Below are 141,917 nucleotides of genomic sequence, written 5' to 3'. Positions count from 1 at the left end.
ATAATCAGAAAACACATTGCATTTAGATGATGGTTCTTAGTCTGCAAGGTGAAGCACACATGGCAGAGAGGAGCAGCAAGCCAAGGGCTCCCTTCCTGCAGCTCAAGGATCAGAGCTCCTGGAAACTGGGAGATGAGGTTTTCCTTTCACGTTGTTGTGAGGAAGGCAGGGGATCCAACCTGGAAGGAGCATGAGGAGTCAGATTGAACAGGTTGAGTTGCGCACTTCTCTGTTTGGGACATACAAAGTTTTTTTTGTTTTTTTTTTGTGTGTGTGTGTGTGTGTGAGACAGAGAGAGAGAGAGAGAGAGAGAGAGAGAGAGAGAGAGAGAGAGAGAGTATGATTATACGTAATATTGGGATTTATGATGCCAAATTTATATATGCACATAACATTTGATCAATCTCATTCCTAAATACTTTCCCCATCCTTTCTCTTCTCCTTCCTTTGATCTGTTTGATCTATTGTCCTGACCTTCTTTCTATTATTGTTATTTTAATTCAGATAGTCTATATGTACCTGTATATATGAGGATGATTTGATGTGTTGATTTACTGTCATATATGTGTACATGGAAATAGCATAATAGGGTAGATTTTATTTGCTCGTTACTTCCCCATGCCTTCTTTTTATTCCCTCTCTTCTTCCTCTTGATTCCCTTTCTCTACTCTGTTGTTCTTCCTACCACCAAATATTCTTTTGATAATTATTTGCTGTAGACAAAAAGGAATGTTTGAGTACTTTATTTAATGTCATAGCTGGAGTCATGATTAGCATTAAGAAAAAAAGCTGAAACAATCCTAATTACAATATATTTGTAAATCTTTATGTCAATGAGGATGCATTCATAGAAAAGAATCTCACAAGTCACTTGGAAATGTAGAATATAGAGTGATGTGAGAAAATGTTGGATTAGAAAATCTCTAGTTTTCCCATGGGAACATCGAAAAAATCATTGAATTTTGGTGAATTATCACTATACAAGTTCTATAAAAAGTCAATTACCTAAAGCATCAGTGAAAGCATGCAATGGAGAAAACCAGGATTCAAAATAATAGAAAATTTCAGTGTGTTTTTACCCACCATTGCAAAAGCTGCCTCGCACAATGTGGTCTTGGTCCATGGGTAGTGTACAAGAACTATAAATTATTTCTGCAAATCAAAGTAACTGTACTAAAAGTTACATTAAAAAAACACAAATAACCCAATCAGTAAGTGGGCTAAAAAACTGAACAGACACTTTACAGAAGAAGAAATGTAATTGGTCAACAAATATATAAAAAATGTTCAATATCTCTAGCAATTAGAGAAATGCACATCAATACTACACTAAGATTTCATCTCATTCCATTGAGAATAACAATAATTAAAAATATAGGCAACAATAATTGTTGGCCAGGATGTGGTGAAAAAGGTACTTTTTCCATAGTGGATGCTTGTGGGACTGCATCCACTACGGAAAGCTGTATGGAGATTCCTCAGAAAACTTGAAATGGAACCACCATTTGACCCAGCTATCCCACTCTTAAGTTTATACCAAAAGGACTTAAACATCAATTTTTATAGCAGTTCATGTCACAGTAGCTGAATTATGGAATCAACCTAGGTGTCTCTCAATAGATGATGGATAAAGAAAATTTGGTTTATATATTAAATGGGATGTTAGTCAGCTTTAAAGAAGAATGAAATTATGGCATTTGCTGTTAAATGAATGGAACTGGAGAATATCATGCTAAGCAAAATAAGCCAATCCCCCCAAATCAAAGGCAGAATGTTTCCTGTAATATGTGGATGCTAATTGAAAATCGGGGTGGGGGGCACTAGAAAAGAATAAAGTTGGGCTGGGGATGTGGCTCAAGTGGTAGCGCGCTCGCCTGGCATGCGTGTGGCCCGGGTTCGATCCTCAGCACCACATACAAACAATGATGTTGTGTCCGCCAAAAACTGAAAAATAAATATTAAAATTCTCTCTCTTCTCTCTCTCTCTTAAAAAAAACAATAAAGTTACCTTAGATTAGGTAGAAGGGAGTGAAGGGAGGGGAGGAGAAGGGATGTGGGTATAGGAAGAATAGTAGAATGAAAGAGACATTATTACTATGTATATATATGACTGCATGACCAATGTGATTTATCAACATGTACACTCTGAAAAATGAAAAATTATACCCCAACAATATATGATATACCAAAGTGCATAAATAAATTCTACTGTCATACATAACTAACTAAAACAAATAAAAAATTTAAAAAATATCACTGATTCTTATCTGGTCACAAACCTTAGAATATATCAGGTAACAAGTGTGTGGTTATCATCTCTAAGACACCTTATTCATCCTCCCAGCCAGCCAGGCAGCTGAACTTCTTAGATAGTTGCTGAAATTAGATGACAGCCCTCAGCAGATCAGAGAAGCAGCTTGATACCCATAGTACAGCAAACCCCAGATTTCATGGTACATGAATAGACATAAAATAAATTCTCGGGTAATAAAAATGATGCCATTTTGGTTAGGTGACACTTTTATGTTCCTTAGAAAATGGGATGAAATCTTTCCTTGCAATAGAAAATAGAAGTATCATTTTTTTTTCTTTTCATTTTTTAAGAAAGTAGTTGAACACCAGTAGTCTTTCCTAAATCATGGAAAATGGACCATGGCTCTGTGCCGCAGTCTGGCTGGGCACAATTCAGGAGCCACTTGTCAAAAGAAACAAACTTTACTTTTAGAACACACACACCACACCACACAGCTCCTCAGGAAAAACCCTCAGAGCACAGCTCCCACCACTGGCTTCCCAGAAGCCTCTCAACCTCCCCCACTCCTCCTGCTCTTGAGGCCGATTGGCTGGGTCGCATGGGCGGAGCCAAATAAGTCCCCCAGTGAGCAGCTCCGTGGTCTGAAAGGGCAGGGAAACAGCCCAATGAGCATCACTGCAGAGGAGCCAATCAGTTGGCAGCTAGAAGTTTGCTGGGGCTGCTCTGAGCCAATCATCAGCTGGGAGCTGGAAGTTTGCTGGCAGCTGGAAGTTTGCTGGGGCCCCTTTCGGCTCTGGCTCTCAACATCTCCCCCTCTCTATTTAAACAACAAGCATGAGGCTTAGGGACCGTACCTGCCTTAGGTTGTCCAATACTACATATGGTTCTTACCTGTCGTCGGATGAGCTGACCTCAAGGCGTCAGCCTCCTGTCTTAGGTTGGTACCATTGCAATTGGATCTTACCCGTCATTGACTACTGGTCCAGCATATAGCCACACCTGTGGATATGTCTTTGTACCAGCGGGGGGGGGGGTGAGGTTCTTTGCCTCACCTCTGTTGGCCCCCAAATTTTAGCGGAACGACCATCACAAGCAGAAGGGAGGAGGATACACCAAGCCAATTGACGGCTCCTTTTGGAAAAATTGTACCACCGATGACACCATCAGCAAAAATACCCCAACACAACCACAAGTCGCTGCACCAACAGATAGTTCACAATGCATACAAGTGAGTTCACAATGCATACAAGTGATTCATAGTCCAGGCAAGTTCTGCAAGCAGTTCAGTGATGGCTATTGCAGAAGCTGTAGATTGGTTTTATCTTTGTCTTCACCGGCACTGGGATGAAGATAGGAATTCTGGCAATAATGGCTAAAGAAAAAAATTATGTAACATTCCACAAGGCACTAAAAGAAAACAATTTTCTGAACAATTTACATTATCTTGAACAGAATTATTAAATAAAACGAAAGGTGAAAATAAACAAACAGATCTGTTAAACTCCTTTTTTGTTCACATATTAAAACAATCCTCAACAACTGTTTACCCAATTTAAATTAAACTATTTAAATCACGTGAATTAAAAAAAATATTTGGATCCATTTTTTCATGAGTGCTCATCATATATGATATATGGACATACGTACATACAAACATACAACATAAAACACAAGTGTGCACACATAATATAATACATACAACACATAACACAATAGTAAAGGCCTTATAACTTTTTACAGGTGAAATCTCCATTGCAATGTTTAAAAACTCTATACTGAAAAAATAGAACTGATCAGCAAAACATTAAACTAGCTCTGTATGAGCTCAAAAAACAAAATAGAACTTCATGATGTGGGAAAGGGTAATAATAAAATAGATATTGAAAAAAGCATCCTGGTTCTGTCAAAGATGTAAAGATAGCCAAACTGGAGTTTTGGATATCAGCTGTTATGGATTTGAGCCAAATCATCTTTTTTTTTGTCTGTAGAAATCGCATTAGTTAATCTTTCTGGAATCCAAATCGGCTGCTGTTCTCTCTGTGGAAACACACAAACAGACCCCCGACTCCAGACAATCACTGGGTCAGGGCCTTAGTTAATCTCTCTGGAATCCAAATCGGCTGCTGTTCTCCCTGTGGAAACACACAAACAGACCCCCGAATCCAGACAATTACTGGGTCAGGACCTTTCCATTGTCCTGTTAGAATATCCTTCCAAAGTACCTTGGGCTTATGTACATTTTTTGGACACATATGCCTTTCCGCAGCACTAAGCCCTGATGAATCTAAATTTTAAAAGTTTAGAGTAAAAAGGGTTATTTTAAGTTTATCTTTGGGGAATATATACCCCTTCCCAATTCCTTCTTTTTGCTTTAATAAGTACATTTTAATAGTTTGATGAGCTCTTTCAACTATGCCTTGTCCCTGTGGATTGTATGGGATTCCTGTTATATGAGTAATGCCAAATGATGAGCAAAATTGTTTAAAAGAGGTAGAAGTATAGTCAGGGCCATTATCTGTTTTTAACTGTTTTGGAACGCCCACAGTGGCAAAATTTTGTAAGCAATGAGCTATAATATCTTTAGTTTTTTCTCCGGCATGAAGGGAGCCCATCAAAAATCCAGAAGAAGTATCAACTATAACATGCAAATATTTTAATTTTCCAAATTCTGGCAAGTGTGTGACGTCCATCTGCCAAGTATGGTTAGGTATCAGTCCTCTAGGATTGACTCCAAGATTAACTTGTGGTAAAAAGGTCACACAATTTTGACATTGTTTTATTATTTGTCTAGCTTGTTCCTTAGTTATTTTAAAATGCTTTTGTAAAGTTTTAGCATTGACATGGAACTTTTTATGAAAATTTGTAGCTTCTTCTAGTGTAGAGAAAATATGTATGTCATGTGTAGATTTATCTGCTAAATCATTGCCCAATCTAAGGGCTCCAGGCAATCCTGTTTGTGCCCTGATATGTCGTATAAAGAATGGATTTTTTCTGTCCCAGATTAGACTTTGTATAGTGGAAAGCAAAGAGAAAACAGTAGAGGAAGGGGAAATCCTACCAGCATCTTCAAGGGATACTATAGCATTAACTATATACTGACTATTGGAAAATATATTAAATACAGAATCTTTAAACATCACAAAAGCTTGTAATACTGCATTAAGCTCTACCTTTTGAGCTGATTGTTTGGGTAGTAAAAATGTAAAAGTTTGATCAGGTGTAACTATTGCTGCTGTACCATTATTTGACCAATCAGTGAATATATTTGGAGCATTCATGATAGGTGTTTTTCTTGTCATTTTTGGAAAAATTACAAGATGCAATGACCAAAAAGACAATAAAGGATTAGATGGTAAGTGGTTATCAAATGAAACATTAGATTTGCACATGATTATTGCCCAAGTATTTAACTCATAAGCTAACTCATCAATTTGATTCATAGTATACGGAGTAATAATTTTATTGGGAGAAATTCCAAATGCTCCCTTTGCTGCTTTTATTCCTTTGAGTATTAATTGTCCTACAGCCTCAGGATACCTAGTAAGAATAGTGTTAGGAGAATAAGTTAAATGTATCCATAATAATGGACATTCTTGCCAAAATACTCCTGTAGGAATATTTTTTGTTGGTAGTACAATAAATAATAAAGGCAAACTTATATAAATTCTATCCAAATGCATATTTTCCATATATGTTTCAATGATTTTTAATGCCTTTCTTGCTTCAGGCATTAACATTCGGGGTGAATTTGGATCTGATGGACCTTTTAGGATATCAAATAAAAGTCCCAACTCTCCTGTTGGTATTCCTAGATAAGGCCTTATCCAATTTATATCTCCTAATAACTTTTGAAAGTTGTTGGGTGATTTGAGTTGATCTACTCGTATTTGAATTTTGGGTGGATGGACCATGGTTGAGGATAATAGAACTCCTAAATAATTAATTGGAAAATTTAATTGTACTTTGTCTATTGCTATCTCTAGATTATAATTTTTTAATAAGTTTGTAAGTGTGGCATAACATTCTAGCAATGTGTTTTTATCTTTGTGTGCTAATAATACATCATCCATATAGTGAAATATTTGTAGTTCAGGATTTTGATTTCTAAGTGGCTGGATTACTTTGTTAACATAAATTTGACACATATTTGGGCTGTTAGCCATCCCTTGAGGGAGTACTTTCCATTCATATCTCTGATCAGGACCTTCATGATTCAGTGCAGGGATAGTAAATGCAAAACTTGGACTATCCTCAGGATGAACTGGAATTGAAAAAAAAAAACAATCTTTAATATCTATAACTAAAACATACCAGGTTTTTGGCAAAGCAGACAATTGAGGAATCCCCGATTGAGCAGGTCCCATAATAACCATGTCATTATTAATGGCTCTTAAATCTTGCAATAATCTCCATTTACCAGATTTCTTTTTGATGACAAAAATGGGAGTATTATGGGGAGATACAGAAGGTTGTATATGTCCTTCCGCTAATTGTTGTTTGACCAGGTCATGGGCTGCTTGTATCTTTAGTCAGGGGCCACTGAGGAACCCATACTGGTCTTTCTGATTTCCAAGTAATTTTTATTGTCTCAGTGGCCCTTTCTGAAAATCCAACCCATGTCTGTCTGTGCCTTGATCTATTTGTATTGGTGCTGCTATGCCTTGTTCTTGTTTTTCTAATCTTTTTCCTTTCCTAAAACCTTGTCTAGCCATAATAGTGGGTGCATTTTGGTTGATGTTATTTGTTAAAGTCAAACCTAATTGATCTAGGACATCTCGTCCCCATAAATTTACGGGAAGATGATCCAATACATATGGTTGTATAGTTCCTTCACATCCTTCAGGATCCTTCCAATCTAATACCATTGCACTTCTATGGGGATTAGTTGCCACTCCTAGGTCTTGAAGCGTTTGAGTGGCTTGTTGTAATGGCCAATGTTTTGGTCATTCTTGACAAGAGATGATGCTAAGGTCTGCACCTGTATCCATTAGCCCTAAATTCATGTCCTTGAGTATTTAGTTTTAGCATGGGGTGAGAATCTAAATTTAAAGAAAGCATAGCCCAATCTACAACTGTGGAGCCTAATCCCTTGGAACCTCTTTCTACAGTACGACTGGAAAATTTATCATGTAGGCTGGGTATTATTAGTAACTGTGCTATTCTATCTCCTGGTGAAATTACTGATATACTCTTTGGAGAACTGGCTATAATTTTTATTTCACCTTCATAATCAGGATCAATTACTCCAGGACTTATCATAAGTCCTTTTAGAGTAGAAGAACTGCATCCCAATAATAAGCCTACTGTTCCTTTGGGAAGAGGTCCTTTTACCCCTGTGGGAATGATTTGAACTCTCATCTCTGGAGTTAGTACTGTTCTGGCAGAGGTGCAGATGTCCAATCCTGCACTTCCTCTGGTTTGTCTAGTGAGGGATTTAATGGACAATGTGTCCTGGGCACTACACTGATGGGGTTGCTGGTTTCCTCCAGTGCTCTGTATATTTGTGGTCTTGGGCCCCGGAGCACTGGGCCCCCCTGTCCATTTTTTGGCAATGGAACCTGATGCCTTTCTCCACGATATCATGGATAAACACCTGGTCCTTGTTCATTTTTTGATAATGGAGTACCCTCTATGGTGGTTTGAGAACGGCATTCATTAGCCCAATGTCTCCCTCTACGGCACCATGGGCAAATACCTGGTATTCTACTCCTTTGATACCTAGTTTTGTTAAACCCTCTACCTATGGGGCAATTCCTTTTAAAATGTCCTGTTTGTTCACAATTGTAGCATGTTCTTGGCCTGGCATCTAAAGACTGTTTTACTGCAGCTGCCACGACTTGCCCTTGTTCATTAATGTCTCTACATAATTTAATATATATGTTTAAATCTTCATGTTTCCATGGTCTAATGACTTCTCTGCACCAACGATTGGCTTGCTCATAAGCCAGTTGTTTTATTAATGGCATTGCTTGTTCTGTATTCCCCAAAACTCTGGTAGCTGTTTGAATAAGCCTATCTACATATTCAGTGTAAGATTCATTAGCTCCTTGTATTACCTTAGATAATTAACCTTGTAAACCTCCATGTCCTTGTAAAGTCTTCCATGCCCTAACCACATCTCAGCAATTTGTGCGTATATGCCAGGATCATATGCATTTTGTTGCTGCTGATCCTCATAAGGTCCCTTTCCTAACAACATATCTAGATTTCTCTGAGGATAACCAGCTGCTGCATTTCGCCTAGCCATCTCCCTGCAAAATTCCTCATTGGCAACCTTCCATAATAGGTATTGTCCTCCATTTAGCACAGCTTTACACATATTAGCCCAATCTGCTGGCGTCATGTTCAAGTTGATAATGGATTCGACCATGCTTACAGTGAAGGGTGCTTGAGGACCATAGGTTGTTACAGCCTCTTTTAGCTGCTTCACTTTTTTGAAATTTAAAGCATGGTGAATTTGCTGCCCTCCTGCCTGCTCAAATACAGGGCATGTTAATATTTGAGATCCTGTCTCAGGATCCCAACTATCAACTGCGGGGTTTGGGAGCCTCCCAGCATATGGAGGTGGCGCTGTTGGTTGGACACTTACGCCCTCTGGTGATAGAAAGGTGTTAGTAGCAGTCTCCTGTAGAGGTGGTGCTGTTGGTTGGACACTTACGCCCTCTGGTGATAGAAAGGTGTTAGTAGCAGTCTCCTGTTGTAACTTTTCCCCTGATGGCTTTTTCTGCTCTAAACTTTCTTCCTCTGTCTGACTTGAGAGACCTTCTCTTTTACCTGAATTTTTTTCCTCTGTCTGACTAGCTCAAGAGACCTTCTCTTTTACTTGAATCTTTTCCTCTGTCTGACTAACTTGAGAGACCTTCTCTTTTACTTGAATCAATATGTCTTCTCCTTCCTCTACCATTGTCTGAACTGAAGGCTTTGGACTAAGCAAACAAGATATGAACGTCCACAATGGCAATGTGCCAACTGGCAGAGTCCCTGGGCTTTTCTTTTCTATTCTTTTTAAATCTTCACCATGATGGTTCCATTGTGATATATCTAACAACTCCTCCTTAAAAAGCCATGGGCTACATTTTTATATTGTATCAATGTATGCCCTAACTGCTCTTGATTTTACTGGGATGCCTCCTTCCTCTAACAATTTACTTAACACTCTTTCGGTTTGTTTTTACTAATTTCTGATCCCATATTTCTACTATAATACAACCCAACAAGATGACACCAAACAAAGCCGAGACAGAATGAAACAAAAATGGAACAACACAAAATCTTTATATCAGCCTTTCTGTCCTCCTGAAATGTCCATCCGTCCTTTCTCCCTATCTGTTCCTCAGACGCAAATAGTTTTTCCTCAGATGTGAGCAATTTTTCTTCCATCTCACTCATCTCCAGGGACAGGCAACTTAAAACAAAAGCAAAACAAAACAAAAGAAGAATCTTAAAATGGCTACCCATCCTCTTGCCCTGCCCTCAGGGGCGAGCAGTTTACTTTATCACTTACCCTCCGTCGTTCCCCATGCGAGCCACCAAATGCCGCAGTCTGGCTGGGCACAATTCAGGAGCCACTTGTCAAAAGAAACAAACTTTATTTTTAGAACACACACACCACACCACACAGCTCCTCAGGAAAAACCCTCAGAGCCCAACTGCCACCACCGGCTTCCCACAAGCCTCTCAACCTCCCCAACTCCTGCTGCTCTTGAGGCCGATTGGCTGGGTCGCATGGGCGGAGCCGAATAAGTCCCCCAGTGAGCAGCTCCGTGGTCTGAAAGGGCAGGGAAACAGCACAATGAGCATCACCGCAGAGGAGCCAATCAGTTGGCAGCTAGAAGTTTGCTGGGGCTGCTGTGAGCCAATCATCAGCTGGCAGCTAGAAGTATGCTGGAAGCTGGAAGTTTACTGGCAGCTGGAAGTTTGCTGGGGCCTCTTTTGGCTGTGGCTCTCAACAGGTCTGGAATAGTAGAGGAGAAAATTGAGTCCCTTTGTGACATTGCTGCTACTTCTGTGCATACCATGGTCAGCCTTTAGAAACTAAGGGGGTACAAGTATGCTCTACAGGAGAAATCAGCAGTTTTCAAAGATTCTGAATGGTCTTGAATGGAGGCAAAATGCAGTTAGTTCAGAGGTTTCAGGGAGAAACTTGTTATCTTCGGTGGTTGCTGTCATTTGGCTATAACAGGTCATAAAACCTTACAAAAATATTATATTGGCTGAATGCACACAGACAGGTTTACTCCCCAAACTCAAAGCTCAGAGAAAGAATAAACTCCAGGTATAGTCAATGTGAGTCTAGAAATTATCCCGTCTGCTCCTGGCTCTTCTCTCCTCTTTGTTTTGACATCATTTGCAGCTGGGAGCAGACAGCCCAGCACAGCAGCACAATATCCAGATTAGGATGAGGAGTCAACTCTGTTAAAATAATCTTCTTAGAAAAGAGAGACTTTTACACAGAATCCCCCTGCAGTAACCTTCTCATATGGCATTGGCTAGGACTGGACCACAGCTCCTTTTTCCACAGTGACCACACAATAATTTCAGTGAAATTAATAGGAATGACTACTGCCCCTGACCAGCATGGACAGCTGAACTAAGATCATTCATGTGAATTTGCAGGGACACAAAATAAAACACAGACACAATTTACCTTTACACAAGCTTCAGGACAGCTTTTCTGGCTATCAGCCTCAGGCTCCCCAAAAGGGAGAGCAAGAGAAAGTCGCAAGAGGCTGAGAAAAGAGAGGGAACACATTCAGAAGTGAGCTTTTATTGGAGGGACTCTTGTTCTTAGAAAGCTGTATCCAAAAAGGTCAAAAGGGGCAGGACTACAAGGGAACAGATGAGTGTAACTCAACCCTAGGGGTATGCCCCACAAAGAGAACCTTCTTATTATCTGAGCAGGAGAAAAGACAGAATCATGAGTCATGACAGTACTGTGCCAGACTACAGTGACCGGGCCGATCCCCATGGTGCATCAGGGCTAGAAGGTGTGGTTACTCAATGTGGCTCCCCACATATTCCCCCTTCTTTTTTTGAAAAAGCAGGTGATGAATCACTATCTTGAGTCACCAAATTCTTGTTCAGAAGGCACGACATCCTATAATCACAACACAAGACAGAATTAGTAGCAATGAGAACAATACAAGGATATACCATGCAGAATGTTCAAGAATGTTACAGGGGTTAAAGCCATTTAACTCTTAAAGTATTTGATCAGCTAAAGAAGTAGAATCTAAAAAATCAATCTTACTATTTTTTTGTATATCTTGGATATGATGATGTAACTCCAAAAGATCCAAGCTGTTATCATTATTCTGACAAATACCTAACAAATGGTTTTTAACCTTCTCTCAATCCCATTGGGAAGCATTGTATTTGGCAGCAGTAACACATACACATTTATAATCAGCATGACACTTAAGTCTTTCTTTGAATTTCAAAGCTGAAAGTTCATTACCAATATTTATGACAGTAGCTTCTAAGGCATTTAGCTTAGTCTCAATCCTTTCATCAATATTTATTTGATTATGAAGAGCGGTGGAAGTGTTCTTAGCCAAATTATTAGGAAAATATGCCTGTTGAATATTTTGAGATATGGTCCAGAAGCTGTGACTGTGGAAGCAATAAATGAAACTACGTTAACTACTCCCAATACTATGAGTCCAAGAGCAGGATAGGTCTCACTAGCTGGGCATGTATTTGTTATGAGGGTTGAAAACCAGCATCAGCATACCAAGGATCTGAAATACTAGCTGGCAATAAGAAAAAGAGGGCTGATGAAGTACTAGTGTTGCTTTCCCTCTATGATATCTGGTGATACAATTAGCAAAATTACATTTATTACATGCTACAAGATATCTGTCATCTTATAACATTTACATTTCTGGTAATTAAAATGTAAGGAGATTAAACACAGACCTGTAGGCCATAATAGGAAGCCTCCTTACAATTTTTGCCTACAAAGTCTAGTAAAGGCTTGTCAATAAAATGTAAGAATTCTGAGGCATCAATTAAGCAACAGACATCTTTCTGAATGCCATCTTCACTGAGGGTCAAGATGTTACTAACAAATCCTGCAGGGGTCATGGCAGCACCCTTGAGTAATTGTTTTTTGTCAGTTCTTGGAGACCAGTCCAAAATGTACCCACTATTTCTAGATACTTTATGCTGTACTGGGAAAGTATTTATACAATCCATCCACTTAGGAAAGGTGCCAATTTCTATTACAGAATGGTTAGGAAAATGAGGTATTAGTGGATGTTCTGCTGAAATTACTGGCTTGTTATGAGAAAGTCCTATTTTAATAACTAATCTGCTATAAAGTTTTGAGTCTCCAGGAACAGTACAATTAGCTGGTCTAGGTCCCCCAACTGCTGTCTTTTCCTCAAAGGACACTTTTAGACATCCAACATGTTTATCATTGGGACCAACACAAGGGTAATTCAGCACTATGACCAGAATAATTAAATCCAACCACATCAATGTGAGTAATATGGATGTCTGTAAATCCTACCATCATATATGAGTCATTAGTAAATACTGGATAGATTTCCCAGTCCACAATGCTGGGTGTACTAAAGGTGGATCTGGAAAATATGTCCAATAGGTTTCTCCCTGATTCCCCTTTTCTTTACAGCTCAATAGAGCTAGTATCGCCACAAACATCATCGTTGGAGATTTAATTTTTCCTTGCTGTCCAATCATTTGTTCAGCCTGCAGCATCAGATTCTTCAGCTGCTTCCATGAGGGTAGCTTCACCAATGGGTCTCTCTGCACCATCTTCTTTCACCTCTTCCTTTGAGAGTTCTTCTTGACAGTGGGAGTCAGATCTGCCATCTCTGGATCAGTCCTCAGTCGTTTGAGTCTTGGTTTTAGGTTCTCCATGTCTGATGGCATGTTCAGGTTACCCAAACAGGTCGAAAAGCACCTTCTGGGAAAATACAAGCATGACCTCTGCCCCACATAATCAATGGATCTGGTCCTCTCCATTGGCGAGTCTGAAAATCTTTCCCCCAAACTCGACCTAAAGTGCCTGTTTCTGTGGAAGAAATGTGTTGCTCAGCTGCAGTGTGACCTTCTGAGTCACAGTTTAGAAAATTTAAAATGAACAGAGAATGATTGAGGTTGTTTTGGAGGATCCTATATTCCCCTTTTTGTTTTTATAATTGTAGCTTAATAGATAAATGAGCTCATTCATCAATAACATGACTTTGAGGGTTGTAAAGAATACCTGTTTTATGGTCAATACAAAAGTCTTTGCAAAATTGCTGAAAAGAATAGCTAACATAAGCTAATGCATTATCAGTTTTAATCTATAAAGGACATCCTAATACCACAAAGGCAGCTAAACATATGAGAAATAACATGTTGACTATTTTTTTGTATGGACTGTAGCAAAGATAAATCTAGAATAAGTATCTACAATTATATGTACATAACATTGTTTACCAAATTCAGGAATGTGAGTTGCATCCATTTGCCATAATTGATTTGGTATTAATCCATGGGAATTTACCCCATATGGTAAAAATGGAATGTGTATAACACACTGGGGCAGAGACATAAAAAATTGACGAGCTTGCTCTCTAGTAATATTAAATTTTTTTAATGCAAACTAGAAGCATTTTAATGATGTGAAGAATGTGAACCATGCACACAGTCATACAAGACATTTTCTGACTAACAGCAACCAATTTATCAATCTTATCATTACCTGATGTCAAAGGCCCTGGAAGATTAGTGTGGGCCAGTATGTGGCCTATAAATCATGGGTGTTGTTGCATTTGCACCATTTTTGCATGATATGAAATAAATTGAATAACTCTTGTGATGATGTATACCCAATAGTTGAAGTTTCAAATTTTTAGTAACTCCAACTGCATATAAGCTATCAAAATAAATATTAATGTGCTCATTTGCAAAATGACTTAAAGCACTAGTGAGAGCTTGAAGTTCTGCTCATTAAGCAGAAGTATATGAGGTTTGTATCACCTCTGTATGAGTGTGACTATAAAAACCTGATTTACCTGAGCTTGAGCCATTGGTGAATACCATTAGTGCTCTACTTATTGAGCATGCACAATTTTGGAAAAATAAAAGCAGTTACCAAGGCAAATTCACTAATTCTATCACGAGGATAATGACTTTCTATCTGACCAGGAGAATTAGCAAAAGCTCTTTGCCAAGTATTAGAAGTTTGGAAAAGCCAATCATACTATTGAGCAGAAAATTGGGTTGATTATAATATTAGGTTCTGATCCAACCAGCTGTAAAACTCGTGTTCTGCCCTTGATAACTAATTGAGCAACAAAATTATGAAAAGGAGTTAATGAATTTTGAGGAGAGTGGGCTAAATGAATCTACTCAATAACTCCCAATTCTTGCCATATTGTAGGAGCATAATCAGTGGGGAATATCAATAAATATATAGATTCTTGTGGATTAATTCTAGTAAGTTGAGCATTTATAATAGCAATTTCTTCTTTTCTCAAAGCTGTTCTCACTTCTGTTGTGAACTGATGAGAAGAAGTTGGAGAAGGAACTCCCTGTAATATTTGAAATAAAGGACTTAAATCTGTGACTCAGTACTTAGCTTTAAAGATGGCATCAGCCAATTTATATCACTTAATAGTTTTTGAAAATCATTAAGAGTATGCAATTCCTTGACTCTTATTTGTAAATTTTGAGGACAGATTGTGCATCCTTCAATTACATGACCTAGATATAGAAAAGGAGATATTCTCTGCACCTTTTCAAGTGCAATGCCTAAACCCATTGCTGAGTGAAGTCTGTAATCCGGCAAAGATTTCTAAGAGTATGTCTGGATTAGCAACAAGTAAAAGTATATCATCCATCAAATGAATAATATATGCATGAGGGTATTTTCCCTTCAGAGGCGTGATGGCCTGTGCCACAAAATTTTGACATAGGGTAGGACTTTTACGCATTCCCTGAGGCAGCACTTTCCAGGAATATCTTTTACCTGATTCTTCTCTTTTTATTATTATTAGTTGTTTAAAACATTACAAAGCTCTTGACATATCATATTTCATACATTTGATTCAAGCGGATTATGAACTCCCATTTTTACCCTATATACATATTGCAGACTCACATCGGTTACATATCCACTTTTTTACCTACTGCCATACTAGTGTATGTTGTATTCTGCTGCCTTTCCTATCCTCTACTATCCCCCCTCCCCTCCTTTTCCCTCCCCTCCCCTCCCCTCCCATCTTCTCTCCCTACCGCATCTACTGTAATTCATTTCTCTCTCTTATTTTTTCCCCTTTCCCCTCACTTCCTCTTATATGTAATTTTGTATAACAATGAGGGTCTTCTTCCTTTACCATGCAATTTCCCTTCTCTCTCTCTTTCCCTACCCCCCTCTCATCCCTGTTCAGTGGTGATCTTCTTCTCATGCTCTTCCTCCCTATTCTGTTCTAACTTGCTCTCCTTATATCAAAGATGACATTTGGCATTTTTTTAGTGATTGGCTAGCTTCACTTAGCATAATCTGCTCTAGTGCCATCCATTTCCCTGCAAATTCCATGATTTTGTCATTTTTTAGTGCAGAGTAATACTCCATTGTGTATAAATGCCACATTTTTTTTTATCCATTCATTTATTGAAGGGCATCTAGGTTGGTTCCTCAGTCTAGCTATTGTCAATTGTGCTGCTATGAACATTGTTGTAGCAGTGTCCCTATAGTACACTTTTTTAAGGTCTTTAGGGATTTTCAAAAACTATTAGGTGATATAAATTGGCTGATGCCATCTTTAAAGCTAAGTACTGAGTCACAGATTTAAGTCCTTTATTTCAAATATTACAGGGAGATCCTTCTCCAATGTCTTCTCATCAGTTCACAACAGAAGTGAGAACAAGATGAAATGGCTATTATAAATGATCAATGTACTAGAATTAATCCACAAGAATCTATATATTTATTGATATTCCCCACTGATTATGCTCCTACAATATGTCAAGAATTGGGAGTTATTGAGTAGATTCATTTAGCCCACTCTCATTTCTGAAAAACAGAAAAAACTATAAATCTGTCATGCACAAGGTTATATAAAACATAGCTAGCCATGATGAAAACAAAATCTCTGTGCTTTATACAATCCTAATTTTAAATGTCCCATTTTGAAGGAAACTCACTTCTGAACGCACCTGAAAGACATGCTGGGGATATTGACTTGGCCCAATAACATTCTTAGTGGTTTGAAAGAAGCACACATGTGAAGGACACTGTGTAAGAACCCACATTCCCACAGCCCTCTGCTCTACCTCAATGTTCTCTTTTATTTCATTCTCCTTTAAACTCTGGGCCAGAACCACAAACCCTCGCTGCAGCTGGTAGCAGAGGGCAATCAGGGCTGGGAATCGCTTGTGCTTTTTTGCCAAGGCACCAAGAACACGATCATCCAAGAGAACTGGGGAGCTCTGGTGAACCCTGGAAGGAAAGACAGAGATGCTGAAGCCCTGAGGCCAAGTTAGTTAGGAGGATTTCATAAATTTCCCTTTGGGGGAGGGGATGTTGTTTACTGTGGGTTGAATCCAAAGGCTTTCTACCACAGAGCCATAAGCCTAGTCCTTTTTATTTTGAGATAGACTGTCGCACCATAGGCAACCAGAGTAATGTCTTTGGATTTGCAGAAGTCCAGCAGGTTCCTCTGGTTGTGATAAACATGACATTCTACTTGCAGTTAGACAAGGTAGAAGGTATCTGGTTCTATGTTAATGTGAAAACAAAATTGCAAATAGAAGAAACTAAATTTTTAAAAAATTCAATTTGGACATGATGTTGTGCCATAAATCAAGAATTTGATCAAAGACTCACAGAACAAGTTTGACAGATATTTGGTCAATATTCGGCAGGTGACATTTGGGTAAATTTATTCATAAAAAGAAAAAGAAAAAAACAGATTCCAGAACTCAAGGAGCTTAGAATAATTCCCCCCAACCACAGTCTCTATAAACAAGTCCCAATTTGAACCAGTCAATGTGGGACAAAGGGACCTGACCTGAATATCTCCCCTCTGCAGGGCAGTAACATGCATAGTGGAGACTCGAAAAATCTGAAGAAAAACATTAGTGCCAGTCAACACTCAAGAGGTGAACCTGGAAAGAACTCTTAAAACTTCCATGGTACACCCAACAAGACTGGAAATCAAGATGGGCATGCCATGCCCCTTCTCTCTGTGAAGATTCGCTCTCTTTGTTGGGAGTTTCACCTTTTTGCTTTCTAATCACCCCATGTCTGCTGCTCTGAGCAACATGTCTGGTGCCGTTCCAGTGTGATGCAAAATGCAGTACAAGTGGAACTTCAAACCCATGCATCCATTCTGGAAAGCAGTATGGAGATTCCTCAAAAAAATAAGAATGGAACCATCATTTGACACTGATATATGGCTTCTTCGTATATATGCAAATGAGTGTAAATAAAATAAAAGGTGACAGAAGCAAGGTGCAGAGGCAGAATGGCAGAAAGGCTCCTTGTCCAAGCTGCCAGTTTTATTTATATCAATAGGTTACATTGGGTCACTGACATCAATAGTACATTATTGTCCATGTGTCACTAGGCAGGTTACAGAGTTAGCAACATTATGCAGCTTATTAGTCAATTACATGCTTTAGTTTAAATGTGCAATGTTAGGGGCTTTGTGTAGCTCTCAAGAAAGTCCATTGTTACTGTTCTGTGGACAGATTCTGGCACAGCAGAGCTTGGTAAAATATTGTGGTTGTCTAACAAGAGAGTTTCTTTGTACCTGAGATCAAGGTCTAGGCTGATAAGACTCTAGCACAGAACTCCTCATTAAGGGCATTGCTACAAAAGCTAGGCATCCGTGTCCTTGCACAGCTAGGCATTATGTGCCTTTGCAGAGAAAATTTCCCAGCTGCTAGGCATCCTGTACTTTTGTACAGAAACTTTCCTAGCCACCAAGTATGCTACAGCCATGAAGTCATCAGAGACCCCAATCCCAAACACACAACCCTTACAAAGGAGCTCAAATTAGCATACTGCAATGTTGCAGCCACATCAGTGTTTATAGTAGCTAAATTAACAATAGCTAAACTATGGAACCAAACTAGGTGCCCTTCATAGATGAATGGATAAAGAAAATGTGGTATATCTGCACAAAGGAATATTACTCAGACATAAATAGGAATGAATTTATGACATATGTCAGTAAATGGATGGATCTGGAAACTATCGTGCTAAGTAAAATAAGCAGTTCCAATAAACCAAAGGTCAAATGTTCTGATATTTGGATGCTAACACATACAGGGGGGAAAGGAAAGGAAGAATAGAACTTCAGAGGATTAGACAACGGGGAATGAAGAAAAGGGAAGGGGAAAAGGAATGGGAAAATCAGTGGAATGAATCTGACTTAACTTTACTATATTCATATGTGAATACATCAAAATGAATCTCTACATCATGTACATGTACAAGCCTGGGATCCTAATTAGGAAAAGATATACTCTATGTTTGTATAAGCATGTCAAAATAGACTCTGCTGTCGTGTATAACTAACTAAAAAGAACAATTTAAAAAATCAGATTAAAACCTTTCTCTTCTTGGTGACAGGGATAGAACTGAGGGCACTGTGGAAAGGATAAGTGTCACTCATCCCACCAGGGTTCAAAGACAAAATGTCCTGAGGAGGAGGAAGCCCTGCTTGGCAAAGCAGTGTGAGGGAGGGAGGTGCTGTGGTTCAGCCTGTCAATGCTGGACCCTCCCCATAGACATTTCTCAATAAGGACATTTTTCTCGAATGCACTCTCCAGGTATTCTTTTGGTCTTTTGGCAACCTATGCCACTGCCCTGACACAACTGGACTATGAACATGGCTACAGAATACACAAATAAACTCCACTGTCTGTACCCTTTAGGGACCCTTAGTATCCTTGTGCATTATAATAATGTAAAAAATAAAAGTTTACAGATGTCAGCCAAGGGTAGGATTAATAATAGGCTCTTGAACAAAGAGCAATGTGCTATGTGACCTCTGGCTCTCTGAATGTATGTCTACACAACAGAACTAAACACTTGCTGGAAATACATTCACACACACACACACACACACATGTTTATATATATTCAAAGGATATAGACTTACAAATAAGAAATTATATTCTTCTTGTAAGGGATTGTTCACATAAGCATCAGTCCTTAAAGCTAAATCAGTCTCTTTTGTGCAAAATATATTGAGTGTAAATGGCAATTACTGCATAGTCTACAAAATTTGGAAGAAGATTTGAGAGTTTATTTGTTGAATATTAAAAAGGCAAATCAAACTGCTCTTTTCTGATTTAAAATTATCAGAAATTTCTTTTTCCAGGAAATCAAAATGAATGTGATTCTGTTCCTATTGCCCTCTGCTGATTCTACACCTGAATTTCTCAGGTATAAGGGCACGTGGAGTAACACTTGCACCCTTCATGAGACTTTGCCCTACAATCTACCAAGTCCTGGCATGGGTCTTCACAATTGCTCTCTGGATGTTTCCTTAACTCTTGCAGAAGCAAAAAGTTCAAATTCAAACTTCAGAGAACTTGACCCCTGTCAAATAATTGAGTGGTCACAGGGTGATATTTGAATACAAAATTCTTTCTAGTCTAGTGAACTTAGCTCACTCCACTTCAGAGGTTCATCTGTCAATATAACACACATGAATGATAACCAATAATTCACAAATACCCTTGTTAGGTTCCAGCTTGACTTATCAGAATGTTATATTATACATTCATATAAATTTACCACAGTTGAGAGCACATGGAAAATTCTACTCAGCTCAGGTCCACCGTTTTCTGTGAGATGCTGAAGGCTACCTCAGAGCAGAAAGGAAGGAATCCTCATCATTTATCTGTGCTTCTCATCTTCTGTACCTTTTGCTACACAGACATCTCTGGATCTTGCCTTTTGGGAAGGAAAAAAGATTTTCTGAAGTATGGAAATAAACACAAACCAGTACTAATTCAAACCGAGTGCTGACATTCATCTTTTCCTAACGTGCTTGAATAGATTGAAATCAGACAATGATGTAGAGCAATGTCTAACCATTGTCTCTCCTGTGCATGGAATAACTCTAGCCTGAAGAAAGAGAGTATATGTGAGTCCTTCAGAGTCACATAAGGAGAAGTAACTTGACAACCTAGATTGGATTCCATTTATCTTGTGTCTACTTTCTTATGAACTCTCAACCCAACCCCTTACTATTACCTCTTGATGTTTATAGTTGCCAAAGCCCAGCCCAGGAATGAAGTGACCATCATTGAGCTCCACATACTGATGTTTGGAATTCATTGCTTTTCACTCCTTTACCAACTCTCTAGGACAAACATGCCTATAATGAGAAGTAATCACTCTGCTTCTATTGTCATGGCCCAATGTGAGAGAGGCAGGTGCAGTCTGTTTGGCCTGTCACTGCTGGACCCTCCCCATAAGCATTTCTCAATAAGGACTTTTGCCTATATGGAGTCTCCAGGTATTTTCTCTGGTCTTTTGGTAACCTATCTCACTGCCCTGGCACAACAGGACTATGAACATGACTAAAGAATGCATAGATAAACTGCAATGTTCATGCCATTTAGGGACTTTCATCATCTTTGTGTGTTATTAAAAACTGAAAAATCAAAGATCCCAGTTGACATGCAGGGGTCAGATTGATAACAGACTCTTGAACAAAGAGCAACATGCTGTGTAACCTCTGGCCCACACCTGTATCTATATATGACAAATCTAAACACTGGCTGGAAAAATATGTATAGTGTGAGGATATAGATTTACAAAAAAGAAAATGTACTCATGTGGTAAAGGATTATTCACATTAGTGTGAGCCCTTAAAAGTTAATTCACACTCTTTTGTGGAAGATATAATAAGAGTGAAAATGGCAATTATTTCATGGTCTACAATGGTTGGATAATGATTTGAAAGTTCATTTGTTAAAGAATAAAAAGGTAAATCAAACACACTCTTTTCTCTTCTTAAAATTTTCAGAAGATTTCTTTTTCATGAAATCAGACTGAATGTGATCCTGGGTCCTACCATCCTCTGTTGATACCAGCCCTGAATTTCCTAGGTGTAAGAGCACGTGAAATACAGCTGAAGCCCTAGTGGTCCACTTTATGCCACTTTGCCCTACAATGTAAAAATGTCCTCTCACTTCTCTTACAATTGCTCTCTGGATTTTTCCTTGTGTCATGCAGAAGAAAAATGCTTTATCCAAAGTTCAGGGTACTAATCGCTTATCACATAATTAAGTATCCAGAGTACAAAATTAGTTCCACTCTAGTGAACTTAGCTCACTCCTTTTCAGATTGTCAATACAGCACACATAAACAATGACCAATAATTGAAAATATCTTTCTTATGTGCCACTTGATTTCTCAGGATGTTATATTATACATTCAGCTAAATTTCCTGCAGTTGAGAGCACATGAGAAAATCTATTCAGCCAAGGTGCTGCATTTTCTGTGAGATGCTGAAGACTTCCTTACAGTGGAAAGGAAGTTACCCCCATCATTTATTCTGTGCTTCTCAACTCAAGCACCTTTTGCTACACAGATTTTTGTGGCTCTTGATTTCTTGGAAGAAAAAAAATTGCAAAGTATAGAAATAGAGAAACAAGTCCCAGTGAAAACCAATTGCTAAAATCCATCATTTTAGCAAATTGGTAAATACTCAGTAGGGGACCACACCAATCAGTGATTATCCAATTCTATTTTCTGTCTAAATGTATCCAATATTGTATAGGAGGATTGAGATTAAAAGAATATTCCATATGTGAGAAGAGAATTGGAACCAGTTCTCTTATTTCATATGGAAAAAAATTAAATGATCTACTACACAGTAATAAAAGTAAGTTTGTTTTTAATAAAATTCTCCTTACAATATTATCATGCATTATGATAAGAGATGGAACCATATTGACCATTTGTTTATCTGGAAACCTATCATCCCTCCTCTTTTTTATTTTCATTGGTTCTGATTTGGGAATTTTTTTTTCTCATGATGAAGCCCCTTCTTGATCATAATTATGAGAAATGATGAATGAATCATGCACCATGCACACAAAGAATTTTTAGAAAAGGATTATGGAACAATTATTGAAGCCTCATAAAATTAACCAAATGTTAAAAGGAAAAAGAGGTATCCTCTTTAATTTTCTCACTGGTAAAAATGTTTCCCATAACTTTTCTACCAAGTCCCAAGAGGATGCAGTACTGACAAGTGTGCAGTAACGTCTGCACTCACTGTGACATTCTGCTCAGGGAAATACAAATGATTACAGTCACAGGAAGTCAGTATGCACTAGGTAACCAGAGACTAAATTAAAGTTCATTATATAGCTTTAATCTGTTAGGTGAATTTGAGAAAACCATTAATATGCATGATGCAAAATGTAGACACTTTATATGATTTATGACCTTGTTCAACATTATCCCAAAAAGAAAAAAAATGGAAAAATCTTATATTAATATAAATTTTGGAATACCTGTGTAAATATTGATGCACTGATAAGGTGGAATATTTGATGAAATTAAAAAATCTAAAATAAATGTTTATTAATATAAACTATCAAATATAGGAATAAGGGCTTTAAATTAAGTTAAAAGAGCAGGGAATATATTATAATCAACAACATAATAAGTGTATAAAATATGCATATTACTAAAGGAAAGACTACAAACTATAAGTACTCATTCTCTTTGTTTTTTTTTTTGTTTGTTTGTTTGTTTTTTTTTTTAGTCAAATTCCCCTTCCTCCTCCACCTTTATTGGAATAGTTTAAAATTACATTTTTCTATTTTTTTTTCTAGGACTTCAGTTGCTTTTTCCATCTGACTTTTAAAAACTGATTACAGCAAATGAAACACAGTTGTCTAAGTGATATAGTATACAAAAATAACATCTTGATTTCTGTGAAAATGCATTTCTCTGCAATTCCTGAATAACTCCAAATTATGCTAACTCTCGAGCATCGATGTTGACTCTGGGTTTTTTGAGATTTCGTCTTTGAAAAAAAAACAATGTGTTCTAAACCTTTGCGGTCACCATCTGTAGGTCCAGCAGCAGCAGATGCTGCAGAGAAGCTGTTTCCTGTTTTTAGGCTTTTATCCCGGGTGCTCTCGCCTTAGCCATCCACACACACTTTCGTCTTATTTTGTTTACTCCCACTTAACTGTATGTTGCGTGAGGGCCTGATACAGATGTTACTTGATGTTATTTAATAGCTACTGAGGTCAGGCAATCCACGGCCATCATTATGCTAAAATTAAAGTTACTTATGGAAGTTCCAAGACACTTCCAGAATTGGTTTACCTCCTACATGGGAACGTATCCAAGAAGCCCAGAGCGGGCTTACTGGTCGGACTCAACTCTTCCCATTCATCAATCCCTATTCACCAGTGGCGTGGAAAGGGGGTTCTTTAACAAAGCATTATACATAACACCTCTACCAAACTAAACATAAACTTTTTTTTTGTAGTTAAATGCAGAAAGTCTTTTTTTTTTTTTTCCACCCCTTTCCTCCTTTTACACGGCAAGTAAAGCTCACTGGCCTGGGAGTAGCCTCTATCTGCCAACCTTTGGCCAGTGAATGTCGCGACCCCTTGCCCGCAAGGAATACGCAACTCGAGAATCTTCTTTCAACAGTTTATTCAGGTCCCTGGATATTTCTTCTTCTCTCTCTCGGATGCCCCTCCCAGCCTTAATAAAGCATCCCAAGCCCCAATGCAAAGCTGCCGCGTGGAGCTTTCTCACAGGGTGGTGAAAAATCATGTGCCAACTTTCCCAGATAAGAAGTTGTTTGTCACAGACCACAGCGGAGCCAGCGCCATCTTGTAATGGCGACCATAGTCTGCAGAAACGGCAGAAGCGGCTCACCACAGTTCCCCCTTTTCTGTTTTCTTAAAACAATACAGGCGAGAGTAGAGGTCCTATCCCACTGTGCAGAAGTGGCTGCATAGTATGACTCAGTCCTAAGGAGGGCCCTTCCCCAGATCTGAGGCCATATCAGCCGACGCCTTTTTTCGTGGGGCGGGGCGTGAACGCGTCTAACCCGCATGCAATAGGACATGCTCTCCTTGAGGTCCACGTCAAGGATCACTCAAGTGCAGTGCCTTGCCTCGCATCCTGTATCGTGACGATGGTGGACGAAGGGGGATAGCTGAGGCTGAACTGCGACTGTTTATAATGACAAACAAGTTGACAGCACCCTGAAAGAAAGGCACGAACTTCAAGGCGATAGAAAAGCACTAGTGTGGAAACCCACCTGCGTGCAATGGCAGTAAGACCGGCAGAGTGCAAGGGCTTTCCAAAACTAAGAGAATAACAAGGAAAGTCATGTCGATCCCAGTGCAATGTTATAATAACTTGGGGTGTAACGACCATGACAAAGGTTTTCTGCTTAAGATGCGCAAGCCAGACTTGAGGTGAGTTGCCATTTTCTAAAGCTGCAAGAGCTTGTATGATCATAGCCTTTTCTTGTGCATGGCGAGTTTTAAGGCGACAGAGAAGCCACAAACAAAGTACAACACTGAAGCAACACATTGCACCAAAAATGCCTACTCCCACCCACTCTTTGAATAAGGAAAAAGCAGAAGATATCCAATCGGTGAATTGACCCAAAGTCACGGGATCGACACGGGTACTGTTCAAGACAGCTATCTGGGTTAGTTGAGACTGGATCATGTTTTCTGCTTCCATGGACCAGGTTCCGGATGAATATTCTCCGATGATGCGGGAGGCATTTCTGGAATTATTAAATCTGACAGAGGTTATACATAAATGTGCACGTTGATCAATACAACCCAAATGTACTAGGTCAGACAATTCCTCAACTTGAGCTTGAAGCAGATCTATCCTTTGATTAGCAGCTAGAATCCCAGATAAAGTGTGTTGATTAATTCTACTTTGAGATTCAAGTATGGTGGATGTTTGTTGAATAACCTGATTAATAGTGGCAGCAGTTTGTACCTGGCTGGCCATGGCTACTCCAGCTGTAACTGCTGCAGCAGCAGATACCGCCACAGCTGTCACTATGGCTGCCGTAATTCCAAAATCTCTACGGGCTCTAATCAGTTCAACAATAGGAAATGACTCTGGATCTGAAGTAACCAGGATCGGGACAAAGGTTGGAAATTTCATAACCATTGCCGTAGTCCAGGAGCCATTCCAACACTCAGACAAGTAGCAAGTAACATTAGAACAATTAAGCATCCCCTGTAATGTAACATTAGCCAAAAGAAACAGGAACGGAGATTGGAGACAGACTGCTGCGGAGGGTAATGTAGCATTAGATAATTGTGAATTATTTGCAGAAATTTTAAGCCTCCTACCTCGCTCCGAGTCTTGGGTACTGCCAGAAACATTAAACAGCCAACTTTGGACTCCTAATATTTCCCTGGGGAAACACAAGCGCGGACTAGACTAGCCCAATCTGAGGGAGTCATGCAAAATCTAGTAAGTCCCTCCACCTGAGTGAGAGTGAAAGCGGCATCTATGCCATAAGTGCGGACAGATTCTGCCAAGGTTTTAATTATCTTAAAGTCTAAAGGCTCATGATATCTTCCCCTGTTATTGTCCTGAAATACAGGGTATGCAAGTCCCATATCTGTATTAACTGTCCTCCAAACTTGTGCATGAAAAGATCTCCCGGAACCTTGGCTCCCCCCCACATACGGAGGTGGGGCAATCGGCACCATATCTTCTTCTAGATATTCTACCTCCTCCTCCTCAGAGTTTTGTTGACCAATGTTAACTCCCTTCCCCTTCTTACAGTAGGCCTGCGTGCCCTGTGTCTCCTTTTTCTTCTTTTTCATTTTTATCTTATGTAGTTGTTGTAACAATATATCAAGGTCCTCAGAACTCTCTGAGTCGCTTGTGTTCTCAGGCGTTTTTAATTCGGTCAAGTCTGGGTAGAGCCTTCTCCTATTTTTATCTTCAGGCTCTTTTGCCTTCTCACTACTGTTACTTTTAATACTCTCTGCCACTTCACTACATGATCCTTCAGATTTTTCCTCATGCAGCTGCTCAAGAATAGCTTGACCCTCACTCACAGCTTCCTGGCATTTACCATCTGTTATACATCCTCTAACTAACTTCCAAAGTGGTATAATGCCACCCTGCAAGGTACCTTGCTCATGAGCAAAATCTAGATCTTTCCCTAATTTGTCCCAGCTGGGAACCGTAAGACTCCCTGAAAAAGCAAACCAAGGAGCCGCTATATCAGCTTCTCTTAAAAACATCTGCAAAGTACTCTGCTTTATCTTAAGTCCTTTTGAATGTAACAACCCATCTAGGGCCAACAAAATTGGACTTGAAGAAGCAACGCCCATAATGTTTTTAGAGCTATAAAGAAAGTGAAAGTACAAAAGTCCCCGCTCTCTTCCTTTTACAGGGGAGCGTTCCGTTCTATGAATTCCCCGCTCTCTTCCTTTTACAGGGGAGCGTCCATGTCGTCACAACAACAAAAGAAGCACAAAAAACAAAAGCGAAATGACACAACAAAAGAAACACAGAAAACAAAAGCGAAAGTACACAGTGCAGCTGCAATAAAATGTAAGGCTCTCTCTGTGTTTACAGAGGAGCTACCCCGCTTTGGTCGCGGATCCCACTTACCAGGGACTAACCCCGCTTTGATCGCGGATCCCACTTATCTGGGACTAACCGGTGCACCACCCCTGACTGCTGAAAGTTCTGGTTCCCGGGTTTCGGCACCACTTGTCGCGACCCCTTGCCCGCAAGGAATACGCAACTCGAGAATCTTCTTTCAACAGTTTATTCAGGTCCCTGGATATTTCTTCTTCTCTCTCTCGGATGCCCCTCCCAGCCTTAATAAAGCATCCCAAGCCCCAATGCAAAGCTGCCGCGTGGAGCTTTCTCACAGGGTGGTGAAAAATCATGTGCCAACTTTCCCAGATAAGAAGTTGTTTGTCACAGACCACAGCGGAGCCAGCGCCATCTTGTAATGGCGACCATAGTCTGCAGAAACGGCAGAAGTGGCTCACCACAAGTGAAGAGGATTCAGAGAAAATAATACAACCATCAATCAGAAAAAGGAGGGGCGACAAAGGAAAATAATTAGGCTGTGGCCTCAATTGTGCATTCCCATGCAAGATGCCCTGACTCGCCACAGCGGTAACAATTGACTTCACTTGTCTTGCTGCAGTTGATGGCTACATGACCAGTCTCACCACACCTATAGCACTTCACTTTGGTGCAGTCTTTCTGAATGTGTCCGAACTCTCCACAAGAATAGCACTTCTGCTCGTCCGCGTGGTCACAGTCACGAGCCAGGTGGCCTGGTTTGCCACAGTTGTAGCAGCACTGCTCTCGCTCTCTCTTGGGCTCCTTGCAGTCCTTGGCGATGTGGCCACCTCTGCCGCAGTTATAGCAGGCTTCAGCATCCTCCTGAAGGTCACAATCCTTGGCCAGATGACCAGACTCACCACAGCCGTAACAGATGTCTGGAAGAGATGAGGAAACAAACTGGAAACCTCTATCCGAGGTAAAACCACCTCTGCCGCGGCTTCTCATTCCACGACCGCGGCCTCCCCCGGTTGGGCACTCCCGGGCCCAGTGGCCAGATCGTCCACACTTGAAACACTCGTTGCTGCTCATGGCTGCAGGTAGATCTCTCGGCGTCGGAGCGGGCCCGCGGGCAGCGGAGACTCGGGACGCAGGCCCTGAGAAGGCGGCTCGCCAGGCAGCGGCTGTTTATTTTCAGGGTCCTTGCCTGCGCCCAGTACTCATTTTCTTTGAATAGTGAGAATAGGCTGGATCTCCTACATGCATTTTAATCACCTGACTTTTTTGTCACGATCATAATTTGAAAACAGTGATTCATTGTATATATATAAAAGTTCTGCCTGTAACACAGATCCGATTTTCTTGTGGTTTTGGTTTTATTAAGATAAGCCCTTTCTCATTCACCCATTATTTGAGAAAATGAACTAACTCCACACAGAATTTAAAAGGACAGTTGAGCATCTATCAAATTTTGATCCTCACAGAAAGCATCAAAGGTGAAAATTGAAAAAAAATAGCATTCTCATTTGCAAAATGTATTCTGAATCTTCTTATTTTGCTTTCTAATAAAAATGTCCATTGTTGATGAATGTGCAATCCTGAAAAGTGTGCACTAAAATGGTGCCAATTCATGTTGCTTAGTGAAGGAAAATTAACTGAGAGCTCTAGGACATTATTTTGCAAAATGCAACAGAAGCATAAGGTCTTTCTGAAAAGAGGGTTCTGAGTGATTGCTAAATATTCAGTTTGTTTTTCAGTTCGCTACAATTAACATTTCACTTTTGTATTCTAAGAAAACTATTTACTTATACAAGGTGAGAAGCTCTGACCCTGAAAATTGAAGAGAAAGGAATTTCCTGGCAGAAAACCAGCCTTCGCTCAAAGTGCTTTTGCTCAGTACCACAAACCTCACTGGTTTGTCTGTTATGATTCCATTTACTATTAAAATTCTGCCTTGCAAACTTGGAATATGGTCTCTCCTGACTTTACCTGGGTTGTAATACCTGGACATTGTCACAAGCACTCGTCTCTCTGAGATCAGAATGTTCTTTGGCACTGATCCTAGTCTATAGCTGGTCTACTTGGACATGGTACCATGTGCCCAAGACTCTACCTTGCTGTCCTGGAAATAGAACCACAAACCTTTGCTCCACATTCACCGAACCTCGCTAGTCAATGACTCACCAACATCTGCGGTCAACTCTGTTTCTTTATACAATCTTGGGTTTTTTTTTTTTTTCATTTTTGTTTTTGAGGAGTTGCAGGCAAATTTGAATCACAGAAAAAATGAAATGGCAAGAATACAGAAATAAAATGTTATGGCCATATGTAAATATCTGTTATATAAGGAGTTTATAACAGTCATAAACAATTCTTGGATCTTCAAATGAAAAATTCTAAAGAGGTCTTCTGTGTCTAAAATATCTGGCCATTCCTGCATTGAGAGATATTTTACTCCATCCTGGAACAAACCTCTGTGATATTAAACCTGAGAACTAAAAGATTAGTTCCTATATTATATGAATATATTTGCATCCATAAATCAGGTGAGAAGTGAGCCCAGCTCTTTCTTTTTTTATAAGTAATTATATTGAGATCATGGTATCTTTGATAATGTTTGGCAGATATTAAAAGAAGAATCAGAAATCTCACAGTTGATAGCTAATATCTTGGGTGGTCTCTCTGGTCACCAGTCCCAGATACCACTCTTCCCAAATTCTCTGATCCATTGAGGTTGTCCTGCTGTGCACATCCATGATGATCAACACAGCTGCTTAACAAGGGCTCCAAGGGGAAAACAGATGACTCCTACCTTGGGATTTCAACGTCTAACTGGGAATATACAAAAACAAATTATTAACTCAGGCTTATCACAATTTGTCTGAAATGGTAGGACAGGTGTCATGTTATGACTATTCTGCAGAAAAATCTGAAAGTAGCAGGCTTTTTTTATTATTCTCCATACTATAGAAGTTTTCTGTCAGAAATGTAAATATCCAACAATACGAAAATATTAAGTTTATGAAAGCTAATAACTCCAAGTGAGAACCATGCTTGACATTACACAGATCAATAACCAAAAAGGCACAAGCTACTTTTATTTTTGTTGTGTAAGGTGTTGAAGAGTGTAATATTGAAAATTGCTGAGTTGTGATGTTTTCAGTTCAGTTGTAAGAAATAGAAAATTTAACTCAACTTCTTTGAAAGTTTGAGGAAATTGATGCAGATCGCTAATTTGGAGGCAATAAACAATTGGTTTCCTAATGATTCTATTAGGAATATTGATATAATATATAGGTATTTTGGGAAAGTGTAGTACTAGGTCATTTATTGAAGATCTTTCTGCTTTTTTTCATAGAGACCTTCAATATCTATATCATGAGGTCTAGAAACACAAATCTTCCATGTCAGACTCCAAGTGGAAACCACGTCTGTAAAACTGCAATCCTCTCTGGCAGCCATCAACTTGACTCTGTTACCTTACCCACTTCTTGGTACACTCCTTTCATTCTCTTAGTTTAAATTTCTGCCCTAGATATGTGACATCACCTGTCCTTCTTCATGCAAACACCATAAGCTCCACAGTTGTTTGGCTTTTTCCTAAGAATTTCTATTCATGCCTAGAGTATACTTGAGGTAACCTAGGTAAAATCTTAACTGTAACCATGCCATGTTAAGCAGGTTGCTTGCTCTGTAGCTTCTACTATGTTTCCATGCATCAATTTGTGACACATCTGAATTACAACAGTCATTGGGTCTCTCTTCTTTCCTCTGAGAAGTTCCCATACAACCTGAAGTGTTAACATTGTGTTAAATAATATTCATCTATTGAAGGACACCTAGGTTGGCTCCACAGTCTAGCTATTGTGATTTTAGGTGCTAATAAACATTGATGTGGCTGTGTCACTATAGTATGCTGATTTTTAAGTCCTTTGGGTATAAACCAAAGAGTGAGATAGCTGGGCGATATGGTGGTTCCATTCCCAGTTTTCTGTGGAGTCTCTATACTGCTTTCCATAGTGATTGCACCAATTTGCTGTCCCACCAGCAATGTATGAGTGTACCTTTTTCACCACATCCTCACCAACATTTATTGTTGCCTGTATTCTTGATAATTGCCATTCTGACAGGAATGAGAGAAAATCTTAGAGGAGTTTTGATTTGCATTTACATTTCTCTAATTGCTGAGATGTTCAGCACTTTTTTCATTTATTTGTTGGATTTCTTCTTCTGTGAAGTGTCTGTTCAGTTCCTTAGCCCATTTATTGATTGGGTTAAGAAAATGTGGTATATAATATTCCTCAATGGAATATTACTCAGCTTTAAAGAAGAGTGAAATTATGGCATTTTCCAGTAAATGATTGGAGCTGGAGAATATCATGCTAAGCGAAATAAGCCAATCCCACAAAACAAAAGGCCAAATGTTTTCTCTAATATGCGGATTCTAATTCACAACAAAGCCGGGAGCACTAGGGAAGAATAGTGTTACCTTAGATTAGGTAGGGGGAGTGATGGCAGGGGAGGTTAGGGGATGTGAGGACAGGAAAGTTAGAAGAATGAAACAGACATCATTATTGTATGTGTATATGTGACTACATGACCCATATGATTCTGCAATATGTATACTCAGAAAAATAATAAATTATATTCCATCTATGTATGATATATCAAAGTGCATAAATGCATTCTACTATTATCTATAACTCTTCAAAACAAATTTTAAAAATTAAGAAAACCAAATAATAGAGTAAATGAAAGTTCGGAAAACTCCTCTCACTCTCTACGTTTCTCCTATAACAGACCTACTGCTGGGTGAGGCCTGATCTGTTCACCTATTGATCTGTCCTTGTACCAACTATCTGGGAGAAACATGTCTATAATAAGAACTAATCATTTCATGGTTATTTATATAGACATATTCACTTAAACCTAAGTCTTCCACCAAAAGACTCATACACATTTGGTTGAAATAAAACTTAAGCTATCACAAGATTTAAAGTTTCCCAAGCAATTCAAAGTCTAGGCAACACTGGAAAAAAAATGAAACCTAAATAAATCATTGCTCTTTCATTATGACTTCAGTGACTGAGATGGTGGTCTCTCCAACATCTCTTTCACCCAGATTATTTGTGAGTCAGTCATGTTAATTCCATTGGCATTAACATGTGCTCACTGTTTCAAAGGGAGCATGAACAAGTCCTAGTCAATGCCACATGAGATGGATCCTGCTAGGGGCTTCTCTGCAAGTATCCCTCTGGTGTAAGAAGGCAATTTTAATAAGAGCTGGCTCCTTTTCCTAAATTGGATATTGTGCTGCTGTGCTGGGTGCTCTGCTCCCAGCCTAAAGATGTCAACACACAGAAGAGGGAAGGGCCAGGAGTAGATTGGAGAACTTCTAGACTCATATGAACCATATCCATAGCTTATTCTTCCTCTGGCCTTTTTGTTGTGGGAGTAAACCTGTCTAAGAGATATGGTATGTTTGCTGCACTGTGAGAAACAAGTCACCTCTCTGATCTGCTGAGGTGTGTTGTCTAATTTCAGCAACTGTTTTTGAGGTTACACTGCATGCCAAGGCAAGGTGTCTTAGAGATGATAAGCACAGCCTCGCTAACTGGTATCTTCCAAAGTTTGTGACCAGATAAGATGCAGTGACTTGTAGTAGAGTTAATTTGCTTTGAGGAAAGAAGTTGATAGGCCTGTTGACACTACCTAAAGACCAAGACCATTCTGTGTGACACAGCTTTGGCAATGGCAGGCAGGCAGGCAAAACCACACTGAAATTGTCTGTCATTGTGAATCTCCTTTTTCTTCATTGCATGCTTTCTTTGGTGCTTTAGACAACTGAATGGTTACAAACTGTTCATTCCCAAGAATCTAATGGTATCTTGATGTTTCCATGGGAGAAACTGGAGCTTTACTAGACCAACATTTTCTCACATCATTCTATATTCTAGATTTTCAAGTGATTTATGAGATTCCTTTCTATGAATGCCTCCAATTTGACATAAGTAATTTCAAATATGTTGTAATTAAGGTCGTTTCAGCTTTTCTTCTAATGCTAATCACAAATCCAGCTATGGTATTTGATAAAGTACACAAAATGTTTTTTTTATCTGTAGAGTATTATCATCAAAAGAACATTTGGTGGAAGGAAAACTACACAGTAGAGAAAAGGAATCAATAGAAAGGAGTGAGGTGGGAAAAGGCATAGGAAAGTACCTGGGGGATAAAATCTACCCTATTATGCTATTTCCAGGTATGTATATACCACAGTATATGAATAAAATCAAATCACTTAATATATACAAGTTAATGTACATCACATTAAGTAAATTACAATAATAGTAGGAAGACCAGGAGAGTAGAGCAAGCACTTCATGGGGAGGAGGAAGACAAGAAGGGAAGTTATTGAGGTATGAGATTGATCAAATGTTAGGTGTATGTGTGAATTTGGCATCATGAATCTCACTACTATGAATAATTATAATGTGCAAGAAATAAAGAATTTTTATCATAGTCCTCAAGCAGAGAAGTGTTCAACTCTGCTCACTTCAGCCTTGGCACATCTGACCCTCACACTTTTTCCAGGCCCGTTTTCCTCTCACCTCCTTGACAACCATCTGACAACCATCTTATTCCCTAGTTTTCAGGAGCTCTGGTCCTCAAGCTGCAGGAAAGGAGCCCTTGACCTGATGCTTATCCTGGCCCAATGTGCTTCATCTTGCAGACCATGAACCATTATCTGAATGTATTCTCTTTTCTGATTATTCCCTGGGCTAGAGGAATACTGAAAAATAAATACCAATTGCTACTTCCTTAGATCCTGAGAACTCCTATATTCCCCTACCTCAGAAACATCACCAAACCCCTGCTTACAGGCTGGTAGCCAAATTAGGTTTTGTTCATAATCACTCAAAAAGAAAGTAATCATACACATAATAGAATGAATATAGAATCTTGAGATAAACAACTTTATTTTTTTCAAAAATTGATGAAATTTTAGTGTCTTCCTTACTGGACTGGTGAAGGGTGCTCCAGCAGTATGTGAGTTGCTAAGATACACGGGTTAACAACACAAGTGATGTGTCCCATCAGTAGCACCTGAGCTGTCTCCTGCATCACAATCCACATGGAGGATACCAGTAGAAGTCATGACAAAGCTGTCCACGTTAATATTCATCAGCAAATGGATAATTTGGATGATCAGCCCCACTAAAATGAGAAAGAAAAATGTGTAACAGACTCAGTGACACCTTTTCTATAGGGGTAAAGAAGTGACATCTACAAAATCCATTATATTTCCTGAGTGGTTGTGAAATCAGCCTTTCCTACTTTCCTGAATATAGCTTTATCAGAAAGGTAACTAAATTATTCAAATTCTATTCCCTTTTCTAGAACAGCACACGAAGAACTCACTGAGACAAGAATTCAAACAAAGATGTCTTTCCTTATTTCTTCTTCTCAGTGAAAACCGATAAAGATTGCACCATGGATACATATTTGTAGAGGAGGACACATCCATTTATGCCATCTTTAGTATAAAAACAGGTTTAGATATTGACCAATACAAAAAGTATTTTAGGGTAGAGTATTTTGCTACCAATTTAACTTCCATTTCAATAATTCATTAATTATTTTCTCACTGTTGATCACTCATGACATGGTGCTACACTCAGATATGGAAAGGATGTTGTTTATAAGGCAGATGTGCCCCTAGAGCTCACCATATAATATTTACATCTCTATACTTCAGAAACAGTACAACAGAAAATCATTACTTCCTGAAGTATTTAATAGGGAGCAAGAATTGCCAATTGCTTGCTACTCTCTCTTGGTATTACGTTCCTCCTTTTTTTTCTTTTTTATTTATATTAAGATATATTAGAAATGATAACAATATACCTTCCAGTTTTTAAGGACATATCATCATTGATTATCTAATCCCTTCTCACATGTCATCACATTAATTTCTATTATAAATTAACATTCCCTCAGGCAGAAGGGACATATATTCCTTGTTTACCCTCACTTATAACATATGTGCACTGTCAGACTCTATAACCATAAAGCATCAAGAAGGAGTAAAATTTTTTTCATGACTATAATCCTCTTCGGATGTTTTCTCCGCACACTCTTCCCTTGCTTTTGAATTTCTCTTCTCAAAAACGACTTTATCCTCTGCATTGAGATGTCTCCATTTTCAAACTCAAAACCAAATATTCTCCCTACGGCCTCCACAGGTGCCATTTGTCAGCCACATCAGTGTCTGAGGTCTGATCAAAACTCCACTGAATAAGAGGGAAAGACTTGAAACTAAAACAAACAATGGCCACACGTCAACCAACATTACTTACAACTCAGCAGCAAGGTATCGATAATTTCTGTTCAAGCCATCTAGGTCTTTCATGTCTTCTGCAGTCAACTCGAAATCAAAAACCTACCACACAAGTAGAAAGTATTTAGCATAGGTGGACGGTGCATTGCCAATCCTAGAAATCCAATGAAATCAGATAACTGCAGAAACATTTAAAATATCTGAGAAGTTTCCAAAACTTATTAAAGACATGAAGCAAAACACTCAAATGGTCAATAAGTATCAGATGAAAATTAAAAAGAAATCACTTCTAATGCATAATGTAGTGAAACTGTACCAACTACAGACAAAGAGAAATCATTAAACAGAAGCTGTAGCAAATAAAGCTAATGTTATACCAAGATTATGGTATCATGTACTTAAAAGACCCAGAAAAAGCTAGAGGCAACATTTTAAAATATGTAAGATAATTCAATAATTTCCAAGGATTCTCTTTGATTTCTTTCTTTTTGGGGGGAGAGGGGAAGGTACCAGGGTGTGAACTCAAGGGTACTGGACTACTGAGCCACATCCCCACCCCTATTTTGTATTTTATTTAAAGATAGGGTCTTACTCAGTTGGTTAGCACCTTGCTTTTGCTGAGGCTTCTTTGAACTCCCCATCTTCTTGCCTCAGCCTACTGAGCTGCTGGGATCATAGGCATGTGCCATTGTGTCCTACAGGTTGGTTTCTATATCGCAGGAGTGGAAACTTCAAACTCCAATAATGATTTTTGTTCAATAATTTTAAGTCAGAAATTCTTAAAGTACTAATTATATTCTGTTAATTAGGTTAATAAAGTCAAAGAGGTGGTGGAAAGAGAATCACCTTGTCTAAATCTGAGACATTTTAATCATGAAAACAGATTTCACAAATTGCTAACATGCCTAAACAAATGGATACTTAAAACATAAGTAATTTCCTCAAAAATGGCAAGAGTAAAATGTTGATAATTTAACAATTGATGAATGAGGTAAATGGAACTAACAGAATTCTTTGAAATTTTCTGTGCATTTGGAAATTCTCAAAATGAAAAGGGATTAGCAGAATGATCACTACTGTATGAATAAATCTAACAGAATATATACAAAGGCCTTCATGGAGAAGTTTACTGAAGAGGTTTCAAGTTGGCTGAATATAAAGTCAATTTCCCGGCTGCTCAGTGGCATAAAACCAGACAAGCAGTTTCTCAGCAAGGTGGGTGAACAAATGAAATAAGGGGGTGACTTTTCTGGAATTTCATATTGGACACTCAAAACATATTGGGTACTCATTAAGTTAGACTAATCAAATCAGGAAGAAATGCCCAGCACCACAGCTACTGCCACAGCTGGAGTTACCAGCCAGATTGGTCTCTCCATGAGCACAGAGGATAAAGGAATTAATGGAATCCATATTTTTAAACTAAAAGGTGTGCTACACAATATCCTCGTATGGGTAGGAAACCACATCTCTCAAGCTGGTGTGTGGAGGACGAAAGAAGGAATCATTTTGCAGCAGTACTGCAGGGAGCTGGCAGCTGAGGGACCTGATTCCTGGCAAATCCAAGTCTGGCCTAAATACAGGCCTAGCAAACCCACATGCACAACATAAAGTAAGCCTAAGTAACCAGGAGAAAATCTATTGTGGAGAGAGCTTTACACAGGGGACAACTGGTTGTGAAAACCCTTCTAGTTCGCCCCTCCCACTGAGATCTTGCTTGCTTCCAGGACCAGCTGGGAGAGACTCACTTGGCTAGGAATTGGAAAGGGTGGGAGATGGAGAGATTGAGTTTGGAGACTAAACCCAAGACCAGGAACCATGCAGTCCCCAGATGATATAGTGGATTAAAATTTGAACCTTCCACAACATGAGTGGAGCCCAAGAGGAGATCACTGGAGTACAGTCTTTCAGCATGGACCAGCAATTACTAGGCCCTACAGGGAGGCTGATTTGAAATCTCCAGGCCAATTCCATGCAGTGAAGAGTCTGGAGCCTAAATAGATAAATCCTGCCTCTAAGAGTTCTGCCTCTGGGACTACCTGTCTCATCCTAGCAACACCACCATGAGGGTGGAGCAAGTATCATCGTCCAAAAAACTCCACCTAACTGCTGAGAAAGGAAGCTGAGAATATTTTGAACTCCAACAGAAACAATTCTTTAATTTTTGAGATCTTTTTTCTTCTTTTTCCTTTTTTCATTTCATGCTCAAATGTGACCTTAATGTTTCGTGGACATTTGTATATATTCATATTTGATATTGTTCCTAATTTATAGCATTTTTAGAACCAGTTATTTTTCAAGAATCAGTTGTTTAAGGACTAGGATGTTTGATTAATATATTTTAGTTTTGTATTATTTTATTTTTATTTTTCATTATTAATTTTGAAAATTTTTACTTTTATTTTTCTCTCTCACTTCTCTGTTTCCCTTGACTATCATTCCTCCTTTTCCTCAGCTAATGGACCATCTCTATTGTTCTCTCTTTTGCACTTCCTTTAATTTTTTATAATATCTTCCCTCCTCTTTCCTCATAATTATCACCTCCTACATCACCTCTGTTCTCTTACTTTCCACCATTTGAAATTGTAAACACTGTAGCAAACTGTTTTTATTGTATGCAATAATTGTGCATATTATTTTTCTTTACATTGACAACATTGTAGATGTCAAAACAAGAAATATTTGGATTAATGCTGTATATCATTTGATTGCTTGTTGTTATTCTTTCTCTCCACCTAAATGGTTAAGTACTGAAAACCTCCAGGGACGCTATAAGTCTATAGAATAGAAACTCTACTATCTCAGATCCATACTGTTAGATGTGTAGACACACAACAACATGAAAAGACAAGGTAAGAAATTGCCCCAAACAACGAAGATACTCCAGTAACAAAATTCATCAACACCAGAAATCTTAAAGAAGGAGTTTAAAATTTGTATAGTTAAACTGATCTAACAAGTAAAGTATGATATAAGTAGTGAAATCAGAGAAAAATACAAGAAATGAAAGAACACTTCAAAAAAGAGACAAATATTCTGAAAAAAAAAAGATCAAGCAGAAATCCTTGAAATGAAGGAATCAAAAATAAACCAAATTAAAAATTCATCAGGGAACATCACCAAAAGACTAGACCACTTAGAAAATAGTTTCAGGCAATGAAGACTAAATACGTAATCTTAAAAATAAAGTTAATCATGGAGAAAAGATGTTAAGAGACCATGGACAGAATTTCCAAGAAATATGAGAAAACCTAAAAAATCCAAATTTAAGATTCACTGGTATAGATGAAGGCTCAGAGATACAAAACAATGGAATGCACAATCTTTTCTATGAAATAATATCAGAAAATTTCCCAAACCCAATGAATGAAAATGGAAATCCTATACAGGAGCCTTAGAAGACCCCAAATATACAAAATTACAACAGACCCACACAAAGGCACATTATTATGAATACGCCTGACATATAGAATAAAAATTTTAAAGGCTTCCAGAAAAAAAATGACAGGTCATGTTTAGAGAAACATAAATCTGGATCTTAGTTGATTTCCCAACCTAGACCCTGACAGCTAGGCGGTCATAGAATAATAGATATCAAGCTCTGAGAGAAAATGCATACCAGCTAAGAGTACTATACCCAGGAACATTAGGCTGCAGATTTGACAGTGAAATAAAAATCTTCCATTAGAATACTGCTGCAATATGTTAAAAGACTAGCTAAATATTGGAAACTCATATCATAATCATGGATTAGAATCTTTAATATTTTAAAGTACTTTTCTCTCCAAATTTAGTGAGAGTTCCAATGCAATATCAAGCAAACAGCAACAATCGATTGATAAAGTGCTTCTAAATTCTTTATAATAGGTCAATCTACAATAGCCAAGATATTCATAAATGAGTGAAGAGGTAGGAAATGTTTTGTGATGTAGGACAGAAAGACTGATTTTCCATGAAAATAAAGATTATGAAAAAGAGCAAATAAGACAACTGATGACAGAAAAGTGCCAGAAAAGTAATTCCTGTTACTAGGAAATTTAGCTAGTCATTTTAAAATTATGTGTGCATTTGGATTTTTTTGTTAAAGCAACATTTAAAAAGAAAACCTGCAATTGAAATAAATAAGGAGTTAAGGACTATAAGACTTTTGTAAAGTAATGTACTAAAGGACAGTTCAGTTCTCAATGTAAGAAAAATATGCCACTCATCAACCACAAAGTAAAGATGAAAATAACAAGAGAATCAACATTATTCATGAAAATATACCAAAAGGAAAAAGAAACTGTTGGGAGTCACCGTGACTCCAAAGACTAACTTCCCCAACCCGCAAGAAGAGCCATCCAATGGTGAGCCCTGCTGGCTCACATGATCCTTACCCACCAATTAGAACGCACCCCAAGCCAGCTGCCAAAAAACTGTTAAATTGTTAAACTGTTTCAACTGTCAAACCACCCCAGGTTCTATAAATATGCAGAGCTGCCTCAATAAACGGGCATTTTTCTCCAATGGCAAGCCTTGATTGTTCTTTCAGAAACCATAAGGAAAATTTGGAGAACATATTTCAACAGATACATCTGTATCTGAAAAACAATATTCAGGATACATAAATGTGGTTAATTATTTGCAAAAATGCTCCCCCAATAATTCACATCTCCCAGTATCCAATCTCCTATGTGAATTTGTAGTTTCTTTCACTAAGAGACTCTGTCTACTTCCCTACCCACTGAGTCTTGTATGGTCTATAATTTGCATTGGCCATTAGAACCTGGAAGAAGCAGTGATGTTCCCATTGTGAGTCTACCTAGGCATCAGAAGGCTCTGCAAGGATCCATTCACTGCCTGGGGACACTGCTATGTGATGAGATAAAGCCTGCATCATCAACTGGCAGATGTAAAATTCTATGGAGGGGAGCTGAGACACCCCAGACAACAGAGCAAGCTGGACTGAAGCAGTGGCACCACATGTTCTACGGATGCATATGAGAATCTATTACAAAATTGTGAAAATCCAGTGTAACTGGAAGACATTCACTGAGTTCAGGTTGAGCCAAGGCTAATAGTCAAACCATAGAATTATGAAATAAACAAGTGTTCTTTGCACTAACCTCAATATTAAGGGTGGTTTGTTTTGCATCTACTCTAAGTAATGGTCCAAAAAAGTTCTCCTACTTGAGAATAAAAAGATGAACAACCCATCTAAATGAGTAATACATAAACTGACAGGTGACAAGTGAAAAAACTCAAATTGAATAAATATATGAATATTAAAATAGATTGATTATTTGGGAAGTGTAAAAAAATAATAATTTCAGGAATAAAAGTCTCCCAATCCAAACTCTAATTTTAGAAAATTAAAAAATATACAAAGATGTCACTTGTAAGAGTTACACAATACACGGTTACCGATACTGAAAACCAAATCTCTGTGTTTTATACAACCTAATTCTATCCAGTTGCACTGTCTGTAGAGTAAAAGAACACACTCTGAAAGCACCTGAAACCTTACATGCAGAGGACATGCTGTGGATATTGACTGGTCCCAATAAGATCCTTGCAAGTTTCAAAGAAGCACACATTGAAGAACCCACATTCCCACAGCCCTCCTCTATACCTGAATGTTCTCTTTGATTTCATTCTCCTTCAAACTCTGGGCCAGAACCACAACCCCTCGTTGCAGCTGGTAGCGGAGGGCAATCAGGGCTGGGGATCGCTTGTGCTTTTTTGCCAAGGCACCAAGAACAGGATCATCCAAGAGAACTGGGGAGCTCTGGTCAACCCTGGAAGAAAAGAAAGAAGTGCTTAAGTCCTGAGGCCAAATAGTTAGGAAGATATCATTTATTTCTGGGTGGTGTTTTTGGTTTGTTTGTTTTTTGGTATGTATTTGTGTATGTAGGGGGGAGGGCGGTGTCTAAGGGAATATACTACAGGTTGAATCAAAAATTATTTTGCCAGAAAGGCAAATGCTTACTCCTTTTTATTTGTGACACAGGGTCTTACTAAGTTTCTGAGGCTGGACTCAAGTTTACAATCTTTCTGCCTCAGCTTCCCTAGACCCTGCAATGACAGGCAAGCACCATTATACTCACTCACAAAACATACTGAGGTCTATTTGAACCACTCTAAATAGGCATCCTCAAATGCAGACCCTAGACCTGCAGCATCAGTGATTTATTGGACCTTCACAGAAGTGCAAATTCTCTCCTGTCCCTGAGCCACTTGAGAGTGATCTTCCGAAATGTGAATCTTATAGGACTTTTGAGGTAAACGCCCTGATGTTCTCATTACCATTGTTTGTCTCGTTGAGTTCCAAGAGCACCATAAGCAACCAGAACAATGTTTTTTGATTTGCAGAAGTCCAGCAATTTCCTCTGGTTGTGATAAACATGACATTCTACCTGTGGTGAACAAGACAGAAAGTATCTCATTCTACAAAATGTTAATGTTAATAGGAAAACAAAATGCCAAAGAAAAAAAGCTGAATTTTTTTAAAAATTGAAACTTGGACTTTAAATTCTGACATTGACCAAGATTGACCAATGACTCATGAGAATAAGTTTGAAAGACATTTGATAGATATTCTGCAGATAACCTTTGTGCAAAATTGTTCATCAAAACCTATAAAATCCTAGTCCATACATCAAGGAGCTTAGAAAAATTCTCCCTAACCATAATCTGTAAGAATAAATTCCAATTAGAACCAGTCAGGGTGGGACAAAGTGACCCAGACTTGAAAATCTCCCCTCTGCGGAGAAGAACATGAACAATGGAAACTTGGAAATCTGAGGTCACCTTACTGTCAGCCAACAGTCTAGAGGTGAAGGTTGGCAGGACTACAAAACTCCCAAGAGACTCCCTAGAATATTGGAAGCCAGGGTGGGCATGCCGTCCCCATCCTTTCTGAGAGGATTCAGTCTCTCCCTTAAGAGTTTCATCTTTTGCCATTTTCTTATTCTTTGTAGTAAATTCATGCCTGTAAGTCTGAGCCACATGTCTGTAATTTTTATAGTGTGATGCAAAAATCAGTAACTGAGGAACACTATACCTGCCCCTTGATTTATAAAAACAATTCAAGTCTAACTCCTGGCTCCAAATGAGAATGTAAAAACAAGTTCACAGATACAATAAGACAGTTTGGAAAAAAGATCCTGGTTCAAGCATTATATGGAAAAGCACTGGGTGACTGACCATTCTGTGTAAAAAAAAGCTTAAGAAACATGACAAAGAGCAACATGTGAACCAGAGTGGCATCCTGGAAAGGGGAAGAAGTATACAAGATATTTCAGAAAAGCAATGGGAAACGTGAACACAGACTGGATTTAGATGGTATGAGAGACTTACAAATAACTGTAGGTATAGTAATGAAGTGTGCTGTGTGAGATATGATCTTCATTCCTAGGAAATGTTCCCTGAGTTCTCTAAGAGTTAGTAGTTCTAGACTACAATAGACTTTAAAGAAATTTAGCAAAATATTACTCAGGTGTATGCAGATATATCCACAAAAATCTATATCTCACAGTGTTCCCCAAAGTCAACAAATTTAGATACAAGGTAGAATATATGAATGTCCTATATCATGCTCTCAATTTCTGTATGTTTGAAAAATTTCATGATAAAAATTTAAGATAAATTAATACAAAATTATTTTCAATTATTAGCAATTGTATTTGAAATTTATAGTGCACTATCAACATTTATGAAAGTTATGGTCTCTGTTTTCCAACCACAGACAAATAACCATGCCCAGAATAGATATAATTAAAGAGTTGATTGGATATCAAAAAGCGTAGAAGAAAGAAAGATAAAAGGGCTTAGGCTCAGGGCCAACTGTATATTCTGGTGAAAGTTCCTGAATGTGAATTTGATCCACCATCAGAATCACAATAAACAGGTAAATTCCTCTCAGGCCTGTTACTTTCATGAGCTCTGCTGTTTTTCCTAATTGATGCTTCTGGGTCCATAAAACTGAAATAGCCATAAAAAGGATTCAGGCACCCGACCTCCACACGAAACCTGATCATTGATCTGTTTTCACTCTTTCTTGCTCACTGCCCATTCCTGTGCACTGGACCTCTTTCCTACACATAATTGCTGCCACTACACATTCACCCATCTGGTCTCTGGTCATCCTCCATTGCTCAAGGTCAAGCTCACCATGTCCCGGAAGTCAGATGAACAACAACTCTCCTACTAGATCACCTGCATGTCACCCAATTCCTACAAAAACTGGGCACCAAGTTCGTCCCCTCATTTTCACTAAGGATTCACCCAGCACAGGTACAATTGAGAACCCTCCACATCCTCCAACACAGTCTTAGACTCTTCTGTTCTACAAAGACAAATGAACTGCGGGACAGAAGAAATGGACACTTGAAGGTGGTGCAGAAACAAGGAAAGAGTGAGGCTCAGGGCTCTCACCTGGTTGCAGACAGGCTTATACTTGAGGCCTGGCTTATTCAGGATCATCTCCAGCTGCCTGCGGTTAAAGTTGGACACCCCGATGGACTTGGCCAATCCTGCATCCTTGCACTTCTCCATGGCCTTGGGAGGAAGGGGTTGGGAAGAGGCATTTGTACAATGGACTATGTCAGTATAAAGTCCACACAGAACTGTTAATAGGAGCACTGTCAGGTAATGAAAACAAAGCTGATGAACTGACTATTAACAAGAGAAAGATGGTAAAGATAATTGGGCACAGTACTGAGACCAGAAAAGGAATCCCTGTGTCCTTGGGAAATCAGACATCACTGCATGTGCAGGCAGGTGGTGCGTTTCTCACTGTCACCATTTTTCTCTGATGTTTCCCTCTACTATATTCCAGTAATTCATTCCTCCCCACCACCCTAAGAAAAATCCTCTCTAAAATATAATGACTGCTTGTCCTACAATTTCAGGAGAAAGCATGACCTGACTGTCACCCTGTGGGCCTCCTATGTGATCACTCTCTCAGGCACTCACCTCCCACACAGCACAAAGATCCACGTGGTCATATATTGTTTTTCCATTTTCATCTTTTGGAAAAAGCTCTTCCCCTGGCTGGAATAGAAGTGATCATCACAGCAATCTTGCCACATTCATATGTCCATGTATAGCAATGATGCTAGGTGTATTTATGGAATGAAACATTCAAGCCCATGAAATAAGTGGAGTATCACTCTATATTCATCTGTTTACAAAGTGTTTGCATGTGGATGTAAGGAATACCATTAGGTGCCTATCTTCCTGTATTGGGAGCGTACATGCTTCCATGCAATTAATCACAGCAATAGTGAATTTCAGTGATGACACAGGTTAAACAATATTCCTTATCTACCTGGACACATGTGTGTCCATGAATATATATGTGTACCTAAGATGGTCATTCAAGTTTCTATTCAAGATTGATTTGATGCTGGAAGATGAAGAGACCCTATCAAATATTAATGTCTGTGAAGCTTTAACTGCCCCAAAGTCACATTTACCACCAATGGAAAAGGCTAAAACAAAACCAAGCAAACCTCTAGTGATGCAGATATAAGGGATGAATAAACAGAGATGTTTCTGAAGATTACTTCTAATCACAAATCTAAATGGTTTCAACTTTCTATAATTCATGTAAATTAGGTTTGTAGAATTTTACATAGAAACTTAACTCAACCATTCTTGGTAATGATGGTCCTAGGAATGGCTGGAATTGAACTGGTTTGATGATGCAAATTGCTTACCTTCATTGAAAATGGGTAATGAATCAAATACAGGTCAACATAGTCAAAATGAAGTTTTTTCAGTGATCTTTCCAAAGAAGATTGCACTAGCTCTGGTCGATGAAAAGTGCACCATAGCTGCAATGGTTAAAGAAAGGAAATTGTACTGGATTCATACATGACTCATATTTGGGAAATTTTTTAGCTTCATATTTAGACATTCATTTGTCTGTTGATTGGAAACTGTTGATCACAGGGAACATATTCTCTTCAGGTCTTGGGTTTCCATTTATCTCGCCTATTCATGTGAATGGGATTATATTTTTGGTTATTATTAGCCAATCAATCAAAATATGGAAGTAAATACTCAAAAGATATTATTTTTATCAGATACTAACATTATTGAATCTCTGAATTGTGTTTCATAGAGATTGTAAACCTATTATTAGTCCATTTCATCCATTTATTTCACAAGAATTTTTTTTAATTTAAAGAACTGAAGGGAAACACGTTTTGAACATTTTAATATATGCTAAACAAAAATCAAGACACTTTAGCTACATCTTCTTTACTCCCCATACACTTCTCTACAAAATGATCTTTGATAAAAACAAATGTTAAAGTTGATATACAGAATCATAAGAAATTTTAGAAAGTCATCATGGAGAAAACAAAACCATAATCTGGTCATAATTCTATCTGATTCCACAACTAATACTAAATCATTCTGCTGATTCCAGAATCAGAAAAGTATAGAAATTTAAAAGTCATAATTTGTAGACTGTGAGTAGCAATTCATAACCATTCTCTATTTAGAAACTGGATATTATATGTGAATGAACATTGTACCAATATTCACATTCCACCAATAACTCATCAACTAATTTTCATTTCTTCATATCTATTTCAATAATTTTTGCACTGTATACAAAATACCTTTGAAGTACAGAATATGTCTTCTCTCTTCACAGTGCCATCTGCAATCTTGCTTCTAACGGCCAGTCCTACCTCCTCTTCTACTTGGTATGCATAAGCACAATCAATATGGCGGTACCCAGCTTCTATAGCTATTTTGGTGGCCTCTGTTGTTTTACTATTAGGAACCTAGAGGAACAAACAAAAGAAGTATTTGGAGAATCATATTATTAATGATTTCTTACTTATAGTAAGAAAGTGGGCAATTCATTAGACTGAAGGAATTTTAAATTCCAATGTTTTCTTCAGACACCCTAATTATGTGATAAGGGGCTAGTCCACAGAACTTTGAGTGTCCATTTTTCTCTTCTGTAAGAATTAAAGAAATTGCCAAAGAGTTATTTTGAAAATCATGGGCAGAAGGAGGACCTCACCAAACTCAAATTTTCCCATGTCTTGTGTTAGTGCTGTGCTTGCGGTAAAAACCTCAAATTCCCTTTTCTGGGATTTTCCTTGTTAATGGCAAAAAAATCTCGGCCACCCACACTGCAGATAAAGTGATAATTTGCGTAATATACAAAGAACTCAAAAAGCTTAACACCAAAAACAAACCCCAATCGATAAATGAGCATAATAACTAAACAGACACTTCTTGAAAGATGAGATACAGACAACATGTATATGAAAAAATGTTCAACATCTCTAGCATTTAGAGAAAGTCAAATTCAAACTTCATTAAGATTTCTCCTCACTCCAGTCAGAATGGCAATGATCTAGAATACAGTAACAATAAATATTGCTGAGGATGTAGAGAAAAATCTACACCTATATATTGTTGGTGGAACTCCAAATTGATGTAACCATTCAGGAAAGAAGTATAGAGACTCCTCAAAAAACTAAAAATGGAACCACCATTTGACTCTATTATACAGCTTCTTCATATACATGAAAAGGAGCTAAAACCAGCATACTACCATGATTCAGCCATATCAATGTTTATAGTAGCTCAATTCACAATAGCTAAACTATGGAACCAAGCTAGGTACCCTTCAACAGACAATAGGATAAAGAAAACTTAGTAAAAATACACAAAGGAATATTACTCAGGATAAAAAAAGAATCATTTCATGACATTTGCTACTAAACAGATGGAACTGGAAACACTCATGTTAAGTGAAATAAGCCAGTCCCAATAAACCAAAGAATGTTCTCTTTGATATGTGGGTGCTAACAAACAACAAGGGAGCAAGAGAAAGGAAGAATAGAAGTTCAGAGAAACAAGGGGAATAGAAAGGGATAGAGTAGGTAGGGGAATAAGAACGTCAGTGGAATGAATCTGACGTTAAGTTTCCTATGAAGTATGAAGACACCACAGTGAGTCACCATATCATGTACATACACAAGATTGGGTTTTCTAATTAGAAAACAATATACTTCTTGTTTGTACAATGTGTCAAAATAGACTCTACTGTCATGTATAACTAAAAAGAAACAAATCAATCATTCAGGTTAAAATCACTGTCTTCATGGTGACTGGGATAGAACTGAGGGCACTGTGGAAAAGATAAGCGTCACTCATCCAGTCAGCACTTATGTGACTGAACGTCCTGAGGAGAAGGAAACCCTTCTTGGCCATGCATGTGAGGGAGGCAGGTGCTGTGGTTCAGCCTGTCACTGCTGGACCCTCACCTTAGACCTTCCTCAATAAGGACTGATACTTTGTATGCACTCTCCAAGTATTTTCTCTGGTCTTCTGGCAACCTAAGCCACTGCCCTGGAACAATAGGACTATGAACCTGAGGGCACAATGCATATATAAACTCCACTGTTTGTACCCTTTAGGGAAAGCCCACATCCTTGTTGTTATGCAAATATGAAAAATCAAATATTCCAGATCCAGCCAGGGGCCAGACTGATAATAGGCTCTTGAACAAACAGCAATGTGTTATGTCACCTCCCACCCACAACCACATCTCTATATGACAGAACTAAACACTGGAGGGAACAAACTGAATACTCTAAGGATATAGACTCACAAATAAGGAATTATACTCATCTTGTAAGGGGTTATTCACATAAGCATCAGCCTTTAGAGATAAATCAATCCCTTTTTTGCAAAATAAAAGAGTGACATTTACAATCTTTGCGAGGTCTACAAAATTTGGATGATGATTTGAAAGTTCATTTGTCAAACAATAAAAAGGCATATCAAACATGTTCTTTTCTCTTTTAAAATTTTCAGAAGTTTCCTTTTCCAGGAAATCAAAATGAATGTGATTCTGGGTGCTACTGCCCTCGACTGATTCTATCCCTGAATTTCTTGGGTGTAAGGGCACTTGGAGCAGGGCTAAAGCCCTAGTGGTCCCCTTCAATGCCACGTTCCCCTACAACCTAACCAAGTCCTGTCATGGGTCTGCACAATTGCTCTCTGGATGCTTCCTTAGTCTTGCAGAAGGAAAAAGTTTAAATTCAAAATTCAGGAAACTAGTCCCTTGTCACACAATAAGCAGTCAGAGGATGATGTTTGAATACGAAATTCTTTCCAGTCTAGTGAACTTAGATCACTCTAGCTCAGAGGGTCGTCTGTCAATACAACACATGTGAGTGATGACCAGGAATTCACAAATACCCTTTCCCAGTGTTATATTCTACATTCATGGAAATTTCCCACACTTGAGAGCACATGAAAAATTCTTTGCAGCCAAGGTCAACATTTTCTGTGAGATGCTGAAGACTTCCTCACAGTGCGGAGGGAATGACCTCCATCATCAATGCTATGCTTCTTGTTTCCAGGACCTTTTGCTACCCAGATGTCTCTGGAACTTGACTTTTTGGAAGGAAAAAGGATTTCCTGAAGTATGGAAATAAACAGAAACCAGTACCAGTATAAACCAAGTACTGACATTCATCTTTTTACCTAGTTGGTAAATGGACTGCAATGTGGGGAGGTGGTGGGGTGGGCCCAGAATATTAATAGGTGACCACCTATCAGACAATCCTATAGAGTCATGTCTGTCCATTATCTTTCCTGTCCACAGAATAGCTCTAGCATAGAGAAACTGAGAGTCACATAGGAAGCAGGTCACTTGGCAACCCAGATTGAATCCCGATCATTTTATGTCTACTTTTTTTTTGAACCCTTAACCCAACACCACATTGTTACCTCTGGAGGTTTATAGGTGCCAAAGCCCAGTCCAGGAATGAAGCGACCGTCATTGAGCTCCACATACTGATGTCTGGAATTCATTGCCTGTGACTCCTCAGCCTAAGCAAGTTCTGCTTCTTCTTCTGCCGTCACTGGGGAACAAATAACTGGATTTCACAGCCCCAACTGCTTATATAATGGTTAACCAATTCTACTTGCTGTTTAATATTTAGCCAACATTGTATGGGAGGAGTGAGTTTAAAGCAATATTCCAGGTATGAATAGAGAATTGGAACCTGTCCTCTTATTTCATATAGAAAATTTTCAATTAAATTACTACATAGTGATAAAAAATATGTTTGTGTTTAGGAAAACTACTCCTCAACAATACTATCATGAGTTATCATACAAGATTGAACCATTATCGACCATTTATTGGGCTGGAAACCTCACATCCCCATTCTTTTGTATTTTGTTTGGTTTTCGGTTTTTATTTTTCTTTTGGTCATGATAAAGACTTTTCTTGGTCAGACATTATTAGGAATGAGGAACTATCATACACCATGCGCACAAATACAGTTTTAAAAAGGATTGTAGAGCATTTTTTGGAGTATCAGAAAAATAATCAAATGTTAAAATGAACAAATGTTAGCCTTCTTAAATTTCTGGTTGGTAAAGTATAATCTGACACGAATTCTCAAGAGGACTCAGTCCTGACAAGTATGCAATAAAATCTGCACTCACTGCAATGTTCTGCTCAGTGGAAGACAAATGATTACAGCCATGGAAAGTCATTTTGCAACAGGCAATGTTCATTATAGCTTTAACCTGTTAGATAATTTTGAGAAAGCTATCAATAAGTAGGATGCAACTTTGAGACATTTTATATTATTTATGACCTTGTTCAACATTATCCATAAAAGAAAAAAATGGAAAATCTTAAATAATTACGAATGTTGGCATAGCTATGTAAACTTTGATGCACTGATGAAATTGAATATTTAACGTAATTAAAGTCAAACTTAAATGTTTATTAATAAAATTTATTAAATATACAAATAAGGGCTTCTAATTAAGTTAAAAGAGAAATTAATATGTTGTAATCAACAACATAATACGTTCATAAAAATGCATAATAAAGGAAGGAAAAACTACAAACTCCAAGTACTCATTCTTTCTGAATAGTGAGACTAGGATTGATCTCCTACATGCTTTTAAATCACCTAGACTTTTTTTTTTCATCATCATAATTTGAAAAAATTTGAAAAATTTTATTTATATATATAGAAAGCTCTGTTCCTTACACAGATCACATTTTTTTGTGATTTTCATTTGTTAAGATGAATCCCCTTTTCGATCATACATTATTAGATAAAATGAACTGTATTACCCACACACAAACATATGCACAGAATTTAAAAGGAGTGTTGAGAATTTTTCAAACTTTGACCCTCACAAAAAGCACCAAAGGTTAAAATTGAAAAAAAAAAATAGACTTTTTACCTTTCTCATTGGCAAAATATTTTCTGAATCTTCTTGTTTTGCTTTATAATAAAAACGTCCATATTTGATGAGTGTGCAATCCTAAGAAGAATGCACCAAAAAGCTGCTGTGTTATAGTGCTTGGTGAAAGCTCTAGGAAATTATTTTGCAGATGCACCTGAAGCCTAGGGGTCTATTTGAATAGGGGGGATCTGAGAGATTGCTAAACCTTCTGTATGTCTTTAAGTTCCCCACAATTAATGTTTCTCTTTTGTAATCTAAGAAAAATGTTCACTTATAACAGGTAAAAAGCTCTATCCCTGAAAATTAAAGATAAAGAATTTTCTGGCAGAAAACCAGCCCTCTCCCAAACTGCTTTTACTCAGTGCCACAAACATCACTGAGTGCCCTCAATCTTCTCTGCTATTTCTCCAGTTACAATTAAAATTCTGCCTATCCCCCTCTCGTGAAATATTAACTTGGATTATGGTATCTCCTGATTTTACCTGGGTTGCATTTCCTGGACATTGTCACCATTTCTCTTCTCTCTGAGATTAAAATATTTGCACTGATCCTGGCCTCCAGCGGTCTACCTGGACTCACGGAACCATGTGCCCAAGACTCTACCTGAATGTCCTGGACACAGGGCCAGAACACTTTTGCTCCACATCCACCACACCTCACTAGTCAACAACCTCACCAACTTTCCATGGTGAACTCTGCTTCTTTATAGAGTCTTGGTGTTTATTGAGAACTTGAAGGCCAATTTAAATCACAGAAAAAAATGAAATGGTATGATTGCAGAAATAAAATATTATGGATATATATATACAAACACACACTTCACTGTTACATAAGGAGTTTATAATAGTCCATAAAAAATTCTTAGATCTTCAAATGATAAATTCTAAAGAGCTCTTCTATGACTAAAATATATCTGACCAATCCTCCACTGAGAGATATTTTACCATATCTGGAACAAATCACTCTGCTATTAAATCTGAGAGCTGAAAGAGTTATTCCAATATTATATAGATATATTTTCATCCATAAATTCAGATGAAATGTAAGTCCAGGACTTTATTTGGTTATAAGCAATTATATTGAGGCTATTACACAACTTTGATAATGTTTAACAAATACTAGGTGAAGAATCTACCATCTAAAATATTACAGCTAAGATCTTGGGTGGCTCCTCTGGTCACCAGTCTCTGTTTCCGTTGAGACAATTTCTTCCCAAATTGTCTGAAATGTTGAGATTGACTTCCTGTGCACATCCATGATGATCATCCCAGCTGGTTAACAAAGGTACCAAGTGGGAAACAGATGGTTCCTACCTTATGATTTCAGTATGTAATTGAGAATGTAGGGAAACAAAATATCAACACAGGTTAATCACAATTTTCCTGAAATGATAAGGACAGGGGGCATGTTGTAACTATGCTGCAGAAAGGTCTGTTGATCAGTGGACTCTTTTCTTATTCTCCAAACTATGAAAATTTTCTGTCAAAAACTTAAATAAACTGTTTTTAAAAATAAAGTGCTAAACATTATAATATTGAAAATCGCTAGGTTCTGATGCTTTCAGTTATAAGAAACAGAAAATTCAATTAAACTTGGTTTAAAATTTGAGGAGATTGATTTGAGTTGCTAATTTGGGGCAACTAACAGTTTCCTAACCATTCTACTAGGAATGGTTAGGAAACTGTTAATATAGTACCAGGTCATTTATTTGAGATTTTTCTGCTTTTTGAGACCTTGAATAACTGTATCACAAGGCCTAGAAACTCCAAACTTCCATCTCAGATACCAAATGGAAGTATCAGATCTAAAATTGTGGTCCTTTAAAGCAGCTATCACCTTGACTCTGCTACTTCACCCACTTCTTGGTACACTCTTCTCATTGTCTTAGTTTAAGTTTCTGCCCAAGATATGTTGACATCATCTGTCATTCTTCAAGCAGACAATCAAAGCTTTCCAGTTTTTTGGCATTTTCATCTCCTAAGAATTTGTACTCATACCTAGAGTATACTTGAGGTAACTAGGATGAAATATTAACTTTAACCATTCCATGCTAAGCAGGCCTCTTGCTCTGTGGCTTCTACCACATCTCCATGCATCCAATTCCTGATCCACCAGAGCTGCAGTCATTGGGTCTCTGTTTTTTCCTCTGTGACGTTCCCATACAAGCTGATGTATTCACATTGCATTGAATAACAGAGTAAGTGAAAGCTGGTCAGACTCCTCTCACTCTGCATTTCTCCTGTAACTGACCTGCTGCTGGGTGAGACCTGTCATTTTCCCCTATTGGTCTGTCCTTGTCCCAGCTACTTAGAAGAAACATGTCTATGACAAGTGGCAGTTGGCCATGGTGAAGAAGGAGGCCAGCTATTAGGACACGTGCTGCATCTGCTGAGCCCTTACTGGGCCCAGGCATGCTGGGCAATGTGGTGATGGGCTTCCACCCGCCCAGCAGCTGCACGAAACTCGCCAAGACTGTGCGCTACCTGCAGCCCTGCTGCCTGCTTCTGGGCACCAACATGGACAAAAGGCCACTTCATCGCGGGTACAGGCTCTCTGGTTCCAGCGGTGGAGATGATGACCCAATGTCTGGCGATCATCATCTGGAAGCCCAGCCGCTTAGTCCTCTCCTGCGTGTGGCAGGAACACTGCATCAACGCGGAATGCGCACTGTCATGGTGGGGGACTGTCTGGACACACACATCCTCCTGGGCACCACCTGTGCCTTGAAGACCATCCAGACCCTCACTGGAGTCTCCAAGCTAGAAGATGTGAAGAGAAATCAGGGAAGTGACTGCAAGTCTAAGAAGAATGTGGTCCCTGACTTCTATGTTGAAAATTATGTTTGGGTCATGCATGTGAATTCCATTGGCATTAGCATATGGTCACTGTGGGAAAAGGGCTGTGACCCAGTCCTAGTCAATGCCAGATTAAAAGGATCCTTCTGGGGGCTTCTGTGTAAGTAACCCTCTGTTCTGAGAAGGTTATTTTAAAAAGAGGTGGCTCCTCTTCCTAATCTGGATATTGCTGTCTGGTGGGCGGGGACGGGGGGGGGGGACGTGGGGCGGGGTCTGCTCCCAGCCTGAAAATGATGTCAACACGCAGAATAAGTAAGAGACAGGATTCACATGGACAATATCCAGAGCTTGTTCTTTCTCTGTTTTGGGGGTTTGTTTTTGTTTGTTTGTTTGTTTGTTTGTTGTTTGTTTTTGTGATGGGAGTAAACATGTCAATGAGGGTTAAGCCAATATGTTATTTTTATTAGGTTTTATGCCTTGTTGTAGCCAAATAAAAGCAACCTCTGAAAATAACAAATTTCCCCCCTGAAATCCCTTCTCCACCTACATTTGGCCTGCATCCAAGAGCATTCCAAATCTTTGAAAGCTGCTGAATCCCCCCTGGAGAGCATAAGCCCCATTGGTTTCTAAGGGCTGGCCATGGTGTGCACAGAAGCTACTGCAATGTCACAAAGGGCCTCAATTTTCTCCTCCACTCTTGCACAGTAATGGTCTGTTTTTCATGCACTGGGAAAGGCTACTGGTGGTTATTTTATTTATTTTCTTTAAAAAAAGAAAAAAATCAAATTTCATCTTTTTTCTATGGTGGTACACAAAGACTTTGTGACAATTTCTAAGGTACCTACAAATGGCTCCCCTTTTGTTAGGTGCCATTTATATGTACCCTAGAATTTATTTTCTGTTCCTTTCATGTGCCATGAAATCTGGTGTTTGCTGGACTGTGAGTAACAACACGCCTCTCTGATCTGCTGAGAGCTGTCATCTAATTTCAGCAATTATCTAGGAGGTTGTGCTGCTTGCCTGGCGGGGAGGAAGAAGCAAGTTGTTTTAGTGATGATAAGCGCAGACTTGTTACTCTGATATCTTACAAAGTTTGTGACTAGATAAGATGTAGTGACTTTTTCAGTACAGTTCCTTTGCTTTGAGGAAAGAAATTGATAGCTCTGTTGACACTACCTACAGAACAAGACCACACAGTGCAAAGTAGGTTTTGGCAATGGAAGGCACCTACTCTAAAATTGTCTACCATTTTGAATTTCATTTTTCTTCATTGTGTGCTTTCTTTGTTGCTTTCAACAACTGAGTGTTCATAGAACATGTCTAGTGTTAATTCACCAAAGTCTAATAGTTCCCTGATGTTTCCATGGGAGAAACTGGAGCTTTTCTAGTCCAACATTTTCTCACATCACTCTATATTCTAAATTTCCAAGTGATTTATGAAATTCCTTCCTATAAATGCATCCTAATTGACATGAATATTTCCAAACATATTCTAATTAAAATTGTTTCAGCTTTTATTTTTAATGCTATTCATGACTCCAGCTCTGGCATTGGATAAAGTATGCAAAAAAGTTTCTTTTTGTCTGCAGAATATAATTATCAAAAGAACATTTGGTGAAAGGAAAACCAGCAGAGTAGAGGAAGGGAATCAAGAGGAAGAAGGGAAGGGAAAAGAGAAGACATGGGCAAGTAACTGGAGAATGAAACCTACCCTATTATGCTATTTCCATGTACAAATATACCACAGTTGATCAATAAATCAAATCATTCCTAAACATTTATATGACATAAAATAAATAATAATAATGGAAGGAAGATGAGGAGAGAGCAAGCAGATCATAGGGAGGGGGAGGGCAAAGAACAGAAAGTTATTGAGATATGAGATGGATCAGATGTTATGTGCATGCATATATTTGGAATCATGAATCCTGCTACTATATATAATTATATGCACCAAAAAGGAAAAAAGAAAAACCTTTTGCCCATTAGTCCCAAACAGAGAAGTGCTCCACTCTGCCCTCTTCAGCCTTTGCACATCTGAATCCTCATGCTAATTCCAGGCCTGATCCCCTCTCACCTCCTTGACAACCATCTGAAAGGAAAACCTCACTCCCAGTTTCCAGGAGCTCTGGTCCTTGAGCTGCAGGAAGGGAGCCTTGGCCTGCTGCTCCTCCTTGTCATGTGTGCTTCACCTTGCAGACTAAGAACCATGACCTAAATGCAGTGTGTTATCTTGTTACTCCATGAGCTAGAGAAACACTGAATACTAAATATCAATTACTACTTCCCTAGAGCCTGAGAACCCCTATCTATTTCCACCCCAGAAATGGGTTAGCATCCCCAAACACCTGCTTACAGGCTGGTAGCCAAATTAGTTTTTGTTCATAATGAGTCAAAAAGAAACTAGTCATAAATGTAACAGAGAAAGTGAATGTAAGAATCTTAAGGAAAACAAGTTTATTCTGTTTTCAGAAATTGACAAAAATGTAATTACTGGACTGGTGAACTTTGCTGTAGCAGAATGTAAGTTGTTAAGAAGCATGGATTAACAACAGAAGCGATGTGTCCAATCATCAGCATCTGAGCCACCTCCGGAATCGCAACTGAAGTCAGGGATACCAGTAGAAGTCAGGACAAAGGTGTCCAGATTAATATTCATCAGCAAATGGAAAATTTGGGTGGTCAGCCATACTAAAATTAGAAATAAAAATGTGTGACATAGACTCAGTGACTCCATTTCTACAAAGGAGTGACACCAAGGAGCTCCATTATACTTTCTGGGTGATTGTAGAATCTGCCATGTCTACTATCATGAATATAGCTTTAGGAAATGGTTTTATAGTTATAACTAATTATTCAAATTCTGTTTCCTTCCTGAGAACAGAACACAAAAATCTCACACAGATAAGAATTCACTCATATTCACCTTCTTTAGCTCTATCGGTCAATCTACCAATCAAATTAATCCTTTCTTATTTCATATCCTCAGTGAAAGCAGAAACAGATTGCACCACGTTTATTTACTTACATTGTGGAGGATGACACATCCTCCACAATCTAAGTAAATAAATAATCCTTGTATTAACTACTGGAGTTAATACAAGGATTTAGAAAAATGGCTGAATACAAGATAAACACAAGATAAACAAGATCAGGGCATTCATCTGCACACATATGCTACTAATAACCATAATCACAATATTTACAATAGCATCCAAGGCTTAGCAACAAGCCTGTGTGGGTTCTTGATAGCATCACACAATGTTACCTGCAAATTTTAAGAGATTCAAATAAAATGGGTATTGTTAAATAGAAAAATTAGGCCATGTTTAGAATAAGGACAAGTTCAGATACTGATCAATACAAAAGCTATTTTAGGTGTACAGTATATTGCTAGCCATCTCTCTTCCATTTCATTAATTCATTAATTTTTTGCTCACTGCCCATCACACATGACATGGTGCTAGATTCACATATGGAAAGAATGTTGTTTGTAAGATAGACCTGAAAACCCCTGGAGCTCACCGTATAATATTTACATCTCTATAGTAACAACACAACAGAAAATCATTACTTCTTGAAATACTTAATAGGTAACAAGAATTTCCAACTGCTTTTTACTGTCTCTTGACATTATGTTCCTACTTCATCCTTCATTTTTATCTATATTGCCAAAAATATTAGTAATGATAATAATAAACCAGCCAATATTTAAGCACATGTAACCATGGATTATCTAATCCCCTTTCAAACACCATCACATTAATTTCTATTATGAATTAACATTCCCACAGGCAGAAGGAACATAATATATTCCTTGTTGACCATCACTTATAATGTATGTCCAATGCCAGATTCTAAAACCCTAATGCATCAAAAGGAGTAAAGATTTTTTCATGACTATTAATCTCTTCAACAAGGGTGTTTTCTCTGCACATTCTTCCATTGTTGAATCTCTCTTCTCAAAACTACTTTATCCACTGAGTTGAGATGTCTACATTTTTTAATTCACAGCCAAATATTCTCCTCAATGGAAGCCTTTTGATAACCAAATGCAGTGTCTGGGTTCTGATCAAAAGTGTACTGAAAAGGAGGGAAAGACCTGAAATAACAACCAAAGGACACATGTCTACTAAAGTTACTTACAGCTTGAAAGTAGCATATCGAAAATTTCTGTTCAGGCCATCTAGGTCTTTCATGTCTTCTGCAGTCAACTCGAAATCAAAAACCTATCACACAGTAGAAAGTTTTTAGCCTATGTAGACTGCATATTGCAAATCTTGGAAATCCAATGAAATCATGTTGTTGCAGAAACATTTAATAATCTAAGAAGTTTCCAAAAGTTACTAAAGACATCAAAAGAACACTCAAATAGTCTGTAAATATCAGGTGACAAATAGAAATCACTTTTGACATGTAAGATATAGAAACTGTACAATTACAGACAAAAAGAAATTGCAAAAAGAAACTGTAGCAAAATAAGGCTAATGTTATCCCAAGATTACAGTGTCATACATTTTTTAAAAACCCAGAAAACTCTAGAGGCCACATTTTGAACTATGTAAGATAATTCCATGATTTTCAAGGATACAGTTTGTTTTCTATATTCCATCAATGGACAGATAAAAACTTCAACAATGACTTTTGTTCAACATTTTTATGCCAATAACTGTTAAGGTACTAATAATATCCTGCTTATAAAACAAAGGATCTAGCTCCAAGAATCATTTTGTCTAAATTTTAGGCATTTAAAACATGGAAATTTTTCAGGAATTGCTAACATACTGAAACAAATGGATAATTAAATCTTTGGTAATTTCCTTAAAAATGACAAAAGAGTAAAATTTAACAATTGAGGAATTGGATGAGTAGCATTCTCTGCATTCTTCTGTGAACTCTTCTGCACACTTGGAAATTCTTAAAATGAAAAGGGATATTTTATTCAAAGATTATCAAAATTATCACTCCTGTATGAATAAATGTAACAAAATTTATACAAATGCCTTCATAGATAAGTTTGGTGCAATATGTTTAAAGACTAGCTAAATATTGGAAATTCATATCACAATCATAGATTAGAATCTTTAAGTTTCAAAAAGTAGTTTCTTTCAAATTTATTAAGAGCTCCAATGCAATATAAAGCAAACAAGGACAATCTGCATCAACAATGATAAAATGATTGTTTTTAATAGAAAAGTAGTCAGAAATGCAAATCCTCTTGTTGGGATGTTTAACTAGGCATTTAAAAATTATGTCTGTATTTAGATTTTTATTTCATAATATTAAAAAAACTGCAGTTGAATTAAATGTGGAATTTAAGAGTTGTAAAAGTTTTGTAAAGAAATGTAATATAATACTGTTGAGTTCCCAATATAAGAAAAAACATGACATTCATCAACCACAAAATGAAGGCATAAAGACAAAAATTAGACAAGGAATTTTCTTCATGAAAATATAGCAAAAGGAGCATGGAAGTAAAAGTGGAATTGGGGAGGGAGAATATATTTCAACAAATATATCTAAATCTGAAAAATATATCCAGAGAATATAAAAGTGGTCAATTGTTTGCAAAAATGTTACCGCCAGTAATTCACATCTCCCAGTATCCAAACTCTTTCTTGTGTGAAATTGCAGCTTCTTTCGCTAAGAGACCATGTATGTTTCCCTATCTCCAGAATATTGCCTGGTCTCTAACTAAGTGGCCATTAGAACTTGGTGAAAGCAGCTATGTGCCCATTCTGAGGTGAGGCATGAGAAGGCTCTACAATGATCCATGCACCACCTGGGGACAGGGCTATATGATGAGATGAAGCCTGGGTCATCAACTGGTGGATGTGAACTTCTATGGAGGGGAGCTCAGACACCCCAGAGAACAGAGCAAGCAGGACTGAAGCAGAGGGAGCACATTGTCCTGGAAATGTATAGGAGAGTTCATTACAAAACCCGAGCAGCCAGGGTAGTTGAAAGACATTCACTGAGTTCAGGCTGAGCCAAGGCAAACAGGCAAATCATAGAATTATGAGGTAACAAAAGCTCTTTGTATTGACCTCAATATTGAGGGAGCTTTCTTTGCAAATACTCCAAGTAATGGTTTAATAAAATTCTCCCACTTGTAAATGAAAAGAAAAGCAAACTATTAAATGAGCAACTCATAAACTGACAGTCAACAGTGAAAAATTCAAATTGAATAAATATATGAATATTAAAATATATCAAGTATTTGGAGAAATGTAAGATAAAATTATAATTTATGGAATAAAAATCACCCAATCCAAATTCTCATTTCAGAATATTAAAAAAAAAAAAACAAAGATGTCACTTGCACAGGTTTACATATGCATGGCTAGAAATACTGAAAACCTGTGCTTTATCCAATCCTAATTTATTTTGCTACACTACCTGTCGCATTGTAGAGTAAGAAAACACACTTCTGAAAGCACCTGAAATCTTACATATGGAGGACATGCTGAGGATATTGACTTGGCACAAAAACATTCTTAGAGTATTCAAAGAAGCACACATGTAAAGGAGTCTGTGTAACAACCCCAGTGCCCACAGCCCTTCTCTATACCTGAATGTTCTCTTTGATCCTCTTCTCATTAAGACTCTTGGCCAGAACTATAACTCCTCTCTGCAGCTGGTAGCGGAGGGCAATCAGGGCTGGGGATCGCTTGTGCTTTTTTGCCAACGCACCAAGAACTGGATCATCCAAGAGAACTGGGGAGCTCGGGTCAACCCTGGAAGGAAAGACAGGAGACTATGGCATCTTTCTCCCATACTCTCCTCAGGTCTGTTGAGCCCACTCTAAACAGGGATCCTCAAATGCTGTCCCTGGACCGGCAGCATCAGTGTCCTATGGGATCTTCCCAGAAATGTAAATGTTCCACTCTTCCAGGGTCAGTTGAGAGTGACCTTTTGAACTCTGAGTCTTGTAGGACTATAGATAGCTCATCATTAATGGCATTTGAGGTCAACTCCCTGAGGTTCTCATTACCATTCTTTGTATCGTTGAGTTCCAAGAGCACCATAGGCAACCAGAACAATGTCTTTGGATTTGCAGAAGTCCAGCAGTTTCCTCTGGTTGAGGTAAACATGACATTCTACCTGCAGTGGACAAGATAGAAAGTATCTGATTCTAATAAACACTAATGTTAATATGAATCCAAAATGTCAAAGAAAAAGAAGCTGAATTTAAAAAATGGAAACTTGAGCCAAAATCAAGAGATATCCTCAAAGACTTATGAGGATAAGTTTGAAAGACCTTTGGAGGGCATTCTTCAGGTGACATCTGGTTAAATTTGTTCATCAAAAAAATTGTGCTGTGAATGGATAATTATGAATGCAATGCACTCCATTTATTATTATGTATGTAAGAAATAAATAAATAAGAACTAAAAAAAATAAAATAAAACAAAAAAAAATACATTTAACAACAACAAAAACAAAACAACCAATAAAACCAGATTCCAGAATTTAGGAAGCTTAGAATTCCACCTAACCATATCTGTAAGAACAAGTTCCAAATGGAACAAGTCAATGTGGGAGAATGTTATAGTCTGAATTTAATCAATACAGGTTATAGGTTATAGGCTATAGATTAGAAATTACAGGTTAATGAAATATTAATTAGTAAAACAATAGGATTATAAGATAAGTGTTATAGAATTAGTAATGTTAAGTTACTCCAGTCTGCCATAGTTATAAGATTAAAAAAAGTAACAATACAACAATATAATCACTGTAAGACATAGGATTTAAGTTGCTAACAATAAGATATAGATAATGTAAGGTGATAAGTATAAGCTCAAAAGTCTAATATAGTTACAGATAGTTACAGATAAATATAGAGATGGATGTAGGTTACTAGAACAGTAGTTAAATATAAGAAATAACTATAGACAAGTATAAGTAAGTAGGGACTCCATCTTCTTACTTCCCGTGAGGAACTTGTTACACAGGCCATTCTCAAGGTGTCTTTTTTTTTAATTATTTTGGGGTAGACCCATACACATGAGGATGTAGACCTACACAAATGAGGATATAGACCCCCCATAAAGGAGGATATGGTTTTCTGTTTTTGCTCTGCTAACTGCATTTACAACCCCTGTATTCTGCTTGCTTGCAATTTGCAAAATTCCATAGGAAGTTTCCTGGGGTATGATTTTCTTCTCTATTTTCTTCCTTAAATACTTTGGTCACAAACAACTTGTGGCTGATGTTCTTTCAGAGAGCTACTCAGTCTCTGACCAAAGCAATCCCTGGTCAGGTAAAATTGGCAAAATAAAATTCTTTGATTTGTTTCAAAGTCAGACTTCGTGTGTTTTCTGAGTTGTCTCCCCATTAAAAGAAAGTGACTCACACTTAAAAATCTCTCTCTGCAGAGCAAGAACATGCACAATGGAGACTTGAAACTCTGAGGCAATGCTGTTGTCATCAAAAGCAAGAGGTGAACCTGGGCAAGGTTCTGAAGTCTTCCATGCAACACCCAATAAAACTGGAAGGCAGGATGGGCATACCCTCCCTCTCCCCTCTCAGAGGATTTACTCTGTCTCTTGAGAGTCCTCTTTTCTTCTTTCTTATACTTTCTAATAAACTCATGGCCTGCTACTCTGAGCGACATGTCTGAAATTGTACTAGCATGATGCAAAAACTAGTAACTAAGGACTGCTCTGGCTGCCTTGGCTCCTCTGCAGGCCCTTGATCTGTAAGAAGACTAATTCCTAACTAATAGAAAATGGGAATGTAAAAACACGTTAACCGATATAATAAGACAGTTTGAAAAAGATCCTGGTTCAACATGTCACATGGAAAAGCACTGGAAGAACATTCTGTGTGAAAAGATCTTAAGAAACACGACAGAAAGCAACATGTGAACCACAGTTACATCCAGAAAAAGAGGAAGAACTATATACTATATTTCAGAAAAGCAATGGGAAATTTGAATACAGACTGGACATAGATGCTGTGAGAGACTTAAAATTCCTTTAGATAGAGTAATGGAATTGAGCTGTATGAGAGAACATCTTCATTCCTAGGAGATGTTCTCTGAGGTCTCTAAAAGTGAATATGCTCTAGTCTACAATTTACTTTGAAGTGATGTAGAAAGTATCACACATAAGAGTGCAGATGTACACACATAAATCAACATCTTGCAGTGAAAACAAAAGTCAACAGTTTTAGATAAAGCATGGAAAATATGGATGCCCAGTATTATCCTCTAACTTTTTCTGTATGTTTGAAAATATTCATGATAAAAAATTATTGGGGTAAAACTAATATGAATTTTTTCTCAATTTTTAACACTTATATTTGAAATTTATCATGCTCTATCAACATATATGAAATTCATGAATTTTATAAGCTCTGTTTTCCAAGCAAAGACAATTAATCCAACAGTGAATGTTGTCAAAAAGTAAGTTAGAGCACAGAACTATGCACAGAATAGATGTGATTACACAGTTGATTTTATATCTGAAAGCATCAAGAAAAGCGAGTAAAAGGGGCTCAGGCACAAGACCAACTGTACAATCAGCTAAAAGTTCCTGAATGTGGATCTCATTCATCATCAGTTATCACCATAAGCAACTAACTTCCTCGAATCCTTTAACTTTCACAAGCCCTACTTTACTCTTTCCTGTTAAATGTTCCTCTGAGTCCAGAAAGCTGAAGTAAGAGATAACAAGGACGAAAGAACCCAACCTCCACACCAACCTGACCATTGATCTCCTATTTTCTCTCTTTTCTTGCTCACTACCCATTCCTATGTACTGGCCTTCTTTCCTACACAAAATTCCCTCCACAGAACATTCACCCATCCAGTCTCAGTCATCCTTCATTGCTCAAGGACAAGCTCACCTTGCCCCTGAAGTCTGATGAACAACCACCCTCCTTTTTGGTCACCTTTACATAATCTGATTTCCCCATAAACTGAGCACTAAGATCTTCCCCTCATTTTCACTAAGGAGGATTCACCCAGCAGAGACACAATTGAGACTCTTCCATACACTCCGGGACAGTGGCACTAGTCTTAGACTCTTCTGTTCCACAAAGGCAAATGAACTGGGGGACAGGACCAATGGACACCCGGCAGTGATAAAGAAACAAAGAAGTGTTATAAGAGACGGCAGTGAGGCTCAGGGCTCTCACCTGGTTGCAGACAGGCTTATACTTGAGGCCTGGTTTATTCAGGATCATCTCCAGCTGCCTGCGGTTAAAGTTGGACACCCCAATGGACTTGGCCAATCCTGCATCCTTGCACTTCTCCATGGCCTTGGGAGGAAGGGGTTGGGAAGAGGCATTTGTACAATGGACTATGTCAGTATAAAGTCCACACAGAACTGTTAATAGGAGCACTGTCAGGTAATGACAACAAAGCTGATGAACTGACTATTAACAAGAGAAAGATGGTAAAGATAATTGGGCACAGTACTGAGAGCCAGAAAAGGAATCCCTGTGTCCTTGGGAAATCAGACATCACTGCATGTGCAGGCAGGTGGTGCATTTCTCACTGTCACCATTTTTCTCTGATGTTTCCCTCTACTATATTCCAGTAATTCATTCCTCCCCACCACCCTAAGAAAAATCCTCTCTAAAATATAATGATTGCTTGTCCTACAATTTCAGGAGAAAGCATGACCTGACTGTCACCCTGTGGGCCTCCTATGTGATCACTCTCTCAGGCACTCACCTCCCACACAGCACAAAGATCCACGTGGTCATATATTGTTTTTCCATTTTCATCTTTTGGAAAAAGCTCTTCCCCTGGCTGGAATAGAAGTGATCATCACAGCAATCTTGCCACATTCATATGTCCATGTATAGCAATGATGCTAGGTGTATTTATGGAATGGAACATTCAAGCCCATGAAATAAGTGGAGTATCACTCTATATTCATCTGTTTACAAAGTGTTTGCATGTGGATGTAAGGAATACCATTAGGTGCTTATCCTCCTGTATTCACTTACATCAAATTATCTATATGCTTTTATATATATGTATAATTTTAAAAGATTTTTGCAGTTCTCCTCATAGAGTCTCCTACTTGGCTTATGTTACTTTTCCTGTCCCTATACATTGCCCTGTGTCAATTCCTCTCTTTCACTGGGAGGGTACAGGTTTGCATTCAATTAATCACAGCAATAGTGAATTTCAGTGATGACACAGGTTAAACAATATTCCTTATCTACCTGGACACATGTGTGTCCATGAATATATATGTGTACCTAAGATGGTCATTCAAGTTTCTATCCAAGATTGATTTGATGCTGGAAGATGAAGAGACCCTATCAAATATTAATCACTATGAAGCTTGAATTGCCCCAAAGTCACATTTACGACCAATGGAAAAGGCTAAACCAAAACCAAGCAAACCTCTAGTAATTCAGATATAATGGATGAATAAACAGACATGATTGAAGCTTCATTCAATCATCTATGGTAATAATGGTCATGCTGACGGCTGAAATTAAATAAGTTTGATGATGCAAGTTTCCTACCTTCAGCTCCATTGGGGAATGAATAAGATAGAGGTCAACATAGTCAAAATTAAGTTTTTTCAGTGATTTTTCCAAACAAGATTGGACGAGCTCTGGTCGATGAAAAGTGGACCATAGCTGCAGAGGTTAATAAAAGGAAATTGGACTGGATTAACATGTTGCCCATATTTGGAAGATTGAAACATTTGAAACATTGAAACACACATTTTTATTTTGCTTAGATACTATGGATCACAGGGATGATGTTCTCTTCAGGACTTGGGTTTCCATTCATCTGACTTATTTATGTAAACTGGATTATATATTTTGTTTTTTATTAGTTGATCAATTGAACTATGGAAGGAATTACTCAAGCAATATAATTCTATTGCATAACAATAATGAATTTCTGAATTGTGTTTCATAGAATTTACAAAACTATTGTTACTCTCTCTCATCTATCCACTTCAAAAGATAAGAATTAATATTTTTCTATTTATAAAACTGAAAGGAAACACATTTTGACCATTTTAATATGTGCAAGACATGAATCAACACACGTTAGCTATACCTTGTTTACTACCCATAGACTGACCGACATTGTTCTCTAAAAAAATCAAAAATGTAAAATGTTGATATTTAGAATGATGAGAAAATTTAGCAAGTTTCCCAGGATATAATGAAACCATAATTCTTCCTAATACCATAACCAATACTAAATCATAGTGCTGATTGGAGAATCAGGAAAGTAAAGGAACTTTAATATCATAAACTTAGAGACTATGAGTAGCAATTCATAATCTTTCTCTATTATGATACTGGATATTATATGTGAACAAATATTGTATCAATGGTCACTTCCATCAAGAATTGATCACCTAACATAATTGTCAATTCTTCATATCACATTCCAGTAATTTTTGCACTGTATACACAATACCTTTGAAGTATAGAATATGTCTTCTCTCTTCACAGTGCCATCTGCAATCTTGCTTCTAATGGCCAGTCCTACCTCCTCTTCTACTTGGTATGCATAAGCACAATCAATATGGCGGAAACCAGCTTCTATAGCTATTTTGGTGGCCTCTATTGTCTTACTATTAGGCACCTAGAGAAACAAACAACACCAGAAATGACTTTGAGAATCATATTGTGAGTAGTTACTCATAACACAACGGACAATTCACTAAACAAGAAGGAATTTTATATTGTGATGTTTTCTTCAGACAACTTAATTGTGTGATAAGGGACTTTGAATACCCAATTTTCTCTTCTGTAAGGCTGAAGGAAATTGACAAAAAGCAATATTGAATGTCATGGGCAGAAGCAGAAACTTCACAAAACTCAACTTTGCCCATGTATTGTGTTAGGTCTGTATTTGGAATAATGACCCCAAATCTACTTTGTTTGGGCATGTCCTAGAAGACAAGAATCTGGCATCCAGCAAGCCTTTTCAAACACAGAAATCTTAGTACACTGGCAGCCAAGGACCCCAGGAGCAACTCAAGTTCAGTGATTTTCTACAAGAAATCATAGGACACAGCCCACAGGTATAGTCATGTTATCATTTATGTGACAAAGTCACTAAGTAATATTAATAAAGGAAAAGAGGATATGGAATGAGTACAGAAGACATACTGTGCAAGGTACCATAAAACATCTCCCAATGAAGACACCAAAATATACTAAATTCCACCTACAGTGAATTTTGAAATAACATGGAAAATATTTTGTACAAGAAAAGCTGTTGAGATAATTTCCTAAGGTTTTCAGTAGGGCTGTTTAAATTGATACGCTCTGCTAGGACATCCCACAGTTCCAGTCTCCCAGAGAAACGTATATATATCATTCTAAAGAAAAGAGGATAGTAAAACACCATGGCCCTGCATGTCCCTTTCCAAAAAAAAACATGGTCTAACTATGGAATAATGAGATTAAGCTTGGTCCTGTACATGCATACACATATTATCTTGAAGGACTCTGACTTTCTCTCATACATGTGGAAATGAGGGCAAGCTAATATTACCTGTGGAATGATGCTTTTTGCATGTATGCCTGCACAGTGGCTCCATGGGATGTTGATCAGATAACCAAATTAAGCAAGTTAATGCTGATGATGTCACTGTTTCTTGCAGCCCAACATATAAAACCCCTCTCTTGAGCCTACAGAATGGGAGAAAATCTTTGCCACTTGCACTGCAGATAACACATTATTTTGCAAAATATACAGTGAGTTTGAATATCTTAACCCCCCCAAAAATCAATAAAGAGATAAAGGACGTGAACAGACACTTGCCAAAAGAAGAGATCAAACAGTCAAAAAGTACATGAAGAAATGTTCAAAATCTTCAGTAATTAGAGAAATGGAAACAAAAACCACATTGATATTTCACCTCACTAAAATCAGAATGGCAACTATCAAGAATACAGGAAAAAACAACTGTTGATGAGAATGTAGGGGGAAAGATACACTCATTCGTTTCTGGTAGAACTGCAAATTGGTATAACCACTCTGGAAAGCAGTATGGAAATTCCTCAAAAAACTAAGAATGGATCAACCATTTGACCCAGTTATACCATTACTATATATATATACAGATAGATAGATAGATAGATATAGATATAGATATATAGAGATATAGATATAGATATAGATATATAGAGATATAGATATAGTTATAGATATAGATATAGATATAGATAGATAGATAATAGATATATATAGATAATATATCCAGAGGAGTTAAAATCAGCATACTACAGCAAAATCAGAATACAACTGCTAAACTATGAAACCAGACTAGATGCCCTTCATCAGATGAATGGATAAAGAAAATGTAGTTTATATACACAGTGGAATATTACATAGCCATAAAGAAGAATGACTTTATGATATTTGCCAGTAAATGGATAGATCTGGAAAGTATAATGCTAAATGAAATAATCCCATCTCAAAAAAGCAAAGGTCAAATGTTCTCTGTGATATGTGGATGCTAATACACAATAAGCAGGAAAGGATAGGGAAGAATAAAAGTTCAGAGGATCAGACAACAGAGAAAGAAGAGAAGGGAGGTAGGATAGGAATAGAAAAGAAAATGGAATAAAACTGACCTTAATTTTCCTATGTTCACATATCAAGATACTACAATGAATCTCCACATCATGTACATCACAAGACTGGGATCCTAATTAGATTACTATATACTCCATGTTTGTATAAATATGTTGAAATAGACTCTGCTGCATGTATAACTAAAAGGAACAAATAAAACATTCAGGTTGAAACCCCTCTATCTGTGGTGACTGGGATAGAACTGAAGGCACTATGGAAAGGATAAGTGTTGCTCATCCAACCATTGAGCACAGGACAAAATGTCCTGAGGTGAAGGAAGCCCTGCTTGGGAAAACAATGTGAGGGAGGCAGATGCTGTGGTTCAACTGGTCACTGCTGGACCCTCCCCATAGACATTCCTCACTAATGACTTCTGGCTTGTATGCAGTCTCCAGGGATTTTCTCTGGTCTTTTGGCAAACTATCCCATTGCCCTGGAACAACAGGACTATGAACATGACTGCAGAATACATAAATACACTCCACTGTCTGTACCTTTGGGGAGAACCAGTATCCTTATGTGTTGTGGAAAAAATCCAAGTAACCAGATGCCCTCCAGGGGCCAGATTGATAATATGTTCTTGAACAAAGAGCAATGTGCTATGTCACCTCTGGCCAACAACCATCTCTCTATATGACAGACAGAACTAAACACTGGCTGCGGGAAAAAATGTATATTCTAAAGATGTAGACTTACGAAATAATACTCATCTTGTAGGGGTTATTCACACAAGCATCAACCCTTAAAGCTAACTCTCTATCATTTCTAGAAGATATAATAAGAGTAAGGTTGACAATTATTGCATGGTCTGCAAAATTTGGACAGTGATTTGAAAGTTCATTTATTAAAGAATAAAAAGGTAGATCAAACACATTCTTTTCTGTTTTAAAAAGTTCAAAAGTTTCTGTTTTTTCCATGCAATCCAATAAAATGCCATACTGCATCCTACCACCACCCTCTGCTGATACTAGCCCTGTATTTCTTATGTGTAAGGGTACTTGGAGCAGGGCTGAAGCCCTAGTGAAACCCTTCATGCCCCTTTTCCCTACAATGTAACCAAGTCCTGCCACAGGTCTTACAATTGCTCTCTGGATGTTTCCTTAAGACTTACAGAAGGAAAAAGTTTAAATTCAAACTTCAGGGAATTGATCTCTTGTCAAACAATTAAGTGGTCAGAGAATGATACTGGAATACAAAACTTGTTCCAGTCTAGTGAACTTAGCTTGCTCTACTTCAGAGGGTCATCTATCAATACAACACGCGTGAACAATGACCAATAATTCACAAATACCCTTGTTAGGTCCCAGTTTGACTTATCCAGGATGTTATACATTCAGGTAAATTTCCCACAGTTGAGAGCACATGAAAAATTCTACTAAGCCAAGGTCCAACATTTTCTGTGAAATGCCAAAGGCTATCTCACAGTGGAAAGGAAGTATTCCCCGTCAATGATTCTATGCTTCTCATCTCAAGTTGCCACAGTCTGGCTGGGCACAAATGCCGCAGTCTGGCTGGGCACACAATCACGAGCCACCACACAGCTTGTAGATTCAAACAGCAACTCTTTATTCCCGAACTCACACCAGCCGTCTACAATCACGTTCTGGGGAAATCCACGTTCTCTGCCCAAATCCACCTCCACTGGGCTTCTGTCTCCCAAAATATACTGTCTGAATCCCGTGAGAACTCAAGGGGAACTCAGGCAGCAGGATACACCCTATTCCCAGCAGGAATAATCTTAAACCTTAAACCTGGAACCTAAACCGGGAACGCCCTAATCCGCCTTGGTCCTTGAACAAGGTCACCTACATTCAATGTCACTGCAACATGGGGTACGCTGGCAAGGAAATCGTCATACCTACTTGGCTAATGGCTCCCAGCATCAAGTGCCTTTTGCTGCACAAATGTCTCTGGATCTTGTCTGTTTAGAAGATCAAAAAAAAAATCCCAAAGTATAGAAATAAACAGAAAGCATTACCAGTGAAAACCAAGTGCTGACATTCATGTTTCTACTAAATTGTTTCAATACACTGACATTTGGTAGGTGGGAGGACATGAGTGCCTGGAGTACTCAATGGGTGACCCCACCATCAGACAGTGAAGTAGAGCAATCAATGTCTGAGCACTGTCTCTCCTGCACATGGAATAGCTCTCGCCTGGAGAAATAGAGAACCACTTTAGCCCCCTCCCACTGAGTGTTATATACAAACCAAGTAACTTGACAACCCAGATTGGATTCCATTCATCCTGTGTCTACTTTCTTTTGAACCCTGAACCCAACCCCTTACTGTTACCTCTTGAGGTTTATAGGTGCCAAAGCCCAGCCTAGGAATGAAGTGACCATCATTGAGCTCCACATACTGATGTTTGGAATTCATTGCCTGTGACTCCTCAGCCTGAGTAGGTTCTGCTTCTTCTTCTGCCTTCTAGTGCACTAAATAATTGGATTTCACAACTCCATCTGCTTATCTAATGGTTGACCAATTTAGTTGCTGTCTAATGATTAGACAATATTTTATAGGAGGAGTGGGGTTAAAGCAATATTTCACATGTGAGAAGAGAATTAGAACCAGTTCATAATTTAATATGGAAAATATCTTAAGCAATTTAATACACAATGATAAAATGATGTTTTTAGTAAATTTTCTGATTACCAAATTTTCATGAATAATTTTAAGAGATTGATAGATTATTGACCAATTTTTAAGCTAAAAACCTCAGATCCCTCTTCTTTTGTTAGGTTTTGTTATTGGAATCTGTTGTGTTGTTGTTCATGATGACACCACTTCTTGATCATACACTATTAGAAATGATGAACTACCATACACCATGCACACAAACACAAAGCATTTTTTAAAAAGGATTATGAGCATTGGGGAGGGAGGGTATCAGAAAAACAATCAAATGTTAAAATGAACAAAACTTACCCTTTTTAATTTTCTCAGAGTTAAAATATTTTCCATAATTAGACAACCATGTCCCAAGAGGATGCAGACCTGACAAATGTACTCATTGTGACATTCTTCTCAGTGGAAGACAAATTATTACAGCCACAGAAAGTTATTTTGCAATAGGCAATCAGAGACTAACGTTTATTATAGCTTTTACCTTTAAGGTAACTTTGAGAAAACTATCAAGAAGTAAGATGCAAAACTAAGACATTTTATATTTTTATGGACTTGTTCAACATTATTGATAAAAGTAAAAAATGGGAAAATCTTAAATTATTGAAAATTTTGGAATAGTTGTTTAGACATTGATGCACTGATGAAATAGAATATTTGAAGCAATTAAAAATCAAACATGAATGTTTATTATAAAAAATTATTAAGTAAAGGTATAAGGGCTTTTAATTAAGTTACAAGACAAGGGAATATATTATAATCAACAACATATTATGTTCCTAAAAGATTCATGATACAAAAGGAAAGACTATGAACTGTATTTATTCTTTCTGAATAATGAGACTAGGATTGAACTCTTACATAGTTTTTAATCACCTAGATTTTTTGTTCATTTTATAATTTGAAAAAAGTGTTTATTATATAAATTGAAAATTTCTGCACACTACACAGATATTATTTTCTTGTGGTTTTGATTTTGTTAAGATGAAGCCCTCTCTCAATCACACAGTATTTGAAGCAATGAACTGTCTTACCCAAAACACACACACACACAGAATTTTAAAGGACTGCTGAGTTTAAATTTTGACACCCCTCCCATAAAAAGAATCAAATTAAAATTGAAAAAAATAGACTTTTTATCTTTCTCATTGGCAAAATATTTTCTGAATCTTTATATTTTGCTTTCAATGAAAATGTGCATTGCTGATAAATGTGCAATCATAAGAAGTGTGCACCAGGGCTGGGGTTGTGGCTCAGCGGTAGAGCGCTTGCCTGGTGCGTGCGAGGCCCTGGGTTCGATCCTCAGCACCACATAAAAATAAATAAAGGCATTGTGTACAACTAAAAGAAATGTTTAAAAAAAAAAAGAAGAAGAAGTGTGCACCAAAAAAGGTGATAAGTCACACTGCTTAGTGAAGGAAAAATGACTGACAGCTCTAAGAAATCATTTCACAATATGCTACTGAACCCTTAGGGTGCTTCTGAAATGTGTGACTCTGAGTGATTGCTAAATCTTCTGTATGTATTTTAGTTCCCTACAAAAAAATATATCATTTTTGTAGCCTAAGAAAAGTGTTTGCTTAGACAAGGTGACAAGTTCTGACTATGAAAATTAAACAGAAAGGAATTTCCTGACAGATATCCAGACCTGTAAACTCTCTCTCAAACTGCTTATGCTCAGTGCCACAAACATCACTGAGAGCCCTCAGTCTTCTCTGCTGTTTCTCCATTTACTACTAAAATTCTGCCTATTCCTCCTGTGAATACAAACTTGGATTATGGTGTCTCCTGACTTTATCTTGGTTGCATTTCCTGGAAATTGTCTCCATCTCTCTTCTCTCTGAGATAAGAATGTTTTTCTGCACTGACCCTGGCCTCCAGGTAATCTACTTGGATATGGTACCATGTGCCCAATCTCTCCCTGAATGTCCTGGACACAGGGCCAGCACACCTTTGCTCCACATCCAGAAACCTCACTAGTAAACAACTTCACAAAAATTCCATGGTGAACTCTGCTTCTTTAGAGAATTCACCATGGAATTTATTGTATGTATTTTAGTTTATTGGGGTTCATTGAAAAATTGAGGGCTAATTTAAAACACAGAAAAAGTGAAATGATCAGATTACAACAGGAATAAAAATAGTATGGACATATATAAACATTCATATCAAATCCAGCAGATTCTCAAATGATAAATTCTAATGAGAACTTCAGTGTCTAAAATATATCCAAACAATCCTCCATTGAGAGAAATTTTACCATATCCTGTAACAAACAACAGAGCTATTAAATTTGGGAGCTAAGAGGGTTAGTTATTCCCACATTATATACAAAAATTTGCATCTATACATTCAAGTAAGATGTAAGTCCAGCTCTTTATTTTGTTATAAGCAGTTATATTGAGACTATTGCAACTTTGATAATGTTGGGCAAATATTAGGAGAAGAATCTACCATCTCAAAGACTAGAGCTAAGACCAGTCCCTGTTTGTTTCCACTGAGACACACTCTTCCCAAATTGTGTGATCCCTTGAGTTTGGCATACTGTGCATATTGATGATGATCAGCCCAGCTGTTTAACAAGGGCTCCAAGTGGAAAAGAGATGGCTACTACCTTGAGATTTCAATATCTAATGGGGAATATAGAAAAGCAAAATATCAAAAGAGGCTTATAACAATTTGCCTGAAATGGTAAGGACTATTTCTTCTTCTCCAGACTATGGAAATTTTGTGTTAGAAATTTAAATATCCAACAAAAAGAAAATATTAAATTTATGAAGGCTGATTACCATAAGTGAGAGCCATGATGTGAAATTATGCAGATCAATATCAAATAAGGAAAAAGCTGCTTTTAATGTTGTATTGAGTGCTGAAAGTTGTAATATTGGAGAAAATGCTAGGTTAGGATGCTTTCAGTTGTAAGAAACAAAATTCAACTAAATTAGGTTTAAAACTTGAGGAAATTGTTGTAGGTTGCTAATTTGTTGCAAATAATACTTGGTTTCCTAATTATTATATTAGGAATATTGAAATATTATACATGTATTATAGGAAAATACAGCACTAGGTTATTTATTTCAGATCTTTCTACTTTTTGATATAGACCCTTAATATCTATATGATGAGGCCTAGAAACTCCAAACTTCCATCTCAGATAACAAGCGAAAAGCATGCCTCAAAAAATGTGGTCTTTTAAGACTGCTATCTTCTTGACACTGTTACATTACCCACTTCTTGGTACACTCCTTTCTTTCTCTTAGTTTAAATTTCTACCCAACATATGTTGATTTTCCCAGTCATTTTTTTATTTGTTCTAACTAGTTACATGTGACAGTAGAATGTATTCTACACATCATACATACATGGAGTATTACTTCTCATTCTTCTGGTGGTACAAGATGTAGAATCACACTGGTCGTGTAAACATATATGCACATAGGGTAATAATGTCCAATTCGTTCTACTATCTTTCCTACTCCTATGCCCCTACCCTCCCTTCACTCCTCCTCTCTGCCTAATCCACAGTACTTCTATTCTTCAGTAGCCACCCCCCCTTACTATGAATTAGCTTCCCCATATCAGAGAAAACATTCAGCCTTTGTTTTGGGGGGTTGGCTTATTTTGCTTAGCATGATATTCTCCAGCTCCAAAGGGGAATGAAGGGAAGGGAGAAGGGGTCGAATAGGAAAGACAGTGGAATAAATCTGACTTAACTTTCCTATGTTCATATATGAATACACCGCAGTGCAACTCCACATCATGTACAACCACAAGACTGGGCTCCTAATTAGAATAAGATATACTCCATGTTTGTAATAATATGTCAAAATACACTCTACTGTTATGTACAACTAAAAAGAATAAATAAAAACAATGCAAGTTATAACCCCTCTCTCTATGGTGTGGAAAGGATAAGTGTCACTAATCCCACCAGGGTTCACAGGACAAAACATCATGAAGAAGAGGAAACTCTGCTTGGCAAAGCAATGTGAGAGAGGGAGGTGCTGTCTGTTCAGCCTGTCACTGCTGGACCCTCCTCATAAGCATTTCTCAATAAAGACTTATGCCTTGTGTACAGTCTACAGATACTTTCTCTGGTCTTTTGGCAACCTATCCCACTGCATTGGAACAACTAGACTATGAACACAGCTGCAGAATACATAAATGAACTCCACTATTCATAACATTTTAGGGACATCAACCATTATTGTGTATTATAAAAAAGTGAAAAATCAATGTTCCCAGATACCAACCAGGGGCCATAATGATAATATGCTCTTGAACAAAAAGCAATGTGCTATGTCAACTCTGGCTCATATCTGTATCTATATATGATAGAACTAAATACTGGCTGGGGAAAAAAGTGTATACTCAAAGGATATAGATTTACAAATAAGAAATTGTGCTCATAATGTACTATTCACAAAAACATTGGCCCTTACAGTTAGATCTCTTTCTTTTGTGGAAGATATAATATGAGTGAAATTTATAAGTATTGTGAAACCAGTCTTGAAAATCAGGATTGATTCCCCATTCCAGTGGTGTTGAAGATTGAACACCCAAGAAACACTGAGGCAAGAGCAAAAAGTTTTATTTCAAGGATTGAACAGAAAGAGACAAGACTACTCTGAAGAGGAAGGGGTCCATCGCTTGTGCTCTGGGAGGGGGGTGCCTTGCCCCTTTCATAGATTTCAAGTTTCCCTTCTTCTCATGCCCCATTCTCCCATCCTTCCCAAAAGGTTCAATGGCCAAGGGCAGGAAAGTAGCCACCCAGGATGTACTCATTAAAAACTCCTTGCTGGAAGGAACATTTCGCTGAAGGCAGGTAACTTTGGCAACAGGTTGGAGGAGGGGAAAGTGCTCTGCAAGTATTAGCATTTTCTTTTGGATCAGCCCCCATCTTCCTAACTCAATCATTCATTCTCTACACTGACGGTCCTGCTGCCCCAGTCTCATTACTCTCTCTGATTTTGGGAACCCTTAATGCTATGAGGGGAAATGAACAATGACTGCTCTGGCTGCTTTGGGCTGAGAGGGTTTGATGTGGGGCAAGAAGTTTTGGTTTCCTTTTTAGGAATGTTTTGGTTCAGTTGAGGGGTCCCTTGTAAAAATCTGGTTTGGAAAGAACAAGTTGTAAAGTTATCTGTGATGTCTATGTTTCTATGAGATATATAAGAAAACATGAGTACTAGAATGAGATAAATACAAAATAAATATTGCAGCATCTGGAACATGTCGATGAACATTGTGATGATAGAAACCAGTCATTTTCATCAGGAGGTACAAGAGCTAAGAAGTTGTTTCCATGACAAGATCATGGAAATATGGCATGACCTATATTTGGGAATGTAAATCTTTGAGGATATTAGTAACATTGCCAGAGTCACTATTAATGTAAACACAACATTTAGTTGTACATCTTAAGTTACATTAAAAGAACTATTGCCTTTTTTTAAAATGCCCAAGTATGGCTGTGCTTTAATTATAATTTGTGTTGCTAGGTATTTAAGAACAAGCTGGTCAAATTGACCTTGTTCCTATCTATTGTTAAGAATCAGCTTAATTCCCTCAGGGGTCACTTTTGGGAAATTGTGACATCTTTGGTCCTCTAGTGCCATCTCCTAAGATAAATCACAGTCTTCTTGACCATGTGGCTTCCCTTAGAAGCATCAGGGACTCTTTTCAATGACCCTTCTTCTCTTTGCAACATGTGCACTCATCAGTTTTCGGTTCTCCAGGGTCTCATTGATCCCCCTCATCAGGAGGTCATGTGGCCTAGAGTTGCAAAGCCCTTACAGAAGTCCCATTATTCCCTGGGTTCAAGCCAACTCAGGGGGCAAAAGCCAAATATTGGCTTTTTTTTTTCTTGGCCCTTTTACTTCTTAATTTTAGTTACCAAGTTTTGGTCTTACACATCCATCAAGCCAGTTTCACCAATCTTAAAGAGTACTGGGTTTTACCTTTAATGCCTATAACTTTAGGGTTATTTACCTCTTCCATTTAATTGGGGTCAGTATTAGTACCAGTATTACATCCTCTCTGTCACATAGATGATGACCATTTTCTCAAATTAATCAGGTTGTTATATTTAAAGTTGTACTTTTACAAGGCACTAACAGACAATAAAGTTATAAAGTTTACAAAAAAATATATAACTAGAGTAAAAACATACTGAGTTTGTATGATAGCTGTGAACTATGTAACTATTACTTTAGAGTATTGCATTATATTTCAGATTCTAAATTTTTCTTTAAAACTAAACTTGGGTAATACAAGAACATTCAGTGTAATTGTGGTGCCATTACTGACTTCTTTGTATACTAGGTATATTCATATCTTCCAAGTATACAAGTCTTTAAGTATAAGACTTAAAAGAACATTTTACTAAGCTGGTGTTCCTGAATCTAAAGTTTGAAGTAAAGATTTGAGATTATAAAAATTATATTTCTTGGTTCATAGCTATCATATAAACTAAATATGTTTTACTCTTTTTAATTTAATTTTGTATTTTCCTTATAAAGTGTTGTCTATTAATGCCTTACAAAAGTACAACTTTCAATATAACAACCTAATTTAATTCGAGATAGAAGGGCATTACTTATAGGACAAACAAAATGTAAGGCTGACTTCCAGTACTTATACTGACTCCATTTCATGATCTCATTGTTCAGTTTATTAATAATGACAGGAATTGAGTTATACAATTTGTGGGATTTGAGCCTTCTTTCACTGTGGTACACTTTTCAGTTAAACAACATTGGCTTGACAATCCTTACATGCTTGGCAGGTGGCTTTTGCTAATTTTCCTGGCCAAATAAAATAATATTATCCTTATAATAAGTTCATTCAATTTGCTACTATAACCTCATTTATTTTCCTAACAATAACATGTGCTCAGCTGATATCTAAGGCAGTCACAGTACTTACTGATGGCTTCAGTACAAATAAGGCTGGTTACTATAGTTTTGCTCACACTAAAGTGGTGAAGACTCCTTACACCTCTCCACAATAAGCAGAGCTTCAAGCTCTCATTCATGCCTTATTTTATCTTGCTAATGAGCCAGTTAATATCTATAGTGATTTTGTCTAGACAGTAAGAGTTTTGATGTACATTGAAATAGCCACCATTGAACATACACAGAAGTGTTATTTCATTTATTCCATAGGCTACAAAAAAAAAAAATCAAGCATGTCAGTATCCCTGTTTTATTGGACACATCAGAGCTTACTCATAACTTCCCAGGCACTTTAACAGGCAATGCTACAGCTGATCACCTTGTTGCAGCCTGACAACAGTTGTCTCCTTGTGACTGTGCTCAAGCCTCTCATACTTTACATCACCAGAATGCTCTCAGCTTACACAAGGATTTTCACATTGCATGAGAACAAGCTTACCAAACTGTTCATCAATGTCCTCACTGTGTAGTCCACAATTCAGTTTTACCTACTGAAGCTAATCACCAAGTTTTTTGACCAAACCAATTGTGACAGATGGATATAACTCACATCCCTAAATTTGGCAAACAGTGCTACATCCATGTTAGTATTGACACTTGTTCTTGCTTCATTTTTGCCACTGCTATAACAGGAGAAAATACTCACCAAATAATTTCCACTGTTTGGCTTCTTTGGCAGTACTGGGCTCCCCTCTACAAATTAAAACTCATAATGCCTCAGTTTTATCAGTTCTTCTTTTTAACAGTTTTGTAATCAATACCATATTGATCACCAAACTAGTATTCCTTACAATCCCCAAGGCCAGCCCATTGTAGAGTGGGCTCATTTGTCCCTTAAGTTACAATTACAAAAACAAAAAGAGGGAGATAGAACCCTACAAAATTGTTTGAGTCATGCTCTCCTTGTTTTAAATTTTTTGAATTGTGATGCTGAGCATCACACTACTGCTGAGTGACACATGTCTCTCACTGCAGTGGACCCATCAGGCTGAGTCTGGTGGAAAGACTTACCAACAGGATAATGGAATGGACCAGATTTGGTGATAATTTGGGGTAGAGACCATGCTGGTGTCTTCCCAGAAGGTGCAGCTCATCACATCTGTATACCTGAGCATGCTGTTTACCATCACCATGGAGGATCTCAAGCTGAAGTTCAAACAACTAAAGAGCCTGACATATCAGGCTGAGCAGATGGTCTACCAACAGGGAGGTACTAAATCTCCAGCCACCATGTTTGTGGCTATGCTGGCTTTATTGAGCTATCAGGTAAGTAGAGTTCATGGGGAAACTTATTGGACTTATTTCCCAGATCCACATTTAGTGCACCAGGCTGTGTGGACTAGAGAATCCATTCCAGTATGTACACACACAATGGGAGGTTTTTCACATAAAGATGTTGCCCCTGTTCATACAATTGGTTTTAATTATACTGGAGATAGTGGGAGTCTGCCTATATATTGGTCCCACAGTGAGAATACTGACTGTTGGAAAGTGACCCCAGAGAAAAAGACAGCATATGGGGAAGCAGGGAGCCAACATTAATGGCTCCTGGGATTTAAAAATATATGTCAGCTACAAAAATGGAACTCCCACTGACATAACAATGTTTCCACAAAGGATCCACCAATACTTTACTGCTCTAATTATACTACAACAAAATTGGGTGCCTTTTCTAAATGGGTAGAAAATATTGGCACAGTCAATATTTTGCCAGTGTGACAAAATGTCTCTGGCAGTGGTGGATATATTCTGGATTGGTCTCACAGAGTTGATAAGAGACATCCACATCAGAAATTTCTGACCCTTTGGGGACTTGTTAGTAATATTCTGACCTTCAGCAGTGGTAGCATGCAAAGAGATCTGTGGAGTTTGATATCTGCCTGAGATTTCATCAATTATACCAGCAGCTCCCTAACTAATCTTGTAGACAAGAGCTGTAAAGTGGCTCCCTTCTATGGCCTGGGGCCTGTGTACAATCTCCTTGTGTTTTAATTTCTAGGAATATGAAAATAAATAGAACAGGAGGAAAGTATTTGTCAAAAAAGCACTTGTCAATAAGAAAATTGCCAAAGTTGCAATCTGACTAATTGCATTACTAGGTATAATAGAATACAAGGAGTGTTTATGTTATGCCAACCTTCATTTGTTTTAATCCCAGCTAACATTTCAGAGCCCTGTTATTCTGATGCTGGGAGCTCAAGTCCTACAACAAATTCACATCCAGTTGAATAGACGCCAGCGTTGTCTTGTCTCATCACATTTGGAATAGTTACTTTGATATCTGTTTAGGTCTCTGCTGTGACATCACCATAGCCTTATCCAAAAGAATTCAAAATGCTAATTTTCTTAAATAGTTGCCTTGAAATACTCCCAAAGCACTACAAAATCAGGTAGATATGGATAACAATATAGAAACTAAATTAAATGCCCTGGAAGCTATGGTAAATAAATATAGAAATTGAGCTTGCTGCTCTTAAATTCAGACAGTGGCTTCACTGCCATGCTAGCTATAAATTTGTTTATGTTACAACATCAAGATATAATGTTTCTCAATGGGATTGGGAAAAAGTTAAAAATCAATTAGTGGACATTTGGCAGAGAAATAATGACAGTCTAGACCTTATAGAGTTACATCATTACATCCAGAATATTCAGAAGAGCAGGAATGATCTCGTGGATACTGCATGGCTTGCAAAACAAATGCTTGATTACTTAAATGGTTTAAATCCCAGAAATATGTTAAAACATACAATGTTGTACCATTTTGGTATATCTGCTGCCAAAGCAAGGACCAATGTGGTACATTTTTGGAATTATGTGTTTGCTATTAATACTATTTTATGTTATAACAATAGGATAAGATGCCACATGTTCCAAGAAGAAACCCAACAATTCCAAATAATAGCTCATCACTTGAGCTTTAAAAATAAAAAAGGGGGAGATGTCAGAAGTGGTGATTTGACTCACACTTTCTGTCCTATAGCAGGAGCAGCACCTGCACTGGGAACTTCCTGTGCAAAGGTGCAGGTCAAGACTGCCCAGGTGCTATGATAACACCCTGCTTAAGGGAATTTCTGTGCTAGGCACAGGACTATCAGTCTTGACTCTGAGTCGAGCCAAAGCTGCCAAGGATACAGAATTATGAATGCAAGCTGATAATTATAATTGGTCACTCACTAACCTTTGACATTCAATCCTGCATGCTTTGAAGAAAGTTTCTCACAGAAAAAAATTTTGATGATAAAACACATATAATAAATGTGCTGAGCTAGCTATGGGTCCTTATTTCTCCATCAGAGAATGTTTCACCTGGTCCCATCTTTCTCTCTATGTATGTCTCCCTTTTCTAATCCCCCATTGCCCCCCCCCCACTTTTCCTGAATTATTGGCCGTGCAAGTCATGGCACATCCCAATTCAATTATTATTTTTAAAAAATCAGTTTATATAAAATTTACACTTTTGGAATGCATAACTCTTAGCTGTCGTTTTGATAAAAGGATATTTTGTGTTACCCAAAACATTTCAAGTGTCAAAATCTTTCATCTGAGACAATGCCTTCTCACCTGTAGGCATTTTCTGATTTGTTTTTCATCTTAGGTTAGTACCTATGCTCTAGTACTTCATTAAACAAAGATTCTTGGAACCTCCATCCTGTTCCCCACAATGGATGTAATAACATACATTCCCATCCTCAGTGTGCAAGATGACCACATCCTTGCCAGTGTTTGTCATGGCTTGTTTGAAATTTTAAATAATAATCATTCTAACTGGGGTTCAAGATTGACTTCCCTATATGTTTTTGATTTGCATTTCCCTTATGGCTGGGAATTTTTAAATATACTTGCTGGCCACTTGTTTAGTCTTCTTTGTAGTTCCTGATAAATTCTAGATATTACTCCCTTGTCATAGGAATAGTGTGGAGTATTTGTCTCCCTGTCTGAAGGTTGTCTCTTGACTTTGCTGATTATTTCCTATACTATGTAAAAGTGTCTTAGTTTGATATAATCCCACTTGTATGTTTTTGCTTTTAATAATTATGCTTTTGCCATGTGATCAAGCTGTCCAACTGAATACATTTCTAGAGTAGATGGAGTATCAAAAAGACACTGCAAAAGAATAATTAATACCAAACTCCTAACTTATTCCATGAAACAGAAAAGGAGGGAACCCTTCCAAAATCATTCTATGAAGCTAGTATCACACTGATACCCATACCAGGCAGAGACACATCAATGAAAAAAATTTTAGACTAACATCCCTGATAAACATTGATATAAAAATTCTTAATAAAATTCTGGCAAATTGCATACAAAAACATATTTAAAAAATAGTGCACCATGATCAAGTGGGATTCACCCCAGGGATGCAAGTTTGGTTCAACATACAGAAATCAAAAGATATAATTCATTACATCAATAGACTTAAAGAATCACGATTATACCAATTGATTCAGAGAAAGCATTTGATAAAATACAGCATACCTTCATGTTCAAAACACTACAAAAACTAGGGATAGTAGGAACATACCTCAACATTGTAGAAGCTAAACCCAAGGCCAACATCATTCTAAATGGAGAAAAATTGGAAGCATTTCCTCTAAAACTGGAACAAGATATGGATGCCCTCTTTCACCACTTCTATTTAACACAGTCCTTGAAACTCTAGCCAGAGAAATTAGACAAAAGAAAGAAATCAAAGGGATATGAAAAGAAGAGCTCAAACTATAATTTTGTATTGACAACATAATTCTATATTTAGAGGGTCCAAAAAATTCCACCAGAAAACTTCAGAACAAATAAATGAATTCAGAAACTTAGCAGGGTATAAAATTAATAACCATAAATTAAATGTATTCATCAGTGATGAATCCTCTGAAAGAGAAATTATGAAAACTACCCCATTCATAATAGCCTCAAAAAAATAAAATACTTGGGAATCAACTTAACAAATAGCTGAAAGACCTCTACAATGAAAACTATAGTACATAAAGAAAGAAACTGAAGAAAACCTTAGAAGGTGGAAAAAATCTCACATGCTCTTGGATAGACAAAATTAGTACTATCAAAATGGACCTACTACCCAAAGTGCTATACCGATTCAATGTGATTCCAATTAAAATCCCAATCGTTTCTTATAGAAATAGAAAAGGCCATCATGAAATTCATTTGGAATTATAAGAGACCCATAATATCCAAAGCAATACTTAGCAAGAAAAGTGAAGCAGGAGGCATCACAATACCAGACCTTAATCTATACTATAAAGCTATAGTAACAAAAACAGCATGGTATTAGCATCAAAACAGGTATGTAGATCAACGGTACAGAATACAAAACACAGAGACAAAACCACATAAATACAGTTATTTTTTCCTAGACAAAGGAGCCAAAACCTACATTGGAGAAAAGATAACCTCTTCAACAAATGATGCTGTGAGAACTGGCAATTTATATATAGCAAAATGAAAATAAACCCCCTATCTCTCACCATGCACAAAACTCAACTCAAAGAGGATAAAGGACCTAGGAATAAGACAAGAGACCCTGCACCTAATAGATGAAAAAAATAGGCCCACATCTTCATCACTTTGGATTAAGCCCTGATTTCATTAACAAGACTCCTAAAGCACAAGAAATAAAATCAAGAATCAATTCATGGGATGGATTCAAACTAAAAACTTCTCAGCAAAAGAAATAATCAATGAGGTGAAAAGAGAGCCCACATTTTGGAAGTAAATTTTTAGCACACACACATTGAATATTGAGTAGAGCACTGATCTCCAGAACATTTAAAGAACTCAAAAAACTTAACACACCCACACACAAAAACAACCCAATCAATAAATGGGCTGAGGATCTGAACAGACACTTCTTAGAAGAAGATACACAATTGATCAACAAATATATGAAAAAATGTTCAACTTCTCTAGTAATTAGAGAAATGCAAATCAAAACTACTCTAAGAGTTCATCACATACCATTCACAATGGCAGTTATCAAGAATACAAACAATAATAAAAAATTTTTTTGAGCTATTTGTGTATCCTGGAGAGTAATACTCTATTTGAGGTACAGGTGGTAAAGATTTTCTCCCATTCTGTAGGATTTCTCTTCACATTTATGATTGTTTCTTTTGTTATGAAGAAGTCTTTTGGTTGATACCATCTCATTTATTGATTTGTAATTTTACTTCCTGTGCTTCAGGAGTCTTATTGAGGGAGTCAGTTCTGAAGCCAACATGGTGGAGATTTGGATCTACTTTTTCTTCTAGTAGGTGCAGGGCCTCTGGTCTAATGTCTAGGTCCTTGATGCACGTTGAGTTGAATTTTGTGCAGGGTGAGAGATTGGGGTGCATTTTTATTCTCCAACATATGAATTTCCAGTTTTTCCATTACCATTCGTTTAAGAAGCTATCTTTTCTCCATTGTATGTTTATGGTGCCTTTGCTAGTATGAGATAACTGAATTCATGTGGGTATGTCTCTGAGTCTTCTATTCTGTATGATTGGTCTTCATATATGTTTTGGTGCCAATACCATGCCATTTTTGTTACTACAACTCTGTAGTAAAATTTAAAGTCTGGTATTGTGATGCCTCCTGCTTCACTTTTCTTGATAAGAATTGCTTTGGCTATTCTGGGCCTCTTATTTTCCCAAATGAATTTCATGACTGATTTTTCTACTTCAATGAAGAATATCACTGGAATTTTAATAGAAATTACATTATATCTGTAATATGGCCATTTTGACAATTTTAATTCTGCCTATCCAAGATCATGGGAGATCTTTCCATCTTCTAAAGTTTTCTTCAATTTCTTTCTTTAGTGTTCTGTACTTTTTTATTGTAGAGGTATTTCACCCCATTTGTTAGATAATTCCCAAATATTTTATTTTTTGATGTTAATGTGATTCAAAGAGTTTTCCTTATTTCTTTTGAACTGGTTCATCATTGGTGTATAGGAACACAAATGAATATGGGAATTAATTTTATATCCTGCTACTTTGCTGAATTTTTTTTGAGTTCTATAGGCTTTCTAGAAGAGATTTGGGGGGGGGTCGTCTTCTAAATATAGAAACATATCATTTTCAAAACGGGATAGTTTGAGCTTTTCTTGTTTGTATCTCTTTAATTTCTTTCTTTTGTCTAATTGTTCTATCTAGAATTTCAAGGACAATGTTGAATAGGAGTGGTAAAAGAGAGCATCCCTGTCTTGACCCAGTCTCTAGAGGGACTACATTCAATTTTTCTCCATTTAGAATGATTTAGGCCTTGGGTTTAGCATATGTAGATTTTACAATGTTGCGATATGTTCCTGCTATCCTTAATTTTTCTAGTGTTTTGAGCATGAATAAATGATGTATTTTGTCAAGTGCTTTTTCTGCATTATTGAGACAATCAGGTGATTCTTGTCTTTAATTCTATTGATGTGATGGATTACATTTCTTGATTTCCTTATGTTGAACCATTCATGTATCTCTGAAATGAACCCCATTACATTATCTTCTATATATGCAATTTTCCAGTATTTTATTAAGAATTTTTGCATCTATGCTCATCAGGGATATTGGTCCAAAATTTTTGTTCTTTGATGTATCTTCATCTGATTCTTAATCAGATGATGCTATATTCATACAATGAGTTTGGAAGGGTTCCCTCCTTGCCTGTGACATCTTTGTCTCAATTCTTAGAAGACTATAATTACATTCGGTTTGCTCAGAGGATCCAGGAAAATCTTAGCTGTCATAGTCCCTAAATTAATCCCTTCTGAGAAGTTTCTTATGCCATGTCATGTAACATGGTCTCAGGTTCCAGGGATTTGCAAATGAAATAATTGGGGACCATGATGTAACCTATTATCTGGCTATATGCTTAGTCTGGGCATCCACACCTTAGTTTCCCAGTCTTTCTGATAGGAGTAGTTGTATCAACAGGCCCTAGATATTTGAAACTCTAGACTTTCATCTCAGATATGAAGAAGGAAACCACATCTCTATAAACATATGTTCCCTCAAAATACGTGTCACCTTGACCCTATTTTATTTTCCACTTCTTGTTATAATCCTTTCTTCTCTCAGTTTGAATTTCTACCTAGGCTCCGTTGACATCACCTTTCTTTCTTCATGCAGATAGCTCACACTGTCCAGGTTACTGACTCTCACCTCCCAAGGGGTTGTACTCATGACTAGGACACACTTACAGTGACTTCTTCCATGTTTATTATTTATACGGCTTCATTTGGGAAATTGTGAGTTTACCGTGTTGTATGTGAAGCAATCCTGTGACTCTGGTTTCTCCCAAACCAGCACTCATCAAGGTCCCTGTTCATCAAGTGTGGCCATCACAGGTGTCTTGTGTTTCCTCTTCCCATTCATTCGTCCCACATAGAAGTTTCCATATTAAAATTAGATTGAATCATCAGTTACATGAACATTGATTAAAGCCCACCCCCTCTCTCAACATCTCTTGTACGGATTTGCTACTGGGTGTGGCTTCCTGTCACTTTCTCCTCTTGGCCTGTCCTTTTACCAACCATATAGCACCAATATGTCTGCTCCAGAGCAAACTTTTCACTTTTATTTACATGTACCACTTCATCCAAAGGTGACATTCCAGGCATGGTGGCACAGGCCTGGAATCCCAGTGACTCTGGAAACTCATATGAAGAAAGGTTCTCCACCCCCACCCCCCACTGTCTATTGTACTCCACTTGATTGGTTAGGTCACTCGGTTAATTCCATTGCTCTTGGCATGGGGTCATTGTGGGAGGACTTAATTGTGACTTATTCCTAATCAATGCCATGTGAAATTATTTGTTCTGAGGGTCTAGGGAAGTTTTCTCTCATTCTAAGAAGAATAATTTTCTTAAAAATAGCCCCCTGTTCTTGGAGTTGATATATCGTGTTGTATTGTAGGGTCGGAAATTGCTGAGGTTGTCCTTACCCAGCCTGAGAGTGAGAGTAGTTTAAAAAGGAAGAAGAAGAAGAAAGACCCAGGAAAAGATGAGAGGACATCTGGACCCTCAGTGGATGAATCTAGAGCTTCCCCTTCTTTTGGGCTTCTTGTCTTGGTAGTGATACATTTCTTTCAGGTTTAAACTCATTGAGATAGTTTTTTTTTTTTTTCAATTTAAACTTGCTATAATCTAATCAAACATTTTTCAGAGTTAATGATTTCCTTCTTACAATCTCCACCCTTGTATATTGACACAGTCCAGGAACATGCACAGTCTGTTAAATCTGCTGAGTCACCCCCTCCCCAGAGCATGTGCCCAATGGATTCTAGGAGCTAATACAGTACCAACTAGCATTAAAAAAAAAATAATAACACAGAAAAAGAAGTCATGTTAAAAATGGACCCAGTTTTCACCTCACTCATGGAGAAGCCACATCAGGGCAGTTTCTTAGATATCACTCATTCCATGAATCAAGAGTATAGGAGTTAGATTTGACTTGAAATTCCATGGGTTATGAATTCCATCAAATATCATAATTAAAACTCCACATGGATTCCCTTAAACACCTCTGGTTTTATTTTTTGCCCAATTTTACATCCAGGGTAAAGCAGTGTTTCATCTCCCCTGCAGAAAGGTATTAGTCCTTTCTCTGCTTCCCCCAATTCCCCTGTTTTCTAAAGCATTCCAGTTCTAATCCTTGACCCATGTCACCCCTCAGCACCCCTATTCCTAACAGCCTTCTCAGTGAGGTTCAAGTGTATGCTTTTTCTTGTATATGTGGTACACTCATCCTAGAGAATTCAAAACAGTATATCTCCTAGGGAAAAATGTTGAAGCCAGCACACAATTTTCTTTTCTTTCTTTTTTTATTTTATTTTATTGGTAGTATTGAGCATCAAACCCAGGAGCACTCTGCCACATATTTGCATCTCCAGTATCCTCCCCACTTTTTAAGGATTTTATTTTGTGACTGAGTCTCACTACATTGCCCAGACTGGCCTTGAACTTGCCAATTCTCCTGTCCTAGCCTCCTGATTAGCTGCAATTCTAGGCACACACCATTACACCTGGCTAACAGATCATTATCAAAAATTTATTGATAATTTTGCTGAGCTCATATTTGCAGTTCTCTGCAAATGGACAAATCTCTTTTAGGGCAAATGAGTGAAGCAAAAATAGAAGTAATTATTTTCTTAAGGCAGATGAATGGCTATTTCTTAGGACTAAAGGATGCACTCTCTTTTTTTCTCCACCCTCTTCTCATTCCTGCTTTTCTATTTCCACCCTTCTCTCCTTCTCCATGCCCGTCTTCTCCTCCCTCTCCTGTAGGGCTAAACATTCCTCAAATCTCTGAGATCTGTTTGTTGTTCAACCCAATGGGAAATACACTGGGGAAACTTTGAATCCTTGCCAACTGTAAGAGCCCACACTGGTTGTGCCAAAGCCCCGTGTATGAGCCAGTGATTTCCTCAGTAAACTCAGGAGGCTGGAGGTTTCACAGCTGAACCTTGGAGAAAATACTGTGGACAGGCAGAGAAAAATAGGGTGCTCAGCATGTTGCTGAGTGAATTGTGGGAAAGAGCCACACAGTCCTCATTGACACTAGGCACATGAACTAAGTATAAGAGCTGTGCCTAAGGCTCCATTGACCATAGCATTTTGGTGACACTTCTCATTCCCCTTAGAACATTCAGTCTGCATCAAACTCTACCTCACCTTGGAGTTTATATCCACGCGATGTGGGAACTGGGCATTAATGTGCAGTCTGTGCATAAAGAGGGAGCTTGGGTGTATGTATGCTGGGCTAAGAGTAGGGACTTGGGTATAAATTCAGAGATTTTAATATATCCCAAGAGGATCATCCCATAAACCCTCTCTTTTATGGGTTCAGAGTATGATGTAATTAATACCCCTTCTCCTCTTTCAGTGCTATTCATCACCTATCTTTATTTTTCATATTCTGAAGAATATTGACCTTGAGATATTGACATTGTTACCAGAGTTTCCTCCTTTTAGGCAGGATGGCGAGGATTTCTGAATTTGGTAGAGGTGGTTTGGAAGCAGGGTCCACTATTTCTGGTTATTTTCCTTGCTTTTTCTCATATTAAAATAAAACAAATGCTTTACAATAAGGTTGTTTGGTTTTTTTGAAAATGAAAATAATCCTCACAAATTCCAAAAGTTTAGAAAATAAAAAACAATTGTGCATTTTCTCTGATGACTTTTCTAAGCAAACGTATGGGTTGTTGTGTGTGTTTTATTTATTTATAAACTTAAAGTCATCATCACCATATAGATTGTATGTCTTTCTTTTATTAACATAATTATTTATTCAATGATTCCAGTATACTTTGCTTGTTCTAAAAATATGCACCTATTTAACTTGTTTAATTTCCTAATCATTAAAGCAAATTAGAGCATTTATATTAGTTGATTGTGTCACTCATTCTTTCATTCTTCCTACAAAACTTTACCTTACATCTTTTGTATTTCAGATGTTTTTTATGGATAAATAATCCAGGGGTAATTGTGCAGTCACAGAAGAATAACATACTAAGAGGTAACATATCCTCAGGTTCCAGGGATTTGGGCATGGGATAATTAAGGACCATGATTTAGTGTATCACACTAGCTATGTGATTATTCTGAGACAGCCAGGCCTGATTTTCCTAATCATCCTGATAGAAATAATTGTATCAACAGGCCCTAGATACTTGAATCTATAAACTTTCATCTCAGAAAGGAAGGAGAAAACTACATCTATAAAAAATGTTGTTCTTTCAAGGCTGTTGTCCCTCTCAGCCCCCACAGGATTGTACTCATGCCTAGGACACACTTCTGGTGACCACTCCCATTTTTACTACCATTATGGTTTAGATATGTGGTATCCCCCAAAAGCTGATGTGTGAACAATGCAAGAAAGTTTAGAGGTGAAATGATGGGATTGTGAGCACCTTAACCTAATCAGTGCATTAATCCCCTGATAGGTATTAACTGATGATAACTGCAGGCAGGTGGGTATGGCTGGATGAGTTGGGTCATTAGGCCATGCCTTTGGGGTATATATTTTCTCTGTCTCTCTCCCTCTCTTTACTTCCTAGTATGCTGTTCTGAGCCACTTTCCTCTATGCAGTTTTCCGCCATGATGTTCTGCCTCACCTTTACTCCCAAGGAATAGAGCCAGCTGTCTGTGGACCCAGACCTCTGAAACCATGAACCCCCAAAATAAACTCTTCCTCCTTAAAATTATTCCTGTCAGGTCTTTTGGTTAGAACAGTAAAAACAAAAATGCTGATTAAAACAACTACTTAAAACACATTGCACACTAAGTAATTCTGTGACTCTTTCCTTTCTTTCCCATGCCTCTATTCAGACTCCAGTTTCAAGAGTTCCATCATAGGTGTCTATTATTTCCTCTTCCCATTCTTTCAACCCCCATATAAGTTTACATATTCAAATTATGCTAAGTCATTAATTACATGTGCATTGCTCGGATTTCCTTCTCCCTCCAGCCCCCTTTCTCTCCACATTTCACCTAGATTTGCTGCTGGATGAGGTTTTAGTATTAAATAGGAAAATAACTTTATATTATTTTTTAAAGGCAACAAAAATTTAGCCCCTTTTCTTCCTGATATGTGAGCAGAGTTCCAGTGAACGTGAATTTGACAAACAGCATGGATTAGAAATGATGTGTCCAACCACCAGAGATGTCTCCCACATCAATATTGATTAGCAGGGGTTAAAGTCAAAGTGATGACAAAGGCCTCCATGTCAACATTCATCAAAATATGGATAATTGGGATGTCCGTAAAATCTACAATGAGAAAAAAAAATGTGCATAATATCAGCTCAGTGACTCCATTTCTAGAATGGTAAAGAGATTTCCAAAAGCATCCATTAGGTCATGTTTGATAATTTTGTTTCCTTAGAGCAAGGTTATAAGCTATGCCTTTCTTAATTTCATGAGCATGACATTATATTAAGTATTTTCTGGAAATCATAATTAAATTGTTCAAATTCTATTTTCTCACCTGGAATTTAATACAGAGAATACACCAAGGCAAAAATCTAAACATATTTTTATCCCCATTCACATCTGTCAGAACAGGAAAGTAGTTTCTCATCCCATCTTATTTCCTTCAGTTCTCAATGAAACTTCCAGTTCTCAATTTTCTCAAAGAAAATTGATTCTTCCTTGCTGAACAAGGACAAGTGCAGACATTGGTCAACACTGAGAAAATTATTTCAGGCTGTGTAAATTACTGCCTGCAACTTCACTTCCATTGTGCTAATTCATTAATTATTTACTTATTGCCCATCACACTCAGCATGTTCTGTTAAATTCATAAATGAAAAGAATTTCATTTATAACATAGAGTTCCAAATCCTAAGAGTTTACCATATAATTTGGGGAAGTGTAAATTTTACAAAGAAGATAAAATATAAAAATCATTATTTATTATAATGCTTAGGTAGCAATAATTATTCATTGCTTGCCACTCCCTCAATCTCTGATCTCTACATAACTCATCATCTTTCTCTGTACTAATAAAAATATTAGTAATGACATATCTACAAATTTTTGAGCACATACAATTTTATATTATGCTAATCTCTTTCATACAGTATCACATTTGTTTCTAATATGAATTAAATTCTCACAGGCAAGAGGAATCTGTTCTCCTGCTTACCTTCATAATATATTTTCTTTCTCAGATTTTGTAACCTCAGAGTATGAAGGAAGGGTAAAGATCATTTGTTGGCTATATATTCCCTTTACTAAGGCTTCACCCCATGCTGTCCTTCAGTTTCAGTCTCTATTCTCTAACACTTCTTTATCCTCTGCATTGAGATTTCTGTATTTCAGGAAAATCAAAGCCCACTGTTTCTATTTATCCATTAATGACAGTTATTCTGTAGACAAAAGCAGTTTCTGTGTCTGAGCAAATGTGCAGCAAAAAGGAAGAGAGGGACTTGAAACTATCAAAGTCATTAAATTGAAAGAATCTAATGAACAATTTTATATGGAGGAGATGAGAGCTTCTAACCACAGGGTTGATGGAGATGCCCTTAACCTGATAAGAAATTAAGAGATAAGGGAGAAGATATAGAAAACTTGTTTTAAAAATACTTAATAACATTATATTGGTGATAACAAAAGTGTATATCCACTACAAACTCATAGGATAGAGAGACCTACTTTCAGGTGTACATTCAGCAATGATATTGGTTTATCTGGATCATTCCATGGAATGAGAAGTGCCCAGGTGCATGTGTGGAAGTCCATGCTGACTCTGGTTCCACTCACAGAACAGAGCTCTGGCAAGAATCTGAGACAAGAACTCATAAAAGCTCCTGTCTCATCCCTGACTCAAACTGGCCTCTGTCCTCCATGTATTGAGGTAGCTTTCAACAATGATGTTATATTCATCCCCAGAAATAAATTGAGGCACTATATTTATGAAAATTACTTACACATCCACAACAGGGTAGTATCGAACATTCCTATTGAGGTCATCTAAGATTTTCATGTCTTCTGGAGTCAATTGAAATTCAAAAACCTATCATAGAAGTAGATTTTCATTATTGTTATATTGCACATTGTCAATCTGAGAAATATAAATTACTCCAACTGAATGGTGCAGAGGCAATTTTTAGAACAGATGAGAAGGTCTGGGGAGGTTGTTTGCTAGGCAAGCACTTGTCCTTGATGCACAGTGTCCTGGGTTTGACCATGAACACAGCTAAATAAATAAATACAATTAATGAGAAGTTTCAAAAAGTTATTAAAGATATCAATAAAAACACTTCAGCTGTTAAAGAACACCATGTGAAAAAGAGAAATCCAAGTCTTTATATAATACATTGAAATCACTTTATACTACAGATGAAATATCTTAAAAGAAGATTACATTAAGTTCTGAACAATATGATTTAGTAAGATTTGTGTCTGGATTTCTATATCCTATTAATAATCAGAATAAAAAGATTTTTCCTATAATTGAAGTCTTAAATTGTCCAAAACAAATGATGTTATCATCATCAAATAGTATCAAAGCTGTATTGAAAATATCTCATTGTCTAAATTAGTGTTAGTTAAGACAAAAAAAAAAGATGATCACTGCCAGGCATAGTGGTGCACACCTGTAATCCCAGTGATACAGGAGGATTTGCAAGTTCAGTGTCAGCCTCAGTAACTTAGCAAGGCCCTAAGCATCTTAGTCAGACTCTGTCTCAAATTAAAATATGAGAAAGAATGGAGATGTGGCTCAGTGGCTAAGTGCCACTGGGTTCAATCCTCATAGAAAGAAAGAAAGAAAGAAAGAAAGAAAGAAAGAAAGAAAGAAAGAAAGAAAGAAAGAAAGAAAGATGCTAGCATGTTGAAACTAATGGATCCATAAATCTATAGGAATACTCTAAAATGGGATGGAGATGTCAAAAATATAGGTAAGAGATGTTCATTAGATTACTCTTTAAATTTTCCTGTATACTGGGAAATTTTCAAAATTAGAAGAAAAACTTATTAGAAGAAAATCAAAATCATTGATTTTCTGTTATTAAGACATAGACTGGAAGATAGGATTAAAAAAATAAAGACCCAACAATACTCTGTCTGCAAGAGACTCACCTCCTAGGAAAAACAACCACAGACTGAAGGATGGGAAAAACCATATCACTCATGTGAATCACGTAAACAAGATGGATTTCCATCTTCAAATCAGATAAGTGGACTTCAAGCCAAAATTAATCAGAAGGGACAAAGAAAGACATTTCATACTGCTGAAGGGAACTATACATCAACAAGGCATAATAATTGTAAATATCTATGGCCCAAACAACGGAGCATCTACATACATCAAACAAATTCTTCACAATTTGAAGAATCAAATAGATCACAGAACAATAATATTGGGTGACTTTAACTTTCCTCTCCCACCACTTAATAGATCTTCCAAACAAAAACTAAGTAAAGATATAGAACTAAAAATTCAATCAATAATTTAGACTTAACAGACATATATAGAATATTCCATCCATCAACACGTGAATACACTTTTTTTTCATCAGCACATGCATCCTTCTCTACAACAAACCATATATTATTCCACAAAGCAATTCTTAGTAAATACAAAAGAATAGAGACACTACCCTGCATTTTATCAGATCATAATGGAATGAAATTACAATTCAATGATAAACTAAAAATTAAAGCTACTTCAACACCAGGAGACTAAAAAAATATGCTATTGAATGATGAATGGATAGCAGAAGAAATCGGAGATGAAATTTTAAAAAAAATACTTAAAGGTAAATGAGAACACTGATACAACATATCAAAACCTTTGGGACACTATGAAGGTAGTACTGAGAGGAAAGTTCATTGCATTGAGCTCATTCATTAAAAGAACAGAAAATCAATGAATGAATGAGCTAATATTACATCTCAAAGCCCTAGGGAAAAAATAAGAACAAATCAACACCAAAAATATTAGAATAGAGACAATATTTAAAAACAGAGTTGAAATTAATAAAATTAAAACAAAAGAAACCATTCAAAAAATTGGCAAAACAAAAAGTTGGTTCTATGAAAAAATAATAAAATTGATAAACCATCAGCCATGTTAATAAAGAGAAAGAGAGAAAAAACTCAAATTACTAAATTCATAATAAAAAAGGAAATATTACACTGACACTACTGAAATAAAGAAGATAATAAATAAAAATTATTTGGAAAACTTATACTCCAATAAAATAGAAAATCTTGAAGACATCAACAAATTTCTAGAGTCATATGATCTACCCAAACTGAATCAGGAGGATATATGCAATTTAAACAGATCAATTCTAGCAATGAAATAGAGGATGCAATCAAAAGCCTACCAACCAAGAAAAGCCCAGGAACAGACTGATTCACAACCACATTCTACAAGATTTTCAAAGAACTAATACCAATACTCCTCAAATTATTCCATGAAATAGTAAAAGAGGGAACCTTTCCAAACTCATTCTATAAGTCTAGTATCACTGTGAGAGCAAAACTGGACAAAGTCACATAAAGAAAAGAAAACTTCAGACCAAAATCCCTGTTGAACTTAAATGCAAAACTTCTCAAAAAAGTTCTGGCAAATCAAATACAAAAACATATTAAAAATATAGTGGACCACAATCAAGTGGGGTTCATCCCAGGGATGCAGGGTTGGTTCAACATACAGACATCAATAAATGTAATTCATCACATCAATAGACTGAAAGATAAGAATCACATGATCATCTCAATAGATGCATAAAAAGCATTTGACAAAATACAGCACAACTGCATGCTCAAAACACTAGAAAAACTAGAGATAATAGGAACATAGCTCAATATTGTAAAAGCTATCTAAGCTAAGCCCAAGGCCAACATTATTCTAATTGGAGAAAAGTTGAAAGTGTTCCCTCTAAAAACTGGAACAAGACAGGGATGCCCTCTTTCACCACTTCTATTTAACATAATTCCTGAAACACGGACCAGAGCCATTACACAGATGAAAGAAATTAAAGGAGTACAGATAGGTAAAAAAGAACTCAAATTAGCACTATTTGCTGACAATATGATTCTATACCTAGAAAACCCAAAATATTCCACCAGAAAACTTCTAGAACTAGTAAATGAATTCAGCAAAGTATCAGGATATAAAACCAACATTCATAAATCAAATGCATTTCTGTACATCAGTGATGAATCCTCTGAAAAGGAAATAAGGAAAACTACCCCATTTACAAAATAAAAAATAAAATACTTGGGAATCAACTTAATGAAAAAGGTAAAAGACCTCTACAACAAAAACTAAAGAACCCTAATGAAAGAAATTAAAGAAGACCTTAGAAGATGGAAAGATCTATCTTGCTCTTGGATAGGCAGAATTAATATTATCAAATTGACTATACTACCAAAAGCAGTATACAGATTTAATGCAATTCAAATCAAAATCCCAATGGCATTCCTCATATAAATAGAAGAGGCAATCATGAAATTCATCTGGAAAAATAAAGAGACCCAGAATAGCTAAAGCTATCCTTAACAGGAAGAGTGAAGCAGGTAGCATCACTATACCAGACCTTAAACTATACTACAGAGCAATAATAACAAAAACAGCATGATATTGACCAGTGGTACAGAATAGAGGACACAGAGACTAACCCACAAAATAACAATTATCTTATATTAGACAAAGGTGCCAAAAACATGCACTGGAGAAAAGACAGCCTCTTCGACAAATGGTGCTGGGAAAACTGGAAATCCCTATATAACAAAATGAAATTAAACCCCTGTCTCTCACCATGCACAAAACTCAACTCAAAATGGATCAAGGACTTAGGAATAAAACCACAGACCCTATGTCTAATAGAAGAAAAGGTAGGCCCTAATCTCCATCATATGGAATTAGGCCCCAACTTCCTTAATAAAACTCCTATGGTGCAAGAGTTAAAATCAAGAATCAATAAATGGGATGGACTCAAACTAAAAAACAAAAAAAAAACAAGTCAAAGCAAAAGAAACAATCTGTGAGGTGAATAGAGAGCCTACATATTGGGAGCAAATCTTTACCCCTCACACATCAGATAGAGCCCTAATTAATCTCTAGGATATATGAAGAATTCAAAAAGCTAAGCACCAAAAAAAAAAAAAAACCCAACCAATAAATGGGTCAAGGACCTGAACAGACATTTCTCAGAAGAAGATATACAATCAATCAACAAATATATGAAAAATGTTCAACATCTCTAGCAATTAGAGAAATGAAAATCAAAACTACTCTAATATTTCATCTCACCCCAGTCAGAATGGCAGCTATTAAGAATACAAATAGGGCTGGGGTTGTGGCTCAGTGGTAGAATGCTTGCCTAGCATGTGTGATGCCCTGGGTTCAATCCTCAGCACCACATAAAAATAAATAAATAAATAAAAGTATTGTGTACAACTAAAAAAATAAATATTTTAAAAAAATAATACAGACTATCAGAGCATACACCAAGCACTAAGCAGCCGAATTCCGGCTCCCGGAACTGAGCCCGCAGGCACTGCTTCTTGGAGCTTACACTTATAGGAGCTTACACCGAGCACGGAGCGGCCGAGTTCCGGCTCCCGGAACTTCCCTGGACCGGGGCTAGGAGCCCACGGAAACTGCTGAGGGCCGGTCAGGACTCACCCGTTGCTTTGGTTGCCCGGCAAGGGGAACGAAATGCTGCCATTCGCATAGGATACCAACATGGCAGAGATCTGATGTCAGCAGAAAGCAGCGGAGGAGAGATCTTCATCAATACCAGCGGCGACATAAGCAGTTGGTCTCCTGGTAGGGGGGGGTGAGGCACAGTCACCCGAGTCTCCTCAATTTGTCCTCGAGCCAGAGGGGAGGAGCTGGGCCGCCGCCAGCGCCCGGAGCAGGCCCAGCGGCTCGCCAGCGTGGTGACCGCGTGACCCCAATTGGAGAGGGGGCGGAGCGGAGCTGCCACCCACACCCGCCAGGTGGGCAGACCCGCGACCCAGTGGTACATGGGCATGGTAGGAGGGGCAGGGCAGAGCCGCCCTTCGCGCTTGCAAGGTAAACAGACCTGTGACAGCTTGGCGGGTCAGGCCCAGTGGCCTGCCAGTGTGGTACACACGTCACCCCAACTGGAGTAGGGGCAGAGCAGATCCTTCTCCCACACCCGGATCAGGCCCTGCCGGTGTGGTGGTCACGTGACCCCAATTGGAGTGGGAGCGGAGCGGAACCGCCACCCGTACCCGCAGGGTGAGCAGACCAGTGATCAACCTGCAGATCAGGCCCAGGGGTCCGCAGGCGTGGTAGGAGGGGCAGGGCAGATCCGCCGCCCGCGCCTCCAAGGTAGGCAGACCTACAACAGACCGGCGGATCAGGCCCAGGAGCCTGCCGGCGTGGTACAAACACCACCCTAATTGGAGTAGTGACAGAGCAGAGTCGCCTCCCGTGCCAGGAACAGGCCCAGCGTCCTCCAGGTGGGGTAGTCACGACACCCCAATTGGAGTAGGGGCAGAGCAGAGCCTCCACCCGTGCCCGAAAGGTGGGCAGATCTGCGACCGACCAGCGGGACAGGACCAGTGGCTAGCCGGTACGATAGACACGTCACCCCATTTGGAGTAGGGGCAGAGTAGAGCTGCCGCCCGCGCCTGCAGGGTAGGCAAACCTGCAACCGACCGGCGGATCAGGCCCGGTGGCCTGCCGGCGTGGTACACTCCTCACCCCAATTGGAGTAGGGGCAGAACAGAGCCACCGCCAGCTCCCAGAACAGGCCCAGTGACCTGCCGGCGTGGTAGCCATGACACCCCAATTGGAATAAGGAGAGAGCAGAGCCGCCGCCCGCACCTGCAGGAAAGATACGCAAGCAGTATGAAAAGACAAGGAAAGAAAGGACCACAAGCAATGCAGGTCAACGCAACTTTAGAAGAGGTAACAGCTGCAGCAGATGGAATGTCAGATAAAGAATTCAGGATATACATGCTTCAGATGATCTGGAGTATCAAGGAAGACATTAAACAGCAAAATCAGACAATGAAAGATCACTTCGACAACGAATTACGCAAACAAATCCAGGAAGCAAAGGATCAACTATACAGGCAGATAGAGGTTATAAAAAACAAGCAATCAGAAATCCTAGAAATGCAGGAAGCAATAAACCAACTTAAAAACTCAATGGAGAATACTACCAACAGAGTAGAACACTTAGAAGATAGAACATCAGACAATGAAGACAAAGTATTTCAACTGGAAAAGAACATAGACAGCTCAGCAAGACTGTTAAGAAACCATGAGGAGAACATCCAAGAAATATGGGATAACATTAAGAGACCAAACTTAAGAGTCATTGGGATACAGGAAGGTACAGAGCTCCAAACCAAAGGAATGAGCAGTCTATTCAATGAAATAATACAAGAAAACTTCCCAGACTTGAAGAATGAGACAGAATCCCAAATCCTAGAAGCCTACAGGACGCCGAATGTGCAAAATCATAAGAGATCCACACCTAGACACATTATAATGAAGATGCCCAACATACAGAATAAGGAGAGAATTTTAAAAGCTACAAGAGAAAGGAAGCAGATCACATTTAGGGGTAAGCCAATCAGGATAACAGCTGATCTTTCAACACAGACTCTGAAAGCTAGAAGATCCTGGAATAACATATTTCAAACACTGAAAGAAAATGGGTTCCAACCAAGAATTGTGTATCCAGCGAAATTAAGCTTCAGGATGGAGGATGAAATTAAAACCTTCCACGATAAACAAAAGTTTAAAGAATTCGCAGCTAGAAAACCATCTCTTCAAAACATCCTCGCCAAAGCATTACAGGAAGAGGAAATGGAAAATAACAATGAAAACCAACAGTGGGAGGTAGGACAGTAAAGGGGGGGGGGGAAATAATTAAAGAGGAAAACAAACAATGTTTAGTAACAGAAATAAACAAATATGGCTGGAAGAACAACCCATATCTCAATAATAACCCTAAATGTTAATGGCTTAAACTCACCAATTAAGAGACACAGGCTAGTAGAATGGATCACAAAACAAGACCCAACAATATGCTGCCTACAGGAGACGCATTTGATAGGAAAAGACATACATAGGCTGAAGGTGAAAGGTTGGGAAAAATCATATCACTCATATGGACTTCGGAAACAAGCAGGCGTGTCCATACTCATATCAAATAAAATAGATTTCAAGCCAAAGTTAATCAAAAGAGATAAAGAGGGACACTACATACTGCTTAAGGGAACCATACACCAACAAGACATAACAATCATAAATATTTATGCCCCAAACAATGGTGCAGCTATGTTCGTCAAACAAACTCTTCTCAAGTTCAAGAGTCTAATAGACCACCACACCATAATCATGGGAGACTTCAACACACCTCTCTCGCCACTGGACAGATCTTCCAAACAAAAGTTGAATAAGGAAACTATAGAACTCAATAACACTATTAATAACCTAGACCTAATTGACACATATAGAGTATACCACCCAACATCAAGCAGTTACACTTTTTTCTCAGCAGCACATGGATCCTTCTCAAAAATAGATCATATATTATGTCACAGGGCAACTCTTAGACAATATAAAGGAGTAGAGATAATACCATGCATCTTATCTGATCATAATGGAATGAAACTGAAAATCAACGATAAAAGAAGGAAGGAAAAAGCATACATCAATTGGAGAATGAACAATAGGTTACTGAATGATCAATGGGTTATAGAAGACATCAAGAAGGAAATTAAAAAATTCTTAGAGATAAATGAAAACACAGACACAACATATCGGAATCTATGGGACACATTGAAAGCAGTTCTAAGAGGAAAATTCATTGCTTGGAGTTCATTCCTTAAAAAAAGAAAAAACCAACAAATAAATGATCTCATACTTCATCTCAAAATCCTAGAAAAAGAAGAGCAAAACAACAGCAAAAGAAGTAGAAGGCAAGAAATAATGAAAATCAGAGCTGAAATTAATGAAATCGAAACAATTGAAAAAATTGACAAAACTAAAAGTTGGTTCTTTGAAAAAATAAACAAAATCGACAGACCCTTAGCCATGCTAGCGAAGAGAAGAAGAGAGAGAACTCAAATTACTAGCATACGGGATGAAAAAGGCAATATCACAACAGACACTTCAGAAATACAGAAGATAATCAAAAACTATTTTGAATCCTTATACTCCAATAAATTAGAAGATAGTGAAGGCATAGATAAATTTCTTAAGTCATATGATCTGCCCAGATTGAGTCAGGAGGATATAGAAAACGTAAACAGACCAATATCAATTGAGGAGATAGAAGAAACCATAAAAAGACTACCAACTAAGAAAAGCCCAGGTCCGGATGGGTATACAGCAGAATTTTACAAAACCTTTAAAGAAGAACTAATACCAATACTTTTCAAGCTACTTCAGGAAATAGAAAAGGAGGGAGAACTTCCAAATTCATTCTATGAGGCCAACATCACCCTGATCCCGAAACCAGACAAAGACACTTCAAAGAAAGAAAACTACAGACCAATATCTCTAATGAACCTAGATGCAAAAATCCTCAATAAAATTCTGGCGAATCGGATACAAAAACATATCAAAAAAATTGTACACCATGATCAAGTAGGATTCATCCCTGGGATGCAAGGCTGGTTCAATATACGGAAATCAATAAATGTTATTCACCACATCAATAGACTTAAAAATAAGAACCATATGATCATCTCGATAGATGCGGAAAAAGCATTCGACAAAGTACAGCATCCCTTTATGTTCAAAACTCTAGAAAAACTAGGGATAACAGGAACATACCTCAATATTGTAAAAGCAATCTATGCTAAGCCTCAGGCTAGCATCATTCTGAATGGAGAAAAACTGAAGGCATTCCCTCTAAAATCTGGAACAAGACAGGGATGCCCTCTCTCACCACTTCTGTTCAACATAGTTCTCGAAACACTGGCCAGAGCAATTAGACAGACGAAAGAAATTAAAGGCATAAAAATAGGAAAAGAAGAACTTAAATTATCACTATTTGCAGATGATATGATTCTATACCTAGCAGACCCAAAAGGCTCTACAAAGAAACTATTAGAGCTAATAAATGAATTCAGCAAAGTGGCAGGATATAAAATCAACACGCATAAATCAAAGGCATTCCTGTATATCAGCGACAAATCCTCTGAAATGGAAATGAGGACAACCACTCCATTCACAATATCTTCAAAAAAAATAAAATACTTGGGAATCAACCTAACAAAAGAGGTGAAAGACTTATACAATGAAAACTACAGAACCCTAAAGAGAGAAATAGAAGAAGATCTTAGAAGATGGAAAAATATACCCTGTTCATGGATAGGCAGAACTAACATCATCAAAATGGCGATATTACCAAAAGTTCTCTATAGGTTTAATGCAATGCCAATCAAAATCCCAACGGCATTTCTTGTAGAAATAGAGAAAGCAATCATGAAATTCATATGGAAAAATAAAAGACCCAGAATAGCAAAAACAATGCTAAGCAAGAAGTGTGAATCAGGCGGTATAGCGATACCAGACTTCAAACTATACTACAGAGCAATAGTAACAAAAACAGCATGGTACTGGTACCAAAACAGGCGGGTGGACCAATGGTACAGAATAGAGGACACAGAAACCAATCCACAAAACTACAACTATCTTATATTTGATAAAGGGGCTAAAAGCATGCAATGGAGGAAGGATAGCATCTTCAACAAATGGTGCTGGGAAAACTGGAAATCCATATGCAACAAAATGAAACTGAATCCCTTTCTCTCGCCATGCACAAAAGTGAATTCAAAATGGATCAAGGAGCTTGATATCAAATCAGTGACACGCCGTCTGATAGAAGAAAAAGTTGGCTACGATCTACAGTCGGTGGGGTCGGGCTCCAAATTCCTCAATAGGACACCCATAGCACAAAAGTTAATAACTAGAATCAACAAATGGGACTTACGCAAACTGAAAAGTTTTTTCTCAGCAAAAGAAACAATAAGAGAGGTAAATAGGGAGCCTACACCCTGGGAACAAATCTTTACTCCTCACACTTCAGATAGAGCCCTAATATCCAGAGTATACAAAGAACTCAAAAAATTAGACAATAAGAGAACAAACAACCCAATCAACAAATGGGCCAAGGACCTGAACAGACACTTCTCAGAGGAGGACATACAGTCAATCAACAAGTACATGAAAAAATGCTCAACATCTCTAGCTGTCAGAGAAATGCAAATCAAAACCACCCTAAGATACCATCTCACTCCAGTAAGATTGGCAGCCATTAGGAAGTCAAACAACAACAAGTGCTGGCGAGGATGTGGGGAAAAGGGTACACTTGTACATTGCTGGTGGGACTGCAGATTGGTGCAGCCAATTTGGAAAGCAGTATGGAGATTTCTTGGAAAGCTGGGAATGGAGCCACCATTTGACCCAGCTATTCCCCTTCTCGGTCTATTCCCTAAAGACCTAAAAAGAGCATGCTACAGGGACACTGCTACATCGATGTTCATAGCAGCACAGTTCACAATAGCAAGACTGTGGAACCAACCTAGATGCCCTTCAATAGATGAATGGATAAAAAAAATGTGGCATTTATACACAATGGAGTATTACTCTGCATTAAAAAATGACAAAATCATAGAATTTACAGGGAAATGGATGGCATTAGAGCAGATTATGCTAAGTGAAGCTAGCCAATCCCTAAAAAACAAATGCCAAATGTCTTCTTTGATATAAGGAGAGTAACTAAGAACAGAGTAGGGTCGAAGAGCAGGAGAAGAAGATTAACATTAAACAGGGATGAGAGGTGGGAGGGAAAGGGAGAGAGAAGGGAAATTGCATGGTTATGGAAGGAGACCCTCAGGGTTATACAGTGGAGGGGGTAGAGAGAGAGGAGGGGAGGGGAGGGGAGAGGTGGGGAGGGGGGAGGGTGGAGGATGGGAAAGGCAGCGTAGCACAACAGACACTAGTATGGCAATTTGTAAATCAATGGATGTGTAACTGATGTGATTCTGCAATCTGTGTATGGGGTGAAGGTGGGAGTTCATAACCCACTTGAATCAAAGTGTGGAATATGATATGTCAAGAAATTTGTAATGTTTTGAACAACCCACAATAAAAAATTAAAAATAAACAAATAAATAAAAATAAAAAAATAATACAAACAACAAAAAGTGTTGGCGAGGATGTGGGGGAAAGGGCACACTCATAAATTGTTGGTGGGACTGCAAATTGGTGCAACCACTATGCAAAATATGGAGAATCCTTGGAAAACTGGGAATGGAACCACCATTTGACCCAGCTATACCACTCCTGGGAATAGAACCAAAAGACTTAAAAATCAGCATACTATAGTGACACAGCTACATCAATGTTCATAGCAGCTCAATTCACAATAGCTAAACTATGAAACCAACCTAGATGCCCTTCAGTAGATGAATAGATAAAGAAAATGTGGGATATATACACAATGGAATATTATTCAGCATTAAAACAGAATAAAATCATGGCATTTTCAGGTAAATGGATAGAGATGGAGAATATAATGCTAAGTGAAATTAGCCAATCCCAAAAACCAAATGCCAAATGATTTCTCTGATTTAAGGATGCCGATTCATAATATTCTGCAGGGGGTAGAGTGGAAGGATTGAATGAACTCTAGACAGGGCAAAGGGGAAAAGAAGAGGAGGGGAAGAGAGGGGGCATAGGGGTAGGAAAGGTGGTGGGAATGTGATGGTCATCATTACCCTAAGTACATGTGTGAAGACATAAAAGATGTGTACAACCAGAGATAAAAAAAATGTGCTCTATAAGTGTAATATGAATTGTAATGCATTCTATTGTCATATATAAAAAATTAAAATTTTTTTAAAAATTTAAAAATACAGCACACCTTCATGTTCAAAATACTAGAAAAAGTAGAGATAATAGGAACATAGGTCAATATTGTAAAAGCTATCTATGCTAAGCCCAAGGCCAACATCATTCTAAACGGAGAAAAAAATGAAAGCATTCCCTCTAAAAACTAGAACAAAACAGGGATGCTCTCTTTCACCAATTCTATTCAACATCCTTGAAACTCTAGCCAGAGCAATTACAGAGATGAAAGAAATTAAAGGGATACGAATAGGAAAAGAATAACTCAAATTATCACTATTTGCTGATGACATAATTCTATACTTAGATTGAAAATCACCTAATTCAGCATCTTCATTTAAAAAAAAAAATGTGATTTGCACAGGATTGCACAAAACACTGCTGACTTAATATTGAAACCCGAGCCTCCGTTTTCTGTCCAATCCTAACAATCTCCAGTCATGTTGTCTTCCTATTGCCCTGGCAGGATGAAGAAAATGGTAGAAATATATCACACATGCATCAACAAAAACAGAGAAGCTAGCTCATCATAAATATGTTGAGAGTTTAAAAAGCACACATGCAAAGGATACTGCATAGGAACCCTGAAACCCAGAGCCCCTCAACACCTGCATGTTCTCTTTGATCCTCTTCTCATTGAAACTCTTGACCAGGACCACAACCCCACGCTGCAGCTGATAGCGGAGGGCAATCAAGGCTGGAGTTCGCTTGTGCTTTTTTGCCAAGGAACCAAGAACTGGATCATCCAAAAGAATAGGGGTGTTCTGGTCAGTCCTGGAAGAAAAGGCAGAGATACCGGAGTCCTGAGACTGAGTATTTACTTTGTTAGGAGGCTCCAAAATAGACCAAGCTCTGTTTAGACCACTCTAGACCAGGGATCCTCAAATGTAGTCCCTGGACTGGCAGCATCAGTGTCATAGGGGATCCACTCACAAATGCAAGTTCTCCCCGGTCCTTGAGCCCTTCCATGGGTAACCCTACAAAACAAACTGAACATGGCGGCATGCACCTGTGATCCCAGCAACCTGGAAGGCTGAGGCAGGAGCACTGCAAGATTTAAGGTCAGCCTCAGCAATTTAACAAGACCCCATCTCAACAAAATTTTATAAAAGGGCTTGGGATGTAGCTCAGAGGTAGAGAGTCCTTGAGTTCAATCCTCAGTACAGAAAGAAAGGGAGAGGGGTAGAAAGAAAAGGAGAAAAGAAGGAAGAAAACATTATAATAGAAATATAATAATAGAAATATTTCGTCACTGATGATGTTTTAGGTGAGCTTCTTGTCCTTATTACCATCTGTCTCGGGTACTTCCCACAGCACCATAAGCAACCAAAACAATGTCTTTTGACTTGCAGAAGTCCAGCAGTTTTCTCTGGTTGAGAAAAGGATGACATTCTACCTGTGGTGGACAAGACAGAGGGTATCAGATTCTACTAAATGCTAATGTTAATATGAAAACAAATTGTCAAAGTAACAGAAACTGATTTTTTTAAAAAACTATAATATAAAATTTGAGGTGAAAAAATTAACATCAAGTAGCAATACGCTTTTTAAATATTAATTCAGTACTTCTATACTATACCCTGAAATTTTTTTTTCTTTTTGAGGCATTTCTAAGAAGAAACAACTTTGTGGACCAGATCTTGGGTGCTAAATACCCTTTTCAACTGTAAGGAGACATGCATAATTCCAGATCTGGAATAGGAAAGAATTCTTCCAACCTTGAACACCAAATCACGCCAAAAACAAAAATTTGGTCAAAGATTCATGAGGGCAAGTCTGAAAGACAAAGTACCATGGATAGGGATCTCTCTAGTGAAAGCTGAATAGATTTCTGCTCCAAAGCAATAATGAACAAAATAGGATCATTTCTAACACATATTGTAAATAAAGGTGTTAATGCCCATAGTAATAGAGAGAACAAAAATACTTGCCCCTACTGATGCTTATTATTACAGTAACTCTACACAATGTAAATAAAGGCAAGCTATTAAGGATTCCACTATTTTAAAGGAAAAAGTTGCAGTTTATCTTTTAAAAAAAAACATTTTTTAAAAATCCTAATTTATTTATTTTTTTCACATGTTGATGAACCCTTACTTTATTCATTTATTTATATGTGATGCTGAGAATCGAACCCAGTGCCTCACACATGCTAGGCGAGTGCTCTACCACTGAGCCACAACCCCAGCCCTGCAGTTTATCCTGATTTGATATGTTGAAATTTTGTACAAGAAAGTGTCAGGCACAAATAAGAGTTAAAAATGAAAATAATTGTTCACAAACCCCTATATAACAAATGAATTTAGACAAAAATGATCAATAGATACTCAACTAGTGGGTCATACCTGTCATGGAACACGATTTCCTCTGTTGATAATTTTCACTCAATAGGTCTTTACTAATTCAAGGCGGGGGACACACATTTATCAAAAAGAAAATCTGGCTACCACTAGCTGAGCCAAGAAATCACAATTAGTATCACCCACAGTGGGGTGATCTGTCATTACGTGCTTCCTCCTGGGCTGAACATGATGGTGACTCCGTTTTTTGCCGAAAATGGTTAACACCAGTATAATAAAGCATTTGGACCTAATTTCTAATTTATAAAACTTGAAATAGAGAAACAAACTATCATTACAAGAACATAATCTAACAAATCTGAAATATTTGTCAAATCCTGTCCAGATATCCTGGGGAAAAAGAATTGGTGGTAATTCTAGGTTAAAAGAGCTTGAACAAAAGAAAAGAGCTTGACAAGGATTATGTGTGAACTACAATGATATCCTGGTTTAAAAAGTATACAAGACATTTTGGGGAAGCCATGGGAAATGTGAAGGTGGTCCAGATATTATATGGTATCAGGGAATAATTGATAACTTCCATAGATCTAATAATGCAACGGTGACTCTGGCAGAGAGGATCTTTATTCCTAGCAGATGTCTTCTGAGGTCTGTAGGAGTGAACACTTGTGCATAGGACATATTATCAAGACATTCAGCGAAATATTCCATGCATGTGTACAGCTGTAACCTCATCACCTACCTACACATGACAATGTGGCAAACATCAACAATTTTGGATATAGTTGGACACAGACGTTCTGTGTCATCCTTTCAAACATTCTAAAGGCTTGAGAGTGGGCATTGTTAAAAAAAATAAGGGTGAGGTTAGTATTAAAATCACATTAGCTTTTAGCATTTACATCTGGAGATCACAAGGTTCTATCATTATATAACAAATTCATGAATTTTTTAAGCTATATTTTTCAATCAAAGACCCATACTCCATGACTGGAATTTGTTAAAAACAATAACTTAGAGTACAGGACCAGGAACAGAATAGATGTGCTTAAATAGCTGATTTGATGTCAGAAAGAAAGAAGGAGAAACTAAATGTGGTCAGGCACAGGGTCAGGTCTGTGTTCTGCTCAAAATCCCTCAGGGTTGATTTCATCCACTAATAGTATCCCCACAACCGCTCCTTCTAAGCCAGATGGTGTAAATTGCACATCTGAACCCCCTAGGAAAAAACCTTTTCCATTGCTCTGCGTTTATTTCCGTTGTCCTTGGTTACTGCCCCACTCCATGTTTTCATGCCATTTCTTTCTCTACATGGTGCTCCCGACAGGCCTTCTGTCTACACTGTCATTGGTCATCCTTCATAGCTCAGGCTAAGCCCACCACTCCAAGTCTAAATAACTTCTACCTCCCTTCACCTTTACCTCTCTTTACTTCATAAACACAGCTTCTCCCAAGATGTTCCCAGTGTTTCGCTAAGGTATTGTCAAGGAGAGTCATAACTGAGCATCCTGTAAGCCCATACAGACAGAGGCTCTGTCTGCAGAATCTTCTAGTCCACAAAGGTACCACGCACAGGACAGGATGACCAATGGAAGCCCGTCAGTAGCACAGGAAGAACAAAAGGAGAGAAGCTGGAGGGTGCTCACCTGGTTGCAGACAGGCTTGTATTTGAGCCCTGGTTTGTTCAGGATCATCTCCAGATGCTGGCAGTTAAAATTAGACACCCCAATGGACTTTGTCAACCCTGCATCCTTACACTTCTCCATGGCCTGGGGAGGAAGGTGTTGTGAAGAATAGTTCTTGAAGTTGTCAACAAATATGCCAGAAAGAATTGCTAAGAGGAAAAATGTGAAGAAATGCCAACAAAGCCACTAGTATTGATGTCTAGATGAGGAAACATTGCCAAGAAAATGGGAGAAAAACATAATGACACAAGAGAGAATCCCTGTGTCCTCCTTAGAAAATGGGAGAGATTACTGACTATGGACAGAAAGAGATGCCTATCCCCACTCTCCTCACTCCTTCCCCATTTCTCCCTATTACTCTCCAGTAATGCTTTCCTCCCAACCACTGCATCAAAACAACCCTCATGAAGGCCATGGATGTGGAAGTCCAGCGGTGTATATCCCATTGTCAGAGGTGCAGGTCAGACCTGACTCTTCCTCTACCAACTTGCCCCTCCGCACTCTCTCCTCCAAGTACTCACCTCCCATGTGTCACAGAGATCCACTGCTTCAGATATTGCTTTTCCTTGTTCATCTTTGGGTGATAATGACATCCCAGACTGGAATAGAAGCCGTCATTTTAGAGATTTCACCAAACTGTGTTGCAACAATTAACTATGCTGCCAGGTACTTTGGTGGGGGGGAGGGTGCATGGGACATTAAGTTTTCATAAAGTAGGTGGAGCTATATTCTAGATCCTGGTATTTGTAAAATATTTTGCAGTTGAAGTGGTAAGGAATGTCCTTTGGAGACAGGTTTTCCCTTAATCCTTTAGATCTTTCATATGTATAATAAATACTATTTCCTCAGGTCCTGGTGGGGGTTTCATAGAACTTCTGTTAATTTTTTTCAGCCCCTATACTTTCCTTTGGAAAACACTTCTCCCTCATTGGGAAAGGCCATAAATAATTACATAGCCTTGATATCCAGTGATAAATGGCTTGTGTTCATGACCCAGGTGAAAGGATCCGAAATCCTTATGCCCCTGGACATATGATGGTCCACGAGCACGCATATGAACCAAGCAGGGTCAGTATCTTGGTGGGGGTATTTTTTAGATTAATATGGGTGTCAGAAAGCCAAAGTAACTCTCAAGTGTTACCATCAATGAGTCTTAAAGTGCCCCAAGGCATTATTTTTTACCAATGAAAAATGATGAGATGAAAATGAAGCCAACGTGTTGGAATGCAGGGATAAGGGAAGGTGGAAAGGAAACAAGATACACCCAAACCCCTTACCTGCAAAGGTAGAGGAAAATGAATGAGAAAGAGGTCAACATAGTCCAGCTGAAGTTTTTTCAGTGACTGTTCCAAGGATGGTTGGACTAAATCTGGTTTATGAAAAGTGGACCAAAGCTGCAGAGGTTAAAGAATGAAATTTGGAATTAATACTCTAGCCAGTTTTGTTGACAAAATTTTCTCATCTAGACATCAATACCAGCTGGTTTGTTGGTATTTCTTTACGGTTTTCCTTTTAGCAATTCTTTATGGCATATTTGTTGACAAATGCATGAGTTTTGTTTTTACCTAATGCAGAGACATTTTTCTGCTGGTTGGAAACTGTTGACCATCAGGGAAATATAACTCTCTTCTTTCCTTTGTTTCTTTTCATCTGTCTTGAACATATAAACCTTACTATTTGGCTATTGTCCATATACCTACTGAACACAGAATGAAGTGATCCAAGAGATAAAGTTCTTTCTCAAATAACAATGCCCATTATCTAAATTATGTTTGATTGAGTTACAAAATAGTGAACAAACTTAGTCTAAATCTCTTAGTTATTCTACCAGATGGGGAAGAATTTGTATCCTTTTTATTTATAGAGTTGAAGAAACTGTTTAGAACAGGTTAACACGTGCAGAACACAGTAGAACACAATATAGATATGTCTTTTTGATACTAAACATCTCTCTTATATTGCTGTCTCTGATTAACAAAGTAAACATTGAGATTCAGAATAACAGATTTTAGAAAGTCACCAAGAAGATAAGAAAAGCCATTATCTGGTCATAATTCTGATTATGTAGTCCATGATGAATCACACTGCTTTGATCTGATATTCGTAAAAGTAAAACAACTTCACATTATAGTCATAAATTTGGGCCCTCCAATGATGTGAAAGACACCATCTTTAACTGTTTTCTTTCCTAGTTTTAATACAAAAACTTGTAAATAAAAGTTGTACTAATAAGCAATAACTTACCAAAAAGCTACTGATCCAATCATATATTGTCATCTGCACACAATGGCATTAAATAAGTATGCACATAAATACAGAACATATGTAATACCTTTGAAGTGTAGAATATGTCTTCTCTCTTCACAGTGCCATCTGCAATCTTGCTTCTAATGGCCAATCCTACCTCCTCTTCTACTTGGTATACATAAGCAGAATCAATATGGCGGAACCCAGCTTCTATTGCTAATTTGGTGGCCTTTATTACCTCACTCTTAGGAACCTGGAAGAACAATCCAAAGAAGTATTTGAAGACCCATGCAATGAGAAGAATTTCAAATAGAAACAGTGGACTTCATGTGAATAAATTTCTCCTTATGTTATGGGGTAATTATGTATAAGTGGTAAAAAAAAAAAAAAAAAAAATCTCAATTTACCTGGATCTTTCCCAGTAGAAAGAAAGTTTGGGCATCCCAAGAACACTTTCAGTCCTGAGCAATCATTAGTTGATATTCTTTGGCATTTGAGCTTCCAAAGAATATGTCCAGGCTCAGTGATTTGTTTGAAGGATTCACATTCAGCATATTTTTAGTTAATGCTACTATTTATATAGTTAATAAAATAAAATCATTTCAAAATAAAATCATTTCAAAAACCAAAGTCATGGGATGGAATATAGAAGAAATTTGATACAAAATTCAATGACTTCTCCCCCAGTACATTGACACCCAACACAATAAGTTCCTGTGGCACTCAATTTTGAGAAAGAATGGGAAATCATCTTCAAGAAAAGCTGTTCAGAGATTAAATTCCTCATTTTTCTTTAATAGCTGGTTTCACAGACACTTTCTATTAGCACATACAAAGCTTCCAGTTTCCCAAGAAAAACAGAGACATAAACCCTAATATTTGTATATATAGTTAAGATAGAATCATCTTTATCATCAGTTAGAAAATGGTGAGAAACCCAAGTTACTTGCTAGACTGGTACCAATTTGAAAATAAACAATTCTATTTATAACAGTCTCTTATGTTATCTTTTTTCTAAATAGCCATTCTCACTAAAGAACAGGTCTACATACTAGGAATAAAGATTTGTAAAATACGGATACTGACATCCTCATTTTATTGTGTCCCACTTAAGTGGCATATCCCAGACATTGCATTTTTTTTTGACAAAATGAAGGTTGTGGCAACCTTGGGTGGAGCAAGTCTATTGGCACCATTTTTTTTTTAATTTTTTATTGTTGGCTGTTCAAAACATTACATAGTTCTTGATATATCATATTTAACAATTTGATTCAAGTGGGTTATGAGCTCCCATTTTTACCCCATATACAGATTGCAGAATCACATCAGTTACACATCCATTGATTTACATATTGCCATACTAGTGTCTGTTGTATTCTGCTGCCTTTCCTATCCTCTACTATCCCCCCTCCCCTCCCCTCCCCTCCCCTCCCCTCTTCTCTCTCTGCTCCCTCTACTGACATTCGTTTGTCCCCCTTATATTATTTTTCCCCTTCCCCTCACTTCCTCTTGTATGTACTTTTGTATAACTCTGAGGGTCTCCTTCCATTTCCATGCATTTTCCCTTCTATCTCCCTTTCCCTCCCACCTCTCATCCCTGTTTAATGTTAATCTTCTTCTCATGCTCTTCGACCCTACTCTGTTCTTAGTTACTCTCCTTATATCAAAGAAGACATTTGGCATTTGTTTTTTAGGGATTGGCTAGCTTCACTTAGCATAATCTGCTCTAATGCCATCCATTTCCCTGTAAATTCTATGATTTTGTCATTTTTTAATGCAGAGTAATACTCCATTGTGTATAAATGCCACATTTTTTTTATCCATTCATCCATTGAAGGGCATCTAGGTTGGTTCCACAGTCTAGCTATTGTGAATTGTGCTGCTATGAACATCGATGTAGCAGTGTCCCTGTAGCATGCTCTTTTTAGGTCTTTAGGGAATAGACCGAGAAGGGGAATAGCTGGGTCAAATGGTGGCTCCATTCCCAGCTTTCCAAGAAATCTCCATACTGCTTTCCAAATTGGCTGCACCAATTTGCAGTCCCACCAGCAATGTACAAGTGTACACTTTTCCCCACATCCTTGCCAGCACTTGTTGTTGTTTGACTTCATAATGGCTGCCAATCTAACTGGAGTGAGATGGTATCTTAGGGTGGTTTTGATTTGCATTTCTCTGACTGCTAGAGATGGTGAGCATTTTTTCATGTACTTGTTGATTGATTGTATGTCCTCCTCTGAGAAGTGTCTGTTCAGGTCCTTGGCCCATTTGTTGATTGGGTTGTTTGTTCTCTTATTGTCTAATTTTTTGAGTTCTTTGTATACTCTGGATATTAGGGCTCTATCTGAAGTGTGAGGAGTAAAGATTTGTTCCCAGGATGTAGGCTCTCTATTTACCTCTCTTATTGTATCTTTTGCTGAGAAAAAACTTTTCAGTTTGAGTAAGTCCCATTTGTTGATTCTAGTTATTAACTTTTGTGCTATGGGTGTCCTATTGAGGAATTTGGAGCCCGACCCCACCGACTGTAGATCGTAGCCAACTTTTTCTTCTATCAGACGGCGTGTCTCTGATTTGATAGCAAGCTCCTTGATCCATTTTGAATTCACTTTTGTGCATGGCGAGAGAAAGGGATTCAGTTTCATTTTGTTGCATATGGATTTCCAGTTTTCCCAGCACCATTTGTTGAAGATGCTATCCTTCCTCCATTGCATGCTTTTAGCCCCTTTATCAAATATAAGGTAGTTGTAGTTTTGTGGATTGGTTTCTGTGTCCTCTATTCTGTACCATTGGTCCACCCGCCTGTTTTGGTACCAGTACCATGCTGTTTTTGTTACTATTGCTCTGTAGTATAGTTTGAAGTCTGGTATCGCTATACCGCCTGATTCACACTTCCTGCTTAGCATTGTTTTTGCTATTCTGGGTCTTTTGTTTTTCCATATGAATTTCATGATTGCTTTCTCTATTTCTACAAGAAATGCCGTTGGGATTTTGATTGGCATTGCATTAAACCTATAGAGAACTTTTGGTAATATCGCCATTTTGATGATGTTAGTTCTGCCTATCCATGAACAGGGTATATTTTTCCATCTTCTAAGATCTTCTTCTATTTCTCTCTTTAGGGTTCTGTAGTTTTCATTGTATAAGTCTTTCACCTCTTTTGTTAGGTTGATTCCCAAGTATTTTATTTTTTTTGAAGATATTGTGAATGGAGTGGTTGTCCTCATTTCCATTTCAGAGGATTTGTCGCTGATATACAGGAATGCCTTTTGATTTATGCGTGTTGATTTTATATCCTGCCACTTTGCTGAATTCATTTATTAGCTCTAATAGTTTCTTTGTAGACCCTTTTGGGTCTGCTAGGTATAGAATCATGTCATCTGCAAATAGTGATAATTTAAGTTCTTCTTTTCCTATTTTGATGCCTTTAATTTCTTTCGTCTGTCTAATTGCTCTGGCCAGTGTTTCGAGAACTATGTTGAACAGAAGTGGTGAGAGAGGGCATCCCTGTCTTGTTCCAGATTTTAGAGGGAATGCCTTCAATTTTTCTCCATTCAGAATGATGCTAGCCTGAGGCTTAGCATAGATTGCTTTTACAATATTGAGGAATGTTCCTGTTATCCCTAGTTTTTCTAGAGTTTTGAACATAAAGGGATGCTGTACTTTGTTGAATGCTTTTTCCGCATCTATCGAGATGATCATATGGTTCTTATTTTTAAGTCTATTGATGTGGTGAATAACATTTATTGATTTCCGTATATTGAACCAGCCTTGCATCCCAGGGATGAATCCTACTTGATCATGGTGCACAATTTTTTTGATAAGTTTTTGTATCCGAGTAGCCAGAATTTTATTGAGGATTTTTGCATCTAGGTTCATTAGAGATATTGGTCTGTAGTTTTCTTTCTTTGAAGTGTCTTTGTCTGGTTTAGGTATCAGGGTGATGTTGGCCTCGTAGAATGAATTTGGAAGTTCTCCCTCTTTTTCTATTTCCCGAAGTAGCTTGAAAAGTATTGGTATTAGTTCCTCTTTAAAGGTTTTGTAAAACTCTGCTGTATACCCATCCGGTCCTGGGCTTTTCTTAGTTGGTAGTCTTTTGATGGTTTCTTCTATTTCCTCAATTGATATTGGTCTGTTTAGGTTGTCTATATCCTCCTGACTCAATCTGGGCAGATCATATGACTTAAGAAATTTATCTATGCCTTCACTATCTTCTAATTTATTGGAGTATAAGGATTCAAAATAATTTTTGATTATCTTCTGTATTTCTGAAGTGTCTGTTGTGATATTGCCTCTTTCATCCCGTATGTTAGTAATTTGAGTTCTCTCTCTTCTTCTCTTCGCTAGCATGGCTAAGGGTCTGTCGATTTTGTTTATTTTTTCAAAGAACCAACTTTTAGTTTTGTCAATTTTTTCAATTGTTTCTTTTGTTTCGATTTCATTAATTTCAGCTCTGATTTTAATTATTTCTTGCCTTCTACTTCTTTTGCTGTTGTTTTGCTCTTCTTTTTCTAGGATTTTGAGATGAAGTATGAGATCATTTATTTGTTGGTTTTTTCTTTTTTTAAGGAATGAACTCCAAGCAATGAATTTTCCTCTTAGAACTGCTTTCAATGTGTCCCATAGATTCCGATATGTTGTGTCTGTGTTTTCATTATTCTCTAAGAATTTTTTAATTTCTTCCTTGATGTCTTCTATAACCCATTGATCGTTCAGTAACCTATTGTTCATTCTCCAAGTGATGTATTCTTTTCCCTTCCTTCTTTTATCATTGATTTTCAGTTCCATTCCATTATGATCAGATAGGATGCATGGTATTATCTCTACTCCTTTATATTGTCTAAGAGTTGCCCTGTGACATAATATATGATCTATTTTTGAGAAGGATCCATGTGCTGCTGAGAAAAAAGTGTAACTGCTTGATGTTGGGTGGTATATTCTATATATGTCAATTAAGTCTAGGTTATTAATTGTGTTATTGAGTTCTATAGTTTCCTTATTCAACTTTTGTTTGGAAGATCTGTCCAGTGGTGATAGAGGTGTGTTGAAGTCTCCCATGATTATTGTATGGTGGTCTATTAGACTCTTGAACTTGAGAAGAGTTTGTTTGATGAACATAGCTGCACCATTGTTTGGGGCATATATATTTATGATTGTTATGTCTTGTTGGTGTATGGTTCCCTTGAGCAGTATGTAGTGTCCCTCTTTATCCCTTTTGATTAACTTTGGCTTGAAATCTATTTTATTTGATATGAGTATGGATACTCCTGCTTGTTTCCGAAGTCCATATGAGTGATATGATTTTTCCCAACCTTTCACCTTCAGCCTATGTATGTCTTTTCCTATCAAATGCGTCTCCTGTAGGCAGCATATTGTTGGGTCTTGTTTTGTGATCCATTCTACTAGCCTGTGTCTCTTGATTGGTGAGTTTAAGCCATTAACATTTAGGGTTATTATTGAGATATGGGTTGTTCTTCCAGCCATATTTGTTTATTTATGTTACTAAACATGGTTTGTTTTCCTCTTTGATTATTTTCCCCCCTTTAGTGTCCTACCTCCCACTGTTGTTTTTCATTGTTATTTTCCATTTCCTCTTCCTGTAATGTTTTGCCAAGGATGTTTTGAAGAGATGGTTTTCTAGCTGCAAATTCTTTTAACTTTTGTTTATCGTGGAAGGTTTTAATTTCATCTTCCATCCTGAAGCTTAATTTCGCTGGATACACAATTCTTGGTTGGAACCCATTTTCTTTCAGTGTTTGAAATATGTTATTCCAGGATCTTCTAGCTTTCAGAGTCTGTGTTGAAAGATCAGCTGTTATCCTGATTGGCTTACCCCTAAATGTGATCTGCTTCCTTTCTCTTGTAGCTTTTAAAATTCTCTCCTTATTCTGTATGTTGGGCATCTTCATTATAATGTGTCTAGGTGTGGGTCTCTTATGATTTTGCACATTCGGCGTCCTGTAGGCTTCTAGGATTTGGGGTTCTGTCTCATTCTTCAAGTCTGGGAAGTTTTCTCGTATTATTTCATTGAATACATTGCTCATTCCTTTGGTTTGAAACTCTGTCCCTTCCTGTATCCCAATGACTCTTAAATTTGGTCTCTTGATGTTATCCCATATTTCTTGGATGTTCTGCTCATGGTTTCTTAACAGTCTTGCTGAGCTGTCTATGTTCTTTTCAAGTTGAAATACTTTATCTTCATTGTCTGATGTTCTGTCTTCTAAGTGTTCTACTCTGCTGGTAGTATTCTCAATTGAGTTTTTAAGTTGGCTTATTGCTTCCTGCATTTCTAGGATTTCTGTTTGTTTGTTTTTTATAACCTCTATTTCCCTGTATAGTTGATCTTTTGCTTCTTGGATTTGTTTATGTAATTCATTGTTGAAGTGATCTTTCATTGTCTGATTTTGCTGTCTGATGTCTTCCTTGAGACTCCAGATCATCTGAAGCATGTATATCCTGAATTCTTTATCTGACATTCCATCTGCTGCAGCTATTACCTCTTCTAACGTTGAGTTGACCTGCAATGCTTGTGGTCCTTTCTTTCCTTGTCTCTTCATACTGTTCGCGTTCCTTTCTACTTGGTGAAACTGTTGTGCTATTGAATTTTCCCCCTATATATTTATATTGGTCTTGTATAGTTGCAAAGTCTCCCTCGCAGGCGCGGGCGGCGGCTCTGTCCCTCTGCGGGCCGCTAGGCTTGTTCTGTCGGTGGTCACAGTTCTGTCTACTCTGCAGGCGCAGGCAGCGGCACTGCCCCTCTGCAGGCCTCTGGGGCTGTACTGCCAATGGGTCGCAGGTGCGCCTACCTTGCAGGCGCGGGGGGGGGCGGCTCTACCCTTCCTCAGGCCACTGGGCCTGTTCTGTCTCTTGGTTGCAGGTCTGGCCTGCTCTGATGGTGGTCACAGTTCCATCTACCTTGCAGGCGCTGGGGGGAGGGGGCGGCTCTGCCTCTCAGCAGGTCGCTGCTCCTCTTCTGCCGGTGGGTCGCAGGCCCGCCTACCTTGCAGGAGTGATTGGAAGCTCTGTCCCGCTGCGGGCCACTGGGCCTTTTCTGTTGGTGGTCACCGTTCCACCTACCTGGGAGGCGCGGGGGGTGGGGGGCGGCTCTGCCCCTCAGCAGGCCGCTGGGCCTGCTCCGTGCGTGGTCACAGTTCCCTCTACCTTGCCGGTGCAGGGGGAGGGGGCGGCTCAGCCTCTCAGCAGGCCGCTGCTCCTCTTCTGCCGGTGGGTCGCAGGCCCGCCTACCTTGCAGGAGTGATTGGAAGCTCTGTCCCGCCACGGGCCCCTGGGCCTTTTCTGTCCGTGGTTACAGTTCCACCTACCTGGCAGGCGCGCGTGGTGGGGGGCAGCTCTGCCCCTCAGCAGGCCGCTGGGCCTGCTCTGTGCGTGGTCACAGTTCCCTCTACTTTGCCGGCGCAGGGGGAGGGGGCGGCTCAGCCTCTCAGCAGGACACTGCTCCTCTTCTGCCGGTGGGTCGCAGGCCCGCCTACCTTGCAGGAGTGATTGGAAGCTCTGTCCCAAAGTGGGCCACTGGGCCTTTTCTGTCAGTGGTCACCTGGCAGGCGCGGGGGGTGGGGGGTGGCTCTGCCCCTCAGCAGGCCGCTGGGCCTGCTCTGTGCGTGGTCACAGTTCCCTCTACCTTGCCGGTGCAGGGGGAGGGGCGGCTCTGCCTCTCAGCAGGTCGCTGCTCCTCTTCTGCCGGTGGGTCGCAGGCCCGCCTACCTTGCAGGAGTGATTGGAAGCTCTGTCCCGCCGCGGGCCCCTGGGCCTTTTCTGTCCGTGGTCACAGTTCCACCTACCTGGCAGGCGCGGGGGGTGGGGGGCGGCTCTGCCCCTCAGCAGGCCGCTGGGCCTGCTCTGTGCATGGTCACAGTTCCCTCTACTTTGCAGGCGCAGGGGGAGGGGGCGGCTCAGCCTCTCAGCAGGCCGCTGCTCCTCTTCTGCCGGTGGGTCGCAGGCCCGCCTACCTTGCAGGAGTGATTGGAAGCTCTGTCCCCCCGCGGGCCACTGGGCCTTTTCTGTCCGTGGTCACAGTTCCACCTACCTGGCAGGCGCGGGGGGTGGGGGGCGGTTCTGCCCCTCAGCAGGCCGCTGGGCCTGCTCTGTGCGTGGTCACAGGTCCCTCTACTTTGCCGGCGCAGGGGGAGTGGGCGGCTCAGCCTCTCAGCAGGACACTGCTCCTCTTCTGCCGGTGGGTCGCAGGCCCGCCTACCTTGCAGGAGTGATTGGAAGCTCTGTCCCACCGCGGGCCACTGGGCCTTTTCTGTCGGTGGTCACCTGGCAGGCGCGGGGGGTGGGGGGTGGCTCTGCCCCTCAGCAGGCCTCTGGGCCTGCTCTGTGCGTGGTCACCGTTCCCTCTACCTTGCCGGTGCAGGGGGAGGGGGCGGCTCTGCCTCTCAGCAGGTCGCTGCTCCTCTTCTCTATTGGCACCATTTTAAAATGTTGCATTTTGAAAAAATCTCACAATATTTCAAACTCTATTCTACATCTTGAAAATTCTCACAAATATCTCAAACTTTTCATATTCATTATGGGTATAATGGTTAAACTTTGGTCAGTGATATTTGATATTGCTATTGTAATTATTTGGGGTGCCATGAACCAAACCCACATAAGACAATAAACATTGGGAAAATACCTCATGGGTTCTAACTGTTCTACCAACTGTATATTTCCCCCACCTCTCCCCTTTCTCCCTGTCTCTCTACAATGCCCCTTAAATGTTCAACTGAAAGGAAGAGTTGCATGCCTCTCATATAAAATCAAAAGCTAGAAATGTTGAAGCATAGTGAGGAAGATATGTGGAAAACCAAGATCGGTCATAAATTAGGGTTTTTGTTCAGTTAGCCAAGTTGTTATGCAATGGAAAAAATTTTGAAAGTCCTGCTCCAGTAACAGAGATGATAAGAAAGCAAAACTGTTTTCTTTATTGCTGATATGAAAAGCCCAGAATAATCAGTAGGCGTTCACAGGATCATACCACAATGCAGAGTATAGTATGATATCCTTCTCTCTGGAATATGGATTAGCTCTAGCCTGGAGAACTGATGACCAGGTGATTTCCCCCTAAATCACACAAACTTGAAAATTCAAGCCAACATTCACTCATCTTAAAACTTTTCTTTTTTTACAGACCCTGAAGCCCAAGATACTACTGTTACCTTATCAGGTACACTGGTGCCAAATCCTAGTACAGGAATGAAATAGCCATCATTTAGTGCCACACACTGATGTTTGTGATCCATAGCTGTCACTCCACTGGCTAAGCACACACTATTCTGTCTTCTGCCTTCACAGGTTATATTAACCACAAACAGGCTATGTTGCGTCTTCCTGTTCAAAGTTTATGGGTGAAGTGACATGGAGGAGGAGCAAGTTTAAAGAAGTATTCCACAAAAATAAAACAGCATTAGAGACAGTTTACTTTTTTTATAAAAGTGGGTTCTTAAGTAAATTATCAAATAGTAATAATCATTAATTTCTTGCAAAAGAAATTTTTGTAATCAGAGTCCCCACGTTATTGCAAATTATTATAAGACATTTGGTGATGATTATTGGCCATGCATTAAATAAGCAAAAAATACCAGCTACCAATTTCTTTGATACGATGAAGTCACCTTTTTATCATGTATCATTTCAAACAATTAACTATCTGTTATGGTTTGGATATGAGGTGTCCCCCTAAAAAGCTCATGTGTTAGTGAATGTAGCAATGTTCAGAGGTGAAATTATTAGATTATAAGAACTGTAACTTAAGCAGTGGGTTAATCCATTTGATGGAGTAATAATTTGAATGAATTACTGGGTGGTAACTGTAGGCAGGTGGGGTGTGTCTAGAGGAAGAAGGTTACTAGGGGCATGTATTTGGGGATTATATTTTGTCCCTGGCTTTTTTCTCTCCCCCTTCATCCCTTCCCTCCCTGTCTGTCTCTTTCCTTTCTGGCTACCATACTTTCCTCCACTACATCGTTCCACCATGATGTTCTGCTTTACCTCAGGCCCAAAACAATAGAATCAGTTGACCATGAAATGAACCTTTGAAACTGTGAGCAAAAGTAAACTTTTCCTACTCTAAATGGTTCTTGTCAGGTATTTTTGTCACAGCAACAAAAAGTTGATTAAATATTAACTTTTTTTAGACCTTTTATTTTATGCACACAGAGAGATGCAAATATGTACACAACTTAGATAAAAGATAAATGGGCATATTTCAAAAAAGTAACCTTTGATTAAAAAAATTGAAAGTTGATATTGAAAGAAAATTTGTCTTTTGCATTTTTCATCAGCAAATTTCTTGTTTCTTTATACTTTATAATATGAATATCTAGTGCTGACACTGGTGCTATCCTTACAATGTTGCAAAAAATTACTTTCTAACATAGTTATTATAGTACTAGTTATTCAGTATTTAGATATAATTTACAACTTTCTGAGTGTTTTATCTGTCATCCAGTTTCGAAAAAGTTTTTATAAAATATGGTTTATGAAAAAGTACACAAAATCCTATAATTACACTATTTAGAGACTTAGGCAAAAGGATCACAAAATGCAAAGGTGGTGACTTCATTAGACCCTGTCAAAAACTGCAAAAAAAGTGGTGGCGACAGGGGTTGGAAGTGTAGCTTGGTGGTAGAGGGTCCCTGGATTCAATCCTCAATACCAAAAGAGAAAATACACAAAAAAATTGTAAAGATATTTTATATAATTTATGATGTTTCTCAACAATATTCACTCAAAAAATTAGAAATGCTCTTAATTACAATGCTTAAAAATAGTTATTTCAACTATAATGCATTAATACAAGAAAATCTTATGGTACAATTGAAAATTTACCATATAAAGTGGTATCAGCAAAATGTTGAACTAAGTAGTTCCAAATTCTCTCAAAGAAACATGAAAACACAAGGTGACATGGGCCAAATGACTTTAGAGGAGATTGGGTAAATATCCAAATGTCTATACTAGACAAAGTGAATACCCAAGAAAGAAACATCAGATTTAAAGTGGCAGGAAATTTCACTGTGTTTTCACCCCTGCCTTGCCTAGCATGGTGCAATTTTGGTCTGTAGGTGGCTTCAACCCTATTACCAACTTCTTCTCTGAAACCAGAGTGAAGAGAGATCTCATTTACAACATTCCAACCTTCTGGGACTCTTGAAAGACTGTGTTATGTTCGAATCCAGGACCCCCAAAAGACCACTAGAGACCCAGATCAATGTAAGCAGCAAAGAGATGTTTATTACAAGCTAGCTCAGTCCTCCAAGCGCACACAGCAACTGGTGACACTGAGAGGCCCCCGAGCCCAGGGTTTGCAGCAGTTTTATACATTCTTTGGGGAAGGCAGGGGCCCCACATACACCATAGCATCTCTTAGCAAATCATCACACACTGATGTGGGAAAATCAAACAACAACTCCAAAACATGATTAGCACATTCACTGGCAGGAACAATTTGGGTAGGGGTGATTGGTTAGTACAAGAGGGGGACTCGTTTGAACTGATTGGCTTAAGCCAAGAGGGGTGTTCGTGCTGAACTACATGGTTTCCTGACACATTATCAACCACCATAAACTACTGGGAGGGTCATCTAGCATCCCAGGTATTTTTCCTGTCTCATGTTGATTGGTGGCTGGTAGGGGGTTGCTATGGGTCCCCACCTAGCCTGACTGAGTCAGGGACACCTGGCACAGCAGATCTCTCCTGTTATTTGTAGATAAACAACTCAGCAGGGTGGGTATGTGTCTAGGAGTGCTCTGTGGGTCTCTCCAAGGACAAGGGTCATGCCCCCTTCCTTGGACAGGCTTTGCTCTGAGTTAGGAGCTGGTTTTTCAACTGCTGTCTGTTTGGTCTAAATTGGAGAAAAGCAATTAGAATGTTTCCTTAGGGATATAGGGGGACTATAGAACCACAGATGCCATGGTCAAGAGATTAGGGGTAAAGACAAACAATAGACCATCTAGGGAGAAACTAAGGTGTGAACTTTAGGAATACTTGCACATTCAAAAATAATTTTGATTTAGGAAAAACAAAAAACCTCAAATAGTTCAGGCAAGAATCATGCTCATAAAGGACTGAATAGACCTAAAGTTTTCATGTTAGGCTGATCCTAAGACCAGAATCATGAGAAGCATATTAGTTAAGAATTTTCATAATGTGAAACAAATCTGTAGATAGAGAGATCAGTGGGTTTTAAAATGTTTAATTTTTTAAAATGCGTACAAAGAAACAAAAAACATGGCTCATTCACTATGAGGAAGAAAATAAACTGATCTCCTAAAGAAGTACAGTCATCAGACTTCTTGCAAAGAAAAAAAGTAAAACAACTGTGTTAAACATGCTAAAATTACTAAAGCAAATGTGCACACAGGAATACTAAAGGAAATCAGGAAAATTATATATGCACAAAATAAGAGTAACAATAGAAATTGTGGGGGAAAAAAGAAACAAAACAAAAATTCTGAAGCTGAATAATGAAATGAGAAAAAATTTTAAAACCTAACCAGAGAGTCAAAAAGAGTAAATTTAATAGAAACAGTAAAAAAAACAACATATTGAAGGTAGAATACTAGAAATCAATTGAGTTTAAAGAACTAAAAAACTAATAAAGAGAAGGTAGCAGTCCCTAAGTGGCTTGATGGTGGCCCACTAGCATTAACAGTATTGAATTTCAGAAGGAGGAAGAGAGAGAGTGTGGGACACTGAGATTATCTGAAGATTACAGTCATCAAAAACATCCCAAAATTGATGAAAGATATGAATACACAAGTACAGCAAGCTAAAAGAAGAACTTCAGATAAATTCAAAGAGACCAAGACTCACATACATTATAATCAAATTGTCAAAAGACAAAGTCCATCTTGAAAGCACAAGAGAAATTTGATTCATGAGGTACAAGGAATCCTGGAGAAAAAAATCAACAGACATCTTTACCAGAAATTTTGGAGAACCAATGGAATGCTGTATTTTAAATGATGGGAGAAAAAAAAACTGACAATCAAAAATTCTCTCTGGCAGCCACCCTCAGAGCTAGCACCTACCACCACCTTGTCTTCCAGACCAGCATGAGTTCCCTGCAGCACCAGGTGGAGCCAGTCCAGCTGGAGGATCAAGGTCTCTCAGGCCCAGCAGAGCCTCAGCAGTGCTGTCTGCAGAGTGCCTGTAAGGATGCTCTGCAGGTGGGAGTTCCAGCCAGAAGCAACCCCTTCCAAGAGCCCAGATCCTGCACTTTTCTCTGAAGACTGGGAAGAAGTTTGTTGAAAATGCCTTCGACAGGAAGTAATGAATGACTGACTCCAAGTCTCAAGAAAACTCTTTTCTTTAGCCAAATGACTGAGATATTTCAGACCTTTCCTGTGTCCTGGTCCTACAGCCAGAATTCTACAGAAATTAATGATTTTCTACTCAAATAAGGAAAATGAAATTGTTTTAATTAATATCAGCTTGGTTCTCCTGAAGAAGTGCTTTGTATTACGATAAAAACCTTACCACCAAATATACCAAAGTACACCTCTTTAATAAGTGTTGCTATACCTAGAATATCGTGTATGTTTTATTAACTGGGTGTTTACATTTTAGGAAAGAAAACACATTTTATTTTTAAAATGGAGTATTTGTAATTTGTTGTTCCTATGATTTTTATACTATAATAAAGTTTGTTCTATCATAAGTTTACGATTACTAAATAAAAACAAGAAAGTATAAAATTGAGGGGGAAAATAGACTCTACCAATCAAACGATGCCTTGTTTTTTTTTTTAAATAAGAAGATTCTTGTTTTATTTTTAACACTAAACAGGAGATGTTTGTTAGTAAATTTGCTTAGAAAGATTCATGTTATGATGTATATTAGGTTGTCCCATCTTGTGTATGAAGCAGATTTGATCTCTTTTTAAGTTCCTTTACTTTATAGTTGAATGCACTTTTAAAAAGTTACTACATTATTTCATGCCTTTAAAAAATGTTTAAAATGTTTAAAGTAGGACCTACATACAGAACATTGCTAATGGTTAAAAACAAAGTAATGTGAAAATATTATAACCTTAAAGAATTCTTCATGTCACAAATGTTTGACTTTGATGATGTGCCTCTGATTTAATGTAGGATACTTTTAGAAGGATACTTTCTGTTTGTAATAATCTTTGAAGATCTTGGAAATAAATTCTGCTTAATACATCATTTTCTATGACAGAAAAAAAATTCTCTCTGGCAAAAATATCCTCCAAAAATTAGGGAGTTAATAAGACAATCCAAGACAAACAAAAGCTAAAAATAATTCATTGTTATTATAACTGCACTACCAGAAATGCTACATTATTCAGGTAGAAATGAGGGGATGTTACATAAAGCTAAAAGTCATATGAAGATGTGAAGATATCTAGTAAAGTGAAATATAATATCAAATATATCAACATACAATTTTGAAATTTTAGTTTGTAACTCCTTTTTTTCCTTTAATATTTAAAATAACATTCAGAGGCAGAGGCAGAGACACACACCTGTAATCCCAGTGACTAGGAAAGCTGAGGTAGAAGGATGATAATTTTGAGTCCAGTCTCAGTGGCTTAGTGAGACCCTCAGCAACTTAGCAAAATCTTGCCCCCCCAAAAAAAAATAAAATAAAATAAAAGAGCTGGGGATGTAGTTCAGTAGTACAGAGTCCCTGGATTCAGTCCCCAGTACCAACCAATAAATAAATAAATGAAACTAAATTTTTACAAAACATATAAATCAAACTGGGCTTGGTGGTACACACTGATATTCCCAGCCACTTCAGAGGCTGAGGCAGGAGAATGGCTTGAGACCAGGATTTCAAGGATAGCCTGGGCAAAATAGCAACCCCTGTCTACAAACAAAAACAAAAAACTTTAAGTCAATGTCAATATGTATACAATGTATATAAACATGTAGTAAATGGCAGTGACATCAATAATATAAAGTAGATGGGGACACAGATGTATAAGAATAGAGAATTTATTTTAAGAAGTAAAATAAATTGATATCCATGCAAAGAAGATTGTTATGAATTTTAGAGAGATAGATAGATAAATCCCATGGTAAATATGCACAAAAACTGGAATACGCACATGAGAAAATAACAAAAGTTTTTCCTTTTCAGTGAATACTTTTAAATATAGGTGAATTAAGTTCTCAAAAGGCAGATAAACTGGGAGAATGGACAATTTAAAGGACAGGAACCAACTATATGCTGTATGAGAAATTCACTTTAAAACTAAAATACAAATATCTTGTACCTGAACACAGAAAAGATGTTCCATGAAAATAGTAACCAAAAGAGATCCACAGTAGCTGTAGTAATGTCAGAGAAAATAGAATTTATGTTAAAAACTGTGAAAAAGTTCAAACAAGAACATTATATACTGATAAATGGACTAATTCATCAAGAACAAAACAAGTATAAACATATGTATATTAAACATCAGGACTCCAAAATATACGAAACACATATTGCTGGAATTGAAGAGAAACAGAGATTGCTATAATAATAGCGGGAAATTCCAATATGCAATATCTAACAAAGCATAGCACAATCAGTTGGAAGATCAATAAGGAAAAACAACAAGTGCACAAATAATTATAGACTCAAATCAAACAAATTCCTAGAAACACACAATCAACAGACTGAATCATGAAGAACTAGAAAATGTGAAAGAACTTCAACTAGTTATGAGATTGAATCAGTAAGCAAAGGCTTCCTCACAAAGAAAAGCCCATTACCAGATGGCTTTGATGATAAATTCTATCATACATATAAAGAAGAATTAACACCAATTCTCCTAATAGACTTCCAAAGTTATAGAGGAAGGAACACTGTCTAACTCATTTCACAAAGACAGCACAACTCTGATACAAAAGCCAGTCAAAGACATGACAAGAAAGAAAACTATAAACAAATATTCTTTATTGCTATTGCTACATAGATTCTCCAAAAAAAATAAAAATTAAAGAAAGAAATACTAGAAACCAAAAATAATAGCAGAAATCTCCCTCAGTGAATAATTAGAATATTCAACAACTGTCCCTTCCCATAACATGGAAAACTAACCATTATTCAAATTAGTGAAGGAGTAAGAAATAAATGTAGTATTTTTCCAGCTAACTCATTACAAATATGGCCTAATGATTCCCACTGTTATGTGTAATTAGAATGTGCCAATAAAAAAATCAATACAAAAAAGAAAGTTTCAACTTATATTTTACAACTAAAGCAAGAGGTTATTGACATATTTAAGGTCACTTGAAGTAAAACCTGCTTTTAAACTGTCTTTTTAAATTTATACAAATGGCTACTGACATTATAGATCTTCCCCTCTTGAACTATTGTAGCATGGAGCATGGGGTTTGGTTCTTTGTCTCATGAATTTGAACAATAAAATTCATGGACACAAGGATCAGGGCCAAGTAACAGGGTTTATTATAGTAAAAAAAAAAAAAAACATGTTGTCAGCAAAGATAGTTTGAGCTCATCTTTTCCTGTTTGTATCCTTTTTAATTTCTTTCTTTTGCCTAATTGCTTTGGCTAAAGTTACAAGGACTATGTTGAAGTGAAGTGGTGAAAGAGAGCATCCCTGTCTTGTTCCAGTTTTTAGAGGTGATGCTTTCAATTTTTCTCCATTTAGAATGATGTAAGCTTTGGGTTTAACGTATATACCTTTTACAATGTTGAGGCGTGTTCCTACTATCCCTAGGTTTTCTAGTGGTTTGAGCATAAAGAGGTGCTGCATTTTGTCACATGCTTTTTCTGCATCTATTGAGATAATCATATGATTCTTGTCTTTAAATCTATTGATTTGATGAATTACATTTATTGATTTCCACATGTTGAACCAACCTTGCATCCCTAGGATGAAACCCACTTGGTGATGGTGCACTATGTTTCTAATGTATTTTTGTATGCAATTTTCCTGTATTTTATTAAGAATTTTTGCATCTATATTCATCAAGGATATTGGTCTGAAGTTTTCTTTCTTTGATGTCTTTGTCTTGGTTTGGAATGTGTTTGGAAGAGTTTCCTCCTTTTATATTTCATGGAATAATTTGAGGAGAATTGGTAATAGTTCTTTAAAGGTTTAGTAGAACTCAGCTGAAAATCCATCTGGTCCTGGACTTTTCTTTTTTTGTAGGCTTCTGATGGCTTCTCCGATTTCACTACTTGAAGTTGATCTTATTTCCTACATCCTTCTGGTTCAATTTGGGTAAATCATATGTCTCTAGGAACTTGTTGATGTCTTCAATATTTTCTAACTTTTAGAGTAGAAATATTCAGAGTAGCCTTTTTTGCCCTCTGTATTTGCATGGTGTCTGTGGTGATATTTCCTTTTTCATCAAGTATTTAAGCAATTTGATTATTTTCTCTTTTTCTTTTTGGTTATCTTGGCTAAAGGTTTATCAATTTTGTTTATTCTTGCAAAGAACCAATTTTTATTTTATAGATTTTTTAATTATTTTTTAAATCTCAATTTCATTTATTTTGTCTGTGATTTTAATTATATCCTGTCTTCTGTTGATTTTAATTGTTGATTTGTTCCTTTTGCTAGGTCCTTGAGATGTAATGTTAGATTATTCATTTGTTGTCTTTCTATTCTTTTAACGTATGATCTCAATGCTATGAATTTTCATCTTAGAACCACCTTCATAGTGTCCCAAAGATTTTTGATATATTGTATCACTATTCTCATTTACTTCTTAATATCTTTTTATTTCATTCTGATTTCTTTTGCTATCCATTCATCATTCAATAATTAATTATTTAATGTCAAGGCGTTATTTTCTATTTTTTATTTTATTGTTGATTTCTAATTTCATTCCATTATGACCTGATAGAATGCAGGGAATTATCTCATTTGTTTATAATTGCTAAGAGTTTCTTTGTGGCCTAAAATATATTCTTTTTAATAATATTCAGATTTTATTATTTTTCATGTGTGTTATGAAGTCATATTATTAGAAATTTTCATTAGTTCCACATTTTTAAATTTATTTGACAAAGTTATTCACATATACCCTTTTAATCCTTTCAGTGTCCACATGATCTGTAGTGATATCCCCTTTTTATTGCAGATATAGACTTTTTGTATCTCTGTTTTTTTTTCATTAATGTCAAGATGGGGTGTTTTGTTGTTGTTGTTGTTCTAATTAGTTATATATGATAGCAGAATGCATTTTGATTCATTGTATACAAATAGAGCACAACTTTTCATTTCTCTGGTTGTACACAATGTAGTCACACTGTCATACATGTACCTAGGGTAATGATGTTCATCTCATTCCATAATCTTTCCTGCCCCCATGCCCTTTGCCCAGTCAAAATTCCTCCATTCTCCCCACACCTCTCCCCATTATGAATTAGCATCCACTTATCAGAGACAACATTTGGCCTTTGGTTTTGGGGATTGGCTTACTTCATTTAGCATGATATTCTCCAACTCCATCCATTTACCTGCAAATGCCATAATTTTATTCTCTTTTAATGCTAAATAATATTTCATTTTGTGTATGTACCACTTTTTTTGATCCATTCATCTACTGAAGGGCATCTAGGTTGTGAATTGAACTGCTATGAACATTGATGTAGCTATATCACTATAGTATGCTGATTTTAAGTCTTTTGAGTATAGACCCAGAAGTGGTATAGCTGGGTCACATGGTGGTTCCATTCCAAGTTTCCTAAGGAATCTCCATATTGCTTTCCAGATTGGTTGCACCAATTTGTAGTCCCACCAGCCATGTATGAGTGTACCTTTTTCTCCACATCTTTGCCAACACTTATTATTGCTTGTATTCTCAATAATTGCCATTCTGAACTGAGTGACATAAAATCTTAGAATAGTTTTGATTTGCATTTCTATAATTACTAGAGAAGTTGAACATTTTTTCATATATTTGTTGATTGTATCTCTTCTTCTGAGAAGTGTCTATTCAGTTCCTTAGCCCATTTAATGATTGGGTTATTTTTTCAATATTTATTATTTTTTTAGTGTAGTTGGACAGAATACCTTTATTTTATTTATTTATTTTTATGTAGTGCTGAGGAAAAAACCCAGGGCCTCACACTGCTAGGCAAGTGCTCCACTTCTGAGCCACAACTCCAGCTCCAGGTTATTCATTTTTTTATGTTAAGTTTTTTGAGTTCTCTATATATCCTGAAGATTAGTGCTGTATCTGATATGCATGTAGAAAAGATGTTCTCCCACTTTGTGGGCACTCTTCTTCACATTATTGATGGTTTCCTTTGCTGAGCTTTTTAGTTTGAATCCATCCCATTTATTTATCCTTGATTTTATTTCTTGCATTTTAGGAGTCTGGTTAAGGAAGTCAGGACCTAATCCGACATGATAAAGATTTGGGTCTACTTTTTCTTCTAATAGGTGCAGGATCTCTGGTCTAATTCTGAGGTCCTTGATCCACTTTAAGTTGAGCTTTGTGCATGGCGACAGATAGTGGTTTAATTTCATTTGGCTGCATATAGACTTCCAGTTTTCCCAGCACCATTTGTTGACAAGGCTACAATGTATGTTTTGGGCACCTTTGCCTAGTATGAGATAACTGTATTTATGTGGGTTTGTCTCTGTGTCTTCTATTCTATACCGCTGGTCTACATGTCTATTTTGGTGCCAATACCAGGCCATTTTTGTTACTATAGCTCTGTAGTGTAGTTTAAGGTCTGGTATTATGATGCTTCCTGCTTCACTTTTCTTGCTAAGAATTTTTTTGGCTATTCTGAGTCTCTTATTTTGCCAAATGAATTTTATGATCGCTTTTTCTACTTCAATGAGGTTTGTTGTTGGCATTTTAATTGGAATTGCACTAAATCTGTATAACACTTTTGGTAGTATGGCCATTTTGACAATATTAATTCTGCCTATCCAAGAACATGGGAGATCTTTCCATCTTCTGAGGTCTTCTTCAATTTTTTTCTTTAGTGTTCTATAGTTTTCATTTTAGAGGTATTTCAGCTCTTTTTTAAAGTTGATTCCCAAGTATTTTATTTATGTATTTTTGAGGCTATTGTGAATGGGATAATTTTCCTAATTTCTCATTCTGAGGGTTTATTACTGATGTATAGAAATGCATTTGATTTATGGTTGTTGATTTTATATCCTGCTACTTCAATGAATTCATTTATTAATTCTAGAAGTTTCTGGTGGAGTTTTTTGGATCCTCTAAGTACAGGATCATGTCATCAGCAAATAGTGATAGTTTGAATTCATCTTTTCCTATTCATATCCCTTTAATTTCTTCCATCTAATTGCTATGCCTAGAGTTACAAGGACTATATTGAATAGGAGTGGTGATAGAGGGCATCCCTGTCTTGTTCCAGCCTAAAATGTATTTTATTTTAGAAAATGTTCCATGTTCTGAGTCATTGATAGATGAAATATTCTACATATGTCTGTTAAGTCTAAATTATTAATTGGATTTTTAGTTCTGTAGCTTCATTATTTAGTTTTTGTTTGTAAGATAAATCTAGTGATGGGAGAGACATGTTACAATTACCCAGCATTATTGTGTTGTGATCTATTTAAATCTTGAATTTGAGAAAGGTTGGTTTCATATATGTAAGTGCTCCATTGTATGGGGCATAAATATTTATGATGGTTATTCCTTCTTGTTGTGTGATTCCCTTAAGCAGTATAAAATGATCTTCTCTATCTCTTCTGATTAACTTTAGCTTAAAATCCACTTTATCTGAGAATTGAAACCCCTGCTTGTTTACAAGATCTACATAAATTGTTTTTTTCCCATCCTTTCACCCTCAGTGTATGAATTTCTTTGCCTATGTGGTGAGTGTCTTGGAGACAGCATATTGTTAAGTCTTATTTTTTAATCCAATCTACCAGCCTATGTCTTTTTATTGATGAATTTAGACTATTTACATTCAATGTTATTATTGAGAGATAATTTTTTACTGTCATTTTTATTTATTTCTAGTTTATATGTTTAATTAGATTCTCCTTTGATAGAGTAATAAATGAAAGCAGAGCTCCCAAAGAGGGAGGGAATCTCAAGAGAGGGATACCAAAGAATGGTTGTTGTCTAGGGGTTTATATCTATAGGTTTAAGTCAGCCCCCTGCTCAACCCCAGTAAGGCATTCAGTGTCCATGAGGTATTCAGCCTTTAGTCCAATCAATATATTGAATCATGCATTTTTCCTTCTTTGGAGAGGCATGGACCCAAGTCGCATAGGTCCTGATTTTAAACTAGTTTTTTAATAAGTTTCTTACCATACATCAGCAGGTGCTGTTTGTGCTCTACTGCCCAGGAAGTTACCCTGGGGCCTATCTCCCTATCCATTCAGCTTTATCTCTTCCTTCTGATTTCACTACTTTTTTCTTCTCTTCATCTGAAAATAAGATGGAGTAAGGTAAAGGAGTTGGGCAGGTGGGGGATGACATTGGGAAAAGTCTTCATGTGTTACATTTGCTCTACATACAAACTCATACTTTTCTAGCTTTTTCCAAACCATCTCATGGTTACAGTTTTCCCACCTCATCCAGGATCATGCTTGGATGTCAACAGTCAAACTACAAGTTAAGATATGCTTGGTGTTCACACAACCTCCTCTAGCTCCTCCCAACTCCCAATGGACTACTTAGAGGAAACAGGACGACCTTGGTAAGAAGTCAGGTTACAGGTTCCAAGAATCATTTCTCCATCAGGGTGACATAGTTCAGAATTAGGTGGCCCTCAGGAGTACCTGAAATTGGGGGTGCTCACAATATGCCACATTGTGTCAATGTAAAGACCAAAGCTTGACGGAACTGATTTCAGGGTTATATTAGCTGGATTTCAATGCTGACTTACTTGTGCACTCTCTGCTTAGGGACATATTTGTGTATCACCTGCTGACTTCAATTCTCTGCTCAGCCCTCTGAATATTTCTCTCCCTTACCCTCTGTGCCACTGAAAGCACCTCTATTATAAATGTCTGTTGTGCTGTGGTGATACAGATGAATGGATTTTCAACAGTACAGTACAGACAGGGTGTTTTGTGATTGCTTTTTTATAATTAATAGTGCCCGCTATTTACCATTCTTACCTAAAATTTCTGAGTTTAGTTATAATGAAGCTAAAGAAACAATTATAGATTCCTAAATTACAACTATTAAAAATAAGCAATGTGAATTCAGAAAATCAAGTCATAACCTGTTTTGCAATTCTTGTTGTCAGTCCTGAGACCGGAGACACAAACCTTGCACCAACTCGGCAATGCATGAATTGCATTGTGCCAGGGTAATGATTCCTAGTTGGAGAGATTTGGGTCTATACTAACCAGTGTGTTCTTGCAAGAATTATTCAGACCTTAATACTAAGAAATCAATTTGACCAGGACAAAATTTAGGACAGGAAATTTTTAATTTGCATTGGGAGATGCTAAATTTCTTATAAAGAAATACAATGTAATGCTTTATGAATAGTGCCTATTAATTATCATTTGATATTTTCAAAGAAAAGTAAACACTTCTCAGAGTTTTAAAAAGCCACTTCCCAAGATCAGTCTTCAAAATTGACACACTCATCTCACCTCTTGAGCATTTTAAAATTCCATGTAAGATGCACACCTGTAATCCCAACGGCTTGGGAGATTGAGGCCAGAGGATCGTGAGTTCAAAGCCAGCCTCAGAAAAAGCAAGGCACTAAGCAACTCAGTGGAAACCTGTCACTAAATAAAATATAAAATAAGGCTGGGTGTGGCTCAGTGGTCGAGTGCACCTGAGTTCAATCCCTACTACCCCCCCCCCAAAAAAAAAGGAGAGAGAGAAAAAAAAGAAAAGATTTGTGGTCCTACTTGGAGATTCAGGGGAAAATTAAAGAATAGACCTGGGTTACTCATTGATAAAAAAGACCTGCTCGTGATTTATCTTCAGTGTGGCCATCAGCTGGGGAACTAAGTGTTATGGAGCTGTGGGTCATAGAGACAAGGAGAGAGGTGTGGCCACCATCAATCAGTGGACTTCTCCCAGGCCAGGGTCAGAGACTACAGCCTCTATTTTGACTCAAGTTGGGAAATTTTCATAATAAAGTTTATGACTGTGATTAGCAGGCAGTGATATGAACCCCTCATAACCCTCATTCCCACCGTATACCAGATTTAAGAGCAAGCATAATGGTTGGAGCTTGGTAAGGTCAGGTGGGTTGTAGTAAGGAAAGAGAACTTGGACAGAGTGGAAAAAAACATTGGGAACTTGACCACTCTGCCTTCATGGGACCTCAAAGTTTGGAGGGAGTGCTGAAGGGGGCTGTTCCCAGAAGGACTTGTGCAAATCCCAACTTATAGGACTTCCAGGGTAGAGGAAGTGCCAACCAGGATTCAGGCCCAAAACTCCCCTACTCACTTTTTCTCTCTGTCCACAGTATTTTCTCCAAGGTTCAGCTGTAAAAGCTCCATCCTCCTGAGTTTACTGGGGAAATCATTAGCTCATACACAGGAGCTTCTGCACAACCAGTGTGGGCTCTTACAGTTGGCAAGGATTCAAAGTTTCCCTGGAATGTTTACCATCAGGTTGAACAGCAAACAGATCTCAAGAGACATGGAGAATGTTGAGCCTACATGAGAGGGAGGAGAAGAGGGGCATGGGGAAGGAGAGATGGGTGGAAATAGGAAAGCAGGAATGAAAAGAGGGAGAGGAAAGAAGAGAGTGCATCCCTTAGTCCTAAGAAATAGCTATTCACCTGCTTTAAGAAAATAATTACTTCTATTTTTACTTCACTCATTTGCCCTAAAAGAGATTTGTCTATTTACTGAGAACTGCAAATATGAGCTCAACAAGCTATATTAATATAGTTTTTTTTAAATGAAGTGTTAGAGAGATATAATGATGCATACCTATAATCCCAGTTACTCAGGAGGCTGGGGTAGGAGGATCAGCAAATTCAAGGCCAGTCTGGGCAACTTAGTGAGACTCAGTCTCAAAATAAAATCCTTAACAAGGGGGTCGGATGCTGGGGTTTCAACTCTATAGTAGAGTGCTCCTGGGTTTGATCCCCAGTACTACAAAAAAAAATAAATTATCTGTTGGCCTCAACGTTTTTCCCTAGGAGATATACTGTTATGATTAATGAAACCTCTAGGATAAATGTACCACATGAACAAGAAAAATCACACACTTGAACCTAACTGAGAAAGCTGTCAGGAAGAGGGAGGGTGCTGAGGGGTGACATGGGTCAAGGATAAGAATTAGAATGCTTTAGAAAACAGGGGAGTTGGAGGAGGTGGAGAAAGGGCCAATAAACACATTATGTAGGGGAGATAAAACATTGTTTTATCCTGGAAGAAAATTTGGGCAGAAAACAAAACCAGAGGTGTTTAAGGGAATCCATGTGGAGTTTTAATTATGATGTTTGATGGAATTCGTAACCCATGGAATTTTAAGTCAAACCCAAGTCCCACACTCTTGATTCATGGAATTGTAGGACCTCAAGACCCAGGCCCAGCATTAGGTGACCAAACCCCTAGGCCTCAAAGCTGCAAGACGCTTCCTCACCCAACCCCCATGTCAAAACCCCTCCAGCAGCACGTAGCACCTCAGGTGTTGTACAATGTTACCACAAGATGTTCCATGTAGATAACCCTAATGGGCCCCCTACCACAAGATGTTCCTCTTAGACAGCCCTACTGGTTAAACTTGAGAACTAGGTTTAAAAACAGAAACTGAAAAGACAGGATGTAATTTTAGGGTTTTTCCGAGAGCATAAAGTGAAAAAAAAAACAAGTTTACCCCCTAGGCGACCCAGTGGCTGGATTCAGAGGAACCAATAGAAAGGCTGTTGCTGTGCTAAGCTAAGAACTAACCCGCTTGTTTCCTATATAAAAAAAATCTGTACCCCAAAGCCCTGTGTGCCAGTTCACCGAAGCTCCGGCTGAGGTTTTGCTGTGCACCCGCAGGCACCTGTGTGAGAATAAACGCCTCCTGCTTTTTGCAGCCAGTGTCTCGTGTGGTTCATTCCGGGTTTGGGATCTGTGGATCTTTCATTTTGGAGGTTCCACCGAGATCCAAGATCCCGGTTCCGGTTCCGATCCCTATCCCTATCCGGAGGACACCCGACATCACTGGGAGGTAAGCTGGCCAGCTCAAACTTTCTGTCTTGTTGTCCTGTTGGCTATCTGTTCTTTGTTCCGCGCAGCATCTGTAAGACTATATGATCCTAGGCATAGTCATTTAGTATTCTGAGGCAGTTCTGTAGTCATCTAGTATTCTGAGGCAGTTTGAGAAGGAGTTGACGAACTCGGACTTCTCCCCTGCCACCCTGGGAGACGTCCCAGGGATCAGAGGGGTCCATTTCTTTGGGGCCCCCGGTGTTTCTGAGGATTACACCATCTTTGTAGGCGACGGAGAAGTACAAACTTCTCCCAGGCCATCTGATTTTTTCGGTTTCCACCGAAGCCGTGCAGCGATCTCACTGTTTGGTTTCGTTTTTGTGTCGTTGTGTCTGTCTCTCTATTTCCTCTCTGAGAGTAACATGGGACAATCACTAACAACCCCTTTGAGCCTAACTCTAGATCATTGGCAAGACGTTCAAGATCGGGCAGACAACCTGTCCGTGACAGTCAAAAAGAAAAAATGGAAAACTCTCTGTACTTCAGAATGGCCAACATTCAACACCAGCTGGCCAGCAGAAGGGACTTTTAATACTGATCTTATTTTCCAGGTGAAAACCCGAATCTTCACCCATGGTCCTCATGGACACCCTGACCAGATACCCTACATTGTTACCTGGGAGGACTTAGCCTCCAACCCCCCCCCTTGGGTTGCTCCTTTCTCTCCACCCAAACCCCCTCTCCGTCCTCCCCTTGAACCCTCTGCTCCCCTCATTCCACTTCCCCCTCCCCAAACCTCTCATCTTTACCCTGTTCTTAACAAATCTGAGACCTCAGTTAAAACAGGGACAACACCAAAGAAGGTTCTACCGCCGGAGGACTCAACTCTGATTGACTTGCTGACTGATGAGCCTCCTCCCTATCAGCCCCAGCCCTTACAAGCCCCTGAACCTGATCAAGCATCCTCCGAGGACGAGAACCAAGAAGGCCCAGTCGCCAATGCTCCCCCGGATCCATCTCCCATGGTGGGACGGCTCCGGGGATGCCGGGATCACACCGCCTCAGGAGACACCTCCAGAGTTCTCCCCCTGCGACAGACGGGAGGCCCCAATGGCCAATATCAGTATTGGCCTTTTTCTGCCTCTGACCTCTATAACTGGAAAACCCATAACCCTTCCTTTTCTAAAGACCCTATAGCTCTAACCTCTTTGTTTGAGTCTATCCTAGTAACTCACCAGCCAACATGGGATGATTGCCAGCAGCTCCTGCAAATTCTCCTCACTTCAGAGGAGAAACAAAAAGTTCTTTTGGAAGCTCGCAAAAATGTGCCAGGGGACGATGGGCGTCCCACCCAACTCCCAAATTTGATTAACGAAGCTTTTCCTTTAACCCGGCTGAACTGGGACCATGCGACTGAAGCAGGTAGGGACCACCTACGTCTCTATCGCCAGTTACTCATAGCGGGTCTCCATGCAGCAGGGCGACGACCCACCAATTTGGCTCAGGTAAGACAGACTACCCAAGGGGCAGAAGAAACCCCGACAGCATTCCTAGAAAGATTAAAAGAGGCATATCGGAGGTTTACTCCTTTTGATCCTGATAGTGAGGACCAAAAAGGAAATGTATCCATGGCTTTCATTTGGCAGTCTGCCCCAGATATCAGGTCTAAATTGCAGAGACTAGATAACTTACAAGATTTTTCTCTGGCAGACTTACTGAAGGAAGCCGAAAAGATATATAACAAAAGAGAAACTCCAGAAGAACGAGAGGACAGGATCAGAAAGATGCAGGAAGAACGAGAACTTAAGCTTAGAGAGGAATCAGACAAAAAAGAAAGAGAAAGAGAACGAAGGCGTAACAGGGAACTAAGTAAAATATTGGCCACCGTAGTTCAGGCAGGACATCAGGGAAACAAAGTAAACAGGGACAGGGAGCAAAGCAGACCCCGTGTAGACCGAGATCAATGTGCCTACTGCAAGGAAAAAGGACACTGGGTAAAAGACTGCCCAAAGAGACCCCCCAACCCCAGGAGAGATACCAACCGGGCTCCCCGACTGCTGACATTAGATGAAGATTAGGGGAGTCAGGGCCAGGAGCTCCCCCCTGAGCCCCGGGTAACTCTACAAGTAGGGGAGCAACCTGTGACCTTCCTAGTGGATACCGGAGCCCAACACTCAGTGCTGACACAGACACCAGGACCCATGAGCCACAAAACGACGTGGGTCCAAGGTGCCACTGGGAGCATACCCTACCGGTGGACCACCAAGAGAGAAGTACACCTTGCCACAGGTAAGGTTTCCCATTCATTCCTACACGTGCCTGACTGTCCGTATCCACTGTTGGGAAGAGACTTATTGGCTAAATTGAGAGCCCAAATTTATTTTAAAGATGGGAGCGTCTCCATCACGGGGCCAAACCAGACTCCCTTACATGTATTGACTTTCAAATTGGAAGACGAATATAAACTTTTTGACAAACCCTCGGTATCTATGAAAGACATGGACTATTGGCTTAGTTCCTACCTGGAGGCCTGGGCTGAAACCGGAGGAATGGGAATGGCAAAACAACGGCCCCCAATAGTCATTCATCTGAGGGCCGCTGCTACTCCCATTAATATCAAACAATATCCTATGTCAAGAGAGGCCTATCAGGGCATCAAGCCGCACATCAAACGCCTCCTAGACCAAGGCATCCTAACACCTTGCCAATCACCCTGGAACACCCCATTACTGCCAGTTAAAAAGCCGGGGACTAATGATTACAGACCGGTCCAAGACTTAAGGGAAGTTAACAAGAGGGTAGAAGATATCCACCCCACAGTGCCAAATCCTTACAATCTCCTTAGCACTTTGCCTCCTACTCATACTTGGTATACTGTTCTGGATCTGAAAGATGCCTTTTTCTGCCTAAGACTGTCTCCCCAAAGTCAGGCTCTCTTCGCATTTGAATGGAAAGATCCCGAAGGAGGAATCTCTGGACAACTGACCTGGACGAGACTGCCACAAGGATTTAAAAACAGCCCAACACTCTTCGATGAGGCTTTGCATCAGGATTTGGCAGACTTCCGTGTAAGACACCCTTCCCTAATCATGCTTCAATATGTAGATGACATCTTGCTGGCTGCGACCTCCGAGGAAGATTGCCAGGCAGGTACGGAGGAATTATTGCAAACTTTGGGACTACTAGGGTATAGGGCGTCAGCAAAGAAGGCCCAAATCTGTCAGACAAAAGTTACCTATCTGGGCTATGAACTCCATGATGGTCAACGATGGTTGACAACTGCCAGAAAAGAGACTATCTCAAGTATACCAACCCCCCAGAGTCCCAAGCAACTGCGGGAATTCCTGGGGACCGCAGGTTTCTGTAGACTCTGGATTCCTGGGTTTGCTGAGATAGCAGCCCCCTTGTATCTACTAACTAAGCAAGGTAACTCCTTTGCTTGGACTAAGGAACATCAATTGGCATTTGATCACATCAAATTGGCTCTTCTGTCAGCCCCTGCTTTGGGCTTACCGGACGTTACCAAGCCCTTTGATCTATTTATAGATGAAAAACGGGGTTATGCAAAAGGGGTTTTAACCCAAAAACTAGGGCCCTGGAGGCGACCTATAGCCTACCTGTCAAAGAAATTAGATCCAGTGGCAGCAGGATGGCCACCATGCCTCCGGATGATTGCAGCTGTGGCTCTTCTGATTAAGGATGCCACTAAACTGACTTTGGGACAGCCATTAACCCTGTTAACCCCTCATGCCATCAAAACTGTAATTCGCCAGCTGCCTGATCGCTGGATGTCAAATGCCCGACTCACCCATTACCAGTCTTTGTTATTGGACACCGACCGAATTCAGTTTGGTCCCATGGTGACACTGAATCCAGCGACCCTCCTGCCGCTCCCAGGAAAAGCAGATCCTCACAACTGTCAGCAGATTCTTGCAGAGACACAGGGAACCCGGCCAGACCTCACCGACCAACCGATGAAGGATGTGGAGCTGGTCTGGTACACAGATGGAAGCAGTTATCTGCTCAATGGAGAATGACGAGCAGGAGCAGCCATCACCACCGAATCTGAGGTAATATGGGCGAGTGCACTTCCGGGCGGAACATCAGCTCAGCGGGCAGAACTGATAGCGCTGACTCAAGCGTTAAAGTTGGCAGAGGGGAAGAAACTAAACGTGTACACTGACAGTAGATATGCCTTTGCTACTGCTCACATACACGGAGAAATTTACAGACGCCGGGGTCTACTAACCTCAGAAGGAAAAGAGATCAAAAATAAGGCTGAAATATTAGCTTTACTTAAAGCTTTATTCTTGCCTAAAAAGTTAAGTATCATGCATTGCCCCGGTCATCAAAAAGGTAATACTCCAGAGGCCAAAGGGAACAGATTAGCAGATGAAACAGCCAAGAAGGCAGCCCTAGGGCCACAGCTTTTGATAGTGACTCTATTGCCCCAACGAGCAGACCCACAACATGATGACCATGAGGAGCACTGGGTCTATGAAGATAAAGATTTAAATGCCATACAGAAACTGGGGGCCACTTATGACCCCGGAAAAAAATGTCTGGAAATATCTAGGAAAGACTATCATGCCCCTCAAAAATTCAAAACAATTAGTAAAGTCCCTACACAGACTGACACATCTTGGGGCTAAAAAGATGAAGGAGCTCTTAGAGCGTGGGGAAGGTACTTTATATCTTCCAAACAGGGATCAACTTCTGCGCCAGGAAGAAGAAAACTGTCAAGCATGTGCCCAGGTAAATGCTGGTAAGATCAAAATTGGAACAGGGATCCGGGTGAAAGGCCATAAGCCCGGAACCCATTGGGAAATAGACTTCACTGAAATCAAACCTGGTATGTATGGCTACAAATATCTTTTGGTTTTTGTTGACACTTTCTCTGGATGGACAGAGGCATTCCCAACTCGGCATGAGACTGCTAAGGTGGTTGCAAAGAAATTACTGGAAGAAATCTTTCCCAGGTATGGAGTACCTGGGACCATTGGGTCAGATAACGGGCCTGCCTTCGTCTCCCAGGTAAGTCAGATGGTGGCCAATACATTGGGGATTAATTGGAAATTACATTGTGCTTATAGACCCCAAAGTTCAGGACAGGTAGAAAGGATGAATAGAACCATCAAGGAGACTTTAACTAAATTAACGCTTGAAACTGGCACTAGAGACTGGGTACAACTCCTACCTTTAGCTTTATACTGGGCCCGGAACACCCCAGGCCCACAGGGGCTAACCCCATTTGAGATTTTGTACGGTGCACCACCACCTGCTGTTAACTTTTATGAAACTGAAACTTATGCCTCCCTCACCCCATCTATGCAGACTCATTTGCGTGCCTTGCAGTTGGTCCAGAACGAGGTTTGGAAGCCTCTAGCCGCAGCATACAAGGAGGAACTCAAAACCCCCTTGCTGCCACATCCCTTCAAAGTCGGAGACACCATCTGGGTACGCAGGCACCAGAGCAAGAACCTCGAACCGCGGTGGAAAGGACCTTACACCATCCTGCTGACCACTCCCACTGCAATCAAAGTGGACGGCATCACCGCTTGGATCCACGCTTCCCACGTGAAAGCTGCACATCCGCAGGAGCCCACAGACGCCTCTCTGGATCCAGAATGGAAGCTGCAACGCACCCAAAACCCGCTAAAGATAAGACTTACATGCTGTTAATCACTCTTGCTCTCTACGCTACTCCCCTCGTCCTAGGTAGTAATCCCCATACCCCCATAAAGTTGACTTGGCAGGTGTATTCCAAAACCGGGAAAATAATTTGGTCTATTACAGCAGCCCACATCCCTGGCACATGGTGGCCTATTTTGACCCCAGACTTTTGCCAACTAGCCGCTGAATCAGACTCTTGGGATATTCCCGGCAACTCACATGACCTCAGTACTTATTGTTCTACCCCCATAACGAGATGCAGACTGGGTCAACATGACTTTTACGTTTGTCCCAAAGAAGGGAGAAACCGAACCCAAGCACGTAGATGTGGAAATTATGAAACATACTTTTGCTCCTCCTGGGGCTGTGAAACTACAGGGGACGCTCACTGGAAACCTTCTTCTGATAAGGAATTCATAACAATACTCAAAAACTTCACTCCCCATGGCACGCGCCCCTCTGATTGCTATCCCCCCCCTAAATCTTACTACCAAGGGGACAAATCATTGCCCTTACGGATACAGTTTACAAAAAAAGGAAAAGAACAGCTAGATCCCTGGCTCACTGGGAGAACATGGGGCCTTAGATGGTTTATGAAAGGAGATGATCTCGGTGTAATTCTCAGAATCAAATTATCTCTAACCCCAATTTTGATGAGCCAAATAGGACCTAATCCTGCTCTCGGGGACCAAAGAGCTCCCTCAGTTCCCAGACAATCAAAAAGTCCGCCCAAAGTACCTCCCAGTGAGCCACCCATGTCTCAAATTGTAACCATAGACTATCAAACCTCTAGTTACTCCCCCAAACCCACACTCCCTGGAACCGAAAACCGATTGTTAGATTTGATTCAAGGAGCCTTTTATGCCCTCAATGCCACCGACCCAGACCGCACCCGGGAATGTTGGCTCTGTCTAACCTTCGGCCCACCCTACTATGAAGAAATAGCAATAATGTCTGACTGGAACAGTAACATAAACCCTGATCCTAAATGTATGTCCCTGCCCGGCTATAAACTCACCATCACTGAAGTTTCAGGACAAGGGATCTGTGTAGGAAATATACCCCTGTCACATCAACCTCTCTGTAACACCACCCTCCTGACAAATGGCTCACAAAATAATTATTTGTGGGGTCCCCCCGGAACTTATTGGGCCTGCAACATTGGACTGACCCCCTGTATTTCCACGGCAATCCTCAATGCCTCCACTGATTTTTGTGTGTTAGTCCGAATCTACCCACGACTATTCTATTATTCC

The 141,917-nt window shown here is 38.4% G+C and overlaps 4 protein-coding genes across 4 annotated transcripts; all 4 read right to left on the bottom strand.

Moving 5' to 3' along the window:
- Nucleotides 1–23,018: 23,018 nt before the first annotated feature.
- On the bottom strand, nucleotides 23,019–28,025 carry LOC124091377 (CCHC-type zinc finger nucleic acid binding protein-like). Its single transcript, XM_058578665.1, has 2 exons — nucleotides 27,286–28,025; nucleotides 23,019–23,864 (listed from the first exon to the last, which is right to left on the bottom strand). Exon 1 carries the CDS (start codon nucleotides 27,885–27,887, stop codon nucleotides 27,348–27,350), a length of 540 nt encoding a protein of 179 aa, XP_058434648.1. The 5' UTR covers nucleotides 27,888–28,025; the 3' UTR covers nucleotides 23,019–23,864; nucleotides 27,286–27,347.
- Nucleotides 28,026–33,748: 5,723 nt separating this feature from the next.
- LOC124091356 (aldo-keto reductase family 1 member C4-like) lies at nucleotides 33,749–49,048 on the bottom strand. Its single transcript, XM_046442411.2, has 9 exons — nucleotides 48,892–49,048; nucleotides 45,750–45,917; nucleotides 44,835–44,951; nucleotides 44,089–44,166; nucleotides 43,549–43,671; nucleotides 41,419–41,528; nucleotides 40,745–40,910; nucleotides 35,153–35,235; nucleotides 33,749–34,010 (listed from the first exon to the last, which is right to left on the bottom strand). The coding sequence occupies exons 1-9, from the start codon at nucleotides 48,973–48,975 to the stop codon at nucleotides 33,968–33,970; spliced, it is 972 nt and encodes a 323-aa protein (XP_046298367.1). The 5' UTR covers nucleotides 48,976–49,048; the 3' UTR covers nucleotides 33,749–33,967.
- A 6,560-nt stretch (nucleotides 49,049–55,608) lies between these two features.
- LOC124091355 (aldo-keto reductase family 1 member C3) lies at nucleotides 55,609–70,210 on the bottom strand. The gene is made up of 9 exons (XM_046442409.2): nucleotides 70,056–70,210; nucleotides 65,590–65,757; nucleotides 64,671–64,787; nucleotides 63,862–63,939; nucleotides 63,321–63,443; nucleotides 60,169–60,278; nucleotides 59,746–59,911; nucleotides 57,321–57,403; nucleotides 55,609–55,865 (listed from the first exon to the last, which is right to left on the bottom strand). The coding sequence occupies exons 1-9, from the start codon at nucleotides 70,137–70,139 to the stop codon at nucleotides 55,823–55,825; spliced, it is 972 nt and encodes a 323-aa protein (XP_046298365.1). The 5' UTR covers nucleotides 70,140–70,210; the 3' UTR covers nucleotides 55,609–55,822.
- An 18,374-nt stretch (nucleotides 70,211–88,584) lies between these two features.
- LOC124091357 (aldo-keto reductase family 1 member C1) lies at nucleotides 88,585–119,249 on the bottom strand. The gene is made up of 9 exons (XM_046442412.2): nucleotides 119,093–119,249; nucleotides 110,023–110,190; nucleotides 108,968–109,084; nucleotides 108,212–108,289; nucleotides 107,652–107,774; nucleotides 104,995–105,101; nucleotides 104,314–104,479; nucleotides 91,767–91,852; nucleotides 88,585–90,105 (listed from the first exon to the last, which is right to left on the bottom strand). The coding sequence occupies exons 1-9, from the start codon at nucleotides 119,174–119,176 to the stop codon at nucleotides 90,063–90,065; spliced, it is 972 nt and encodes a 323-aa protein (XP_046298368.1). The 5' UTR covers nucleotides 119,177–119,249; the 3' UTR covers nucleotides 88,585–90,062.
- Between the last annotated feature and the right edge of the window lie 22,668 nt (nucleotides 119,250–141,917).

This window comes from Marmota monax, unplaced genomic scaffold (assembly GCF_021218885.2).
Source record: "Marmota monax isolate L192 unplaced genomic scaffold, Marmota_monax_Labrador192_F-V1.1 WCK01_AAM20220418_F8-fsc00072, whole genome shotgun sequence".
NCBI classification, from domain to species: domain Eukaryota; kingdom Metazoa; phylum Chordata; class Mammalia; order Rodentia; family Sciuridae; genus Marmota; species Marmota monax.
This window is presented reverse-complemented; position numbering and strand designations above follow the sequence as displayed.

Excerpts from the sequence above, each read along its gene's own strand:
- LOC124091377 (XM_058578665.1), bottom strand. The coding sequence starts at position 27,887 with ATGAGCAGCAACGAGTGTTTCAAGTGTGGACGATCTGGCCACTGGGCC.
- LOC124091355 (XM_046442409.2), bottom strand. The coding sequence starts at position 70,139 with ATGAATTCCAAACATCAGTATGTGGAGCTCAATGATGGTCACTTCATT. Across the intron at positions 63,444-63,861 it reads ATCTTTGTGCTGTGTGGGAG|GCCATGGAGAAGTGCAAGGA; the intron begins GTGAGTGCCTGA and ends CTTCCTCCCAAG. Across the intron at positions 55,866-57,320 it reads CGATATGCTACTTTCAAGCT|TATGGCTGACCACCCAAATT; the intron begins GTAAGTAACTTT and ends TTCTAATTTTAG.
- LOC124091356 (XM_046442411.2), bottom strand. The coding sequence starts at position 48,975 with ATGAATTCCAGACATCAGTATGTGGAGCTCAATGACGGTCGCTTCATT. Across the intron at positions 45,918-48,891 it reads GCACCTATAAACCTCCAGAG|GTTCCTAATAGTAAAACAAC; the intron begins GTAACAATGTGG and ends TTGTTCCTCTAG. Across the intron at positions 44,167-44,834 it reads ATTACCCATTTTCAATGAAG|CCAGGGGAAGAGCTTTTTCC; the intron begins GTAAGCAATTTG and ends CTTCTATTCCAG.
- LOC124091357 (XM_046442412.2), bottom strand. The coding sequence starts at position 119,176 with ATGGATCACAAACATCAGTGTGTGGCACTAAATGATGGCTATTTCATT. Across the intron at positions 110,191-119,092 it reads GCACCAGTGTACCTGATAAG|GTTCCTAAGAGTGAGGTAAT; the intron begins GTAACAGTAGTA and ends TTGTTCTTCCAG. Across the intron at positions 109,085-110,022 it reads ACATATTCTACACTTCAAAG|CTTTGGTCCACTTTTCATAA; the intron begins GTATTACATATG and ends TAACCTCTGCAG.